We start from the raw sequence: 144,179 nt of genomic DNA on the forward strand, positions 1-144,179 counted from the left end.
ATAAAAATAAAAAAGTAAAAAAAGCTTTGATTGAAACGGAACCTAAGGTGGAAGTGGATTCTGCTGGGGCAATGATCGACAACAATATTGTGGCAGCAACGTTCTCTTTTACCTCATCGACATTAAGTGCAGCCACTAAGCTAACTCAACTTTCCGCATTTTTTCCGCTCATAAAGTGCCTCCAATCAGGTACTATAGCAGCGTTCTCTAATGAGGTGATCATCCACCCCTTGACTTTGTCTCACACTTTGGGGCTAGCTCCTTCTTGTACAGAAGGGGTTGTAGTAAACAATAATCTTCCACCCATGCACTCCACAGAATCTGCATTGAGTGGTAATCATCCCATAGTGCCCGCTCATGACAGGGCATTTGGCATTGAAGCACACCAGGTGTTTCCAACTGAGGGTGGCAAGGAGGGACCACATCCAGCTGGCACCCCTATCACTGACTCTACAGCCGACACATCTAATATTATTGGCTGGCTTAGTGACTCTTCCATCAATGGGGAGCACAGACTTAATCACTCTTTCATCCTCCACTCATTCAATCAGATCCCTGGGTTGAGAATCCTTAACTCTGCGAATATTGATTGGATCACACTTACCCTTGTTAATAACAATTGCATGATATGCCAGTTCCATTCGTCAATCATCACCAAAATGGTATGGGAGCATAGACTGCATGGACCGCATTTATTTAATTCAAAGGAAGCTACAGTTAGCTTCATTGAGACTTATGATAATGCAAACAAAGAGGCTGCCAAATCCTCTTGATCCAATTTAACTGCAAACCTCCCCAATGAATCCATTATGGCGCAGCTTGCATCTCTGCCTTTGGTCATTAAAGACTGGTCATGGCTTACGCCTCTAGCAAACAGTCTTAAAGTTGCTAAAACCTCCCATCATAGCCAACGTGCACTCACAGGTACCTTGTGCAACTCCTATGGATATTCTAACCTTTTCTCATGGTTTAATTCCATGTCCTTTAATGACCATTTGTCTATCATTCTGTGCCAAGAAACCATGAAACAACAAAAATTCGACATTAATAGTTTCATGTTTTACACCGTCACAGCTCAAACCGGGAATAAGGGAAGGCTGTATGGGGGCCTAGCCATTCTTGTCAACAATGTTATGAAGGCCTTCTCCATAATAGTGACGGAATTGGAAGACGTTCTTGCCATACACTTAATGCTCTCTGGGGTAAATAAGGTTTGTTTTTTAATTATTTGTCTCTACTGGAACCCGGCCAGAAAACCGCTTGATTTAATGTTCTTGCATATAGACACGATTCTTGAAGAGGCCTTCTTCAATAACCCTGATTACAGGATTATCTTGAGTGGTGACTTTAATGCCTGTTGTCTCTCAGGCATCCACACTGGGGAATAGGATGTCCTATGAATGTGACTCTACATCAAATTGCAGAGGCAAACAATGGATTGACTTCTTAGGTCAATGGGACATTCACTTCTTAGGCACTGATTATCAAGCTTTTCAATTTACCTGGCATAGCGATACTAAATCCTTGCAAATAGACTACTTCGCAGTCTCATTGCATTTGCTCCACTTCTGTAAGCCAGTGTCGATCATTGATCCTTGCCTAGGTGATCATCTAATTATTTCCACTTCTATTGATGAAGTCAGTTCCCTCCTGCAGACCACCTCCAATTTAAAACTTCTTGCGATTGAATCTTCCGGTCTCTCTGTACATTGGAACTCTTATTTGTGCAATAAGCTAATTGCCATGATCAGCAAAGAGATCACTGTAGACTTTAATGTTCTAACCAACGAGCTGAACATTCAACAAATTGATGACAGGAAAAATTGTATAATCAAAGATATGTTGGACAAACTTATTTCATCTCATGCAACCTCCAACTTCCAACATGCGCACTGTTACAACTTGGAGGTGCGTTCTCTAAAATGGCAAAAGAACAAGTTACTAAGAGATCTTAAATCACTCAATATGCCGATTGCACTTTATCTCCACAAGAAAAAATCAATCTGTAACTCATACAGAAACATGTGTCACACTGTCAAACAGCATCTATATATCCTAGATAATAAAAAGATGATCTTAAATCTGTGTCACAACAACAAAAGATCAGTGTGGCTATGTTAAGACGAGTTTCTCCCAATCAGTCTGACAATTTAACTACAGCCATATCTGCAGAACTGTGGTCTTCATGTTTCAAAGATACATTCAAAATGCTGCCCAAGTTCACCATCGTGGTGGTGATTCACAGCATCAGACTGAATTCCTTGGTCCTTAGCAGATGTAGAATGGGCAATATCAAAGTTAAACTACTCCAAAGTCCCTGGACCTCCCTGCATGTGTGCTTAAGCAAGATCTGAACTTTTGGGCCTCCGTGTTAAAGTTAAAATATGATAATATCTATTTCTCAAATAACTTACCTCGATCTTGGCTCACTTCAATTATTGTGCCAATCTTTAAAAAGGGTAACCCTGTGGAACCCAAGGGTAACCCTGTGGAACCTGAGAACTATCGTCCAATTGCATTATTGGATGTCTCGGCGAAGGTCTTCTCTATTTTGATCCTAAAAGAACTAGAAACCTATATTCAACAAAATAACATCTTGTCACACATTCAGGTCAGCTTTTGCAGACAGATGGGGAAGGCCCCAAATGCCACTATTTTAGCCCATATCCTTGCTAGAAGCAAAATATGCAACTCTGGGCCGGTATATATGGCATCCGAAGATCTGTCTGCGGCGTTCGACTGTGTCATCCGCAATCTGTTATGGATGAAGATGCTCAAACTTGGCTTTCTCTCTCAAATGGATCTCTTATTATTCAAACTACATCAGAACACTACCTATTTGGTGAGAGTTAACAAACATGGTGCCCTAACTCACACTATTCCCACCTGTGTGGGTGTCAAGCAGGGCTGTAATTTACCCTCTATGGTGTTTAATTTGTACTTGTTTGACATGGATAAGCTACAGCATCGAAAAGTCAGCTTTCCAGTCAGACTTGGTAAATCACACCTTCATTGGCTGGCCTTCACTGACGACATTCTCCTTTTCGAAAGCACTCCTTTCAGTCTTCAGGCCAAATTAGAACTCTTTGCCCAATATTCTCAGAATCTTAATCTTCACTTTAATGTCAGTAAATCTAGGATTATTATTTTTAACAATCTAAAGAAAAAAATATCTTCATTCAAGTGTCTATTCATGGACTGCACATTGACGGTGCAATATCTGTCAAATTTTGCAATATTTGGGATACAGCTTATGTGATATGACTTCAGTTGCTATGTGGAGACTTTCACTTAACAGCAAAGTCATTCCCTTAATTTTCCAAATGAAACTTATTTATAGGGAATACTGTAAATATTCCATGATGCCTCTAATAGATTTATTCATCCTGAAAGTAGAGGTGGTTATCCTATATGGATTAGATATGTGTCTTGTGAATAATGAAACCATCCATGATCCACTTCAAGGACGGTTGTGGAAACAAACCCTGAGGTTAGCAAGTTCACTGCCCAATGCAATACTGCACCATGAATTGGGGATGTCTTCACTGTCGGCCAGATATAAGTGGAGACTTTTGAACAATTTAGCTAAAATGATCTCTCCAACTCATTATATGAGGATATTGTCATTATGATAAAAGAGCATAATCAGGTGTCAATCTCGTTGTACTGTGACAAAATGATACATTTGTTGAAATCAATTGAATCAAATGTTGATGATCTCTGTCTAAGGCCAGCGTACGTAAAAGAAAAACTGTATGAACTTGACAGGCATAATACAGTCAAAACATTAGGGACTTACTAAAAGAGTGCTGCGACAATCTTATCTTATTCGTTTTCCTGGCGACAAAGCTTGGGATCTTTATTTAAGATTCAAATTGAATCAATTCCTTACCAATGACATAATTAAACACTGATACCCCCGTATTCAAGGTGGAACAAAGGGAGTCTGTCGGTTTTGTGGCTGCTGTGCACAAATTGAAACCATTAAAGATATGGTTATTTTCTGTGACTACTTTGAAATGCACATAAATGCATAAACCATCAAGGGACTGGTTGTGGATTAAATGCATGTGGGGAACACGCATAACACTTGTCCTGTCATTAACTTGATTATTAAGCTTGTGAGCAAAATGAGTGCATTATAGAGGATATAAGAATGATGTACCACTTAGGTGGTTGTATTTGCTATCTAATCACTCAGTTACACCCTCTTGTGGTAATTTTAAAACAATTAGTCTATAGGGAATATTAATGGGACACTGTTTTAGAAGCTACATTTACCATCACTTTTGTTCAAAACTGTTTTACCAATTAAGTTGTTCTATTGTTAATCCTAAATGACTATTCTATGTCGAAAATATTTTTACTTTTACTTTGCTCTAGTAGCAATTTCTTTTGCACAACTATTTGCACATCATGTCAGAATGCTAACATTTTTGCTTGTGTGGTAACTTTACTTGCACACTTGTTCTTTGCACAAATCGCACATCGAACGTTACGGTGTGTGAGTCCTAGTTATAAGGTGACTAAATGTAAAAAAGTATGAAGTTTATTCCAACTCTTCATTTTTCCAGTGTCTTTATTCATCTTATTTTTATTGTGTTTTTATGTAAAATCTTGATGAAAAAGTGTATGTCTAATTTGTTATGATCATGTATATTTTCTACAATTGAATAAGTTGTCAAGTTGTTAAAGTTTGTTCATAAATTAAACACAACTTAATAAAAAAAAAAACCTTTTCCCAAATCTGCCCTGAAATTTGGCATTCCTCTGTAGAACTGCTACTTTATTTAGTAGCTTCTCCCATAATGGACCAGAACTTGCCTGTGTCTTTTTTAACCAGTGTCTCCACTAAATACTGGTTTCTCCTGATCTTGGTTTCTCCTCTAATTAATTTAAGTTCTCTCTTGAATCGAACTATTGTCTCTTTTATTTGCAATATAATGTATGTGAGATAACTTTATTCCTGCAGAGACCAATTTCTATTATTGTAATTCTTAATTCCCTAATTCTGGTATCAAAGGTATTTTTGTGTGAGTCAGTTATCTGCTATTTTCCCTCTAAGGATAGCAGTTGCAGACATGTTTGCAGCTTAGCATTGTAATTCCACACTGTAAGTTGAACATCCCTGTTCCCCATCTGTGCCAGTTCCTGGGTCCATATCTCTGTAAATACCCTCATTATCCTTGTATTTCATCTAATAACCATTTCCCCCTTGGCTACCTCAGTATATGCCACAGCGGGCTTCGTTTGATGCTTTTTCGTTTGCATTGTTAATTTATACTTAAGAGGCAAATGATCACTCCCCATTTCCTCTCTTTGTGTTAGCTTATTTCCATTTAGCTCTACCGATGTGAAAATGTGATAAATTCATGAAGTTCATTACCCCCTCCTCCATGCAAAGAAATCCATTTGGCTTTGTTCCCCCGGACTGCAGGGCCACAGTTCCCACTCTGCCATGAAGGTATTCCAAAGACCTCCCAATTGTTCACTCCTGGTTCGGAGTATTTCCTCCTTGCGGGGAGTGATTTTTCCCTTTGGCCAAACACACGCTGCATCAAAATCGCCTGCTACTAGCAGGTTAGTATTCCTATCTTTTCTTAGCCATTCCTCAAAGAGTGTGGCTAACACTGCATGTAGCCTCGTCATATGGATGTTAGACTGTTTCCCATAGATTTTAACAATCAGGAGATTTGGTATTGGGGGATACATTTTAATGCATATGGCCAATATAACAGGAGAAGCTACACTAACTTCATAGTGATTGCAGTCCCATCCTAGGTCATCAGACACTGCCAGGGCCCCTTTTGGTCTACCTTGGGCACCCTGTGTAGCGTGTTTGCAGTATGTTCTAATCCTGACAACTCAAAGTTCTCCAATGCCATTGTTTCTTGTAGGATCACAATATTTTCATCTTTAAAGGGCATCAAGGTGGTATCTGTTAGACTGAGGAAGCCACATATGTTCCATTACGTTTTGTTCACGTCAATTGTTTCAAAGGTACTGCTGGCTTTGTTTAACCTTCTTAAACATTTCTATCGCTCCCTCCAGCCAAGCCCATTCATCTTCAGTTCCGAAAAACCTTTGTGGGCCCAATGTTGTGTCCATTGATCTTTGCAAGTTCTTTGTTTGTTGAATAGGATTTAAGAAGGTGTCTTTTTACACCTGTGTCAACAATTCCTCCAGGGTAAACCCCAAGGTTTTCAATGCTGCCCGATTACTCCAAATTAACAGTGCAATAAGATTTGAGGCAAAGGTACATAGTGATCTTTCCATCCGCTTTTTTGTAAAGGTCACTCTCAAAATGTCCTCTGAGCACAATGCTCTTAGTTGTGGAACAGCCTGTAAACCTTCCATCATGTTTCCCCTATTCATGTTTTCATTACTGTCTGCTCTCCACCCCATATCTGTACCTCGAAATATTTTATTTGTCGTTTTTTCCCTTTGCGGAATGGGCTCTCCTGTGTCTTTAGAAGGTTCCCCTTTATCTGCCTTGTGTCCCAATCCAATTGGCTTCTCAGCATTTGCCGTTGTTATTGGCACACCGCACCCAATTGGTTCCAGCAGTGTTTGTTCCTCCTGTAAAGCTTGTTCCCCACTAATTGCCTCTAAGGCTGATTTGTCTTGTTCAGGTCCTGGGTTGAATTAATCATACTTATCCTTCTCTTGTGCGTACAAGTAAGTAGTAATTTTCTCCTTCTCCCACTGCCTTTTTCCTTTCCTTGGTCCTCTATTTCATTTTTTTGGGAGTTTCCTCTATCTTTTTTTCCTAGTGAAATTGCACCCACAAATTGCCTTCATTTATTTCTTGTATTGGCATTTGGTGCCGGCTGTTTCTGGGATTTCTTTTGCTGTCTTTGGTTTTTCACTTTTCTTTGCAGTTTGGTAGTTTTCATCCATCCCTCTCTTTCTTGATTACCTATTAAGGTCTCCTCATTTCCTTCTGTTAGTAGTTCTTGTGTTTCCCTCTACTGTTCATCCCCTTCTATATGGTTTGCATTTAGTTGCTTCCATAAGGGGGACCGAAAGTCTGGTGTGATCCTTTCCTGTGTTACTTCTCACTCCACCAGTTCAATTTCACACCAGCCCGTACTTGTTTCTATCCATAGAGTGGGATCCATGTGCGATCTTTGTACTTCTTGTGCGTCATGATACACCTTGTCCCACCCCTTGGCGTTTCGGGAATTCACCCTTCCAGGGGAGACCTCCAAGTTTGCTGCCTGACTTTTTAATGCATGCACTAGACTCATACCTTGTTCCATTGAGTCTAATTTACCTGAGTTTCCTTGGACAGTTTCTTTGATATTATCGTAAAGGCGTAGCAGAGACTCCAACACCAGGTGTAGAGCAGAGATAGATGCTGGTCCTAGGGTATCCATTTGTTGCATTATATTAGAATCTCTTCCCATCATGATATTTCTTGGTGTGAATCAGCTTTCACTAATTGCCTGCCTCTGCCTATTCATTGGCCTCGGGTGCTCTCCACAAGGTCCTTGGATTGTACTATTTAGAGGTCTAGTATGTTGTTCCACACCCCTCACGAGCCCCTGGCGTAGCTGCATGGCTGTAGTACCTCCTTTAGGTATTACTCGATATGAACGTTCTGTTATCCCGTCCACGTCATTACACAAACGCTCAAAGGAATGATGCAGTATACTCATATCAGTAGTATTTTTTTCTTGCATCCGCTTTGCAGCACTTGTCTTATTTAGGGAAGTCATTTGGTCATTTTGTGTATGGTGGTACCCATTTGGTTGTTGATAACCTCTGCCACGTCCCTGTACCCCCAACATTAATTTTGTGTTTTGGAAGGTGACATGGGTTTTGTTGTGCAAGATAGGGATTCCCAGTAGATGTTTTATTGACTCTGTCACCACATTTCCCACCACCTCTGAGTAGAGAGGTATACTCAGTTCTTGGGGGACCGTATCCTCCATTTGCATGTTGTAGTGCGTTGAACTTAGCAGCCTTGTTCCACTGAATGACATATGTCCCTCTTACATGTGGTTTTCCATTTGCCCCGTGGTTTCCTGCACAATCGGAGATGCTAACATGCTTGCTCTCCTTTCACTTGCAACATCAAGTCCAGGGTCCGTCATCCCCCCAGCCTTCTCATAGGCTTTTAAAGCTGCTTTCCCTTTCTCTGTTATTGCAACCCTGCCGCTATGCAGGGTTAACGTCATATTTCTCGCCTTCCTGCGCGTGATGACTCCGCTCCCCAAAGAGAAAGGAAAAAAAGGAAGCCGTTACAGACCTTAGGTGGGGGCGGTGGAGGGTACACGCAGCTGCTGGTGTTCACTGTAGAGACGTTCCCAGTCTGCCTCAGCGTAGTTCGACCCGCAGTGCCTCTTCTTGAACCACTGCAAAAGTCTTGTTAGTCCGCTTCCTGCCGCGGACTGGTGCAGACTGGTCCTTTACCGGTCCTTCTTTTAAAGTGATCTGTGAGTAAAAGTACTCTGAACTCATAGCTTCAGTTCTTAAAGGGAGCCCCTCCTCCAGGAGTGTGAAGGGTGAAAAAACACTAGCAACAACAGCAAGCAGGAGAAAAAAGCAATGCACTGCACTGACTGCTTCTGACTCCTGCCAACTCCTGCTACTCTATGCCGGTAATGGTCATTTTAAATCACAAACATGAAGGCTGAGGCGCTATTGAATGATGGTTTCCTTCAATTTTTTTGTCAGTAATAAGGGACAGTTGCTAAAAAATAAATCTTTGATTCTATGGTTTTATTATCTGCAGAGAGACTGGAAATGAGACCCTGATGGACACATGATTAGCAAAATGTCAGTTCCTTCTAGACCGAAGGTAAGGCTCTAGGAATCCCACCTGATATATTGTACTGAAAAACTGAAAGATGAGCTCCTAACAGGCCCAGGGTAATGCAGAAAGGTGTCATGCTGGACATGAGTATCATGAAAAGGGAGGTACTAAGGGCTGAGGTCATGGCCAATATAGGTCCTGGTAAACTGAGATCAGTGGAAAGCGAGGCCCCATTGAACATAATCACTTAAAAGGTAGGTCCTGCTGGACTGAGAGTACCCAAACATAAGATGCAGATGGACTCAGGGCAATGACATTGAAAGGAAAGCCCTGCTTGATTAAGTATATATTGAAAGCAGGGGTTCTGTTCAACTGAGGGCATTGAATAGCAAAGCAGTAAACGAATCTGAGCTTTACAATTGATGTACTGGTGGCATTAACATGTCTGTCGGGCAAATGACACTTAAACAGAGGACCTACCTTACTTTGGAGCTGAAAATGAAGACCCTTGTTGGCAGAGAGCACTAGAAATTAAGCAGTACTCGATTATGGGCGCTGAAAAACGAGGATCTGCTGGCCTGATCACGCTAAAAGGGTAGGTCCTGCTGATCTGAGGTTGATTATATTTGAGATCCTGCCGGTCCGAGAACTCTGAAAAGTGAAGCAATGCCTGACTGCGCAGAAGGAGAAGTGACGTCTGAAGGTAATGACTAAAGCCACGCACCAATGGCTGAACTGAACCAGGTCACGAGGCGCTGCTGGGGGGGTGGGGCTGAGGGGGCTATAGCCCCAGGTCTTTTGGTTGTAGCCCCGGATAGAAGCTCAGGGATTACAACCAAAAGGATGTAGCTAGCCCCGAATCCCGCCAGTGCCAACATTAGCTTAGCCCCTGATCATTTCCAGACCTAGCAACACCCTTGTTCCTGATGTTGGCTCCCTGCTTTGCTGGAATTGATCATTTATATATTAGTTGCATGTGCAGCATATTGTTAATGAGGGCAATGGAATGGGTTGCACTGTAGGGTTATTGATAGGCTGAGACTCTAAGAAAGGAAGATAGCATGGGGACTATCAGCAAGCCTCTTAATGGGGTTTTGCAAGCAACTGCTGCATACTAGAGAGATGTCAGCACTTGCAAATGCCATTATTATGACACATGGAATACATGTCATTAAACAAGCGATATAATGGAATGAGCACAACACAGATTTACTGCTGTTTAAACATTGATTGAATGATATGAAAATGCATCTAATGAGCTTCAATTAATGTAACAAAGCCGAACCTTTCTATAAATAATATTACAGGACACATAAATGAACTCTGAATGCGCACTCTCTACGCATCTACTTCACGTCAGAATGGAAACATGAAGCTCTCGCAACTCGCCCCTTAAGTGATTTTCTGAAGGTTTGCGCAGCTGGAGTTCAACCCTGGGACGGAAGCGCTGCACAAGCTCTGCAGGGACCGGATGTGGGAGAGGCAGCAAGCCCCAGGAGCAACATGGCACGCTTCAGAAGGTGAAAAATAATTGAAAAGTAAAACATTCATGCCTCACCAATACTAGGCATTCAAAGAAGAGATCTGACAACATATGTTTGAAACATTTATACTGCTCCTCGTCCCCTTGGGTGATTAAAGAGGACATTAATAGCAATAGTTTGCATATAATGAAACAGGGGTGAGGTTAAGACATCTGCTGATTGTCTGTTCACTGGCATTCATTGTATGACAAATGCACATAATGGAGTTCCCAAGGTCAGCTAATTTATTAGGTATGGTGCACACAAAACGGTCGATTTGGACTTAAGTCTTCCAAAATCGTTCATAAATAGTTTTTACCCAAACACTTATCCCAGCGGTTTTTAACTTGTCAATATGTATTTGTGAATGATCTGGCATCATCATCCTGTTCATTTCTTGTTAATCCAACACAAATGTTCTTGACACTCCCCATGGGTTTCTCTTCCCAAACAATGTGTACATCCCACAACGCAGGCACCCCAACCACAGGGCAATGCTGACACCAAACCTAGGAGCCACAGACTCGGTTTTGAAACATAGCCACAATGAACGAGCATCTGTGTTTCTATTTATTTATTAACATTTGCATCAGAAACCTAGGCCTTCATTAGGAGTTTATGGACAATTTTCGGTATTTCTGCAGAATTACTGCCAAACTCATTTACCGTAACAGCCACTCAGTCCAGCGAAATTACTGCTAGATTACGAGTGGTGGTAACATGTTTGAATCCCTTAAACAAAGGAAAACAAATCCTTGGGCGACGAAGAAACACACATTTTGAACATTTTTGGAACATCTTGTGAACAAAGAACACGTGGAATCAAATGGAATGCGAACTAAACATTGTTTTGAATCAACACTATTAGCTCATGGGCCGATTGTTTCTTATCTTTTCAAAATTATACAAAAAGGAAAGGCATAATGAACAGCAACACAATGCATTAAAAGTCAGAGGGCTCTATTAGAGCCTTGGTGGTATCCCGGCGGTAATACTGTCAGGATACCTCCAATGGAAATAGCGCTACCGCTACTCGGTCCAGCGCTATTAGCGCCGGATCACGAGTAGCGGTGCAGCGGTAAGTTACCATTCCCCATTGGGTCCTTGTGTGACTACAGGATGCTGCCTCAGGCTGATAGCAAAGGCTGGATGGGTTAGAACAACTTACTGGTGGTAGGTTCTCCTCAATGGCGTTGAACAGTCGTAAGGGCCATTGCTGGAGCGCTCCCCCGGGACTGTGGGGCGAATGAGGACATACCTCCTTTCTTGGAAGTTCTTCTTTCCAGGCCTCAGAGGCTAGGGTTTCTGCCTTCCTACATGTGCCCTGGCCAGTGAGAGGCAGACATGGGAGTTTACTGGGTTTTAATAGGTCTATATGTATACACGCAGCTGGTTCCCCCTCTTGTCAGGAAAAACATTTCTGGCCCCCCTCTTGTCAAGGAGGGCTATCTCTAGTTTCCTCTTTGTACCTTCTTGACAGGACTCAGGAGGACATTGAAAGGGGCCCTGACGATGCACAGCCTCTTCTTTGGACCGTTATTGGATTTCTCCCTGTGGGTGCTTTCCTTTCCCTCTTGAGGTCATGCAGGGCCCACGCAGTGGATCTGAAAAGGGCCCCAGGCAGCAGTTAATTTCTTTACTTTAAGTCCCCACTCTAGGCAGAATGCAGAACCTAATGGGCAGCTTCCTTGGTAGTTACTTTTTTCTCCTTCGTTGCTCTTTATATGACTCTAGAGATGAGCCCAACCCAAGGATAACACACAGAAGGCTTCACAGCTCCCAACTTAGAGCATGGATGAGCAAGCAAGGTAGGGGGAGAAGGACCAAATGTCGGCCCTCTGGTATGCAGTGACAGTCTTGCACCCTTATCTTATGTTAGGCTATGCTACTATGCTTTGACAGTTTACCATAAGGCTATGCCACGCTTTGTTGCATGCACAGTGCTATATGCTACAGTAAGACCACCTCAGAGGACTGAGTAACAGGAAGGGGTTCTTTCAGGCTGCAGGCCAAAGATGTGAATCCCAGAGCACCCAAAGATCAGCTCTGATAGGCTCCTCAGCCAGCAGGCCAAAGTGGAGAGAACAGACAAAGAACAGAGGTTAATGTGTTCCAAAACAGCCTCAGAGTCAAGAGAAATGATGATCTGGGCAGCTTGTACACCTTAAAACCCTTTTAATAAAAACATTTCGTTACACAATATAATTTTACATCTTAACCAAGGAACAAAGGCAGGGACTTTGAAAGATAACAATCGCAGCACTGGGAGGTGGGTTTAAATCTTTGTGCCAGGGTGTAATCCTTTTTCTGGGTTGCTAAAGGACCACCTGTCAAGTGTTTTTAAGTCATTGTGAATATCCAAGGCAATTGCTGAATACTCACGGCAGCAACGTGTTACATCATGATAGGCCACCACAGCTTGAATTACGAATTAATAAAGGCCTCTAGAGTGACAGAGTGGGGAGCTCATGGTGAGTAGTGACTTATACGGAAGGTGCTGTTGATCAGTGATTATGCACAACCCATATGCAGTGGCATTATACTATCAGAGTTCATCATGAAGGCATGGATTACCACCATCCAGGGACAGCATTCCTGTCTTTTTTAAATGAAACACAAGCACAAGGTACCCTTGATGGCTAGTGCAGGTGGGCACTGGTGATGTGCTGATGGAGCTGCCAACAAGAAGGAGAATGTCTAGTAAAGGAAAAACCTAGGATTCCGAAGTTTTAAATCCCTCCTAAATTACATAAACCACTAACCATTCCAGTGAACCAACCAATAGTGTCAGGGATTGATTCCATTCTTGAGCCGCTCTCTAAATCTGCTAATTGTTACATGTAACCCTTGGTAAAGTTCATAAAGTCTTTCATTCTTGACACAACTGAAGCGATAAAGGTAGTAGAAGGCCTGGATTATGTCCCCACATGTGAGTGTCTCATGGGCCTACATAACGGCTCATTATATACCATGATCGCACAAGCTAGCACCTTATCTATACTAGAAGATGTGTTATACCCCAAATTCCGAGAAAATGAGACAGCCAACTCCTTCATTCTATGGTGTGGTGTGCACCTACAGAAAATGGGTTTGTCTTTCTACATACATTTTACCGGCAAATCCATGGGGCAGGGATGGGAGCCATGGTAGCCCTAAATTTTGTGAATTTGTTATGTGGAAAAATTAGAAGAGGCTGTTCGAACGCTAATCTGTTTCTACATCAAATAAGAGTATGGGAGTGATACATAGATGATGTGTTGGTCACTTGGCAATGGAGTAGGGATGAAGTTTGAAGATTTGTAGGATGGCTTTACGACTAAGACAAACACTTACAATTCACACCCAGCATTGGTAATAGAGAGTTACATTTTCTGGACATCACTATGTATGTTGATGTGGCTGATAAAAAATTGTGCGTGAAACCTTTTCATAAATCAACAGATAAGAATCTGTACAGTACAGTAGCTCTTATCCCAAGCATGTCAGAGACAACCTTCTGTTCGGCCAATGTTTGAGCTTAATAAGGAACAGCAGTATTAAATAGTCCAACAAATTGTAATCACAGAAACTAATTGAGTGAGGGTACCCAGCAACACTAGTCAAAAAAACTTCTGTCAGGGTGAAAAATAACAATAAGGAAGCCTTATTGGAACACTTATCTGGAGAGAAAGAACTTAACAGAATGGTCTGTGTACGTACATACACACATTTGTCAAATACGATCAAAAGAATCATGTCAGAAAATTGGAAAATTCAAATTGAAATTCAGATATGGTGGTTTACACCATACTATGTCCTTGTAATAATTTATATATTGGAAAGACAGAGTGAAAGACCAAGACATAGGCCCTCAGTACAACCTTTATGGTCTGGAAACAACGGTGGTGGTAGCACCGTACCGGCATCGTTTTCCGGATCGGCACATTCAGACCTGCTATGGCGTTAACACCATCACCGCAAAATGACCCCCAGGGTGCTACCACACCCGGTAGCCCTGTCACAGCAAACAGCGGGACGATACGTCGGATGTCCCTGAATTACCGGGAAAGTGGTATACCGTGTATATTACGAGTACCACGTACACGGAAACTCCGCTATAAAAATGGTGGTAGCACTGTGACCGCCTTGCCTGTAATACCGGCACCGCGGGCCAAGCGTTAAACAGTGCCAGATGAGAAGCAATAGGCCACAGGTGTGCAAAATTAGCCTAGCTGCACACAATTGGCCACTGGGACCCTACAAAAGGACCACACCCAACCCACCTCCGAACACAACCATGCTGGCAGCCGGTCTAGCAGCAATTGGGATGGGGAACCTGTAAGCAGAAATGGAGTTAGAAACAGCATTGAGGAGAAGGAGGCGGCATAGGCACAGGAGGCAAATGAGGAACCCGGTGCCCATCCCAAACATCATTGTACAGTAAGGTGGCTGCCTGTGTGGTGGTACACAGGCAGCCACCAATACCCTGCATCAGGGCCTCATGCTGGAAACTGACCCCAAGTCAATATACCGGCTTGACAGGGCCACAATATTATCAATCGTCACCCTCATCCATGACGACATCTGCAGCATAATCAACATCCAGACTGCAATTCCAGCCTTGCTAAAGGTAGTGTTTATACTGCATTTCCTTGCAACTGGCACCTATCAGCACACCCTTGGTGAGCTGCAAGGGCTGTCTCACTCCTGTTTTTCAAGGATACTGCTCCTGGTACTGGATGCGCTGCTGCACCATGTGTCAGACCACATTTCCCTACCCCGAACCCCTGCACAGGTCAATGCCACCAAAGTGGCCTTCCATGCCCTGCCGGCATGCCCAATTGCATTGGTGCCTTAGATTGCACCCATGTGAAGTTGACTGGCAGACATGTAATTGAGGCGGACTATCGAAATCGGAAACATTTCCACTTCCTGAACGTGCAGATGGTCTGTGAAGCACAACAACTCATCACGCATTGCTGTGCACGTTTCCCGGGGTCGACACATGACTCAATGGTATTGCGGAACTCCACGTTGCTAGGGTACATGGCATGTTACTTGGAGAACGGACCTGGCTGTTGGGTGAGTAGAATGACCAATGCATCACCTCTGTGTAGCTGGGGGGGCAATAGACACTCACCAGAGTTCACCCAGCTTACCATAGCAACAGGGGCATAGGAGACACAAAGAATCTGGAAGGTACAGGGGACAACTTGGTGACTTTGCTACAGACAGAAACCAACCCATATTTAAGCCAACATAAGGCAAGGCCAACCGAGTGCCAAAGTCTTCGTAGCTCTACAAATAACAGGTGTTATTGTTGCCCAATTCACTGGTACTTAGTTCTGGTACTTGTTCTTTATTTTATTCCATGTACACACACCGTGTGGGCACTACACAACCATACAATCTGCACGCACCATGTGCATGCCATATTTATGACTCTCCACACATTGTGCTTGCACCATTCAAAAACGTCTGCACCCCCCATTTATGCAACACAACTACAGTTCTACGCATGCTGTATCATCTTCTCTATCTACATCGGGTGCACATACCGGTTTCACAGCACAAACCATGCATGCATTATACCCACCGTTCTACAAACACCTTGTGCATGATTCCTACTCCTTACTGCGAACATTGCTTACCTCTGCAGGCCTGTTGTGATTGGTCCATCGAGCTCTCTAAACAATCATCATGTGCACCATACCTACGATTCCTCACACACAGTGTGTACCACACCAACCAGTCTGTACACACACTATGTGGGCAGCACACCAACTGCTAAGCAAGCAGCGTGCATGCAATATTCTCAGCTCTCTGCACACATTATGTGCAGCACACCAGCTGCTCTGCAATCAGAATGTGAACCATATCTATCTCTTTGTGTATACCTTATGTGCCTAATACCTAATTACTGCTCTGCACACACAAAGTGCACTTTATTGATATTTGTACACAGGGGTCAAATCCTAAAAATTAAAGTGGGGGGACTAATCAACACACGCAATGGGATGTGACGTTGCCAGAAATTAGCATATCAAAGTGAAATATGTGCATTTCATTTCATTGGCTTTGCCTAATCACCCAAATTGAACAGAACGAATGGCATTTGCCTTTCATAACCTCAACACACACACAAAACCAAGACAGGATATTTTCTCCTAATAGTGTTTTTTAAAACGTTAATATGTGTGCATGTTTTAAACTCCAAGAACCAATACACGTTTTCCCTGGGACTTGCAGTATCAAAGTGGGATGTTTCACCTTTAGTTGTTTGTTATTTTTTATCAGGTTATATAGTGCAGTGGTGAAGTGTCCAGCCTACATACCTGACGACTGTGGTTTGATCCCCGAGGTCTGCTTTCATTCATAAATTGAAAGAGGATATCCAATGCTTCTCTTTTAGCTAGGGGAGACACCCTCTGAATAAAGAGGGGGGACTCCGTCCCCCCACATGTACCTGTTTCTACACTCGCCATGTGTGCATCATACCTACCACACTGTACAAATCAAAGGCCCCATCCCTACTCTGTTCACAATACAAAATTAATATTTTTGTATTTATATAGCGCTTTTGCCAAAGCGCTGCACATAGATCATTTACATGTAATTACTATCACCCAACCGAAATTGATACACATCTATCCATTTCAGAAGGATAAAAGACTGAGTTGGCCTCTCAGGGATTCCAACCTGCAGATTCCACACAGATTTCTGCAGCGAGCGTGCAACCCGTCGAACTATTTTACCGGCCATATACCTACATTTATGCAGACACCAAATATATACACTACCTGCCACAATGTACTTGCACCATACCTACCATTCTATACAGACATTATGCATCAGACCTACCTCTCTAGCTATGCAGAGGCCTTGTGTGCACCACCCATTCACCCAGCTGCTCACATTGTGTGCTGCATTCCCCACCATAAACAAAGCAACCACCACACACACCATGTGTGCACCCTCCGTACCCCTTTGTACACCCCCTTGTGTGGACCATAGATGCCACTTTACAAAACATATGTGTGCAACGTCCCCATACCGCTGCACAGTGAACTCCATCAGATCCACCCCTGCTGCATGCACTACCGGAAAACATGTTTATTTGACATCATGTGTGTATTTTGTGTAGAGCTCAATGCTGCCAGGAGGCCGCTTTAAAGCCTCAAACATCTATTTTAATTTTATTTATTTTATTGGACATTTGTATGGCGCTTATATATGATTCCAGGCGCAACAAGACAAGATGAGGGGGGACATGGGAATCAAAAAGTAGAAAAACAAAAATGGTTATATTGGCCTTGTGACAATCCTACCGTGCAAGTGCATGGCAATGTGGTAAGTGCAAGGAGGAGGGGTTAGAGGAAGAAGTGCAGGAGTGGGGTACCCCCAGTGTAGAGGCTGGCAAGTACTGGACTCGCCAAGGTGGCAAGTGCCAGGGAAAGGAGAGGAGGGAGGGTGAGTGTGGTGGACCGGGAGGACCAAGTTGGGTTAGTCCGGGAAATTGACACTGAGGGCAGGTGCAGGCAAGGGATTCCGGGGGGACTGGTAGGAGGTGGTCTGGCCCCTGTATGACTCTGAAGGGACCATACCACAGTCACAGCAGGAGATGGAAAGTTAGCAAGGGAGGGGGAGAGGGAAGTAAGAGGAGAAAAGGAAAGTCTTGAGAAGTTTCCGTAACCTAAGAAGATCCGGCTCAAGTCTGGGGGGGCTTTCCAGAGGGAGAAGCCAGCCAAGGAAAGGGATCTACCGCCCAGTCTCTACTTGGAGTAGCGTTTGACCTGCAGAGAGCTTGTGCCAGAAGACCGAAGGACTCTGGCCGGGAGATATTTAGGGAGGGAAAGCTGGATGTAAAGAGGTTCCAGGCCCCAGACTCCTTGTGGATGCTGCAAAGGGTCTTGAATGTTATCCTTGTGGTCACTGAGAGCCAGTGGAGAGATTTTAGGGCTGGAGAGATGCAGTCCCTGGGCTTGAGGCCAAGTATAAATCTTGCAGTCCTATTCTGGATTAGCTGAAGGGGGTGAAGTGTGGAAAGAGGCAGGTTGAGGAAGAGGCTGTTGTAGTAGTCTAGCCTAGAGAGAACCAGGATTCTGAAGATGATGAGCTTCTGGGGGAAGGTAGGAAAGGTAGAATGCCCCTGAGGAGATGCAACTGACAATTGGACTTCTTGGCAATGTTCATTATGTGAGGAGAGAAAGAGAGAGAGGAGTCAAAAATGATCCCAAGGTCTTTTGCCTCACAAGTGGGAGTTATGCCAGAGAGTGGGGTTGAAACAAGAGGCATGCGTCCCAATGGGAAGGGTCTCTATTTTACTGGCATTAAGGCAGAGATCATTGGCAGAGCACCATGCTTGAATATCAGTCAGGTAGTTAGGGATGAAGGAGGAGGAGGAGTTAGAGGAAGGCAGCTTGAAACAGAGCCATGTGTCATCTGCGTAACACTGGAAATGAGGGGAGAAAGCTGAGGTCAGGTGGGCTAGAGGGGCCAGGTAGATGTTGAAGAGCCAAGATGATAGGATAGAGCCCCGAGGGACACTACAGTTAGAGAGTTAGGTGGGGGACAGAAAAAGGGCCCATTTGCACTTGGGAAGGTCTGTTTGTAAATAAGGAGGTGAGCCATGCCAGTGCCCAGTCCGTGATGCCAAGGGTATCACGGAGACTGTTTATGAGTGGTTGACTCTGTCAAAAGCAGAAAAGAAATCGAGGAGGATCAGAACAGAGGGAGTGTTAGAGTCCAGGTTAGAGATAAGGTCTTCACAGGTGTTCAGGAGAGCAGTTTCCATCCCTGTGGTAGCCCTAAAACTGGACTGGTGTCATGGAGGCAGCCAGCCATTTCGATGTGGAGGGTCAGGTGGAGGATGATCAGCTTCTCCATGAGTTTGCTCAAAAATGTAATCAGGAAGTGAACAAGAGGGGCATAAAATAAGAATAGTTTGTGTCCTTAAGTAGCGCTTCAGGCCATGTCCTTACCATTACTAAGCACTGTGTTATTTTTTTCCCAATTTATTTATACTACATTTATTCACCCCTGAAGGACAAATGGATGTGTCGGCGAAAAGAGCTTGAGTACGCCAGTTCTGAGGATCATGATTTCTGATCTCGATGGCACAGCGTTCCAGTGGGGGAGGCGTGGTGGTCTAGAGTAGCGATGTACCCCGAAAAGGAGCATGGGGGAAACCAGCTGGTTTTGGGAAGCCGACTTTGGGCATCTGGTGGGTGGTAGACAGGCAGAGCTTTGTCCAGATAACAGAGCGCCTAACTGTAGATAGCTGTAGGTTAGGTAACACATATGATACTACAATCTGTTGATGTTGGTTGGTTGTTCGGTAGCCAGCGGGCTGCTTTTACGGCACAGGGAATATGAGCCATTCCCTTCAGTCCGAAGCTGAGGCAAAAAGAGTAGCTCACTGAGCAGTGAAACACAGGAGTCAGACACGCAAGTAAAGACATTAACTTTAGGGTTGGTTGTACAAAGGGGAGCTCGCCAGTTTTTACACAAATTGCACTCGCTATGAGTGCGGCAGGCATCATAATGCAACGTGAGAATATCTATGTATTTTCCGACGGGGATTACTACTGACCTTTACCAATAGCTCCCGTCTCGCCAATGAAACACAATCTTTTCAAGTAAGCACTGCCTAGACAGGATTTCGCTGCGCTGCGTGATCTCTGGCCTGAGCACACGTCGCTGCCTGCTTGCCTCATCAACGCGTCACTCAGCTCAGCAGCAGCAGTCAGAACGGCACTGATCAGTGTTAGGAAAGATTTCATAATTGTAGGTAATTTTCCTTCCATGTGGCAACCCCCAAACTTTTTGCTGTTGTTTTACACCCTGATCGAGACTTTGCCGGAGAAGCGCAGCCTTCTGCCGCACTCCTCTGGGCTTTCGCTCCATTCTTACGGGGAAACTGACATGCCCTTAAGACAGTCAGTACTGGGAGACTTTGTTTCCCTTAGTCCTGTCCTCATGTTGCAGCTTTTGAGCAACATGAAACAAGAGTGCACCGTAACTTACATTACCGCGCTCTTGGGTCTCTAGTCATTCCAATGGCCCTAGAAATGCTCGCTGGACTTATCATGAAATGTGCAAGTGTGTCACGGATGGGACTGGTGGCAGCTATCGTTTCTTTGTGTTTTGAACCCCTTTTGGCCATGTTAACCGCGCTTCCCGCGTTTGGCCCAAATGGGTGGCCTGGCCTCCAAAATGGCCATGCCACGAGGTTCTTTGTCCTGTCCGCTGGCCGTCTTGCCCCTTCACCTTTGCCCAGGTCGAGCCGACCCAGGGCAGTCCTTATTTGGTCATGCACTTTCCCGCGAAACACAACGCTTTCGCGGGCTTCTGCATGTCTTGTGTGTGCCTCCAGGATGTGGGCTGGATGTCTGTTCCCAATACACATCCTGGGTGCCAGAGTGTCTAGAGCATGGGTGCACAACATACGGCCCGTGGGCCAGTTGCGGCCTGCCATGCTCTTTTGTCCGGCCCGTGAGGCACAAACACTTTCCTAATAGAGGACGGTCCGCAAGCAGCATCGGCCGCCCTCCATTAGGAAAGTCTTTGTTGTCTTCCGGGCCGGACAAAACACTGGCCCTCATTGGCTCAGCACACACGCAGCACATCACTCCTACGAGCCACGTAGTGCGTGTGTGCTGCACCAATGGAGTGCCAGCACTACGGCTGGCGTGGCAGTAAGGCTTGATGCCGGAAGGCATTTCAGCCTTGGACCACGCCAGCCGTAGTACCCCTCTGCTTACCTCGGCAGCGTTCCAGCTAGCCTGCTTTCCAGCACGTCCGGTAAGTGGTCTGTTTGTGTTTGTGTGTCGGGTCTGTTTTGCTGTATGTTTGTGTTGTGTATGTTGAGATGCGGGGGTGGGGTGTGGGGGAGGGTGTCGGATGGGTATGAATGTTTGGATTTTAATTTTTTTGTGTGTATGTTGAGATGCTGGGTGGGGGGTATCGGATGTGTATGAATGTTTGGATTTTAATGTTTTTGTTGTGTATGTTGAGATGCGGGGGTTGGGAGGTGTCGGATGTGTATGAATGTTTGGATTTGAATGTTTGTTGTGTGTATGTTGAGATGCGGGGCTGGGGGGGTGTCGGATGTGTATGAATGTTTGGATTTTAATGTTTTTTGTGTGTATGTTGAGATGCGGGGGTGGAGGTGGTGTCGGATGTGTATGAATGTTTGGATTTTAATGTTTTTTGTGCGTATGTTGAGATGCGGGGGTGAGGGCGGTGTCAGATGTGTAGGAATGTTTGGATTCAAATGTTTTTTGTGTGTATGTTGAGATGCGGGGATGGGGGTGTGTGGGGGGTGTCGGATGTGTATGAATGTTTGGATTAGAATGTTTTTTGTGTGTATGTTGAGATGCGGGGGTGGGGGGGTGTCGGGTGTGCATGAATGTTTGTTTTGGAGTGTAAGTGCGGTGTATGTTGAGATGCAGGGTCTGTATGTGTGCATGCTTGCTAGGTTGTATGCTGATTTGGGGGTGGGGGGTGCTGGTCTGTATGGGTGCATGTTTGAGAGTGTGCTGAGTTGGGGGGTGGGGGGTTTGGGTCTGTATGGGTGCTTGTTTGAGAGTGTGCTGATATAGGGGGTGGGGGTTCGGGTCTGTATGGGTGCATGTTTGAGAGTGTGCTGATTTGGGGGGTGGGGGTTCAGGTCTGTATGGGTGCTTGTTTGAGAGTGTGCTGAGTTGGGAGGTGGGGGGTTTGGGTCTGTATGGGTGCTTGTTTGAGAGTGTGCTGATTTGGGGGTTGGGGGTTCGGGTCTGTATGGGTGCATGTTTGTGTGTGTGCTGAGTTGGGCGGTTGGGGGTTCGGGTCTGTATGGGTGCATGTTTGTGTGTGTGCTGAGTTGGGGTGGTGGGTTTGGGTCTGTATGGGTGCTTGTTTGAGAGTGTGCTGATTTGGGGGGTGGGGGGTTTGGGTCTGTATGGGTGCATGTTTGTGTGTGTGCTCAGTTGGGGGGGTGGGGGATTCGGGTCTGTATGGGTGCATGTTTGTGTGTGTGCTCAGTTAGGGGGGTGGGGGGTTCGGGTCTGTATGGGTGCATGTTTGAGAGTGTGCTGATTTGGGGCTTGGGGGTTCGGGTCTGTATGGGTGCATGACTGTGTGTGCTGAGTTGGGGGTGGGGGGTTCGGGTCTGTATGGGTGCTTGTTTAAGAGTGTGCTGAGTTGGGGGGTGGGGGGTTCAGGTGTGTATGGGTGCATGTTTGTGTGTGTGCTGAGTTGGGGGGAGGGGGGTTTAGAGTTGGGGGGGTGGCGGCTTCGGGTCTGTATGGGTGCTGGTTTGTGTGTGCTGATTTGGGGGCTGGGGGTTCAGAGTTGGGGGGTGGGGGGTTCGGGTGTGTATGGGTATATGCTTGTGTGTGTGCTGAGTTGGGGGTGGGGGGTTTGGGTCTGTATGGGTGCTTGTTTGAGAGTGTGCTGATTTTGGGGTTGGGGGTTTGGGTCTGTATGGGTGCATGTTTGTGAGTGTGTTGAGTTGGGGGGTTGGGGGTTCGGGTCTGTATGGGTGCATGTTTGTGTGTGTGCTGAGTTGGGGGATGGGGATACGGGTCTGTATGGGTGCTTGTTTAAGAGTGTGCTGAGTTGGGGGGTGGGGGGTTCGGGTCTGTATCGGTGCATGTTTGAGAGTGTGCTGATTTGGGGGGTGGGGTTTTGGATTTGGGGGACTGGGGGGTTCGGGTCTGTATGGGTGCTGGTTTGTGTGTGCTGATTTGGGGGGTGGGGGTTCGGAGTTGGGGGGTGGAGGGTGCCAGGATGAATAACATCAGAGACAACGGGCAGCCTTGCCTGGTGCCCCGTAGGATCACCCAGGCAGGTGAAATGTGTTTGCCAGTGCGAACCCTGGCCACTGGCCTGATGTATAGCAACTGCACCCAGTGTATAAATCCCGGGCCAAACCCAAATCGGCATCACCACGTAGATCTGTAATAGCTTGTTTTGTTCCTCTCCCTCCTTTCTCCTCCCATCTCCCTCACCTTGTGTAATTCTCCGGCTCTACCAGAAATGTTGTCAGGCCTAGGACGGTAGTCACCTGTCTGTTCCCATTTCCTTCTTATCTGTGTCGCTAGGCCGAGTACGATAGTTAATTTCGTATTCTTGTTGTTCATGGCCTGTAAGAATGTTTTGTATTTTCCCTTGTTCCCTCCCTTGTCGAGAAGCGCTTTGAAACACATTGTGTATAGGCGCTATATAAATAAACTTAAATAAACTATCATAGCATATCATTAGAGATGTTGGGCCAGAGTGTCAAGGGTCAGCAGTGGGTGTGGTTTATTTGTACATTCCTAAAGCTTTCAAAACCGGCTGCAGCCTTTTCTAGTATGGTCCTGGATGATGTCTGCTCCTGTAATTTTGCAACTAAACCTCGATCAAGCGTTTGAGACCCATTGAGTGTGGGTAATTGTTACCTTTCTACAACCCCATCAAGCATTGTTCAGGGGGATAGATGCACAATGCAATAGATTAGAGAAGGTAACTGCTCTTTGAGGGCAAGCTTAACTGCAAAAGGACACTTGCTGCACACTACCCATACATTCAAGTGGACAGTTTGAGTTATTTGATCCAGATTTTGTGGAAGGAAATGGCTTGCAATATTCAAACTGGTTGTACTCCCAGAAGAACCTATTTCCCTGGCGCAATATGGTAGAGCTCCTGTCAGTTTTGCCCTGGCCAGGAAGAAACTGAGATCAGTTTCTTTGTATGTTCACTAAAGTAATTGGTCATCCTGTGATAATTCCTTTCAAAAGCCCATAATTTGGCAACAGCTTGTGCTTTGAAATGTTATTTTTTTTTAAAGAATGTCCTCAATTTCCACCTTAATCTCAAACATAGCAGGTTGATATGCCATGCAGCCCGCTATTCCTGACAGTATCCATCAATAAGTGCATGAAAATGTATGCTGGCTATGTTCTTTATCTGATCTTGTTCTTTTGTCGCTTCTAGGATTCTCAAAAAAGTATATAATTTGTATATACTCTAGACTAGGACCGTCGTAGTGGGAGCATAACAGTGAAGTTCGTATCGTTATCTAAAGATGTCCCTGCCAATGTTCAGTGCAGTAAAAAAAAGAAAGATTGACCAGGAGCACTGTCAATTTAAGGATGAGTGGACTGAGAAGTTTTTTTTCATCGAGTCCAAACCTAATGTGTACTCGTGTCTCATTTGTCTCGAACGCATAGCAGTCCCCAAGGAATATAATATCCGCTGCCATTGTGAAACTAAGCATTCACAATATAAGGATTTGCAGGGGGAAGCGAGAATTAAGAAAGCTGGGGAGCTAAAAACACAGCTGACTAAGCAACAGGGTGTTTTTGCCCAGAAAAAAAAGAATCTGAATGTGCCACCTTTGCGAGTTATAAGGTATCACAGCTTATTGCAAGGTCAGCACGTCCTTTCACAGATGGGGATTTCGTTAAAGACTGCCCGATGGAGATTTGCGAGGCAGTGTGTAAAGAAAAAAAAGATTCTTTTACAAATGTTCCCCTTTCACGTATGAGTATCCAGCGGCGTATTGTAGATATGGCTGACAATTGTTAAAGCCAACTGAAAATGCGGTGTAAGGATGTCAAGTTCTTTTCAGCTGCCCTTGATGAGAGCACAGATGCAAGTGACACAGCCCAACTCTTAATTTTCATTCGGGGGGTCGATAATCAATGCAAAGTATTTCAGGAACTGGCTTCCCTGGTATCTTTGCATGGCAGGACTACTGGTGCTGACATTTTTAATGCCTTTCAAAAAGTCATCGATGATTTAAATTTGCCATGGGATGCTTTGGTAGGCGTGACGACTGATGGGGCGCCAGCCATGGTTGGGGAGCAAAATGGGTTTATTGGCTGCTTGAAAAGGCACTTGGGCGAGAAGGCTGTCCATTAAAAAAATTATCACTGCATCATCCACCAGGAGGCATTATGTGCAAAACATTTGAAATTCACTAAAGTGATGGACTTTGTTGTGTAAACGGTTAATTTTGTCTGTGCACGCTCTTTAAATCACCGATGGTTTCAGGCGTTTTTAGAAGAGGTAAAGGCGGATTATGGTGATGTCCTATAACACACCGATGTCCGATGGCTTAGTCGTGGCAATGTGCTGAAGCGATTCTTTGCTTTACGGCACGAAATAAAAGCATTCCTTGATGAAAAGGGAATGGACACTTCTGTCATGCAAGATTTTGACTGGGTAGCTGACTTTGCTTTTCTGACTGACCTGACAGGCCATTTCAATGATTTAAATTTAAAGTTGCAAGGAAGCGAAAATCTCATATCGGATCTGTTTGAGGCAGTTTGTACCTTTGAAATAAAGTTAAGGCTTCTGACAGCCCAACTGGAGAAACGGATGCTGGTACACTACCCCACATGTGCAGAGGTTTTCCCCCATGACAAGTATGTAGGATGGTATCGGCATGTGAAGGTCCTGAAGGAACTGCAAAATGTTTTTGAGAATCGTTTCTCACAATTCAAATCCCAGCGAGCCACTTTTAAACTTTTTGCAGACCCTTTCTCTGCTGATGTTGACAGTGTGCAACCTGAACTGCAACTGGAACTGATTCGACTTCAGGGCTGTAGTGCCCTCAAAAATAAGCACAGAGAGATGCCTTTATTAGTCTTCTATCAGTCTCTGGACACTGCTCAATTCCCCAATCTGTCACGGGAAGCATTAAAGATGGTTTCTATGTTTGGCAGTACTTACATTTGTGAGCAGGTTTTTTCACAAATGAAACTACATAAATCCAGCCTAAGGACAAGACTAACTGACCAACATCTCCATGCTATCCTGAGAGTAGGAACAACCTCACTGGATCCCGAGATCCAGAAACTGACAGCTGAGAAACGCTGCAATGTTTCTCACTGATCAACTATGTCTGGTTCACTGTTTCTTCCTGTATGATTTGGGGAAATGTATAGTACAAAATGTAAGTTTTAAATACAAATAAAATGGTACACCTCCAAAAAGGTGTTTTTTCCAACTGTCATAGTGTTTGGTTGGGGGTGGGGGGTGCCATGGGGCATAGTGTTTGGTTGAGAGGTGGGGGCCATAGGGCATAGTGTTTGGTTGAGGGGTGAGGGGGCCATGGGGCATAGTGTTTGGTTGGGGGTGGGGGCCATGGGGCATAGTGTTTGATTGGGTGTTGGTGGCGGGGGCCATGAGGCATAGTGTTTGGTTGAGGGGTGGGGGCCATGGGGCATAGTGTTTGGTTGAGGGGTGAGGTGGCCATGGGGCATAGTGTTTGGTTGGGGGTGGGGGCCATGGGGCATAGTGTTTGGTTGGGTGTTAAGGGTGCCATGGGGCATAGTGTTTGGTTGGGGTTGAGGGTGCCATGGGGCATAGTGTTTGGTTGAGGGATGGGGGCCATGGGGCATAGTGTTTGGTTGACGGGTGGGGGTGCCATGGGGCATAGTGTTTGGTTGAGGGGTGGGGTGCCATGGGGCATAATGTTTGGTTGGGGGTGAGGGTGCCATGGGGCATAGTGTTTGTTTGGGGGTGAGGGTGCCATGGGGCATAGTGTTTGGTTGAGGGGTGGGGGCCAATGGGCATAGTGTTTGGTTGGGAGTTGAGGGAGCCATGGGGCATAGTGTTTGGTTGGGGGTGAGGGGGCCATGGGGCATAGTGTTTGGTTGAGGGGTGGGGGCCATGGGGCATAGTGTTTGGTTGGGGGTCGAGGGAGCCATGGGGCATAGTGTTTGGTTGGGGGTGAGGGGGCCATGGGGCATAGTGTTTGGTTGGGGGTGGGAGCCATGAGGCATAGTGTTGCACTCCAAGAGTGAACCCAATAATAAAGCTAAAACAAGCACAGTTAGGAGATGTACATCCTTTGCTTTTTGAGGAAACCTGACTCAACGAAGGCCATACCCCTCTTGGGCAACCCAAACAGCAAACTATAGCAGTCCAAAATAACGGAATGTCCAATCTAGGGTCAATAAAATATATATAAGTTAATTACACAGACGAGATACAATAACTAAATAAAAATAAATTATAACAATGGAAAATGTCTAGTACAAAATGTAAGTTTGAAATGCAAATAAAAATCGTTACCCCTCAAAAACATATTCTTTTTCCATGTGTTTAATACAAATTGGGGGTTTAAAAAGCCGCCTGCCACGGCCCGCCTACCGCCCCGCCCACATTTACTTTTCGGCCCACTATAGTCCTCATGTAAGGTACTTTCGGCCCTCTGTCAAAATCAGTTGTGCACCCCTGGTCTAGAGTGTCTTGAATGCCTGGGACCACCGTGGTCTGTGATAGGTCCACGTATGGTGTGAGTGTTTTGTGATCAGATCTCCCATTGGGTCTTCTCCGTTTTGACGCGAAGGGAACTCTGAATAAGAGGAGGCTGGAAACACCACTACCATGTCGATCACCTGAGTTCTCACAAACAAAGGATAAGGAGCCAAGTATCCTGCAACTAAGAAGCTGAGTCGAGGAATCGCTGGTGACCCGCTGAAGGTTTGGCACCCTGCACTGCTGTCGTCCTGTGAGACCCCTCTGCCTCTGATCGAATGAGAAGGCCTGTCCTGGCGCTTCGACCCTTTAGAATAGTGGGAACAACTATTCTCGGCATCTTCACCAACTCCTATACGTAAGCCTTCAGAAGCGTCCCTGGGCCATCCAGTGGACGGACCAGTCTACACAGGAACCTTGCTCTGTCCCCGCCGTCTGACTGCTGCTGAAATCCGAGCCCTCGACGCTCTCACACGATTCGTACAATTGGCGTTCCCAGGTCTGAAGTGAGACGTGTACATTGGGCCTGAAATACAAGCGGTTGCCGAGTTGCCCTGCTGTGGTAACAAACCTGTGCCTGTTCGCTGCATTTAGGACATCCTCGACCCTGACTCCTGCTGTCACGGAATCTACACGGCGTCGAGACATCCTGCTGATCGCATCTGAACCTGCCAGTACCGAAACGGAACCGGAGAAGCCGGGGTCTGCCTGCATTGGGGACCGGTGAGTAGTCAATACCCTAACCGGTCGCCCTCCCGCAGGAGCCTGTGGCTCTCCACCGCTGTCGTAAACAGCAACCCTTTTCCACACTCGCGCCCTCCTTCTGCCCACAAGTGGAGGCCGCGCTTGAGTAGCGGGGAACTGTTCATCATCGTTTTGTTGACCTCTCTGAACTGCCTGATCTCCCTGAACAGACTCTCCTTTGCCCGTTGGCACCCGCGTGTGCAGGTACTTTTGAGCACAAGGCTCCACTCTTCGTAGGGCTCAGACTTCCTTCTAGTTAGGTGGCCTCTGATGTCGAACTGGGTCTACGGATTACTTGCACTGCCTGTTTTCCTCCCCATCTAGGTGGTCTGCATATTTTGTGCTTCTAACGCTTTAGACCCCTTGGTCTTGTATATATATTGCATTGCTTGTGATGTGTTGGTTTATTGGAGTTTTACCGTGATTCTTTACTATGGTCGAAGTTACAAAGGCCTTGTAATAAATGTGTCTATATTTTTAATATAACATCTGTCGGGAGTAATTTGTAAGCGTCCTTGCTTTGTGTGCTCATTGCGGGCTTTCAGTCACCTTCACCCCTCTTGAGACCTAGTCTTGACCGCCGCAATCGCTACACTGATTGGTCTGGCTTGTCCAAAGGTTACTCTGTTCCAAGAAACTAGGCTGGACTTCTGAATCTCTGCCACTCCAGGACAGAGTTCAGAAATCCATCTTAACAAATTGGTGTACAGCGGTGGGATACGACTGAAGGTATCCATTTCAAGTTATTCCTAACAGGACACATAGTGAATTGTCGTAGTATAACTCTTTAAAGGCCATAGTCCTATCAAACAGTATGCAAACAGGTACCTTGTTAAGTTTAAATGCTTCTAAATCCAAAACATTGAAAAAGATGTGTGCTGAAAGAGGTGCACAAAAATGGAAATGATCCAAAGAATCATGGCGTTGCAAGAAGCTCAGCTTGACGTTATAGCTTCCGAGGACAGCGCAGAAGGAGGTGGGGCTGCTCTCACTGGTAGAACTGACAGTTCTGCCGCTGCACTAGTCCACCGCGACCATGAGAACAGGGAGGATGAAATGTCCAATGTTTCCTCTGCCAGTGCTGATGGGGAGGCCATGCTTGAATTCAAGAAGCGAGAGCTGCTGTTTAGGCAGAAGGAGCTTGAATTCAATATGGCCAAACTCCAGGAAGAGCTTGAGTTCAATAGGGCCAAGCTAAAAATCGAACAGGCAGAAAAACAGAAAGACAGAGATCACCAGTTGGAACTGGCCAAGCTTCAAGTTGCCAATGGATCCAAGGGTCCTGGACATGGGTCTGGGGTCTCCTCTCATCCACGGTTTCCAAAAGATCTGCTCAGTGTGTATGAGGAAAAGAATGACATTATGGACTGGCTGAATACATTTGAGTATGCATGTGAAGTTCAACAAGTTGACAATGCTGATAAAATTGCCTGGTTACTTAGCAGACTGCCCCATTCTGGCTGCAGTGCCATTATGGAAATGTCGAAGGCTGAGCTGTTAGATGGTGGGGGCTGCCCAGGGCCCCCACCGGCACTCACACGCATGCAGGCACACGCGCACCAGGAACCACGCAGGATGTGCGTGTTCTGCTCAGGTCCCCGGCTCGAACTGCCGGAGAACCGTCTTTATTCACACTGCGCGTGCGCGAGCCTCGGTCCCGCTCGCGCATGCGTTTTAACGGCGTAATCACTATGCAACATCCCTCCTTTTTCCCCAAACAAGAAACCATGACAATTTATGCAATTAACAATGTTAATTCAAACTTTAACTAACAGTCTTTCACCAGTTACGAAGCAGAGTCCATAATAAAGTTTGGGAACCTCCGCAGCGGCTTGTGCCCCGCTCGGCTGGGGTACATGCGTGCCTCAGCTGTGGGCACCTCTGGTGTCCCTGGAGTCTCGGGCGGTCCATCGTCCCACGGTGACGATCCTGCGTCCTGTTCGGGCCCCTGCATGACGCTCTCTTGCGGGTCTGGCGCCGCCTCTATGCACTTGAAGAACGAAGCATTCCTCGTGACAGTTCCCTGTACATTGGCCGCAGTGATCATAGACCCTTTGACGTGGGTCACCCCCAGCAGCTGCGTTTTCCTTCCGGCCTCCTATTTCGCACCAGCACAGTGTCCCCCACTGCAATAGCCTTCTCCGGTAATCTTCGCCTAGCAGTCTCACTCTCGTTCCGGGCAGCCCTTTCTGCTCGCACCAGGTTGTTGTCGATCTCACCCGAACATCGACCTTCCACTTCGGGCAACAGTCCTTGGGGTACCCGTTTAAAGAGGGCCTCCGCAAGCAAGACCCCAGTAGATTGATGCGGGTCATGCGATACTCACGCAGAAAGTCAAACAGGTTGCGCCGTAGGTCTTCCCCTCCATTCAGCGATATGCAGAAGATTTTGTTAAGTGTCCGCATGAAGCGTTCCACCTCCCCATTGGCCCTGGGCCAGAGTGGGGTGACTTTCCGATGCTTTATCCGCCTTTCCTCACAGTAGCGAGCAAACTGCTGCCCTTGGAACGGCGACCCGTTATCCAAACAGATCTCCAGGGGGAAACCATGGGTGGCAAAAATGTTCTCCATGGCCAGGATGGTGTGGTCACTAGCCGTGGACTCAACCAGCTCCACCTCGGGATAGCGGAACCACTGGTCCGTCACTGCCAGAAAGTACATTCCTCGGCCCGTGGACCCGAAGTCTGCATGCACAGTCCCCCACGGGCGTTCACTCCTCTCCATGGCTTGAATGGGTGGCCCTCTCTCTATCGGACTCGCCGCTTGGCATGGAATGCAAGCCTGCACAAATTCATCCACACTGCTCTCTAGATCCGGGGACCACACTTTCAAATGGAGACGTGCCTTCATCTTTGCCATCCCGTGGTGTCCCTTGTGGACCAACTGCAGCACTTTGCCCACTAGAGCATGTGGGATGACTATCTGGTGCCCCCTCAGCAGTAGACCGTCCTCGGCCACCGACAGCTCATGGCGTGCCTTCCAGAGCGCCCTGAAGTCATTTTGTGCATCGTCGCCCCTTCTGGCATTGTTCATCAACACCTCACGCCATTCCCCACTTGACACGGCCTCCTTGATCCTCAAGAACACATCGTCTGCGTTCGATTTCATCTGCAATCTCTTGGCGCGCCCGGGCGACGGGCAGCACTGACTCCACCACCAGGTGCACCGCCTCGACACCATCCGCCACCTACGCCGTGTCGGGACAAATAATCTGCTGGATTGTGAGTGCCAGGGCAATACAACATCTTGAACCCGTACTCCATCAGCGAGAGCATCCATCTCTCGATGTGCAGTGGTTTTTTGGACGATGCCCCGGACATGATCGGAATCAGGGGCTTATGATCCGCCACGACCACTATGGGCTTCCCCAGAATGTAAATACAAAAGTGTTTGCAGCCCCATAGGATAGCCAACGCTTCACGCTCATTCTGTGAATAGCGCCTCTCGGTCTCGGTGAGAGCCTTGCTGGCATATGCAATGGGCCGCATTGTCCCTTGGGGATCCGCCTGCATGAGGACGGCCCCCAGTCCTACAGGGCTGGTGTCCACCACGATCTCCGACTCCTGGTCTGGATCGAAGTAGGCCATCGTCTCCTGCCCCGACAGGGCGTTCTTGATGGCGGCGAACGTCCTCTGTTCCTTCCCGGTCCAGTTCCAGGCCATATCATTTCTGTCAGGGCCCGCAAGGGTTCCGACAGGGAGGCCAAGTCGCGAATAAATCGCCCACAGTAATTGACCATCCCCAGGAAACTCCTGACTTCCGCGGGTGACCCCGGCGGGGCGGCCTCCTGGATTGTAACGCTCACCTGATTTCCACGGAGGCGCTGGGCTGGACTGAGCTGTCGCCGTGTCTTCTAGTGTGACTCGTAGATCTCGGCCTTCTCCTAGGGCTGGTCCCCTTCTCACGATGTACCGGACGTGTAGAGTGAGGTGTCTGCAGACGAAAGAACAAGGATTTAGGAACTGGATTGACTGAACTTCTCCTTCCTCAGTCCTCTTATTCGAACCAAGGGCGTGGCTTGCTCACCTTAGATATATTAAGGTCGGGCTCTCCATCCTGCGTCTTTGCAGGGCGCAAGTACCAGTTACTTCACTGGTTCACTGACAATCCTCTTGATTGCAGAGGTTGATGTTGGAAGATACCGCCGTTTACCGCACGAGCGGTTTCTTGATAGTTATTGGAGCACCCTTAATTTAGTCCCTTGCTCAGTCTCAGGGTGTCAAGATTGAAATTGTAGAGGAATGATGCGGCGAGCAGGTGAGTAGGAAAGATGACTGGTTGCTGTCACCCTTTCTAATGTCTCTCTTTGTCCTGCAGGTTTAGGTGCAATGGACGCTGATGAATAAGTGCCCAGGATCGTGCAGGCGCGTATGTACGAAGAAGATGAAGCACGGTGCACGTAAGTAAAATGACTGCTGCTTGTTTCAAAAGCACGCCTTAATGTCTCTTTTGTCCTTGCAGATCGTGGATGCAGAGAGCGTTGCTAGATGGATGCCGGCGAACGTGCGAGCGCGTAAGTAGAAAGCTTATAGTTGGTTTAGAATGCGCCTTAAAATGTCTCCCTTTGTTTTGCAGATGCCGGCATGCAGCGCTTCTTGAAGTTCAGAACGTGCGGAGCGCAGGTAAGCAATTCAAGAATGCAATGCTTAATCAAGTCCTTTTCTTTGCAGATGTCGATGGGGAGCCGAAGAAAGCGGCGGAAGGCTTTGGAAGATGCCGCCGTATTTGGTAAGTAAGAGCGCTGCTCTCGAATTGAATTCTGCTAACCTGTTGCTTTTTCTTGGCAGGTGCAGCTGAGGATCGGATCTCTAGCAGGTAAGGAATTCGTTTTCACAGGAACTGGAGCTGAAGAATCTCAGGAAGACTGGAGCTGACACGGTGAGCGTCCTGCTGCAGATGCAGAATAACGCGAAGCACGTTTCATCAATCGGGTGTGGTTTAAATAGCCTTCTGTAGTGCTTAGGCGTCTTCTTCCACAGCCTCGCCCAGGTAAGAAAAGAGTTCCTGTGTTCTGATTCCAGGGAGTGGCTCCTGCCCCACCCAGACAGGAAAAGTAGTTCCAGGCAGAGAAGGATCAGAAGACCATCGAGCTGGTAAGTAAGCAGCATGGTCTGCTGCAGGCAGGTCCACCCAAGCACTCTTAAGCATTATGAGCCCGGTCATCTTTATGAGCCTGGTGCCACTGGCGCTATGACGAGGTCCAAAAGGTCCCGATAGGGACTGGCTGGTACCCAGGATCAAGGTTATGGGCCTGCTTCCAAGGATGTGAGGCAAGTCCTGACCCCTTGGAAGCAGGGATCATGACAGCACCCCACCTCAAGGCCCCTCCCAAGCTTGACTTCTCCGGGGGTCTTGGTTTGTTAGGAAATGTTCGATGAAATTTCTTGACTAAACGAGGTGCGTGGACATGTTCTGCAGGTTCCCAAGACCTTTCCTGGGGGCCATAACCTTTCCAGTCAATCAGGTAGTATAGGAGATTTTGGAATCTAAGATGTTTTTGATTTCAAACTCGAGTTCTCCATCAACTAGGATAGGTTCTGGAGATTTAGTCAATTGGGTCTCTGGCTGCACAGGTTTTAGTAGCGAGACATGGAAGACTGGGTGCATTTTCATATGAGGGGGCAAGTCCAACTTGACTGCCACTGGGTTTATTATGGTAGTGATTGAGTAGGGTCCCAGGTATCTTGGGTTGAAGGTGCGCGGTCCTTTTAGGGGTAAATGTTTGGTGGATAACCGGACTTGATCTCCTACTTGATATTGAGGGGCCTCCTTCCGATGTTGGTCTGCTCCTTTCTTGTATTGTTCCTTAGCCCTTTGCAGATGAGAAGTGGCTTCCTTAAAGGCTTGGGTGATTGCAGAATGCAGGTGGTCTACTGCTGGTGTCCCTAGATCCTGAGGTGGATCCAGATTAGAGGTTCGAGGATGGCTACCATATAAAAGAAAAAACAGGGTTTTTCCGGTTCCAGAGTGGACTGAATTATTGTAAGCGTACTCGGCTATCCAAAGGATGTCCTTCCAAGTTCTTTCTGTTTGTTGCAGCATGCAGCGTAAGTACTGTTCCAAAGTTTGATTGGTCCTCTCGGTCTGTCCGTCGGTTTGGGGGTGGTGACTGGTTGAAAGCCTTACATCAATTTGAGCCAACCGACAGCAACTCTGCCGAAAGTGGGAGACAAATTGACTTCCTCTATCCGAGATTAAAACTGAAGGAAAGCCGTGCAACCGAACAATGTTTTCGAGAAACTCCCGGGCCAGGATTGCTGCTGACGGTAGACCTTTCAGTGAGATGAAGTGCGCCATCTTGGAGAATAGGTCCACGATTACTAAGATCGTATTATATCCGGAACATGAAGGTAAGTCGGTGATGAAATCCATGGAGAGAGTATGCCAGGGACGAGGTGGGATGTCAAGTGGGCGTAAGAGGCCTGCTGGTCTCTCCTTTTGACTTTTATTTTGAGCGCACACTCCACAGGACATTACAAAGTCTCTGATATCCTTTCTCCAAGACGGCCACCAGAAGTGACGCTTGATCTTTTCCGAGGTCTTGGCCATACCGGGGTGTCCCTCCATTAGGGAGTCGTGATAACAAGAGATGACTTGATTCTGTAAACTAGCACAGGGTAGATATAACCGTTCTTGGAAGTACAATAGGTCGTTCTTCACCGTAAAGTCTTTTCCCTGAAGATGCCAATTCTGTATGTCTGATGGAGTTACAAGTTGTTTAACTTTGGCTTCAACTTCTTCGATGGATTGTGTGCCGATTAGACCTAGGATTCTTTGTTCGGGAATGATAGGTACGGGTTCAGGATTGACCATGTGCTCTTCCACTCCCATCCGGGAAAGGGCATCAGCTTTACCGTTCTTGTTGCCTGGTCGGTAGGTAATGACGAAGTCAAACCCGGCAAAAAATAGTGCCCAGCGGAGTTGTCTGGAGGATTGAGCTTTAGCTGTCTTTAGGTATTGTAAGTTGCGGTGGTCTGTAATCACTGTGACTGTTTGTCTGGCACCCAGAAGATAGTGTCGCCAGGCCTTGAAGGCGGACTTAATAGCCAGAAGTTCCTTATCGGTAATGGTGTAGTTGATTTCAGGAGCCGAGAATTTGCGGGACCAAAATGCCACAGGGTGTAACTGGTTTGTTTCTGGATCTCTTTGCGATAGGACTGCACCCATCGCAAGACTGGAAGCGTCGGTTTCTACGATGTAAGGAAGCTCTGGGCGGGGATGTCTCAAAACAGGAGCGGAGATAAACTTGGCTTTTAACTCTTGGAAGGCTTGCTCCGCCTCGGTAGACCACACAAAGCGTTTGTTTTTCCTTAGAAGGGCAGTAATAGGCTGGACTGTTCAGGAGAATTCTGGAATGAATCTACGGTAGAAATTGGCAAAACCCAACATGCTTTGGACTCCTTTCACCGACGTTGGTGATGGCCACTTAATGATAGCGTCTACCTTTCTTGAATCCATGTGGACTCCATTTGGTGACAGAATGAATCCCAGAAATTCGACCTCGTGACATGGAAAACGCACTTCTCAAGCTTGGCAAAGAGTTTATGTTGGCGAAGCCTCTCAAGAACTGCCCTGACGTGTTTCCGGTGATCGGCCTCAGAGGACGAATATATAAGGATATCGTCGATGTAGACAACTGTACACACGTCAATTAGTTCTCTGAGGACGTCATTCATGAAGTACTGGAAGGCGGCCGGGGCGTTACATAGTCCAAAGGGCATTACTTGATATTCAAATAATCCATACTTGGTGCGGAAGGCCATCTTCCATTCGTCATCCTCTTTTATTCGGACCAAGTGGTAAGCTCCTCTGAGATCCAACTTCGTATAAATGCGAGCATTCTTGACTTGGTCTAGAAGTTCAGGGATCAATGGCAAAGGATATCTGTTCTTGACTGTAATCTGATTCAGGGCGCGATAATCGATACATGTTCTGAGATCCCCTTCCTTTTTCGGAACGAAGAACAGAGCTGAAGAGGCTGGAGACTTAGAAGGACGAATAAATCCATTGGCCAGGTATTGGTCCAAATACTGCCTAAGGTGGAGATTTTCTGGTTCGGTGAGAGCATAGATCCTACTACATGGAGGAGTGGACCCAGGTACCAGGTCTATCTGACAGTCGTATGACCTGTGCGGGGGTAGGGAGTTGGCTTGTTCTTTCTGGAAGACATCTTGGAACTCTAGATATTCAGGAGGCAGTTGGGGACCCTCGGACGTAATTGCTGCCAGCTCAATGTCGGACTTCAGATAACAAGTGGAGGCACATTCCGGAAACTGAATCGTCTTTGCTCGCCAATCAATTTGAGGATTGTGTTTTTCTAACCAAGGGATCCCCAGGATAATTTGAAACTGAGGGGCCTTGATCACATCAAACACGATCTCCTCACGATGTCCATTTTGGCTTACTAACGTCACTCCCTCAGTGGTATGGGTAACTGGTCCAGAAGCTATTTCCGTAATCATTTTAGGACAGAGAGGTAGATTCATCCTGGATGCCATCTCGCGATCCACATAATTGCCGATTGCTCCACTGTCAATGTATGCCTTGATGGCATGCAAACGATCTGGCTTCTCGGGGCTTATTAGGACCATGGGCACGATGAAATGCGAGGTCAAAGAACTGGTTTTAACGCTCGGCAAGCGGACCTCTACACTTGTCGGGCGAGGTCGTTTCCCGATTCTGGCTTTTCGATGCTTTTGTCGGAAGCTCCCACGGTCTTCTTAGCAGGTTTCACCGTGCATTCACGAAGAAAATGTCCTGAATTCCCACAATAGAGGCACAATTGCAGCTGTCTTCTTCTTTCTCGTTCCTTTTGTGTTAATGGCCCTTTCACTCCTATTTGCATGGGTTCTACGGTATCGACTCCTTTGGCGGAACTCTGTGGTCTTGAAAAAACCCGAGCTTCGAATCTGGAGCGATCAGCTTTCCTATTCTGTAACCTGTGATCCAGTTGAACCACAAGGTCAATATATACAGAACAATCTTGCGGAGGATTTACTACTTGGGCCAGGACATCTTTGAGTTCTCCACGCAACCCCCTATAAAACAGCGTAATCCTTTTATCCTCGGGCCACCTGGCTTCAACTACCAGTCTGTTAAATGATGCAATATATGCCAGAAGATCCTGATTACCTTGTCGTAAAGAGAGGAGTTTGTTATCTAAGGCCTGTCCCTGAGAGTGTCTGGCAAATAGTCTTTCCATACTGGACTGGAAGGCCTGAAAATTACGAAGAATCGGGTCATCCTGGGTGACCAGGGGAATTGACCAGTCTGCAGCACTGCCACTTAGATATGAAAGTACGAAGGCCACTTTGGCCTAATCAGTGGGAAATGCAGCTGGCCTAGACAGGAAGTGCAGACGACATTGATTGATGAACACTGCAAACCTTTTGGGATCGCCTGAGAAGCGTTCGGGTGGAGCCAAAGGCACATTTCCAGGTAGATTAATTTGTACAGGATTAGTGGAGGTCGCTGGGATATTACCCCCCCCTGGGGTCGGCAGCGGTGTTTGCCCCGCCTGCGTTTGTAACAACTGTCTAGCAAGATCATCTGTGCGCTCTTTGGACACAATTAGCTCCCTCCTTAGGGCGTTCGTTTCCTGGCGCGCTACTAGTACTTCTGCTCTTAATTCCCCTAGCAACTGGGCTAGTTGGTCAGTATCTGAGGTTTCCATTGCGCCTGGGTGGAGAATTTGTGGTGGGCTTCGCGTTCTGTAACGCTCACCTGATTTCCACGGAGGCGCTGGGCTGGACTGAGCTGTCGCCGTGTCTTCTAGTGTGACTCGTAGATCTCGGCCTTCTCCTAGGGCTGGTCCCCTTCTCACGATGTACCGGACGTGTAGAGTGAGGTGTCTGCAGACGGAAGAACAAGGATTTAGGAACTGGATTGACTGAACTTCTCCTTCCTCAGTCCTCTTATTCGAACCAAGGGCGTGGCTTGCTCACCTTAGATATATTAAGGTCGGGCTCTCCATCCTGCGTCTTTGCAGGGGCGCAAGTACCAGTTACTTCAATGGTTCACTGACAATCCTCTTGATTGCAGAGGTTGATGTTGGAAGATACCGCCGTTTACCGCACGAGCGGTTTCTTGATAGTTATTGGAGCACCCTTAATTTAGTCCCTTGCTCAGTCTCAGGGTGTCAAGATTGAAATTGTAGAGGAATGATGCGGCGAGCAGGTGAGTAGGAAAGATGATCGGTTGCTGTCACCCTTTCTAATGTCTCTCTTTGTCCTGCAGGTTTAGGTGCAATGGACGCTGATGAATAAGTGCCCAGGATCGTGCAGGCGCGTATGTACGAAGAAGATGAAGCGCGGTGCACGTAAGTAAAATGACTGCTGTTTGTTTCAAAAGCACGTCTTAATGTCTCTTTTGTCCTTGCAGATCGTGGATGCAGAGAGCGTTGCTAGATGGATGCCGGCAAACGTGCGAGCGCGTAAGTAGAAAGTTTATGGTTGGTTTAGAATGCGCCTTAAAATGTCTCCCTTTGTTTTGCAGATGCCGGCATGCAGCGCTTCTTGAAGTTCAGAACGTGCGGAGCGCAGGTAAGCAATTCAAGAATGCAATGCTTAATCAAGTCTTAATCAAGTCCTTTTCTTTGCAGATGTCGATGGGGAGCCGAAGAAAGCGGCGGAAGGCTTTGGAAGATGCCGCCGTATTTGGTAAGTAAGAGCGCTGCTCTCGAATTGAATTCTGCTAACCTGTTGCTTTGTCTTGGCAGGTGCAGCTGAGGATCGGATCTCTAGCAGGTAAGGAATTCGTTTTCACAGGAACTGGAGCTGAAGAATCTCAGGAAGACTGGAGCTGACACGGTGAGCGTCCTGCTGCAGATGCAGAATAACGCGAAGCACGTTTCATCAATCGGGTGTGGTTTAAATAGCCTTCTGTAGTGCTTAGTCGTCTTCTTCCACAGCCTCGCCCAGGTAAGAAAAGAGTTCCTGTGTTCTGATTCCAGGGAGTGGCTCCTGCCCCACCCAGACAGGAAAAGTAGTTCCAGGCAGAGAAGGATCAGAAGACCATCGAGCTGGTAAGTAAGCAGCATGGTCTGCTGCAGGTAGGTCCACCCAAGCACTCTTAAGCATTATGAGCCCGGCGCTTCTAGCGCCGGGACCGGTCATCTTTATGAGCCTGGACTGGCTCCCTGGTACCCAGGATCAAGGTTATGGGCCTGCTTCCAAGGATGTGAGGCAAGTCCTGACCCCTTGGAAGCAGGGATCATGACATGGATGTCCTTCACCTTCTCCGAATCCGGGGAGATGCCCCCGGCGTGGAACACAAAGCTGAAGAATTCCAGCCGGTCCTTCAAAAACTCACATTTTTGTTTGTGGAGAGTCAGCCCAAGGCCGCAGAGCCTTTCCAGGGTGTTTTCCGGGCGCTTCAGGTGTTCCGCCACCGACCTCGCGAACACCAGGATGTCGTCCGACATGTTGATCACTCCTTTAAGTCCCGACAGGGCCCCCCTGATGGCATTTTGGAAGACTTCCGCTGCCGACGAGACCCCGAAGCTGAGCCTCTTAAACTGATACAGCCTCTCGTGAGTCGTAAAGGTGGTAATGTATCTTGACCTGGGGTGGAGCTCCAGCTGGTGGTAGCCAGACCTCAAGTCCAGTTTAGAGAACACTCTCGCCCCCTGCAGCTGGCCGACAATGTCATCCAGGGTGGGCATGAGGTGACGTTACCTTTTGATCGCCAGGTTGGGCAGCCTCATGTCCACGCAGATGCAGACTGCCCAAGGCTGTTTCGGCTTTGGGGCCACCACTATTGGCGAGACCCAAGGGGTGGGTCCTTCCACTCTCTCGATGATGTCTAAGTTGACCATGGTCTGTAGCTCCTTCTCCACCTGCGCCCTCAAGTGGAACGGAATGCGGCGATGCTTGAGCACTTTTGGCCTCACCGACCCGTCGATGTGAAGCCATATGGGTTTGGCCTTTAGCTTCCCAATGCCTTGGAAGATCATGTCAAAACGCTGCAGAAGGCGTTCCAGGTCAGTATGATATACGGCAAATGTGAAGTGCACCAAGTTCAGCGCCTCCGAGGCAGCGCAACTTAAGAGGGAGTGCGGGCTCACACTGGTGACGAAGAACCTCGCTTTTATCTTGCTCTGTCCGTGGGACACCGGTGCCACGAACACCCCTTGAATGGGGAGTGGCGAGTCACCTCCGAATGCATATATCCGCGCTGTGGATTCTGCGAACTCGGGCGGGCCAGGGAGTGCTTCATAATGGTCAGTTGCTAACACACAGACCGAAGCCCCCGTATCTATGAGGACTGGGGTGGGGACTTTACCGTACATGTCAGTTGTCGGCTTCCTCCGGGGCCCTTGGCAATGCTTGAGATAAAGAAGATGTCTTCCTTTTCCTCGTCCTCCTCTGCAATGTTCAGGTCCTGCATGCCTTGCTCGACAGCCGACACGCCCCTCACCCTCCGAGTGTTGCTCCCTCCAACTCTTGCTGGTCCTCTCGAGGCTGCTACTGGTGCGGTAGCCCTGCACACCCTTGCATAATGTCCTGGTGTGTCACACTGGCCGCAGACCCTCGACTTTGCCGGGCACTCCCCCGTGTGTGGCAGGTCATATCCACAGTAGGGGCACGACTGAGCAGCCCAAGGCACTGGAGGGCCATCTCCCTTCTTTGGTGTCCATCTCGCCCTCCCTGGGGCAGAGCGTCCAATGGCAAACGCCTCTTTGCCCTTGCCAGAGTGAGTGGCTGCTTCCATCTTCGCCCCCCTGGCCTCCGCCAGCTCGTAAGCTCTCCCCGTGTCCAGGATTTTCTGCAGTGTCAGACCAGGCTCTCTCAGTACTTGCCTTCTTAGCTTCCCAGAACTGCACCCTTGCAACAGCTGGTTACGGACCATCTCCTCCTCATTCACCCACTTGCAGGAGGTTGCCAGGTGTATCAGCCGCACACAGAACTGGTCCAGCGATTCCTCTTCTTGCTGCCTTTCCGCGCCCATGACAAATCTGTCAAAGTCCACGTTGGCCATGGGCAGAAAATGATCTCGTAGGGCTTGCTTCACAGCGTCATACGTGACCACCTGGATATTGAGAGAGTCATACATTCTGTGCACCTCCGTGCCTGCAGAATACACCATGATGGCAATTTTGGCGTCGTCATCCTCTTCCCCAGAGGCCCTGAAAAACATTTCCAGTTTCTTGACCCACAGGAGCCATTTTGGCCCGAGCTTGGAAGGTGGGCCCGTGGTGTCAAATTCGGGCATGGGAGCTAGTGTGCTGTGCATCCTGCATGGGATTGGCACAAGGGCACCCTCAGCCTCTCCTTCCTCCCCCATGCTGGTGATCAGGCAGAGTACTCACGATAGCACTTGATGGTGAAGGCGTGATCCAGGCACCCGAGGGGATGATGGTGTTCCAAACACCAGTGAATGTTGCTGGAAGGCCTGCTGATGCCCAGTCTGTAAAGTCTTTGCGCCCTTGTAGAACTTCCAATCCCCTGCTAGGGCTGTGGGAGGGTCCAAAAATTGTTCTTGATGCCCTGGGGATCGCAGCCGGCGCACAGGCACCCTCCCGGGCTGCAACCGATGCGATCCTTAATGACACAAAATGGCCGCCGGCCGTAAGTTCGAAATGATAAGGAGCATCAATTCCTACTCCGATGCCATCGGAGCGGGTACAGGACGCTCCTGAGCCTCCTCGTCGGCAGTGTTAGATGGTGGGGGCTGCCCAGGGCCCCCACCAGCACTCACACGCACGCAGGCACACCCACACCAGGAACCACGCAGGACGCATGTGTTCTGCTCAGGTCCCTGGTTCGAACTGCCGGAGGACCGTCTTTATTCACACTGCGCATGCGCGAGCCTCGGTCCCGCTCACGCATGCGTGTTAACGGCGTAATCACTATGCAACATGAGCGAGCAGATTTTGCAATGTTGAAGCAAACTCTCATTTTAAAGTTTGGAAAGACTCCTGCCCAATATTTAAAACGATTCCGAGAGTATAAGAAAAAAGAAGGTGGTACTTGGGTATCTTATGTAAGCGAATCCTTAAAAAACTTGACTGGCTGGGTCGAAGGTTATAAGGTTTCTACCTTTGAAGGTATGATAAGTCTTGTCATGCTGGAACATATTTTTGCGTCTTCTTCCCCTGAGCTTAAGCAGCATCTGGCAGATTATAAGGAGATAGACCCTAAGAAGCTTGCCATTGCTGAAGATGTATGGGTGTCACATCGAGTGTCCCATAAGGACAAGTCTCATCCTGGTAAGCAGGAGGAAGGGAAAAAGTCCAAAGATAAGGAGGGTGGAGAAACTGATAAATCTTCTTCTCAAAAGGGCCACAAAAAGGAAAATAAGGGTAAGACACAAGAGAACTCACAGGGTAGTGGAGGTCAGCCTCCGAAACAGAACTCTGGTTTTAGTAAGCCTCCCTATGTAAACAGACCCAATGGATCGTGTTTTGCTTGTGGAGAAACTGACCATGTGAAGGGGGATCCCCGGTGTAAGGTTAAACCTTTGGGGGTCCACTCCGCTAATCTGGCCTTCTCCTCCTACGAGGAAGAAGAGATTACAGGGGCATCCTTCTCCTCAGACTCCTTCCCCAGTGGGATAGAAGCTGAGGTAGTTTTAGTTTCCCTGAGTTCCTGGGAGCCTAAAGTCACAGAGGTTTATGCTAGGATTCCAGATAATACCAAGCACTACTTTAAAGACAGTGTGCTGATCAATGGAGTAGATACTCCAGCTCTTAGGGATAGTGGGTGCAGTCGAACTGTAGTGGATTCTACCTTGGTAGACTCAGAGGAAGTTGCCAGAGCTACTCTGATGCCCACTAAGTTGGCTGACAGCCCACCTCGCATGTTTCCAGTAATACCTGTAAATCTTACTATCAATGGTACAGCAGTCAGGATTCCAGTGAGCATTCAGAGGAACGTCCCAGGAAAGGTCTTGTTGGGCAACGATCTCCGAGCATTAGGGCTCGTAGGAGACACTGCCGATAGACCCTGCACAAGGTCTCAAACCAGGGCAGCTCTGACTAAGCTCAGTGAGCTACCCCAGCCAAAGGGGAAACCCAAGGCTAAAGGAGTCAGAAAACCAAAACGAGGGAAAGAAAATATTCCCCCGAACACACCTACCACTGCGGTGGAGGAAGTTGCTCAATCGCCCGGACCTGACGAGGAGGCGGCGATACCTGAAGTATTTGACCCTAATGACCATCCTGAACTAAACGACTTGTTAGTAGAAGGTGGTCCTGACAGGGAAGAATTCAGTAAAGGCCAACGTGAGTGCCCATCTCTGGAAGGCCTAAGGAGACAGGCCTGCTCCCAGCTTGAGGGTGAACCTCCTGGGAAGCATTGGATTTATTGGGAAGGTGGACTCCTGTATAGTGAGCCCACAGAGTCTGCAGAAGGAGACCATAGGAGGTTGGTGGTTCCCCTTGCTGTAAGACCCTTCCTCCTGCAGTTGGCGCATGAAGTGCCCCTTGCTGGTCACCTTGGTATTAACAGGACCAAGCAAAGGTTATCCATGCACTTCTACTGGCCCAAGATGGGGGTGCAAGTAGAAAGTCACTGCAGGAGTTGTGCCGCCTGCCAGTTATCTGGTAAGAGTGGCTCAACAATCCAAGCTCCATTGGTACCACTCCCAGTTGTCGGAATACCATTCAAAAGGGTAGGGATCGACATCGTTGGTCCCCTTGACCGGCAAACATCCTCAGGCAATAGTTTTATCCTGGTGCTGGTCGACTATGCTACCAGATATCCTGAGGCCATCCCATTGAAAACTGTAACTGCCAAGTCAGTTGCAAAAGCGTTACTTGGCATCTTTACTAGGGTTGGCTTCCCAAAGAAGTTGTGTCTGACAGAGGCAGTAACTTTATGTCGAAGTATATGCAGGCTATGTGGAAAGAATGTGGGGTCACCTACAAGTTCTCTTACGCATACCACCCCCAGACCAATGGTCTGGTGGAACGGTTCAACAGAATGTTAAAGAGTATGATTGGGGCTCTGGAAGAACCCCAAAGAAGAAAATGGGATCTTCTTTTACCATGCTTACTGTTTGCCTACCGAGAGGTACGACAGGAGGGTGTTGGCTTCAGCCCCTTCGAACTTCTGTTTGGTCACCCTGTGCGGGGTGGAATGGCTGTAGCCATAGTCAAGGAGGGATGGGAGATGCCCACTCCCCCTATTACTATAAACGTAGTAGATTATGTGTTAGGGCTCAGAAAATGGATGGTACTTCTGATGGGTCTGGCTAGTGACAAGTTGAAGGCAGGACAAGCGCTGGTGAGACATTGGTACAACCAGAAAGCTTCCCTCATCAACTTTACACCTGGTCAGCAAGTCCTGATCATGAATCCCATAAGGCCTAGAGCTTTACAGGACAAATGGTCAGGCCCTTACACAGTGGTGGAGCCCCTGGGTGAGGTCAACTATTTAGTGGACCTTGGAAGGCCTGGACAGGCTCCAAAAGTATTCCATGTAAATAGGCTGAAGGCTTTCGTCCCAAGAGTCGAAATCGCAGCACTGCTACTGGCTTCAGATGTTAAGGAAGAGGAGTCTGAACCTCTCCCCGACCTTTTCCAAAGCGATCCCTGTGAGGGTGTCCGAGTGCCCCCTCACCTGACTTCTGATCAGCAGGCTGAGGTGAAAAGTTTACTTAGGCAATTTTCCCCCCTGTATTCGCAGTCCCCTGGTTTGACACCTTGGTGCAAACATAACATAGACACAGGAGACAGCGTACCTACTAAAAGTAGAGGATACAGAATGTCAGACAAAGTACAGTCTTACATTAAGACGGAGGTCAACAAAATGTTAGATCTTGGGGTGATTTAACCCTCTAGTAGTCCCTGGTCCAGCCCTGTGGTTTTGGTTCCCAAGGCAGGTACTTCTGAATTGAGGTTCTGCGTGGATTACAGGGTTCTGAATGCTGTCACCAAGACAGATGCACACCTCTTGCCTCGAACAGATGAGCTGGTGAATACCTTGGGTGCCTCCAAGTACCTCAGCACGTTTGACCTCACTGCGGGCTATTGGCAAATAGCCTTAGCAGAACATGCCAAGGAGAAGACAGCGTTTTCAACTCCAGACAGTCTTTACCAATTCAGTGTAATGCCATTCGGGTTGAAGAATGCACCTGCCAATTTCCAGAGGCTTTTTGAATCATGTGTTGAATGGGTTGGATGAATTCTGTCTTGCATATCTGGATGATATAGCAGTTTTCAGCGCCACCTGGGAAGACCATGTGAAACACCTCGGGATTGTGCTACAGGCTCTTCAGAAAGCACACTTGACCATAAAGGCAAGTAAATGCCAGATTGGACAAGGCTCAGTGGTTTACCTTGGACATGAAGTAGGTGGAGGGAGGATACAGCCTCTTTCCCAGAAAAGTACAAGCAGTACAAGACTGGCCTACTTAGGACTCACGGGGTATTACTGCAACTTCATGGCAGACCATAGCTGCCCCTCTGACTGCTCTCACCACTCCGAAGAAACCCAAGAAGGTAACTTGGACCGACGAGTGTGAGAAGGCCTTCAACGGCTTAAAAGACTCCTTGTGCCAGGCCCCTGTCCTCAGGGCAACTGATTACCGAAGACCTTTTATTGTGCAGACAGGTGCCTCTGACACTGGGATAGGAGCTGTACTATCGCAAGTAGATGAGAAGGGTAAGGAACACCCTATTGGTTTCATTAGTCGCCAGCTTAAGGATAGAGAACTCAGATGGTCCACAATAGAGAAAGAATGTTTCACTGTTGTGTGGGCCCTACGGAAGCTGAGGCCCTACCTCTATGGGACCCACTTCACTGTGCAAACTGACCATAAGCCCTTAGAGTGGCTAATGAACATGAAGGGAGAGAATCCAAAGTTCCTTAGGTGGTCCATAAGTCTGCAAGGCTTTGACTTCACTATTGAGCATAGGCCAGGTGTCCAACATAGCAATGCTGATGGGTTGTCCAGAATGTTTGACCAACCTGAACAAGAAACTCATCCAGGGGTGGATTAGTTCCCCCTGTCCTTAGTCTGGGAGGGGCGAGTGTTAGGAAAGATTTCATAATTGTAGGTACTTTTCCTTCCATGTGGCAACCCCCAAACATTTTGCTGTTGTTTTACACCCTGATCGAGACTTTGCCTGAGAAGCGCAGCCTTCCGCTCCTCTGTGCTTTCGCTCCATTCTTACGGGGAAACTGACATGCCCTTAAGACAGTCAGTACCGGGAGACTTTGTTTCCCTTAGTCCTTTCCTCATGTTGCAGCTTTTGAGCAACATGCAACAAGAGTCAGTGGTCGAAGTGAGCGGGAGCGGTCGGGAGCGGTGCTCCTCTACTTTTTTAAATTACCTTTTACAGCTCCCATACTTTTATTTTAAAAAGAAACCTTCCGGAACGGTTTCGTTTTAAAATAAAGTGTAGGAAGAAGTTGAAACTTACACTTTCAGTGCACTGCACTGAACGTTCCCTTAAACAGCAGGTTCAAGTGTTTGGGGGGGTGTATTGTGTGTGAGAGGGGATGTGGTGATGGGGTTTGTGGGGAGCGGGAGCAGGCCAGCAGGGAACGTAGCTCCACTACTTCCTTTCGTACACTTCGACCACTGACAAGAGTGCACCGTAACTTATATTACCGCGCTCTTGGGTCGCTAGTCATTCCAATGGCCCTAGAAACGCTTGCTAGACTTATCATGTAATGTGCAAGTGTGTCACGGATGGGACCGGTGGCAGCTATCGTTTCTTTATGTTTTGAACCCCTTTTGGCCATGTTAACCACACTTCCCGCGTTTGGCCCAAATGGGTGGCCTGGCCTCCAAAATGGCCATGCCACGAGGTTCTTTGTCCTGTCCGCTGACCGTCTTGCCCCTTCACCTTCCCCCAGGTCGAGCCAACCCGGGGCAGTCCTTATTTGGTCATGCACTTTCCCGCGAAACACAACGCTTTCGCTGGCTTCTGCATGCCTTGTGTGTGCCTCCAGGATGTGGGCTGGGATGTCTGTTCCCAATACACACCCAGGGTGCCAGAGAGTCTGGAGTGTCTTGAATGCCTGGGACCACTGTGGTCCATGATAGGTCCACGTATGGTGTGAGTGTTTTGTGAGCAGATCTCCCATTGGGTCCTCTCCGTTTTGGCACAAAGGGAACTCTGTATAAGAGGAGGCTGGAAACACCACTACCATGTCGATCTCCTGAGTTCTCACGAACAAAGGATAAGGAGCCAAGTATCCTGCAACTAAGAAGCTGAGTCGAGGAATCGCTGGTGACCCGCTGAAGGTTTGGTACCCTGCACTGCTGTCGTCCTGTGAGACCCCTCTGCCTCTGATCGAACGAGAAGGCCTGTACTGGAGCTTCGACCCTTTAGAAAAGTGGGAACAACTATTCTCGGCATCTCCACCAACTCCTGTACATAAGCCTTTGGAAGCTTCCCTGGGCCATCCAGTGGACTGACCAGTCTACACAGGAACCTTGCTCTGTCACCGCCATCTGGCTGCTGCTGAAATCCGAGCCCTCGACACTCTCACACGATTTGTACACTTGGCGTTCCTCCCAGGTCTGAAGTGAGACGTGTACATTGGGCCTGGAATAGAAGTGCTGCCGAGTTGCCCTTCTGTGGTAACAAACCTGTGCGTGTTCGCTGCATTTGGGACACCCTCGACCCTGACTCCTGCTGTCGCGGAATCTACACGGAATCTGATCGCATCTGAACCTGCCAGTACCGAAACGGAACCGGAGAAACCTGTGTCTGCCTGCATCGGGGTCCGGTGAGTAGTCAATACCCTAACCGGTCGCCCTCCCGCAGGAGCCTGTGGCTCTCCACCGCTGTGGTAAACAGCAACCCTTTTCCGCACTCGCGCCCTGCTTCTGCCCACAAGTGGAGGCCGCGCTTGAGTAGCGGGGAACTGTTCATCATCATTTTGCTCATCTCTCTGAACTGCCTGATCTCCCTGAAGAGACTCTCCTTTGCCCGTTGGCACCCACGTGTGCAGGTACTTTTGAGCACAAGGCTCCACTCTTCGTAGGGCTCAGACTTCCTTCTAGTCATGTGGAATTGGGTCTAACGATTACTTGCACTGCCTGTTTTCCTCCCCATGTAGGTGGTCTGCATATTTTGTGCTTCTAACTCTTTAGACCGCTTGGTCTTGTATATATATTGCATTGCTTGTGATGTGTTGGTTTATTGGAGTTTTACCGTGATTCTTTACTATTGTCGATGTTACAAAGGCCTTGTAATAAATGTGTCTATATTTTTAATATAACACCTGTCTGGAGTAATTTGTAAGCGTCCTTGCTTTGTGTGCTCATTGCGGGCTTTCAGTCACCCTCATCCTCACCCCTCTTGAGACCTAGTGTTGTCTTGACCGCCGCCATCGCTACCCTGATTGGTCTGGCTTGTCCAGAGGTTACCCTGTTCCAAGAAACTAGGCTGGCCTTCTGAACCTCTGCCCCTCCAGGACAGAGTTCAGAAATCCATCTTAACAATCACTGTCCTGGGCTGCACTGCAGTGCACTACGCATCATGTGACGTGATGCGGCTCATGCAAGTACGGACATCAGCACAGCAGACACAGAGGGCATATGCGGTTCGTTTTCTGGGTGGTGCCCCTGAAAGGCGCAGGCGCGTGCGAGCCCTGGCATAAAAGAATGATGTGCTGTGCATCAGGCAGCCAGCCACAGCCAGTGTGATGAGGAGCGAACCACCATGCTGGCCTGGATGTTCGCTTACAGTCCAGCCCTGATTTGATTTAACGCTGCCCTGGTCTCCCATGACGTCACCTGGGAAAATACATTTCCAGCTTTCCTTTGCCTTGCTTCTGATTGTGGGGGGGGGTAAATGGGATTACATCCCCCCTGCCTAAAATTGTGGGGGGGATTTGTCCCCCCGTACCCCTCATTTCCTAAGCCCATGCGTTGCAATAGGTAAATGCCAGTTTGCCATGTCACGGGCAAACATACACTGGCTAATGGAAATACCCCCTAGCCATGGAGTGGCACACCATGCAATGGCAACATGTGAAAGGGAGTATTGTCACCCGTGATAAAGTAGTAGGTGCTCCCATTTGCTCAATGGCTATTCATGCAACTCTGCGCAGTAGTTTCTCCACTCCAGTGTGCTGCGGGTGCCTGATGCTGATTTTGTCAGCAGATTTCAAGACATGAGGCACCTAGTACATAGGAACACACCATTGTGTAAATTGAAAGGAATTAGACATGTAGTTGCCTAGCAGGCCATCACAAATGGAGACACTGAGCAGGCAAAACAATCTCAGTAGGAATGTGTGAGCCAAGGGTATAATATTGAACAATTGATCCAAGTCAATTTCGCAGAATGCTTAATGAGATCTGTGGCCTGTACTATGTTGTGTGCTAATATTATACAGAGACTGTGTACATGCTACCATTGCCAACACCAAATTCCCATAACAAACATCCTATCACCTTTCTGTCACTCTCATGCAGGTGATACCGGATACCCCCTCACGCCATGGCTCATTACACCCGTCAGACGACCATGGAACAGGAATGAGGAGGCCTACAACTGGGCACACATACGGACACGGGCATGATAGAGCGAACCTTTGGACTGCTGAAGGCCAGGTTTCGCTGCCTCAGCAGATCCGTTGGGGCATTGCTGTACAGCCCCATAAAGGTTGGCAAAATTGTGCTGGCATGTGCCCTACTGCACAATATGTGTATATGCAGGAACTTTCCACTGCTACCGGACAAGGATCCAGTAGATGAGGAGGAAGAGGATGAGGACGATGATGATGGGATGGGTGCCATGAATGGACTACATGCACGGTGTGCACTTATTAACAATTGTTTCCGAATAAACATCACATGCACATGGAGCACATTAACACACACATCGTTTATAACACTTACAATAAATGATTCATACACACACAGATGAAGATTGTCCACTCATAATTCAGATTTATAACGCAGTGCATTATGAAAAGAATAGTTGGATCAGGTGCTACAAGAATAAACGCTGACCTGTACCCACCCACCTCCCAAATGTAAACAACTCACCTCCAAGGCCCCATCTATAACATAACAACATAACATAACATCTACCTATGCCAACTATGGACCCCCACCTCCCAAATGTACCGACCCACCTCCCAGGCCCCAACTACCTATCCCCACCATGGACCCCCCACACCTCCCAAACGTAAATGCCCCAACTACCTATCCCCACTATGGACCCCCCCACCTCCCAAACATAACCATCCACCTCCCAGGCCCCAGACCCAATATGGCAACATGTGAAACAATTGTCATTGAAACAACACTACTTCTTGCCACGTTTGGCCCCATGTATGCCCCTCCGGGTTGCCCTAGACAGCCGCGTGGACCTCGTCCTTGGACTGCCTGCCTGTTAGATGGGTGGAGTGATGCTAGTGGAGGGCATAGTGGGGTTATGTGCGGGAAGGTGGGTCATGATGGCCTGCAGGGCGAGCAACATTGTTTCCGCAATGTTTGATTGGACACTGTTGCCCTCACGGACCCTCCGTGACATTAATATGTTAGAAGTGGCATAACACCCAATTGCACGTGCAACCCGGCTGCCAATTTTCTGGTTGGTCTTGCGTTGCAGCTTAGCCTCCTCATGTTGCATCCTAAACTCCTCAAGGTGTCGCTCTACCAGTGTGTCCAGCATGTTCTACCATTCCTCAATGCACTGGAGACGGCTGCTGATTTCCTGCAGAGATGGTGTTGGGGAGTGCATGGGACTCCTGAGGATCATTGGGCTAAATGCGCCCAGTTGATCAGGGGTATTTGGGTTCTCCTCGCTGCCTGATCTAGGTGCCTCACCCGGCTGTTCCTCTCTGTGTCATGTGACTCGGACAGGTGTGGTGGTGGTGCACTTCCCGGTGGAATAGCAGTGGCAGCAGGGGTGTTGGGCAAGGGTGCCTGCTGTGTTACAGGGGTAGCAGGGGTGTTGGGCTGTGGTGCCTGCTGTTTTACAGGGGCATCAGGGGTGTTGGGTTGGGGTGCCTGCTGGGTCCAAGGGGAAGCAGGATGTTAAGGATTTCAATCAGGCACACACCCGGGTCTCGCCTAGCATGCAATGCACAAATGAAATACTTATTTATTATGTCTATAGGTTCAATATTCTGAGTGATATACCACCACTCATATCACACCCATCTCTAAATACCCCCAGGACCCATTGGACCACGATTCAGGCTAGTTGGTAAAAGTAAATATTTATTTATTTATTTAACATTCAAATCAAACCCAAATTTTATATACATATGGGGCAGCAATCACCAAGTGGTAACAATACAATTCAGAAAATAAGTAAAGCAATTGCATTCACTTATAGTAATGCAGAATAGAAAAGGAAAAAGAACAGTTTTGGTTTGTGAACAGATAGCGTTTAGGTTAATATTTCCCCCTGCAAAGTTCCTAATGCACAAATGAGCACTTCTACACAAATGTAAGTATGCATCAGGTATTCAGGAACGAAAGACAATGTCTAGGGTTTGAATGCAATCTTCCCTCCCCAAACAAGAGAGAAAACCGTTTTTTGGAAATTGACACTTTTTAAACTGACAGGTGAAAATGGTTTTGTGAAACAAAGAAAAGTTTGCAAACATGCTTAAATTTTTAGAAATTCTTATGAGAACAACACTAAACAGGTCCTAACCCACATGAGCTAAATAACAGTACACACTTTAGATCAGAATGGAAGTTAAGAAACACTTTGGATGGGAAAAGACATGTGTAAAACGTTTGTAAAATGTAAATTCGCTGCAAAATTTCAAAATGCGATTTTTGATACAAACGGGTCAAATACACTGTTCCGCGGTGCGGTTTTTAGTTGTGGATGTAGTTACAGATCCTAGGCGTAACTGAGAGTTTAAATTAGGTTTCTATCTATAAAATTGAAGAAGTTATGGAAGTTTTAGTGAGAGGCGTTTTTGAAAAAATAGACGCGAAAATGAAAACAGAAATCAGTTCTTACAATGACAATTATGCTCTAAACTAGGGTATTCAGGCAGTTACCAGTTTGAAACACAGTAAGCCCCAGAGTGGTCTGCGGAAACCAACCCCGGCACCTCCATGTCCGCCTTCATTACCCGTGGTATGATTTTAAGGGTTTGGGATTTTCAAAAGACAAAAGGATTTTCAATGAAAATTATTAATATTACAAGAAATCAAAGCAAGGTTCAGACTGGTGTGACACTACTACAAGTTCTTAAGTTAAAGAGAGGATGGGTTGAGATTGGGATAGGACAAGGCAATATACTATGGGTTACTATTATTCCTGTTGATACTTACAGTCCACTATAATTACAATTGGACCATCAGGGTTCTGATCATCGGATCGGGTCTACCGGCAGCAGGGCACTTCTGGCGGAATTGGATCAGCTGTGTGGTTCTGCTCAATTTGGACTGCAGGATTGGGATTGGCCCTTCTGGTCACTGGACACAATAGATTAGCAGGATAGCGAGTTTCAGCGGGCAAGCCTTAATGCTAGCAAGCCAGACTGGATCAGAATTAATTTCCCTTAAGTTTGGGGTGGTTGGATTTGGGCCTAGCTAAAAAGAGTTCAGCAAATGCTGAGGCCTGGGTTTTGCAAAAGAAGTCTGAAATCAGCTACAGGATGAAGAGTTCTGGAACAAAGCGTTGCGCGGAAATCAGGATGTGGTCAGGAAGCAGTGTGTCTATGTGTGATGAAGTTCCTGTATTTATCCTCCCAAGTGACATCACAAATTTTATGGTATGGGCAGAATTTCAAACCATGCCCCCACAGTTGTGAGTGGTCAAAGGCACTTGCCTTGCTCTGGTTGGAAGTCAGAAAATAGCTGTCATCTTTATGATATGATTTGGGAACTCCCACATTGATTTTGACCAAAATGTAACTTTTGCACAAATGTACATTTCTAAAATTCTGTCCCCTAATAAAATCGGAGACATGCATTACATACTTGATGGGTTATTTTTACATTCAATTCCCATCTCTGTGAGAGATTTCTTTGTCATTCTGTGGAATTTTATCAATTTGAATCATAACAGTCTGGCCTAATAATTTCTAATTCAGTACATATCTGGGCGATTATCACCATAGCATGGGTATACAATATTAGACTTGCAGCATGAATAGTTTTGCTACAATTCGGATTTTCCTGTAAAATTGTTCCTTATGTAGTACAGGGTTCATTAATGTCTTCAAAGAAAGGGCCTAAAATTAGATTAACAACCACCAATTTTTAAATTTGTCCTCCTTCATGTTGCAAAGTTAAAGAGTTTCAAAACGTAATCACAAACATGTATTTAAACACCAAAAGTTCTGGGAAGTTTTTTTTTCTTTGTAACTTTCCTTTAAACAGGCAACAGCTGTCACATTCCTTTGATCAGGGAGAGGTGTCCACTTCCTGGAGAGGGAAGCTCCCCTGTAGAAATCAGAAGACAGCCTGCCATTGTCCTTGGCTGGACCAGAGACGAAAGTCTGATGAGCTCATTGCTGTCAATATGCGGGAACCACCAGCATCCATTAAGCCTTCCTGTAGCAAGGGAGTGTCAAACTGAAGCGTCATCCCTCCCAGGCTGGGCACAGTCAAGCCAGAATTAACCATTTAACTCCAAATGGGTTACTTTAAAAGTAATGTTAAGGTCTTTCATTTAAAACATATAAAAATGAACACAGTTTAAAATGGAGTTTGACAATTAAAGGAATTAAGCCCTCCACAAAAAACATGCTTTAAACAGATGAATTTTGCACTTGTTCAGGGAAAATAAAACACATTTAAACTGAATCTTTTACATCTAATTTTCTTATGCCGCACACACACATTTAATCAGCATTATTCTGTCTTTGAGTGCTGGGATTTGTTTTGCATGAAATACATTTCTTAGCTGCTGTCAGTCAGTGAGGCCTGGTTTCTTCTTACTGTACTGGATGATCTGTGGTTTCAGCACACTTTTAATTTCAATAGTTCACCTGGAAAATTACTGAATTTAGCACCAAAACAGCACTTTGAAGGTTGCAATTGGTTGGGAAAGTTGCATTTTAAAAGGCATTTTCGTTTTTAGCTGACTTCTGTGGCCTTGCTTCATGTTACATGTAACAGCACCCACTGGCATTCTCCTGCAGTGAGTTCTCTTTTTACACCAACTTTGACTGTGTGTGGCAGGGGTGTGCAGCCTTTTGTGATTTATGAACCATGCGCAATTTTACAGATTTTTGTGTGCACAGGGTTTAGCGCATCCATTTTTGGCTGTTTCTTTCCCCATTGGCAAAAGGGGTGCAGTGGGGTGCATCAGCATCGTTAAAAATATCCCACAGGGAGTAGTGGTCTCCTGGGCATGGTGTTCCTGGGCCGTTGTGACTTCCCGGGTAGCCGAGGTGTCTGCGCCTGATGTTGACAGACGTCTTGGCTGAAGTGCATGTCCTGTCACCCACGACGTCCCTGGTTGACCCCCAATGGTCTCAGATGATGTTCCTGTAGGTGATTGAAAGGCATGTTGTTAGTGGTCTGACAGGATGTGTATAGTACTATTACATGCAACACAGTCATCAAGCAACATCACATTGTGGTTACACGCATTGATGTGTCCTGCAATGTCATGTGGGTGTGTATGGGTCATACTTGGGTGCAGGCCATCTGCCTGGTCTGGGGGGGGCATGGGAGTACTGAGTGTGCTCGGGGTGATGTGGACTGTGATATGTATATTTCTGTGCATTGATGGGCGGTGCAGGTTTAGCTTGATTCACATCAATATATTTGCACTTTCTGTACTCACCAGCCTCGCCAGCTGTCACTGTTGCTGCCTCTGCTACACTTTTCCTCCCACGGGAGCAGCTTTAGTGATGACTGTGGTCCACCTCCTGTTGCACTGCACTAGAGTCTGTGGCTGCCAGTAGGTTGCGCTCCCTCATGCTGAGGTCATCCCACCTCTTATGGCAGTCCTTGAAGGTACGAGCTCTGACCCCCGCAGCTGACACCTTCTGGGCAACCTCAGCCCATATGGCCTTGCGCCTCAGCTGCGTGCTGTGCTTCTGGTCATATGAAAATAACTCCCCTGCAGGGTGAGTTCCGCTTCACTGAAGCAAGGTTTGTGCATGCGGTTTTGTGGAATTCTGGATGCCGTGTCCCTCTGTAGGTTTGGCCACTCACAGTTGCTGGATGCCTACTGGAACCAGAGGATTGCAGTGGATTGTGATTTTTGTAATGGCCGCTGCTCTCTTTCCAGTTTCGGTGATCACAGTATTTCTGGGTCCGGTGTTTCTGCCTCCGCGTAGGCGGTGCAGCTATGTCCAGAATACACGTGGTATTGCCAACATTTGTGGTGGTACATTCATCTCTGCCGGTGTTACTGTGATGGTGGTGGCACAGGTTCCATGCTTTGCTGTTGCATGCAGCTGCCAAGCTGTAATTCTACCCTGTTTCCACAGAAACGGTACCACCGCCATCACGGTAACACCAGATTTTTGACGCCAGACTTGTAATGAGGCCCATAGATAACAGAATATAAAAGCTGCATTCAAAATAAAGTAAGCAGTGCACCATTGGTAAATCATTTTGTAGAAGAGAAACATTCCTTTCCGGGGGACAGTTCTATTCAAATTGAACATGATGAATGACATAATAAACAACGTAGAGGCTGATTAGGAAAGAACAAGAACTTATTATCTTAACTAATACTCATATTAAAGGACTAAATGAAGAGATTAAATGGTTTAAATTAAAATGTTGAAAGGTTCAGGAGGGCCACTACATAGAGGTTTTAAGACATGTCTATGTAACATTGCTCTGCCTGTGTTAACCATAATATGACTGTATTAAAGAAAGCAGTGTCAGAATGAAGCTTAGGGGTTAATAATGACCTGGTAGAATGACCTGGGTTGGATAACTTTGAAAAGAGGACCCTCCATTCATGCGAAGAGCGTGATTACGTCATCACATTGTGCACATGATTCGACGATGAGAGGTCTATTTGAATCATACGTTTCCCATCGCTATCTCTGAATGCACAGAGAAGGCTACATTTATTAGCATGAAATTAGAGTACATTTTGAAAGCATGAAAGCAGATTGTAGAATGACCACCATGTTAGGCTTATGGTGTACTTGCAACCGACATTGTGCAGCATATCACCCACAGTGTAGGTAATTCATTTAGACACATAGGCTTCACACTCTCCAAAGGACCATTGATGTTTCTCGTGGTGTCCCAATTACAGGGTAGGCATCTCTCAACCTTGATTCAGGTATTATTGGCTGCAAGAGAAATGGGCTAAATTAAGTGTGACTTAAGTTCCCCCCCCTGATTTGTTTAGCAGCATAGTTGGTGGCACAATTCAGCTGGCATAACAGCGAAATCCCAGAAGATGATTCGACTTTTGGCATGGCCTTGCCCCTAGACTGAATATTCATTTCTAAACACTTTTTTACTATTTTGTTATGACCGATAGACTGCAACATCTGGTGTTACACATCAATGAATCTTATACATTCATTGTTTGACCCTTCCGACCCCCCTCTCTCACCAACAACCAATAACTAGTGCACTGTTCATACTTCAGAATAATTGGGTGCTAGACTGTTCAGCATGCTTGGTCCGTACATCTGTGGTCTGCGTGTATCTGGTCCATCTTATCTGTTAGGTTCTGAATTTGTGTGGTAGTGAACACCTCTTCTATCAATACTCTCCAGGATTCAATGTCTGTGCCTGCCTCCCCCTGTCCATGGCATGTTGCTTCTTGCCATACTGAGGTCTCTGCCATAGGCCACTTCTATAGGTACCCCCACCATTGTTCCACGTTTGGCCCTTTCTGTGCTTTCCAACCCATCGCTATTCTGTGCCTTGCCAATACATATGCAAAGTCTTTCAATTTCCTGATGTGCCTTGCCCTTGTCGGGCATGGGAACAACTCTAGTAGACACGCAGTGGGGGACTGTACATTTAAAGTTATAGCTCCATTTGATAGTTTCTGTGCTATCTCTTCCCAATACTGCCTTATTTTCGGGCAGGCCCAAAACATATTTAGCATGTCTGCGTTTTCCTGTCTGGGTTTTCCAGTCTGTAATTGGGACAGCGTTGCGTGTGTGAGTGGTTGAATTTTGACATTTTTTGGGGCGTCAGGTATGCACTATGGGTTACTTATAATTGTATGAGTTACAATTTTGCGTTTCCCGACACTCGCTTGTGGTATGGGATCACTCTCTGCTATTCCCCGCCTGTAACCTGTGCTTGTAGGTCTTTTTCCCATATTTGACGAGCGAATAATGTGTTATCCGCCTGTTGGGCTAGGAGAGGTTTGTATACCCTTGATGCCATATGGGCCCCTTCTGAAACGCCATATAGTCTGTCTATTACTTCATTAGCCTCCATCAGTCTCTCAGTTATTGACCATCTTTGCTTAATTGCCCCCAGCAGTGTGGCGTGCATGATGTTTTGGCCCCCATGCAGCCCAGTCTCTGCTATGAGTGTTTGGAGGTCGGCTACCTTCCCATCTTGAATCAGGTCTCTGATCATTGGCTCCCAGTATTTCCTAATGATTGTTCTCCTTTGAGAGTTGTGCGACGTCAGTGTAGCCAGCTGGATTTGAGGGGAATAAGGTGTGTTCTTCCCTATCAGCCTGCAGGTCCTGTGCCATAGGGCTTTCCCTGCTGTCACTAGATGTGAGGGGTGTTGCAGATGTGAGGTGTGTACCCATATCACCTCTTTCAGGTAAAATGGCTACAGTTGGGTTGCAATAGAGTGGTGTCCTAGGAAGGTTCATCAGACAACTATCCTGTGACGAATTGCATTTGGCTTGCTTTAAAATATATTGCCAAATTGGGGACTCTGATGCCACCTTGTTCATGCGGTTTTTGGAGCGTATTCGGCACTAGTCGGCATTTTCTATTTTGCCATAGAAACTTCCTGCATGCTGTGTCTATCCTTGTAAAGAAGTTCCTGGGGATAGTGTATGGCACATTTGTGAAATGATACAACAGCCTGGGGAAAGCTACCATTTTCAGCAGCGCTTCCAGGACTGTTAACGTGAGGGGTTAAACTTGCCCAGAAGTCCATTGATTTTATTACACCTTCTGCTGTATGCTGTGTGTTATGTGTTTGTTCTAAGTGGAGGTCATGATATATATCTAAGCCTAGGTGCCGAAAAGTGTCGACGTGCCACGTCACCAAGAGTATAGGTAGGCAACCCTCTCTCTTCATCCGGAGTCCTGCTAGCAGGAATAGGCCTGACTTCTGTCTGCTGATCGTGATGTCTGAGAATATGGCATATCTCTCCAGTACATTTAATATGTGTTGTAAGTTTGTTTCTGGATGTTGTATGTATAGTAGCATGTCGTCTGCATATAGGGATATCCGATGCCACTGGCCATGTATGTTATTGCCCGCTTCCGTATATTCACTGCGTAGGTATACTGGAATCAGCTCTAAGACCAAAATGAACAACATAGGGGATTGTGATATCTGGTTACCCGTTTTTACTCTAGCCGCTGGGCTACTGTACAGTAACTGTACGCATCTGATGTACTTGGGTCCGATGCCGAATTGCTGCAGAGTGGCCTGCAGCCATGCCCACCTGACTGAATCAAATGCTTTAACTGCATCTAGTGAGGCCACTACTTAGTGCTCTGTGCTGGCATTAGTGCTATCTATTATGTGAGGTAATCTACGCAAGTTTCATGTTGTATTCCTCCCTGGCACATACCCCGTCTAGTCTGGATGTATCAATTCTGTTATATTCTTTGTGAGTCTATTTGCTGGTAGGGCAGTAATGTGTATGTTCATCGTGGTTCAATATTTACAGCAGCCCGCAAGAGCCGCACTCTATTGTGGGTTTATTTGGCTTGAGTAAGGGTATGATGATGGATTCCCTTAGCTACAGCAGGAGAGCGCCTTTATCATACGCTTCATTTAGCATGTCTAATAACGGGGGTGCCACTTTGCTTACATATTCTTTTAGAATTCACTTGACAGTCCGTCTGTGCCTGGAGTCTTACCAATTGGCAACTTCCTAATTGTGGCTGATAATTCTTCCACTGTGATGGGGGCCTCAAGCTGCTCTGCCGATGTGTCATCTAGGCTAGAGAATTCTATTAGGGAAAGGGCCTCCTCTTTCTCAGGGCCTTGCATCTCTGATGTGTCGACAAATACGTCTTTATAGTATTCAAAGAAGGTCTTGTTTACATCTGTTTGTGTGGTGCACAGTGCACCGTTTTCATTCGTGAAGGACTGAATGATGTCCTGTGTGGTGTCCTTTTTGTAAAGCCAGGCTAGTAATCTTCCCGGCTTGACTCCTTCGGCGTGTTGTTTCTCTATATATTTAGCACAATTTAGTGGGCTTAGCCTATCCCAATGTTTTAGACATTATTGCCATAATCTAATCCACGTGCGCTGAGTAGGATGAGCATACAGTGGTCTTGCTCCTTTTTTCTAGTAAGTACAGCTTGCTTCTCTTGGGTCAGGTGGGTTTCTTGCAAGAGCGATATATCTACTTTGTTTCTGCGTAAGTTACTGTTACTGTTACTTTTTATATAATTATTTAGCCCCCGGACGTTCCAGGTTACCAGCTTAAGGTCCCCAGTCATGTGTGCTATGGTAGGTGCGGGCGATACTGTACAGGCTCTAGTGTATGCCAGGTTGTCCTCTCTTGTGCGCGCTGCCCAGCTATCTACTGGCCATCTAGCTTTTGTCTTGTAGATGCAATATGAAACTGCGCAAACAAACCCACAACTTCTGCCCTCCCCTCAACAATCCCCTTACCCCCAACTGTTGTCCAGCTATTTGTAACTTGCTCAGGCATTCCTGCTTCTCACTCCTGCACCGTCTAGTCTGATTCCGGTGTCAGTCGTGCAGTGGGTGGACACGTAACTGCTAGTATCCCAAACGTGAAACGGCTGTGGGTGAAAGACGAACCTCTGTGTCTGCTGCTTCTCGATGTCGTTCCTGCTTCTTGCGTTATCTATACATCGAAGTGTGTGTCTATGGCTTATATAATGTCCGGGTTGCTGTGTCTGTTGTGCCATTGTTGACTATTCCGTCTAGCGTTGCTGCCGTGGTGTCTGTTAGGTTATTGCTTTTCCTTGCTAATGGACCTCTGGGATGAAGGCAGTTGTGTTCCTAATGTATGGTCTAGTCATTGTTCCAGCATTGGTGACAAGCATTCGGTATCCATCCATTTATATGTGTCCTCAGGGGTTTCAAAGAAGAGGGCGCAGCCCTTGTAAATGATTTTCAATTGTGCTGGGTGTAGCAGCATATATTTAAGGTTAGTTTCCCAGAGTCTCTTTTTTACTGAGGCGAAGTACAATCTGCTTTTGTGCACCTGCAAGGTGTAGTCTGGGTATGCAGTGATTTTTGCTGATGTTCTTGTTATTGTGCCTCTGGTCCTGAAGTGCTCTAATATTTTTTATCTGTCCTTGAAGTTTCATATTTTTACTATTATGGGCCGCTGTGTTGCCCCCGGTGGGGGTTTTCTTGCAAATGATGTGAGCGCTCATTTCACTGTAAAGCGTTGTGTGAGGTTGCCAGGGCCTTTTCCTTGTAATAGGATGTTCTCTATATAGGACTCTCCAGTGGATACCATCCCAAAGAACACGTCATTTAGCCATTTTCGTTCTCGCAGAGGGGTGCCTATGGACTATTTTTGGATTTTTTAAGGGATTTGGGTTTAGTAACCCTAAGTTTCCTATGGTCATCCAGACCTGGACCCCTTGCTCACTGTGCTGAGAAAGGCACAGCTCCACCTCACTGATGAGGACCAACAAGGCTGAAACACGTGTATGGGATTGCTGTTGGTACTCTTGTTCAGAAGAGAATTGCCATGGCATTTCGGTGCTGGACTGCCCATGTGGGCGGGACAAAGACTGATATGCAAATGGATAGTTCCCTTCTGTGAAAGGTACAGTGAGCTAAAGTATGGCTGCGGACTCTCGAGTGGGTGCCATCCCAAAGAACAGGTCATTTAGCCATGTTCATTCTCACAGAGGGGTGCCTATGGACTATTCTTTTTTATTTTTTAAGGGTCTTGGGTTTAGTCACCCTAAGGTTCCTAGGTTCATCCAGACGTGGACCCCTTGCTCACTGTGCTGAGAAAGGTACACTTCCACCTCACTGATGAGGCCCAACAAGGCTGAAACACCTATTTTTTGATGTTCTCTATATAGTTTGTAGGGTCTGTGCCTTCTTCGCCCTTAGGAAGCCCGGTTATTCTAACGTTATTTCTCCGACCTCTCCATTCTGTGTTATCCACTCTCTCCTCCAGGTTCTTTATCCGTTGCTGCATCACCTTAGTAGCTCTGATCGTGTATTTAGGTTGGCCGTATTTTCTACCACTTGTTTTTGTAATGCCCCTGTCTTTCAGCTAGTGCTCGCACATCCTGTCTCAGGAGGGCTACGTCCATGATGATGGTGTCTATTTTGACTTCCAGTGTGGTATTTAGGGCAGCTATTGCTGCCAAGACATGTTGGTCTGCTCCTTCCTGCTCGGTTGGTGTTACATGGGCTGGTGTAACCATGTTTGTTTTCTTTGTTACCCCCACAGATTCCGTAAATATGTCTATAGTGGGTTGTTTGACTTTGTGTTTGGATGCTTATGGTGGAATATGAAAGGAGCTGGTGTGAGGTTAGTGCCCTTCTGTCGAGGTTGTCGTGGTGTGTTGATGGGTGCCTCTGTAGGTGCTAGTGTGGTCTTTTATGCCTTCTCAACAGTACTCTGTGTTGGCTGTTGATGGTGTGTTCTTGGGCGCTTCTCTATTTAGCTTTTCTTCTCCGCAGGATTATTGCCAATGCATGTGTTCATAAGCAAGAATAAGTTGCTTGAAAACAATGGACCAATAATATGCAACTACAGTAACCACAGGAATGTTATATGCTAAGGGATGTATGCTACAATACATAGGCAACATCTGAAAATAAATGCTGAGAGGTCAATTTTAGAGCAGTACATGGTAACAGGCTAGGGTGACTTGCCATTGTATTCTGTGATCGAGCTGCACTCCAACAGAAAACTGCACGTTGGTAGGAGATAAGATGTTTATAGTAGTTCACATGTTGTTTTGTATCTATATATTTGACAATGAATTGTAACATATGTTTAATGTGCATATTATTTTGTTTGAGTGTTGTCCCTGAAGAAAGTTTCAATGGTGTGTTGAGGATGGAATGAAACATGTAGGGCAGGTTGTTTGAATGTGGATAGGGTTATTAATGCAAATTGACCTTTGAAGTGCATTGTGTGGATTAAACGAGGTGTGAAGTCTAGGTAGAAAAATATCAGCTTGTGGTGGTCATATTAACCGCCAATTAGATGACATTTCTGTACAGCTTCCTTAATGAGCTAAATGAGAAAATATTAGACATATTGTATTAGCAAGTAATTGTTGTATTTTTGTACCGTTCTCATTAAAGTGACTTAAATAAGTCCAGTACAATGGCAATCAATTGGTGTTGAGCATAACAGCGTGAGCTTGATAGTTATTTGAGGGAGAGGTAAAGTGCACATAAAATCAGGAGATTACTGTACTGTACCTGAGTTAGCAGAAACAACAGGCCTCATACACAATGAATTATATATGAAGAAAAATACAGGCGTTGTCCAGGAAAGACTGAAAATTTAAGACTGAATTTGACCGGTTTATCAGAAGGAGTATTGAAATCTGCATTAATCATATTTGCCTGAAACGCCCATACCTCAGAACTGGGCCTAGGTTTGCCTGTTCTCCCACAAGAATTGGTCACATAGAAGAGATCTAAAATGTATGATGTGACTTCAGCCACTTGACATAGACTACCAGCCCCTGCCTAAATCTGAATCAGCCAGTTTTAAGTACCTAGTGTGCTCAGGGAGTTTACACCCTGAAAGTCTAGCATTCACTGTATTGGATCTCTGATGTTATGTCACGTTACATGCTGGGTTCTCTGGCCAGTCATCTTCTGAAAAATAATAGGGACATACTAAAATAGCAAAGGCTGTTTAGATGGCAAAAATAATTAATAATCTGAGATCATTGGAGCGGAGGATTGAAAATAAAGCTCCTGCGTCTTCTTGCTTCCCAGGCAAGGTTTAGAACCCCTGCTCCATCAACACTCAGGCACTGATGCATGACTGATTGCGTGTGTGCATGAGCCTCACTCCTATTAGGGTTGGTGCTGCTGTCACCTTCACCTGCCATACAAAGCGACCTTTATGGCTGGCGAGAAGTCACTTTTACTCAGGTCAACGAGGCTGCTGATCAACACTTGCCCCGACTTGAAATGAACATTCGGGCGACACAGTGTGGGGAATGGGACATATAAGCAGCGCCCTTACATTTAGAGGGCAGATGAGCAGTGGCTAGTTACATATTTAACACATTGCAGGAAATGAGTGAACTATAAAATAAAGTCATCATCTACTGTAGCGGTCTGTGCAAAAAAAACAGTTTTGTCTATGCAAACTCAACTGACACTTTGAAATGCTGTTTTTGGTGAATTGCTTCCAGAAATAAAGAAAGGCAAAACTGAGCATTTCGTTTACGAAAGGGGACTTAATGGAGGGGAGTCTATTACTTTAATTTAATATTGATGCCCAACTGAAGGTATGAGTCCCATATTGGCATTGGTCAGGTTGTGGGAATCGAGTGGGGGACATTTTTTTATTCAGACAAATAATGACCTTTCCTAATTCAACCAGGTCTCCCAGGCCAACCGTACCCTGGCCAAATACATGCAACCAGGATTTAAGTACCCAATGTAAAGTCATTATATATTGATTGATGATGACTCCATGTGAGCTGCTCCAGTAAATGTATCAAAATAAAACATAATTAAAGGTGAGCGTCAGGGATTTTGAGTTCAAAGTATAGTTTAAGTGTGTTTAATAAACAAATATTCAAAGACATTACATGTCAGGACGAAGGCAACAAATGGTAGCGCTAAGTGTCAGAGTATGATCTTAGGGAATGAGTCAGTGAGGTCTGAACAAAAGTGTTCAAAAGAACAGGGACCCCCTCCTCTTGTTCCGAAGGGGTTATTTTAAGAGGATGCTCAGTGTTCCAAAGTCTAATTAAACCTAAAGTCAGGTGGCAGGTGCAAATGAAAACGCACAAAAGCTAGTCCAAGTGTCCAGCAGAGAAAATCCATGGATGTACACAAATGCCATCCCTCATCAAGGAGAGCATGTATCTCTTTCCAGGGGTTGATAGGAGAGGGACTGTCTTGTCCTGTGACCTTCTCTAAGGGCTGCTGACTTCAATGGGATGTTGCCACATGGTTCTTGTGCAGACAGGTGTTTCTAGGGTGCTAATGACCAGGGCGTCCTGCTTGACTGAGCACAAAGTTGGGGCTTGCTGTTTGTTGGGTGTGTTCTGGTGGGGATTAGTGGAAACGCCTGGCCCTACTCTCATCCATGCACTTTTGTATTCAATGGTCTCTCTTGGACTCTTCTCTACTCTGACTACGTCTAAGCAGTCCTCCCTGCTCCCCGACATAGCAAGGTCATCTCATAGGTCCTCCTATATCTACACTCTCCCCTGGATTAAAGTGGTCCTCTGGAACTTCTCTAACCTCGTTATCTACATATAGCGCCTCCCCTTCTCTCTTGTGCCATCAGGGTATTTTGACTCTACTCCCCACTGCTCTCCCAGCTCAGTCTCTTCCTCTCTCTCAGGTGATATCAATGTTCTTCCTCCAGCCCCCAATGCTCTTTCCTTTCCAATTTATTTCTCCTTTGCACAACGCTCTCTCCTCTGATGGCAGCTCTCCTTATTAATATAGTTATCTATCAACTCCAAGTCTTCTCTGCTCTCTTCTCCACAACAATCCTCGCCTCCTAGACTCAACTATCCTTCTTCTTCCCAAGAGAAATCTCCAATATGGTCTCCCATCCTTCTATCCTAATCACTATCTCTCTTATCCATCCTCCAGATGGTGTATCCCTCCTTGCTCTCTCTTAAAGTATCTTCCTTCTTTCTCTCTACGTTACTATTGCCTTCAGTCTTAGTGTATCCTTCTGTCTGAATGTTTCTTTTCATCTCAATATCTCTCGCCACATCACTGATAATATTTCTACTCTTCACCACAACATCATCCTCTACTATCACCTTCCAGGTAGTATCACTCTTCTGCCCAATATCTCTTGCATTCTCTTTCAAGGTGGAACCCATCACTCCCCCTCTCCAATATGAAACCCCTTTTCTCTGCTCCCAACCAATCTCTCCCTCTATGTCCAATACTTAGGATCTCCTCCCTTCTTCACACTTCTACTACTCTCCTCCTCCAATAGAAAAATCTTCTTCTCCAAGCCAATCTCTCCTTCCTCTCTACTCCACGGTCTTCTCATCTTACCACTCACCAGTGCCTCCTCCTGCAAGGTGCCCACTGTTCAGCACTCCTCTATCAAGGGCTCCAGGATGATGGCCATGCAGTCAACTCTGTAATTCCACCAACGTTCACAGGTGCGGGAAAAAATAGGAATTCTTTTTTTTTGTATGTTCCTTGAAGCCGAAGTAGCAGTGGGCACCACCTTTTCTTGGTGCTTCAAGTTCTTTAATTGTTCCTTAGTTTAATCAATACAGAATATCTATTTTACCCTGGTGCTGCCAGATAACAGGAACCTATGACACACGGATTCAAAAACACTACAAACAAGAAAAGACGGGATGTAATCATCACATTATATCTAGCGGATATATCTAGCGCTCTCAGTGGCTGAATACGAGCAAAACAAGTTATGCAACTTATCTTAGCTTTTTTCTCATATATTATTCAATTTCCATCATATCTTTTACTTAAAAATACTTTCGGAGTCTGTGTAAGGTTTTTTGAAAAATAAGAAGCGATAATTCCTGTGTAAAATCCAGGAACTGTTTATTCCCATTCCTGTCTTTTCATTTCAGGCAGTCATTTAGGCACAAAGGTCTCTCAATATCAAAACATAACAGAGCCAATGCATTTCGGTGTGCAACACACCATCTTCAGGGCTATAAAGACCTTTGCAGACAAATATATTTCAACAAAACATATCATATTTCAACCAAATGTCAGAAAATTGTAATATCACAAATACCAAAACGACCCAGTTACGAGAAAGCCTCCAGATTACTCCAAAAGGTAAAAGAAAGAGTCACAATCACCATTTAGTAATTAAGGCGCTGTACACTTCTAGTGTCAGTTGGCATATACTGTCTTAATGTGGCATGGCATACCTCAAGGGTAAAGCAAACATGATAAGTGAAGTGTTATTATGTGGATAGACTGGCCAATTCTGAATGTAGACCAGTCTATCCACCTAATGACACTTATCATGTTTGCACAGCACGTCAAGGGTAAAGCAAACATGATAATTGTTATAACGTGGCTAAACCGGACTACGTTAGTGGTGCCAGTCTCCATATACAAGTACATCATCACGTCCATGATGGATCAATTTGTGATGGATCCTTGCAGTAACCCTGCACATGCTGTGCTTGCCTGTGGGGTGAGTGTGCTTTAGCCTTGTCCCTGTTGCACCTGTACCTCTTTGCACGGGAAGCTGGAGCTGGCCCTACCTATGCGGCCCCTTATTGTGAGGGAAGCTTGCCCTGGCCCTGTCCATGCTATAGCTGTACTTGTTTGTGAGAAAAGCTCACACCGACTTTGCACAGGCCCTCCACGTTCTAATTGTGATGAAAGGTTACACTGGCACTGACTACGCTGTACTTCTTCCTAATGAAAACATGCAATTGTCCTCCCTATTCTGCGCCTTTTGTATTTTAGTGGGACGCTTGCTCTAGCACTGCCCATGCTGTCTGTTCTTGTTACATTTCATGAGGATTGCTTGTGCTCGTCCTGCCCATGTTCATTGCACACCTTTTTGTTTCTGAAGGAAGCTTGCACTGCTGCTGTCCAAACTTAGTTCAATGTATGTCTTGGAATCTTTCAGTGCTTGTTCGGTGTATGTGTGTGAGAGAGATTTGCACTATGGCTGCCTATGCTGTGCCTGTTCAGCGTGCTCGATGATAACTAGCACTGCTGGTTTCCATACTGAATCCCATGTTCTAGATAAGATTTGGAAGTGGGTGTATTTTACTCCCTATTTTTTAAAGTTGGGAGTAAAATGATTTTTTAGGGAGTCGAAATGTAACTGCAATTCCCAATGAGAGTATTTTATGAGAGTGTAAAAATAGGTTTTAACTGAAAAAAACAGAAATATTTGTGTAATATTTATTTCTCTTCACTTAGCTATTCATGCGCATTAAAATATACTTGTTTTATTCTTACAATCAGGCAGTTAATATAGAAGTTTCTTTCTGTGGTATTGCATGCACTACTGGTCCAGACATATCCATGGAGCTGTGAGGGTGAAAGCAGGAGCACAAGATTCTACATGTCTTTTTCCTATTTTTTATTGGGAGTATTGTTACTCCATATTTTATTTTTTTGGGAGTATTTGCTAATTTTTAGGGAGTAACAGTGGCTCATACACCCCTTATCTGTAGGGCTGACAGTATCTGTTATTTGCCTGGGGGGGTCTCTTGCTCAGCTGCTGCCCCTACTATGACAGACCAAAGAAATATCGAGGCTTAGTACCACAAATGAAATACGCCAATCACGGGTTGAAAAGATACAAGTATATTTTATTACTGTACAGTTTCAAAGCAAAACAGATAGCTATCTGGCTCCCAACACCTCACAGTGTGTACCAGCCGACACAGTGAGGGGTGAGAGTGCTGGACATCTAAACACAGACATATTTATACCATTTATGAAACGTTGTCCAGCCTCTCCCCAAGCTAGTTAATTACTGGCTAGAGTTGGTGCCCAGTTCATATGACAAATATTACAATATTGTACATCGGATTAAACAAGTTGACATGTCCATGTAGTTACAATGATGCTGTTGGTTCTGTGATCCACAGTAAGTCTTATTCCAAGAATCGCTACAATGCAGTTCAGCCAGAACACACAATCTGAGTTTGTTTTCCATTGTCTCAATGTTTATACGAGGATGAGGCTTGTGAGTGCAGACAACACTTGGGTGGCAGTTCATTCGAGTTACAAAGTTTCTTTACATTGGTCAAACAGTCTGCTCTCAGTCACCCTAAACATTAACGGAACTCAAAGGTCGTTCGGCTCGCCTGCAAGTTGAAAACACAGTCCACCATTTTAGAACATAGAAACAAGAGTTGAAATCAAAATGGCGGACGATTCTTAAAATGGCATCGACATTGTTCGAAAGTCGTAACATTATGAACCCAGTTTTCTGTGTAATGTGAATGGGCTCAGGCCAATATTCATAATAAGGAGGTATTATATGATCACGGTTTAACAACTATACCAATTCTGTATGTAAGTGAAGTTTGAAATTCCAATGTGGCCGGTGCCTTACATCTGGGAATGAAGCTCGCCTTGTTTCTGGCAATAATATATCCGTGCAGTGTGTTGATGAAGCATATGGAGCCACTACCAACTCTGTTTCAGAATGCCCCTGTGTATTAAATTCGCCTAATGTATTTTTTGTGTGTGTGTGTTTCTGTGTGGGAGAGAACAAGAGAGAGATAGTGAGAGAGAAAACGAGAGATAGGGAGAGAAACGAGATTTCATTTTACCATGTTGTAACAAGTTTTAAATATGATGTTTAACAGGGAATTTGTTCAAGCAACATATGAAAGGCTGGTCATGCACGTGAAGACCATGGACAAATATGGAACCGGATACAGGATTGATGGAGGACCATGGCAAACAGATCTTTCTTCTACGGCAGCCAATACTTGCACAAGACCTGAGCACATGTTGGCAATCTGATTTTGTATAGAACATCAAAGGGATTTACAGAAATGTGCATGCCAGTACCGGGGATGCAGTTTGAGACATCCCAGGGAGTGCTGCAAGCAATGGAGAAAGGAGAGGAAGTTCTGCAGGGATTCATCGACAAGGAGCCCCCTGAAAACTCACAATCAAGCATAGCCAAGGCAATCGTGTTCGGCAACTATGGAAGGACTCCAGAATAGAGATGTGAGGAACCAAGGGGAGTCTGCCATCACAAATGCATTTGAAAGAGTTGCAATCTGTCTGAAAGAGTTTCATGAAGGAAGGCAGGCACAGTTCCTGTTAACTGGGTCACCAGAAGGTTCCTTCATCCCTTAAAAAAATCGTGCAGGATATCGAGGGCAAATCATTTTGGGAAAAGGCAGGCGAACTCAAGCCTCCACCGTTCAGTATCTGGCCCAAGAAAGGCCAGGAGATTTCAGGGTGTTGCGTCACCTGCAGCGCACTGTGTCATTTGATGGCCAGGGAATCATGAAAGGGATGACGGTGCAAATAGGCAGAGATTGCGTTAGCATAGAATCACACACTTGTTTCCGAGATCTATACTTGGGTTTTTGTGTGAAATTACAGTTTTATGATAACCGGTGTCTGCAACAAGGTGTACCATTTAACGTAAATATGGGTAACGTAGGAATAGCCTGTACAGAAGATTGTGGAAGACTCTGGGTGCGAATGACAAATAGGCCTGAAGTGCTAATTGGAGAGGATAAGAAAGGACTAGGGATGTGATTGTTCTTTTGAACGTTGAGCTGGATGCAACAGTGTTGAAATGCCATTGGTCAGCAGCCATGGTCGAAGCTTTAAGAAGGGACTTGAAATGTTGATGTTAATTAAAAGGGTAACCTTGATGTCATTTCAGTCGGGGATGTCATTTCACCAAAATGCCAGGGGTAGCGGAAGTGACATCACATGACCCTTGACCTCTGATGACATCACAGGAAGTGATGGCATTTGACCCCACCCCGAAGTGACATCACAAGAAGCGATGGAACACAACCTTTCACCCCTTGACAAAACAGGAAGTTTACTACAAAAAATATGGTTACGATATCACTGTAATGTGATATACATTTCATACAAGGATGGATCACCATATGTATTGGTAATATCAGTGTGTATGGGTCCATATTACCCAATTACTGTACATGCAAGCAGACGTCCAAGGCCAAATGATAATGATGTGTTATTATATAACACTTATGCCTAAGCACTTTATATAGAACTAATATACATACAATATCAATCAACCTGTGTTGGTACTCATTTATCAACCTCAGAAGGATGAAAGACTGAGTTGGCTTTGCCAGGATTTGAACCTGAAACCTGCAGATCACACACACACATGGCAGCAGCGGGTGCTCAACCCACTGAGTTATCTATAGTAAAATGAGCCATTACATGTCTGAATGTTCTCAATTTCAGAAAGTAGATTACACTTTGAAGTGGAAACCATTTAACTGGTAACTGAGATTTAACAGCAGGCCAGTTCATCTGCCGTTCTGGTGCAGAATTGGCCAAATGTCAAGTCTGCGTGGATCTACTTTTCAAGCTTCAGAGGTTGGCAAAATACATACCATTGGGAGGGTTTATAACTGTGTATTAAAGAATTTAGAGTAACGCCGGGAAAGTAGCGCACTCACACAGCATCCCATACTCTGTGCACGTTTTATTTCACACATGCAAACAAACATGCTGAACAGCATGCCAAGGAGATGGGAAAGATAGACACATTACAACAAAGGAGTCATTGTGGTAAAATGAAATCAAGGGCCACTTTGTGTGCTATGGTCAAACATTTCTTTGCTATACACATGTTTTAACAGAGACGACGGTAGAAAAAAAACATGCTATCACTGCAGCATGTGAAAAGTAAAATATATAGTCCAAAATGGATGCTTATTCTGCTTTAAATGCTTTTTGGAAGTTTTTGTATGCATTGTGAATTTGAGGTATTTAAGAACAGACTAAATCAGTGACTCACCACTTGAAGTGTGCCTGAAATAAACCTTTAATGAGTCTAGTAATTGTTGTACAAAATTCCATACAGAAAAATTATTCGTTATTCCTACTCTTTCTTATTTAGGGTCACTGTTCAAAGTGTTACACTGTTGGAACCCCCTGATTTTTTTAAGGAGCTTGGACAAGAAACCAGCCACTCCAGCAACAAAGAGCGACATGGTGCAGGCCACAGGCCAGGAGCTTCAATAAAAAAAAAGAAACTTTTTTTTTTTAGGTGTAGCAAGGGAGACCACGAGTGGTCCCTGGTGACCCCCAAGTGACGCCCCTGATTTCAGTCATGACTCAGCCAATCACATTTTTCCACTAGTGCAATGGTCACCCAATCTCTGAATGTCAGAGTCACAGTGGGCTTAACGTGCAGGGATCATTATACAAGTTTAGAGGGTGGGTAGTGTTGTAGAGTGAGGCAGATCAGCACGTCTTTAATGGGAGGACGACCTTAAGAGGAACAGAGACACAAGTGGAGAGAAGAGATAGAGAAAGTAACGGGAAATTTAGTCTGTATGAGATAGGGAATGAAGCAAGTTGAGGCTCTGTGTTATCCTTGAGCGGAAAGCATGCCCATTGTGTATTACAAGTCCCAGGAAGCCCTCGGAAGTACATAGATGGGTATAGCCATAACAGGTAGTATGGAGTAGGATATTGAAGTGGCATATTGGTCAAAGCAAGAGGGAGTGGGTAGACATGCCAATGTCAGAAAAGATGGCAAAGTGCATGGGCAATGTTTGGACAATGGTAATCCAACAGGCTTTCCTGCTAGTCTTCTTTGGTGGTTTCAAGGTAAGTGAGAAGACTGTGATCAGGAACTATAGAGACAAATCTAAGATGCGCAGCAGATAGACAGCGGGGTTAAATAACAAATCAGAGAAAGGGTTGGTGATCATTGGTGATTAGCTCTAATTGAAAGATTGTGCAGATTAGGAATTGTTTAGAAGTCAGACTAAGTGGACCAGGAGTACTCATGTTGTACAAGGAGACCCCAGTGACTATATACACCTCTCAGGCAGTGAGCTGTTTTGAGATACATTCTGGTGGAAATGGGGGAACTTTCAAAGTTTAAATGGTGGGGTTGTCAGGAGATAGAAAGTGAGGTGCTGTAGGGTGAAAAAGAAAACAGGCAACAGGTAATCATGAAATGGCAAATAAGGAGGAAGTCAGAGAACAAAACAGACAGACATATGTGAAAACAAAAATCTGTAAAGATAACATAGGGTTGAGAGATGGTAATTGCTGGGATGCATGTATATTAGTATGGTTTTAGACCGAAAAGCTCTTGAAAAGAATCAAGAACTGTCCATATTGGATAAGTCAATTATCATGTCATTTCATAGTGCAATGTGTTGATGGTAATATTTAAAATCGAGTTATGGATGTGCCTTGAGATGTGCTCAAGAGTTCATGTGAGTTGTGGCCGCTTAAAAACTAGATATGTGTAGTGGGTTCCCTTAGGAGGTGTTCTCGAGAGACCTGATAATGCTGAGCCTGCTGACTCAGGTATCAGAGCCAAGAGTTGGCTGTGTGCTGAATTAAAGTTGGAGGAAACAAAAGGGCAATGTGAGAAAGAATCTCCCCACCCTGAGTCACACTAGGGTAGCTTCCAGAGGAGGGGAGAGAGTGAGTGTGACAATTATATAATAGAATGGACGGACATCTATTGTTTGCTATAGGGGACCAGAGGAAACTATAATGGACATGACACTTTACTGTGCAGTGTTCTGGCTGGATGCAGTGGTTGATTACCTGTGAAAGCCCATGTGCCCATTCTAGCTGTGGGAGCTTTCACAATTGCATGTCATAGTACAATATGTTTATTGGTATTCCATTACACTGGCGTTGACCTGAAACACCATTTTAAACATAGTATAGATCTTTACCATGTTCCAGCTTCAAAAGGCAATGTTTTAGGCTACCATAAGCCACCAAGCGACAGAACTGCATATCCTTGTATATGGCAGCATAATATAGCATCAATGTATAAGCATAGCCCGCCACTTCTTAAAGGGACCGAACATCATAGACTAAGCAAGCAGTTCGCAGCACTGTGAACCATCACACATGGTAGCGTAACATAGCACATGCAATCTCTCCATATACAGCCGGTTACAGTATTGTATATTGAAGCATTGTGATTACAAGGGATAAAACAGTGCATCATAAAATATCACAACTTGGGAAATTAGGGAAGATGATAGACAGACTGTGATGGGAGAAGTGGCAAGTGATAAGCTATGGAATGCCAGCCCGGTCAAACACACTGGTGTCCACACATGATTCTGCTAAGAGTGAAACCACGTGTGTAATGTCACAAATTGTCAGTATGGTTATAATTGTTGAGGATGGCTAATGTGACATAAAAGGTTAGCATTCACAGAGACCGGTATGTTATATAGTAAGTCTACAGGGCCCATCACCTCCATTGTGGTCCCAGGGCACCTGAACCATGTCCGAGAGATGATATTTTGGGGCCTTGCTGGGTGTCGGCAGACAGTCTGTGGATAGCAACAAAGAAGGGTGGGGGGGACAGGAAAGGAGGGGTAGCCAAATGGTCTATGCTGCAGATAACCTTGAATATGTCAAGAATCATGGGGTGAATTAGTGAAAGTGCAAGGTTGAGTCTAATTGATCTTTCTGCAGGGTGCTGCTACATGAGAATGTTATGTTGTGTTACAATGCCCCTATAGTCAGCCAGTATAAGGTTATTTATAACGCTCCTGTACACAAGTGTTTCTAGGCGCGACAAGACAAGGGAGGTAAGACATAGGGAGGACAAGACAAACGATCCTACTAGGCTTTGTGTCATTCAGATCGTGGAAGTGCGGGAATGAGAAGTGCAAGGGGAAAGATAGGGGGAAGTACAAGGGAGAAGGATGGGTAAAATAGGGCAGCAGTGCTCTGAGTAAGTGCAGCCAGGGCAGCGCAGCTCTGGGTAGTGCAAGGAGAACAAGGGACTTTAGGGTTACAGCCCCTAACAGGGTGGTAGGCCCAGAGGCAGTGCAAGGGTGACTGATCAAGAAACAGTCTGTGAGACTCTGAGGGTAGCCAAGCAACCCGTTGGTGTAGCAGACAGGTAGGTCTGGTAGGTCAGCAGGGGAGGGAGAGAGAGAAAGCAGAGGAGAAGAGGAAAGTTTTGAGCTGCTTCCGAACTTCAGATGGTCCCGCTCAAGTTTAAGAGGGGCAGGAAGGCCTTTCCAGAGGGAGGCACCTGCAGAGGAGAGAGATCTACCCCCACTCTCTACCTGGAGAAGCGTCTAACCCTTAGAGAGTTGGAGGTAGCTGAGCGGTGGGCTCGAGAAGAGGGTATTTTGGAAGAGAGCATTGATGTGGTGTGGGCCCCTGCCGCAGAAAGCCTTGTGGACAATGCAAAGGGTCTTGAACTTGATCCTTGCAGCCACCGGGATCCAGTGATCCAGTGGAGAGATTTCAGGGCTGGAGAGATACGGTCCCTGGACTTGAGGCCAAGGATAAGTATTTCAGTCCTGTTCTAGATTAGTTGCAGAGGGTGGAGAGTAGAGAAAGGCAGAATGAGAAAGAGGCTGTTGCAGTCATCCAGCCTAGAGAGAACCTGGGCCCTGGAGACAGTGAGCTTCTGGGGGAAGTTAGGAAGGGAAGAGTCCCTTTTAGGAGGTGCAGCTGGTTGTGGGACCTCTTGGCGACGTCCGAGATGTGAGAAGAGAAAGAGAGAGTGGAGTTGAAGATGACACCAAGGTTTTTTGCCTCGCAGGAAGGCGAAGGAAGAGGACCCAAGGTGGGCGGCCAGAGTGAGAGAGGGAAAGCAGTGGTCCCAATGAGAAGGATCTCTGTTTTACTGGCACTAAGGCAGAGATAATTGGAGGCACACTAGTCCTCAATCGCAGATAGACAGTCAGGAATGAGTGATGAGGAGAGGTGGCTGAAGGGAGCCTGAAGGAAAGCTGAATGTCATCCTCATCACACTGAAAGTTAGAGGAGAAGGTAGAGATCAGATGGGCCAAAGGGGCGAAGTAGAGGTTGAAAATCCTGGGTGAGAGGATAGAGCCTTGGGGAACGCCACAGATAGAGAGAGAAGTGGCGGAGAGAAAGGGTCCAAGTTGGACCTGAGAGGGGTGGTCCAAGATCAAGGGGCTCAGCCACTACAGGGCCTAATCCATGATGCCCGGGTTCTCGCTGAGTCGATTGATCAGGATGGAGTGATTGACCATGTCAAAAGCAGAGGAAAGATCAAGGAGGATGAGGACAGAAGAAATGCTGGAATCAAGGTTAGAGAGCAGATCTTCAGGGGTGTTCAGGAGAGCAGTTTCCATGCCTCTGGAAGCTCTGAAGCCAGACTGACGGTCATGGAGACAACCAAAAGATTCATCGTGGAGAGTAAGCTAGGAGATGGCCAGCTTTTCCAAGAGTTTGCCCAGGAAAGGGGCAATGGAGATTGGGCAATAGTTTGCCGGGCAGGTAGGATCGGCACACGGCTTCTTGAGGAGGGGGTGCACAAGGGAGTGCTTAAGGGGAGAGGGGCAAGTGCCAGTGGCAAAATAGTGATTACAGAAATCGGCCAGGGTTGGAGCAAGGGTGTCAATATGGTCCTTGATGGTTCTTGAGGAGCAGGGGAACACCTGTTTTGTCGACACTTACATAGATCAGACTTGTCTAGAAACCTTGACAGGTGATGTTAGAGAGTAAGAGGAAAAAGGAGGAGGAGAGGGAGAGATGGCCAAAGGGGGGCCGAGAGAGGAAAAGGGAGAGGAAGAGGAGATAGAGGACAGGATGTCCTGAATTTTAGCAGATAAGTGAGAGGCCAGAGTCATACAGAGGTACTGGGATGTAGCAGTAGAGGTAGCGAATGCAACAGGATTGTCCAGTTCCTTGCAGATTTTAAAGAGTTTGGCCACGTTGTTAGAGGCCGCAGAGATGCAGGCTTTAATGTGTGCTCTCTTCTTGGACAGTTCAGAGAGTCTGTATTGCCTTTAGAGAAGGCAGCAGGCCAGTTTATCAGAGGATGCACCCGAAGCCCTCCACTTTCTCTCAGCCACCCTGCACTTTCGTTTCAGGAGGAGAGATTGGAATCATACCAAGAGTTGTACTTGGAGGTAGGCTTCAGCCGGATTCTCATGACAGGGGCAAGGATATCCAGGGTGTTGGAAATAGAAAGATGCAGATTAGAAGGTTTTGTGTCAGGGTGTGAGTCAACCACAGGAGTAGGAGGAGCAGAGAAAGTAGAGGCAAATGCATCCACTGACACACACTTCATGGGCTGAATGACCGAGAAGGTAGGTGGCCGTGCTTGAGGGGGGCTTTGCCTGAGGGATAGAGAGTTTCAGATGAGAGGATAGTAGAAAGTGGTCAGTTCAAGTGAGAGGAGTGGTGAGAGGGTTAGAGAGGGGGCTGTCTGAGGTGATGAGAACATCCAAAGTATGTCCGGAAGAGTGTGTCAGGACATAAGGCAGATTGGAAAGAGAGAGAGAGTGGCCCACAGGTTGAAGAAAAGCCCAGAAGAGGGATTAGAAGCGTCCCGGTGGATGTTGAGATCTCTGAGGAGAAGTTGAGAAGTAGAGGCAAGGAGAGAAGAGGAGAGGTCAGCCCATTCAGAGAGGAAGAGGGCGACATGGCTAGGTGGGCCGTAGATGGTGGCCGCAGTTAGAGAGAGGCCAGGAGAGACAGAGAGCCTGCAGTCCAGGCATTGAAAGGAGGAGTAGGCGTAGGGATCTCAGAGGCTGGGACCCACTCCAGAAAGATAATGGCTACTCCACCTCCAGGACAGTTGGTTCTGGGTTTGGAGAGGTTCTTGAAGACCACAGGGAGGAGAGTGTCAAAACTCTTGACAGAACTGGCCGTAAACCATGTCTCAGTGAGGGCAAGGACATCTAGGTGGAGTTCTTCAAGGAGGTGACAGATGTCAGAGGAGTGTTTGACAGCAGAACGAGAGTTGAGAGTAGTGACGTGGAGCAGGTTGCCACATTTGAAAGACTTCTGTGGAGGGGTACAGGCTTGAGGCATACCCTGCGAGGGTGGTAGAGGGGCCCTAGGGTGAGCAGAGGAGGAAGATGAGGGTGCCAGAGAGGTGGCAGAAGGAGTAGCAGGAGAAGGGAGGAAGTTGATAAGATGCAGGAAATGCCTGTCAAAAAGGAGGTGATTGGGTTGAGGGCCCTGAACCACAATGGTGCAGTTCAAATAGACATTAATGATGGTCTTGGGGGAGTGGAAGGGGCCAAGAGGACCTGCCACCTAGCGCCACCATTAATGGGAGAGGAGGAGAATGGAGAGAGAACAGAGATCATATGAAGGGTCCATAGGTCTGGAGATTGGGATGACAAAGAGGAGGTCAGTGAGAGTCTCTCTGGAGGAAGCACTAGTGTCGGTATCAGCGATAGGGAGGCCTGGTTTGGAGACCAGGATATCCCTCTTGAACTTCATCCTGCCAGACTTAGTGAGAGGGATAGGGTGAGAGATAGAGTAGCAGTTAGAGAAGATGGGAGAGACAGAGAGCACCATAGCAGGTGCAAAGGATGTAGTTGGAGGAGAAGGGGTGGGAGAAGAGAGAGAGAGATGCACAGCCCTGTGGCACAAAACTGAGAATGCGCAGGAGGAGGATGGGTGCGGGGGTCACAACAAAGGAAGACGCAGGAGGGGAACAAGTAACTCACAACTATGAATGGCATGCCTTGCAGTGGGCAGGGGGAATCTTGGGGAGAGCCTAGAGAGAACCAGCAACAATGCCCCAGTTACCGGAATGCAAAAACACCCAGATTTGAGTTTCCCAAAAGGAGGGGGGGCACATTTTTTAGCACAGCTCAATACAACACACCCAGATCTGACTTACCTGATCAGTCGCAGCAGGTTGACAGCTACAGGCTACCACAGCGGACACCAGCAGAAACCACTTGAGCTGTCCTTAGCCTCTAGTCCTTGGCCGAGGGGACTGCCAGAATAACATTTTTACAAATGCCCAACTTACTGTGCCATGGAGCACCTGTACAAATCATAGCACCAGAGAAGTTGACGCTGGCGTTGCCTGATGGTGGTGGGCATGGCCTGTGGGGACAGAGGAAGAATACACATGTCAGTGCATGATTACCTGTTGTCTTTGGAGGGGTTCGGGCACTGGGTCCCCCTGGTCCAAACAGGCCCAAACAGGAATTGCCCTTTTCTTCATCTCCCGTTTGCTTCGGAAGCCCGGGCGAGAGACACCCTTCATCCAAGAGTTAAGAGCAGAAAAGAGGAGACGGGGCTAAGAAGGTGGGTGGTGCTTAGGCCAGGTGACCTAGATCCACTTGCACCTGCTCACCATCTGCCATACCCAATTCAGAAAGGTAGTATTCCCAAATAACTTGACTAAGTGATTCACCAGGCACAATGACGCTACGTTGCTACTTTAAAAGCAGTCCTTGCAAATACACTGTCCAAAACAAGGAGTCCTTCGACCTTCCTAAACCAGACCTGCCCCTTTATTCCGAAGTAAAGGAGAAGCTGAAAACTTGGAACTCCTTAAAAACATTCAGAGCTCAAACTATGCCATGGGTGCCTATCTGCCTAATTAATTAATTGCATATATATTGGCCAGCCCTTTGATAACCTTATGAAATTCATCCCACTCAACTGTAAGTGCCCATCCTGCCCGTGTCAGCCATAATCACAACTCTTCTGAAGAAACAAGGCACAGACCCAACTGTCTTGATCAGAGTGAACAGCATCTACTGCTCCATGACAAACCGTCTGGCTTTTTCCTAGGAAGGAGTAGGGAAACTGCCCTCTTGGACAGCAGCCAGGATATATTCTTGAACATGGATAACAGACGGCCAATATCAGTCTGTTTCTTTGACCTATCATGGCATACTACAGCAGGTACTTCCCCCATCCTTCTAATGTGATCGAAGCAATGCTTAAGGATCAAAGGCAGTGTTCTGGACTGAATCGCCTCCTTCCCAAAGGATATCTCTACCAGGGTAAAATGAGGTATCTTCATTTCCAAGGCAATGGGCCTCATTCCGAGGCTGGAGGTAAGGGTTAACGGTCACCGTTAATGGCAACGGTGACCGTTAACACTTACCACCATATTTCGAGTTCCCTTTTGCGGGTTGGCATTTAACGCCTGCTTTTAGCAGGCGTTAAAAATCCAACCCGCAAAGGGACCTTGGAGTAAATTACGGCACCGTAATTTACGGTGCCGTAATTTACTCCTTCCCCATTCCCATTGAGCCCTATGGGGGCAGGAATGGGGATGGGGAACCGGAATGGTGAATGGGGAATTACCGGTCTCTCCAACCTTGGAATGGACCGGTAATTACTCCATTCACCATGCCGGATTTCCATGGAGTAAATAGCTCCATGGTTGCTTACCATGGTGCTCCTTACTCCATGGATAGCTCCAGCCTCGGAATGAGGCCCAATCTCTTTCACATACAGGATACCCAGGGGCTTCTCCCTTTATCCATGGAGGATAGGGGTAATAACACTGTAAGGCTCTTTCTCAAAGCTCCCCTCTTTGACATGGTGCCAGAAACACTGTCATGGAATTAACCTCCATCCACACCAGCTGCTTTCAATAAGCTGTTATGCCCCATCCCTGAATCACTTTTTTAAACATCTTCACTGACCCTCTGTTTTTTTCCCTTCACCACGCTGCTCATGGGGGCCTGTCTCATGGTGAGCCCACTATGTGCACAGTATGGGGGCTGCTTTGTGACATCTCCGTTCTTCCTTATTCTGATGCCTCTCACATGGGGACATCTCCCTGAACCCTGTTTTCTTTTATTTACAACTATCCTTTTTCTCATCAATGCCCACAGCCCCTCATCACCAACAACCTGGTCCCACCTAACTTCCATGAAACCTAATAGAGTTGAATTAACCTATTCTGCTGTATCATGGTTATGATGAAATTCCCTGCTCCCCTCCATGGCTATTTATGGCTTACACTACCTCCTGACCCAAATATTTCAACACTTACAGGTTGATTTCAACGCTGAGGGTGCAATGCAAATGAGTCTGTGTATTAGGGGTCCAGAGTTGAATATCAGAAAGCCAAATGTCACTTATCCCAGTGAAAACTGAAACTCTGATCTGCAGGCAAACTCAGGACGATATCATGTCCATCTTTTGGTCCAAGAAGATGGGATCCTTATCTACACCAGGCAAGAAAGTAAGGAAATGAGACATCCTCTTGGATCAGAACCTCTCCTTCTCTCACCATATTTCAGCCCCAGTCACCAAATGCAACTTTCTTTTGAATCTGCTCTGTTGAATCCTCCTTGCCCTAGACATGAGATTCGAGGTCCAGATCCTCCAAGCCCTGGTCATTTCTAAATAATACCACTGCAAAAACATGATATGGGTTCTACCCAAGAACAGCAATGACAATGCACACCTGCAGCATTGGAGGAAGAACTTGTTGGTGCTGGGGCAGGAAGCCCCTGAGGGAGCACCAGGATACCAAATGATTCATGGTCAATCATGCCTAGCAAATGTTTTCAATTTGGCGACTGAGCCTAAAATAATATAGAGTAGTTGAGAGATGTTATTTTTAAAATAATGTGTTGAAATGCTGAATTTTACAGAACAATATTTGAAAGTAATTGGTAAAAAGCCATACAATTTAAATTTGATTCTCTAGAGAAACATGAACACTTCCAGTAAATGCCATGTCACCAAAAGAAAATAACCAAGCTGTGGCCACAATCTAACTTAGTCTGTCATGAAAGTGAGTTAAAGTGACCATTACTGGCATAGATTGATTGTGGCTGCAGCTTTATGAAAGTGATTAACAACTTGTCCATCACTTGCATAAGGGTGTAGTCAACAATCAACCTATTCTTTAATAATCATTGTAAATCACTTGCATGAGGCTGCAGCCACAATCGATGCGCGTAATGTCTGCTATAAAGCATTTCATGAAGCTGCAGCCAGCATTCTCTCTCTAGGCCAGTACTGGTCATTGCAAATCACATGCATGAGGCTGCTCCCACAATCTATGTCTTAATGGTGACTGTATATCACTTGTGTGATGCTGTGGCTACAATCTAGCTATGTCAATAATACTCACTTTAAATCACTTGCATGAGACTGCGGCAACAATCTCTGTATGCCAATATTAATGGTCACTGTAAACTACTTGCATGAGGGTGCGTCCACAAGCTATCTATGCCAGTAATGGTTGATTTTAATCACTTCATGAAGCTTTGGTCAGAATCCGCGCCCTATGCCAGTAATGGTCACTGCAAGTAACTTGCATGAGTCTATATATGGCAGTAAAAGTCACCGTCAATCACTTGCTTGAGGTTGTTACCACAATATAAGTATGCCAATCATGCAATTGATTTACAGTGACCTTTACTGGCATACATGGAGGCTGTCAATTCATTGACAGTGTGTAAATAACTTTCATGAAGCTACTGAAACAATGAATCTATGCCAGTAATGGTCACAGTAAATGATATTCATGTAGCTGCTTCCACAACCTATCTATGTTAGTAATAGTCTCTTTAAATCACTTTCATGAAACTGTGGCTAAAACCCCACACCATATGCCAGTAATGGTCACTGTAAATCAATTGCGTGAAGCTGATCCCACATTAAACGTAAGCATTGATTGCTTTCACTGCCCCATGCCATACCAACACACAAGCACACATTGCGTTAATGCTTCCACTCATAACCAGACACCCGTACATTCAGTCAGACACATGTATGCAAGCATGCACCCCCCCACACACACACATACACCCACACACACACACACACACACACACGCACACACACCCCCGCACACACACACCCTGACATGCCACACACACACACTGACATGAATGTAGACATACATATACCTACAGACTCACTGAAGCCTGTTGCACACACACACACACACACACACTGCATGCATTACCTTCAAACACGCATTCACACATACATACACAAAACAACTACTTACCTTAGATCTTCTGTTCACTTCAGATGAGTAGGGAGCTGATGGAAACAAATAGAATCAGCAGCACTGACATGACCCAGCAGGACTTGCGCACGTAGGGCATATTAGACACTCCCCTAACAACATGGTTTCTCTGCAACCCTCTCTGCACAAGAGTTTAGCTCCTTTGGCTCTGTCCCTGTCGGCACATACCGCATCGATTTCAAATTCCTTGGTATCTTTTGAAAGGCCCACTGATATGTAAGGCCAGCAAATCCTTCAGAGACTTTTGTTTGTTTGTTTGTTTGTTTGTTTATTTATTTGGTATTGCGCGCCAAACCCATTAGGTAGCCGGGCGCAGTAGAGGTCAAGACAATTTAAGCTTGGTTACATAATGTGTACAAAGAAGCATAAAATATACAAGACAGTTTGAAAATAGGTTGCCAGGATGGTTACAGTGGCATACAGAAGGAAGCAAGTTAAGAGACATGCAGCAGAGACAGAAGTGCAAGGTACCGAGAAGATAAGCTAACAGTCATTCGTTCGTAGCCATTTAATTACATTGAGTCTAAATTTAGGATATGGTTGTTTCTTTCGGAGGTCATACGGTAGTGCATTTCAAGTTTGTGCTGCAATAACTGGGAAGCTAGATCCTCCAGCTGTGACACGTTTAAATCTAGGCATTTCCAGGGTATTGGCATTGGCTGTTCTCCTTGGACGTGTGGACGATCTTCTATTTATCCTTTCAACAAGGTAGGGTGGGGTCAAGTAGTTTAAGCAATTGGAGGTAAGGGAGGCTGTTTTTAGAAGTATCCTGTCAGATATTTTTAGCCAATGAACCTCTCTTCTAGCATCAGAGATGTGTTCACTCCTAGGGATATTCAGGGTTGCTCTTAGGGCGTTGTTTAGCATTCTTTGTATTTTGTTGATGATATTTGTGTTGGCACCTGAGTAGAGAGCGTTACAGTAGTCTAATCTCGACATTACAAGGGCATTGGTGAGGGTGATGCAACTCGAGGTAGAGAGGAATGGTCTGCAACCTCGGATAAGCTTGCAGGTAAAAGCTGTGGAGGATGCGAGTGAGTTGATTTGTTTCTTAAGCGAGATAGTGGCATCAAGATAGAAGCCTAGTGTTTTGACCACTGGCATCACCTTGATGAGATTGTTGTCGATATGGAAGGTGGTATAGTTAGGGCTAAGTTTTTTTATGTTAGTTTCAGAGCCTAGGATTTGTATCGCAGTTCTATCGTCATTCAGGCAGAGGCCATGAGATGCCATCCATGCCTGAATGAGGAGGTATACTCTGTTTACTAAGGCTGTGTCCTCCAAAAAGTTGCCCGAAAGGGGAATGAGGATCTGGGTATCGTCTGCGTAATTTGTGTAGGTGATACCCAGTCTGTCCAATTTGTCGAACAAAGGTCTAGTAAAGATGTTATACATAGTGGGTGAGACACAGGATCCTTGAGGTACTCCACAGGAGATTTGAATTGGGTCAGCAGCCGTTAGTGGGAAAAAGACTCGCATTGTCCTGTTGGCCAGGAAGGATTGGACACAGGCTATGGCTTCCCCTGAGAAGAGTCTTAATGTCTAGCAAGACAGTTTCCGTACAGTGGAGTGGGCGGAAGCCAGACTGTTGTGATTCTAGTAGGTGATTAGCTTCTAGGTATTCCTGAATTTGACTATAAGCTACTCTATCAATAATTTTAAGTAGAAAGGGGACAGTGGTAATTGGTCTATAATTGGTAGGGATGGTAGGGTCTAGTGTTGTTTTTTAAGCAGGGGGAGGACCCAGGATTCTTTGAGGTTATTGGGTACTGTATTGGTTTTAAAGGAAGCGTTTATGAGCTTGTAGATAAATGGGGCAAGGTCTCTAGACGCATCCTTTATGGTTTGTGCCAGGCAACAGTCGCCCTTACAGTTAGATGGTTTTAGAGAGAGAATGATTTTTTTCCGTGTCAAGAATACAGATTTCGTTAAAGGTAAATGGTGTAGTTGTGTTACACCCTGTGTCAGGGGATGGTTGTTGCTCGGAGGGGGGCAGAGAGGCTTTTTTGATTGCTATTTTCTGTTGGAGAGTAGTGATTTTGTTTAGGAGGGCTTTTTGAATTACAGTGCACCATGGCTTGTCCTTCGGGACAGTGTCTGCTGGTGGAGTTGGGACTTCTATATCACGGATGATGGAGAACAGTTCCTTAGTGTTGGAGCTAGCTTTTGCAATTCTATCATTGAATATATTTTTTTTTGTGTTGGTTATTTCTTTTTTGTAGTATTTGGAGAGTTCTGTTAATGTAGCCTTATTGACAGTAGTCAGGGAGTGGCGCCAGATTGTTTGCAATTTTCTTTTCTGTAATCTCAACTCTTTAAGGTGAGGTGTGAACCATGCGTTGAGGTGGGATTTTGCCATCCCAAGCAACCAAAAGACTACTGGTGAACTCCTAAAAACTAAAAATATTTGGGAATAGAAGTCTGGAAGTTGAATGACCTGAATTATGGACCTCCCTTGCCACCTCATGTAATAAGAACAAGAGGTTCAGAAAAGCTCTTCAAGCATTTCTGTTCAGAAAGGCATTCTCTGAGCAGATCCGAAATTCCAGACTTCTTACCTATCTCAATGAATGATGTGCACTTATGTTTCCACTCATAAAGTGTCTGGATTTTCTGGACAGGAAGAGGCTAAAGAAGTAATGCCGCCCTTTAAATATGGTGTTGATACCCTGCTATCCTATCTACCAGCCCTCCCCATCTGTCCTCTCCTACTCACACCCTTCCCGTTCCCTTTCTGTGTGCTGCTCTCGAGAGTATTTCATATACATGCGGTGGCTTATGAAACACCAAAGAAAAGATAAACACATTAACCTGCTTCCGTAGCTAACACATTGCATCTGGCGGCTTGTTGCCAAGTGAGCCAACCTCAAACCTATGCTAGCTATGGTGACTGGTGGAATTTTTCCATCTCTACGTCCCCCTGAGGTTTCTTTGGAGGCAACATGTTCACCCCAACAAGGACACACATGATATGGTAGCAGGTATCACTAATCTTCCCACCAAGAAGGTATTCTGGCATACTGGAAATATTAGTGGCATATCAAGAATGTCCACGAATTCCTGTGGGTTTCGTTATTGGTGACCTGCTGACAAGCAAGGATGCATTCAACCTCAGAATAGCGTGGGCCATGTCCCCTCCCTTATCTCCTTCTTAGGTACTTGATCTCCTCGTCCTCCTACTATCTTCTTACCACCGCAGCTGCAGTATTTATCAGACTCTCCTCCTCCACCTTCAACTCAGTTTTCTATCTTCCTCTCATGTCCTGACTTCCTCCTTCCAATTCCTTGAGCTTGACTGCCACCTCCTCTTTCCAACTGATGATGTGCCTTCCACACTGCACCCCTTTTAGCTTTATAATAACCTCATCCTGATTTCAATAGATGTTTCCATTTCTTTCTCCTCCCCCTCGACTCAACTGTACTCCTTCTCCTCCGGTCTTCTCTTGCTATTCTCCAAATCCTCCTCCACCTGTCTCCTGTCCCCCTCTCCTCTTCTGCCATGAGACTCCTGCATCTTCAGCTCCTTTTTCTCCATCCAATCTGCCACCGCCTCATTCCTATGTCTCAAGATGTACCGAAATCCCCCCTGCTTCTTTTGATTTATATAGGCCCTGGACCCCTTCCTCTGAGCCCTGTTCCCTGTGAGGGTCTGGAGACCATGAAAATGGCAGACAACGTGGTGTGAATCCCAATGGCATAACATAACATTTATAAATCCTGAGCAATGATATATTTTAATGTGGCTACATCTACAGTGAGATTTGACACTTTTGAAGTTTCTCCAATAAAAATATAATTTTGAAAACGTTTTTTTAAATGGTTTCAAGGAATTTCAGACACTCATAAGGTTATAGGACATTGTTTTTTAAATCCTCGATTACTCACGTTAGTAATGGAAAAAATACTGTTTTAAAATAAATGTCCCACTACGCTGAATGGGCCTTCTCTACTTGAGGCAGCCCAAATATTTCTAAATTATACAGAATATTCAAGGGTGTTTTTTAACTATAAATGATGGCCTTGCCCATGAAGGTCAAAGGTCAGAGACTGCTACAAAGCAGGAGACATGTTTTTTTCTCAATGCTCGCCTCAATGTGTGCGAGAAATACAAAAGCCACAATTTCTACCAAGGGCTGGGTAGGCTGGGTTTAAGTGCTAAGGGTGAATATTTTCAACCTGAATTACATATCAAATTATTATAAGCCCCTCCCTCTCCTGCACCTAATGAAAACATGCTCAGGGCAGCTTCAGAATTCCACTGCTAGTAGATGGTGGGACTCAGGAGCCTGCAAGTCCCATGAATATGTGCAGGCTACCATGAATTTTACAGGGAGACTTACACATATTGACATATCCCTTTTGGGGAACTAGCCGCCTGGTTGGACTGACTTGACTGGCTGCTGATTGGGAGCTTAGTGTGGACACAAAGAGGAGATGGTAAGCCATAGTTTGCTGTGATGGCTCGGAGCTCTAGCTAGGCCAGCGCACTGGGGCTCTCAGGGTGGTTCTGAAGGAAGTGCCCATCTTGGTTGAAGCAGGAATTTGCAAACAAGCGAGATAGTCTCCCTCTTGCTGGCAGATGAAAGCAATGTACATCCACACGATTTGACTATGTATCTATCATGTTAATATGTATGCATGCCAACAGCCTCGGTCTGGCCAATAGGGCATTGCCCAAAGTGCAGGCCGATCATACTAGCGTGGGCCACTTTTTTGGGTTAAAAGTGGGCCACTTATTTGGGCAGAGTGGGCCAATCTAAGGAATTACTTCAGGCACAGCTAGTAGTTTTGAACATTGTAACTGAACACATATTCTTTAAAATGCACAATGTGTAACACATTTAACCAAAAACTGCACCTTGGGTACTAATCAGCCTGTCAAAAAAGGAATGAATTGCCATTTATGAATGTGGGACACTTTTTTATTGGCACCCGAGACAATATTATCCCCCAGTCTGGGCCTGCGTGCCAACGTTGTACAATCTTTAATGCCTGTATATTTACAAGTATTGTACGTGTGTGTTTAAAGACTGACACATGGCAATAGATTAAGAAAAAAAACAATGCAGGCAGGTGAAACACGCCCCCTCCTGCCACACTTCATTAATCCACCATGCAAGCCAATGTTATTCCAGAGCTGACTTGCCAAAAGGCTACCAGCCGGCTGATGTTTTAGAAAACACAATACACATATAACTGCATGAGGTGTTGTTCTCTCACTCTTCCTTACATCCTCTTGACGTATTTGTGAATTAGAAAGTCTCCAGGGACCGGCTAGTGCAATCCCCAAAGAGCAGAAAGGCTGCATCCTGCTCAGTCCGGGATTTTACACCCACCTTTGTAAGCGTACCTTGGTGTCCATCATTTTCGAGGGACACGTCCACATACTAATGATGGAGCCAATCCGTTAGAATATTGACCATCAAATTTAGCACTTAAATGAACTATGAATCGAAATGTGCTCAGTTCATTACATTTCATTTCGTCTTGATCTTCGCTTTTCGCTCCTTGGTTGTCAAGACAGGTCTTCTCATTTAACCAGCCTGTTCTTCATTACAGAGGCTTCCAAACTTTCCCAATGATCTTTATTCCGATTACAAGGTCATCCCTCTTTCCTGAACCAGAGCGTGAATTTAACGTTGTATTTGATGGCGGGCTACACGCATAGAAACAATGAAGATTACCCATGCTAATAGCGCAGGGAGTCTTGATTCTATTAAAAACAAGGAGGCAAGCATTATGCTTCGACTTCTTTTATTTTCTGTCTCCAGCAGTTTTAACAAATGTAATGAATCAAATTCTTTTATGTTTGAACAAAACATATATATATTTTTCAAACTACAAGTCCCTTCAAAATCGAGTCCTTTCTGTAGTCCTTCTGCCTGTCACATGCTCATAGCCCTTCCTGTTCCTCCCTTTCTCCTCTTCTTTGAGTGCTCTGAACTGCACCTTGGTCTGTAACTGAACTTGGTCATCCTCGCCTTCTCTGTCTCCTTCTGACTGGGAGGGGCGTGGTGATTCTGTCAGCTCTCCTTCTGAGTCTTGCCCTTCATTGCCCATACTATCTTCCCCTCGGTCGGGGGTAACGAGGCGTGGCACAGCCAATCTGCACATGAATGCGTCTTTAAGTCTTTTGAAAGCATCGGCAGCCTCTGGAGCCTCTGAGTCTGCCCCCTCAGGTTGACCCAGGTGATCAGAAGTGGCCTTCCTCTTCCAGTGTCTCGTTACTCCCCTTAGGGCCCTCTGTCGTGGCCTTTGTGGACGTGCTTTTCTGTTTTTCGGTGCTTGGTTTCTGGCTCAGGAAAATTTCTATAGTCGCCAGCCTGTCTTGCAGGGGGTTGACTCCCTGCGCCACTGCCTCCACCAGCGAGTTCCCCAGCACCTCCCTGAAGCTGTAGGCCATGTCCTACGCCTGTTCCTCTGCACTCCACTCGAATTCTGCCATGCTGGCTTGTGCTTGTGCCTTGCTTACCTTTTCAGGTGTATGTGGCACGTCCACTCTGCTCTGTGGGGTATGTGTGGCTTGCACCTGTTGTTCTGCACTGTTGTGCAGTAATCTCGCAGTGCGACCTGTCACTGAGCAGGGGTCCTGCTGTTTCTCTATAGGGCCTAGCCGTGTGTTTCCCTGCCTGGTCGGCTTCTGTGTGATATATGGGAAGTTAATAATGTTATGTCTTTTTGGCTCCACCCTTCTTGTGTGCTTCTCAGCTGCTCCGGCGCTTTCCTTGCTAATTTCCGCTTAGCGGGAGCGTCCGTGGAGCATACCGTATGTGAGAGAGTATAATAACTTTGCCGGTTTCTTTGTTTTAAATGCGCGATATGCGCTTGGCCCCGCCCCCCAAGGGTGGGGGCTTGTCTCGCTCCGCTACGGAGCTTGGGGGCTCGTGAGTATGCCGCTTGCTGGTTGGCAGCCACTCGCAGGGAAAGCTTCGCCCCCCTGAGGGTGGGGGCTCTGCACCATCTTGGCTCCTCCTCAGTGTTGGAGTGGGCCTTTGTTTAGGAGCACAGAGGTAGCGTAGCCCCCGGGCGTGCCGATAGTGCGGCACAGGGCTACACAGCCTTTGGCTGCCTGGAAGTTATGTATCTGTCAAAATCGCATCTAATGCGTGTTCCCTATGTCGCGCCTTTGTGCTTTAAGCATATACACATGCGCGACCATGCTTATTATTACTATAGCCCGTTAACTCTTTGCTCTTTTTATGAATAAACACATAAACTCTTTGCGTAACGCAGCTGTAATGAAATGGTACATATCTGCTTGAAGAGCAGGAAAAGAAGAGGAGGAAGGGAGGAAAAGGTAGGACTATGAGCATGTGACAGGCAGAAGGACTACAGGAAGGACTAGATTTTGAAGGGACTTGTAGTTTGAATATATATATATATATATATATATATACATACGTTTTGTTCAAACATAAAAAATGTTGATTTATGAAATTTGTTGAAACTCCTGGAGACAGGAAATAAAAGAAGTAGAAACATAATGCTTGCCTCCGGTCTTGACATAGAAATTTGTCTACACTGATCAGTTGAAGGCTTGACTTTTCTTATTTTACTTTGTCACCCTGGAGGCGCATTTTACAAGTGGCCGATTGGGCCAGTGATAATACCTTTAGAATGTTCTATTTCAAGCCTATTCAATCTATGGCAGCAACAGTAATGAGAAGCTTCGAACAAGCATAATGCTTGCCTCCGGTCTTCACATACAATGAAGATTACCCCTGCTAATAGCGCATGGAGTCTTGATTCTATTAAAGACTATGAGGCGAACATTACTTTCCCACCCGGGATAACCCCGGAGTGAAGGAGAAAATGTTATCATATGTAATAACTTTTTCTCCCAATATCGAATAAGGTGTTGTATCACCTGCCCTAATGCATACTTTGTATCTTGATAGGAGATAATCAGAAGAACAATTAAGCCAAGTAGCAAGAGCACAGTTGGGGAAGAGCGACAGAGTCCATCAGTAAAGATCGGAGATAAAGACAGAGCAGACCAGAAGAGAGTTTGTGCCTCTGTAGTTCTACGAGTTGCAAGTTCAGTTACAGACCAAGGTGTAGTTCAGAGCAGGAAAAGAAGAGGAGAAAGGGAGGATCAGGAAGGACTATGAGCACCTGACAGGCAGAAGGACTACAGAAAGGAATCGATTTTGAAGTGTCTTGCAGTATGAAATGTATATATATATGTTTTGTTCAAACATAAAAAATGTTTATTTATTAAATTTGTTGAAACTGCTGGAGACAGGAAATAAAAGAAGTAGAAGCATAATGCTCGCATCCGGTCTTGACGTGGAATCTTGTCTACACTGATCAGCTGAAGGCTTGCCTTTTCTTTTTTACTTTGTCACCCTGGAGGCGCTTGAGAAATACCCCTCTTTGTCTTTTTGTAAGGAATCCTCTCTTCCAATTCACCTTTAATTCATGATCTGGTGCTCCTCTGTTCCAGAGAACACAAATGATATTCTCTTTCTTTCTAAGCTAATGACGCCTTATATCAGAGGGGCATTAGTTAGGAAAGGAGCACGCTAGCATCTTTATCAAGGGCGAGGACATGATGACACCATGATGCGTCAGGGGGCCCGTTGTAGATTATGCACTGCAAGGCGAACGCTGCAACTCACAGACCTCAGAAAATTAGTCTAGCATTTACAGTACTAAGAAAATCTTACGCATTGACTTTTCAGAACAATTAGGGACAATTAGGCTCACCAACAACAATTCTCTTGACATAATAAGGTTTCTGCAAAATCCCTTCCTACACATAATTTTTGTGGGCAGGTATTTTGGCTATTTCTTTTGAAAAGTAAACTACACATTAGGTTTAATTCTCACCCTGCATTTATTATTACTCATCATAATGTTGCCCTGCTGAGTGGAAATATGAACTGTGCTGGAACTTAATGTTTCTAGATTGTGTAATTAGGCTTCCAGTTGTGTAAGCACTTTCTTAAGGCAGGAGTCATGGACACGTGTTTGCCAGATTATATCATGATATATTATAACTTTTTAACAGTCACAAAAAGGTGTATGGATTGAGAAAGATATGACTTGTATAAATGTCACATGGAACATAAACATACTTTCTAATTGCACAAAAGGACCTGTGTCAAAGCAAAGCCCGCCTTTATATTCGTTCACCTTTCCTTCCCTGCTGTAGCACCTCTTTATTCCATTATATTCATCACCCTCCACATACCACATGTTTCTGCATTTAAGCTTCCCTGCCCTAATAACGAAATTGCAATAATGTTTAAGTCTGTCTTTCGAGAAATTGCTCTCGTTGCAACTTACCAAGGTTTTGCAGCAACATGTGGGGTCCTGATGTCAATCATCTGCTCTGTGATTCAGAAAAAACATCATGGTGAAGGCTCTGTTGTACTGTCAGTTATTTTGTAGCAAACACAATTTTATAAAATGGGGAAAGGGTTGGTGGATATTGGTTTCAAGGACATCTTTTATTTCCATGTTGATTGGTACATTCATGTTTTCCACGTCTGTGCTACATTACAGTGTTGTTAAATAATATAATAAGGTGACTCCCAATCTATAACATTCAGCTAATCCATGATGCAGTGCACTGTTCATTGAAACATTGAAGCCCAACTAAAGCAGTATATGATGAAATTGTTATTGCCCAGTGTTGGGTTTTCACTCCGCGGAAACGTGGAGTGCATCACATGTATTGATGGTGTTCTAGTGAATCAGTTACTTTTGCTGCTGAGAAAGCCGTGGGAGCAGGGAGCTGGGGATCCCTACGAGATATCTTGATTAATAAAATTCAAAACAACCACTTACCTGGAGTCCATGTACTTCATTTGACTGGTGACGAGTTCCGAGCCCAGTGGCCCCTGGCACTGCTTTTGTCTGCTCTCATGCTGCAGTATGCTCTCTGCTACAGCTGTCTGTGGTGGCGCCTTCCGAGGTCTGCGCCTGGGGGCTTACCTTTTCCCCAGTTGGATTGATGGTGCATCTTTCGTGTCGTCAGTGCCACCATCACAACCCAGCTGCAGCAATATGATAATAGAAGAGCTTTGGTTGAAAGATGAACCAACCTGGGATGAGGTTATTGCAGAAGCAAAAAGAGTGTAACATTCCATGGCTTGTGTAGCTAAGCTTATGAAAAGTGAGAGCAAAGAATGCAATGCAGAAGTACTAAAAGTGGGTGTAGAAGAAAAGGTAAAGAAGAAGCAGAAGAGTGGAATGCAACAGGATGGCAGGTGTGTGTGAACATGATTTAAAAAGTGGCTGTAAGAAAGACGTTGAATGCCCTTTGCATGGCGCCTCATGTAGCTTCAAGCATAAGCCTGTTTGAATTGATGAGGGGGAGAAAACGCAATTCCAAAGTGTCTCCTCCATGGTTGTGGAGAACAAGAGAATCAGAGTGCTTGGCGAGGAGTTAAGAAAAACTCTCGATAACAAGAAATGTAAGTGGGTCAGGAAGGAAAATGAGAAGAGTGGAACGAGAGCAATAGGGGTGTGCAGAGGTGATTGGATGTGCATAAAGAAGGGTATAGTAAAGGAAAAGGGAGATATGTTATATTCTGAACCTGCACACGTGAGAGAGGTCTTGAAGGTTGTAGTGAGTGCGAAGGGTGGCCACGTAGGGAATCTTGGCAGAGTGGCTTTAGTGAGGAGAGTGAGGAGTGTGAGTGAAAGGAGTGTTCATTGAGATTTGAAATTAGTGTTAATTGAGGAGAGGAGATGTGTTGGGTTGTTACTCCAAAGAAATGTGGAGTGCATCACATCTTGAACCTTTGGCTTTGAAGGTGCTCTAGTGAAGTAGTTAGTTTGGCTGGTGAGTAAGCTGTGGGAGCAGAGATCTGGGGGTTGCTAAGAGTTATCTTGATTAATAAATCTCAAGACAACCACTTACCTGGAGTTTGTGTTCTTCATTTCACCCAGCAATAGTGAAGGGGAAAGCAATGGTTTCTAAGCACTATACGCAAGGCTGCGGTACTAGTAGCACATTGCGATCCAGTCATAGAGTTCTACTGCCTTCACCTCTAAAGATAGCATGAGCTGATGGCAGGCTATACTCTCCAGACATGAGTGAACCAGCACTGAAGCACCCAAACAACAATAGCACAGTAGTACCAAAATACGAGAAGTTGCCACATAGGGTTCTTATAAAATATAGATACTTTACTAAAACATACAAATGTACGCAATCAGCGGTAAGTGGCAAGTAGCCTCTAATTCATGGCTTAACTGGATTTTCTGGTCGGCTTGATCCACTGGAAGTGTCTTGAATCAGGAAATGCTGGATCTCCACTGGAAGTGTCTTGAATCAGGAAATGCTGGATCTTGTGACCAGTATACCCAAAGGCAGGTCTCTGGTTTTTGCAGCATGCTATGGGTCCTTTCACCAGACCCCTTGAAGAAAATTATATTTTCCCCCGATCTTCCCATTCTAAAAATACTACAAAGTTGCTTCCAGGCTGTTTGCCAGAATCCTGGGCATGGCTTCCTAGGTACCTGCAGTCTTTAGTAGCATTAAAGCATGTCTTCCAGTAGGTATCCTGCTTGTTCCTCAGAGGGTGTTAAGGAGAGATCCATCAACCCTCCTGGAGATCTTGACTTCAACCCATTCAATGAATTTTGAATAGCTTTAGCTCCAACAATGTCATATGTGAAATATTTTTCTATTCCGAAGATGATTCTCCAAACAAGGATTCTCCAAAAGTTTGCACCTTTCTCATGCAAACGCACTTACATACTACAGGAGCTGCAGGGGTTTCCCCCACAACCCCTGCAACCCCCGCTCACTATATTACAAAGTATATACTACAAAGTATAGTGAGCGGGGTGTTGCGGGGGACACCCCTGCCACCCTTTTTTTACTTACCTGCAATGCTACCACAAAAGGTTCGAACTTTTGGTGTTTAAACCTTTGGTGGTAGCATTTTTCGGTCGTATTGTACAGTCAGACCTTTTTTTTTCAGTCCGATCGTAAAATACCAATCTGCAGTACCGTTACAGATGTCCCTTCTTTGCAGTGTTATACCCGCAGCCCTTTATTTGGAGGTAGTCAGAAGAAGTAAGGAAAAAAGTGATGAACAAATAAATCCAAGATGGCAAACATTTTCTCCCTGTAGGTATGGGTCTCTCTTCTTCCCTGGGCCTCCCCTCACTGTTGTCTTTTGCAGATCAATGGGTCTCCATGCTAACTATCCCCGTTTAACAATTTCCTCTTCCTTGCGCAGACTACTTTGAAGCTAACCTGTACCCAGCTTCTGCTCCAGGGAAGACAGCCTTCCACCTGGAGGGAGAGGTGTCAGAATCCCCACTAGGGACAAAACAGATTTCCTGGGATTATCTGCTCTGCTTTGTTGGATGAACAGCTTCAAAGCAGAAGCCTGAATCAGAGGTCTCTTTCATCTTTAGGCGAACGTCGAAAGCCAAATTCAGCTTTGGTAAATTAATGTGATCACCTCATGAATCACTATATTGTCTGGATAAAATATAAACCTAATATTACATTGGCAAATTTAAAAGGGACTGTGGCTCTGCCACCAGATTCATGGTGTTAACAGTTAATTGATCCCTGCTTATTCACCATCATACAGATTCATGTTTTTATTCAAAAAAGGCCAGTGCCAGGAATTTAGAATAGCATTCTTTGGCGGGCACCTTGCTTATGTATTCAGGAAAGTACCTTCCAATGTGTAGACTGCTGACGCAGATATGCCCTTGAAAAACAGATTTCCACTTCATAAGTTAACAATTCATCTGTGGCACTTTAAAAAGTGTTACCTGGTTGCTGCTAAACAGTTCGTTTTAGCAGACGATCAGTAGATCTACATAATTCTCTCATCCTCATCCATCTGCATAATGTGAAGGAGTTCCCTTATGGCCAATTGCATTTTTGAAAGGGACACTTCATGAGTAACTGTTACTCCCTTTCGGCATGTGCACATTTCCTTTGTGTGCTTATCTTTGTATTAGGCCCTTTGCGGACCAACAATTGCTAATGGATGGAATGTTTATGTTGATGGAATGCCTAAAAATTGATGCCCAGCAGAAAACCTACATTGGTGACATGAATATGGAGAATTGTATTTCAGTTATGCGCCATATGAGCTGGCAGGCCTATGCGGGTACAATCCACTAACACCCCATTTTAAAACACCTGGTGCATCAGAAAGTGAGGGAGTTTAGCAGGCTTGACTCGCAGGCAGCATCCTTTTACTTTAACTCCTTAAAGTAAAAAAAAAATCTGTGAGATTTCACCCTTGAAGTTGGAAATCCAGCACACGTTGTTTTACGTGCACCCTCCTGGAATGTTGTAGCACTCCTGACAATGACAGTGACAACTGATCTCCTTGCGAGTTTGGTGGGCATTTCGTTTACGGTTACCAGGAACTAACAGATTACAAGTGGGAAAACATCAAAGTTAGTCGCCATTTCTGGTAACCATAGGTTTCCGTGGGGATTTGGGAGCATTCAGCACGAGCAGTAATTCATCCGCAGTAAAACCAACATCATTTCTGAACTTTATCTCCAAAGTCAGAATTTGGTGGTGCAAGCAGCTGGTGGTAAAGAGACAGTGGCCTAATTATAACCCTCACAGTAGCTGTGCCTGTAAAACAGGCACGGCTGCAGCCAGAGTTGCATTTTTTCTGGCACCCGTCAACGAGGAATTACTGGGTAATTACGACATTGCCGGACCCGGTAATTCCTAATTGCCAGATGCTGGTGCCTGTCAGTCCCCATTCCCATTGAGCCCCATGGGACTGGGGAAGCCAGATGCACAGGCACCGTTATAAACACTGCCTGTTCATCCGACATGCTGTGTTCGTGTGTGCCGCTCTGCCCGCCAGGCCAGACCTGGTGGGCTGACAGGTGTTGGCGAGCACAGCTCGTAGTATGGTGGTCCGGGAGCTACAGTACCGGCATGCTTAACGGTATCGTAGTTCCCGGACCGCCATGCTTATAATGAGGCCCAGTAAATCTCACTGTCATTTTTCCCTTCACCTCCAAACTCAATATGAGGCCCAATGCTTCTATTTAATGTGTTGTTCCCCCGTGGTGAGAACTTTAAACTGAGAAAATGAACACATTAGCGAATATATCACTTCATGATTATTGCTGCGGTGTGCATTTTCACTGGGTGGCAATTTTGAACCACCACATGTAACGGAAATTATACATTATATTATAATAATACTATTTCTGCATTATATGAGAACATTTCTGCTTACCGATTCATGCTTTTAAGGCTATAATGCTTGGTTCTGTGGGCTGCAATGGCCGGTAATGGCACACTAGTCCAAGGTGACAGGTCTAAGCAGAGCACAAGCCTTCTATGAGAGCTAAGGGCTGTTAGCGGCTGGAATGGCCCTCAGAACGCAGCATTCCTGCCATTAACACCATAGTAAACATCCCGGTGACCTAAGCTAAGGGCCATTTTCTGAAAAAACAAACAAACAACTGGTGTCAAAAGTGAGAACTATTTCTTATGTTGAAAAAAAACTGCAAAAGTATGGCATTGGTAGAAATGGGAAAGGGAACTCCAGGTGGAGTCACTTCTACATTTCCATGGCAGAACATGAGCAAGTGGGGCCATGGGGTGGGTGGGAGTAGTTAGAATCAGATGAGAGTAATAGGAGGCAGAACGTAGGACTCAGGGCTCAGGCAAGTGTAGAGTATCTGAGTAAGCAGCAACTAGCTCAGAAAAAGGCCAATGTCACCTTTCCCCCTGGGTTCCACATGCCAGCAGGACCCCTCACAGAGATGTATCTGCATGGGCCAAGACTTAGGAATGTATCCAAGAGAGAAAACCACTTTGCAACCCTAACTGCGGAGACCTGTAGTTGTATACCAGACGACTCCCTTGCAGAGATATACCCAGAAAATCAGAGCAGACAGAGCGCTGACTGAGGCTGGTATGCAATGCCAACCTTTGCATAGAATATTGTATGCCAGATGGGACCAAAGTGGTGCCATTGTGGTGTGCAGGGAGAGGCAGAAGGAGCAATTGGAGCCGGGAAGCAGCAAGAAACCTACATCAATCTTTGTACAGAAGGCAGGACTTCCACCTTGTTTCAAGCTGGACGGACACCAGGGTTTTTAAAACCTCTGAAGGCCACCAATGATGAGGCACAGGGGAGCCCAATATGGCGAAAGAGGTGTTTAAGCCTATTAAACTGGATGGAACATGACAGAGAACAAAAAAACCAATCCTAGACCACTATACCCGCCGACTGATGGAGAAGGGCTATAAAAGGCCTATAGAATTCAGCCTGAGAGCAGAAGTCACCTGGGGCATTTGGGAAAATCATTGCAGAGAGAACAAGAATGAGGAGATTCATTCAGATAAGGATCATTACGGGTTTGCCGGTAACCTTCCGGTAATAGCGGTGGGTTACTGGCAAACTCGCCCTAGCATTACCGGCGCCCGATATCCCGGTATTACCAGGCTATTACGGGTTCCGGCAACGGCGTAAATTCCCATATGCCTCCAGGGAATGGGTTTGCTGCAATCACCAGCACCAGTACTACTGGTGCCGGTGATTGTGGCAATTATTTGCCAGTAGGGGCCTGAATGACCAGCAGTTTAGACCTGCTGGTGGATCAGAGTCCCTAACAGCAAACTCGGAGTGTGCTGGTCTGGTAGTAATGCCGGAGCCGGTATCACCAGCAATTATTTCCAGGATTTTTACTCGACTGGCACTCTCATAATGAGCCCCTAAATCTTGACTGGCTTACCTAAATTAGGTAATAGTCTTGAGAGTAACATGATCTGAGAGAGCTGAGAGTCCAGAATTGCTGTAACTGCTACTAGGCAAGCTGGGCCTTATATTTGTGTGATATGGGATCAGGGAACTGTACCCCTGAAATAAGTCAGCAGGGCAATATATATGTAGAGAAATGAGCAAGGCGCTACATCCATGGTGAAGCTGGGTGCTAGATTGCTGAGATTGGGGTTAAGAATTGAAGAAGCCAGCTGGGCACTAAATCCCAAGCACTGGAAAGAAGTTCACCAGGCACTATTCCTGTGGAAGGGTTACAAATAGCAAATTAGGTGTTGTACCTCTGAGACTATGCTTTGGAACTAAGAAGTGTTCTGGGTGCTACATCCCTGAGACTGTATTTGAGAGTCAAGAGGCAAACTTAGCACTATATCCTATATGGTTGGAGTGTCAGAGGTGCTACAGCTGAACAGCTGGAGCAATAACAAGCCTACATGGACCCAGAGCATAAATCAGACTTTCATCTGGTCTCCAGATGGCTTCTAGGGTTTGGGAAATTTCAAAGGGCCACTGAGAAAACACAGGTCAGCCCAATAAAAAGAGGATGTGTGTGAGCATATAAAAGGGTAAGAAACAAGACAGAGGATACACCAACCGATCCTAGGGCATGAAATAAATGCTGATGGAGGAAGTGGCTCATAAAAGGTGTTTAGATGGATTTCTGAACTCTGACCTGTTGGGCAGAGGTTCAGGAGGCCCACCTAGTTTCTTGGAACAGGGTAACCTTCTGGACAAGCCAGCCCAATCAAGGTATCTTGGCAGCGGTCAACACTAGGTATCAGGAGGGGTGAGGGTGACTGAAAGACCTCAATGAGCACACAGAGTAAAGGACACTTACAAATCACTCCTAGTCAGGTGTAGTTATAAAAAATACAAATACATTTATTCAAGGCCTTTGAAAATCAATGCATAATTATCACAGTCATATTAATAAACCAACACAATCCTATCAAAATACATGTATACAAGACCACGGGGCCTAAAGGGTTAAATGCACAAAATGGGTCCACAACCTAGAAAGGGAAGGAAGCAGGTAGTGCAAAGAGTCTTGATGCAATTCGGCATCAATCACAGTCCCAACTGAAAGGCAGTCCAGTCCCTAAAATGAGGAGAGCCTATTGCTCAAATGTACTTGCAATGCTGGCACACGCAGTAGTGCAGATGGGTGAATACTGGGTCTATTCAAGGGTCTGTAGCAGCTCAGGAAAGTGGGTGAGGTGATGCAGAATAAGTCCCACTATTTGAGGAGGGTCTCCCCAACAGGGCAAAGCAGGTTCCAAGAGTCGGGAATGGTTGAACAGCTCAGGCTATCTGGGAAATGGAGAGTGGCCCTCAGAGGACACTCGTGCATAAAAATTGATGAATGCACTATGGGCCACTGGTAAGGGTTGCTAGTACTGACCGACACCAGGTGCACTCAGGACCATGCGTCAGCAGTCAAGTCCACTTCAGTTGCAGGTTCAAATGCTTAAATTCTGAGGCGGTGGATGGATCAGGCCAGTTTCACTGTAGCAGGCTTCAGGGGCAAGAGGGGCACAGCTGCAGTGCAACTGCAAAGATTGTCACCACGACTGGGCAACACGGTAACTGTGGGAACTCCAGTTCGGGCTCTCTCTCTTTGCTCTAGACCTGGGAATGCCAAATGTACAGAATTCAGTGTGAGAGTGCCATGAACAAAGAGCTTGCGATGTACCAAGTCTCAAGGGGCTCCTCAAACGGCAGTGGTGTCAGAGCAAAGGTCCTGCATAAGCTGGTCAGCCCACTGGTTGGCCCAGGGACACTTCCAAGAAAGCTTACTTGCGGGGATTGATGAAGGTGCCAAGAATAGTTGGTCACACTATTCCAATGAGTCGAAGCACCTTCGCAGACCTTCTAGTTCAATCAGGTGCAGAGGGGTCCAGCGGGACGACAGCAGGCTCAAGGTTCCAAACCTTCCAGCGGGTCATCAGCGGTTCCTTGACTCGGCTTCTTAGTTTTAGAATACTTGGATCCTATCCTTCATTCATTGAGAACTCCAGAGATCGTCATGGTATGGTTGTTTGGAGCCTTCTCTTATGCAAAATCTCCTTTGCGCCAAAACGAAGAGGACCCAATGGGAGATCTGCTCACATACATGCACACTATACGTGGACCAATCATGGATCACAGTGGTCCCAGGCATTCACAGCACACCAGAATCTCTGGCACCCAGAATGTGTATTGGTTCCAAACAGTCCAGCCCACATCCTGGAAGCACACACACAAGGCATGCAGAAGCCTGCGAAAGCTTGGATTTGTGCGGGAGAATGCATGCCCAAATAAGGACTGACCTGGGTCGACTCGACAGGGGGAAGTTGAAGGGGCAAGAAGGCCAAAGCACAGGACAAAGAACCTTGTGACATGGCCATTTTGGAGCCAGGCCACCTTTCTGTGCCACATGCGGTTAATGCAGTTTGTATGGCAAGAAAGGGTTAAAAATACATGAAAAGATAAGCTGCCACCAGCCCTTTCCAAGGCACATGCACACTTCCCCTAAAAAATCATTCAAGAGTATCTAGGGCCTTAGGAAATGACTAAAAGACCCAAGTGCACTGTACTATAAGGTACATTGTGCACTTGCAACATGTTGCAGACAAGTTGCAAAATTGACAAGGACTAAGGGATACAAAGTCTCCTACTACTGACTGTCTTTTAAAGGCATGTCAGTTTCCCCATAATAAAGTGAGCGAAAAACCCAGTGGAGTGCAGCAGAAGGTTGCTCTCCACTTGTAAAGTCAGACTATGGTGTTCAACTAAAGCATAAAGTTGGGGGGCTCACAACTGGGGGAAAAACTTCACATTAATGGGAATCTTTCCTAACAAAAGGCATGTTGAATTCAGTTTGAGGGTAGCAGTCACCTGGGGCAGATGCGGAGATGTGGGCAGAGAGTGCATGCACCAGGAAACTTTATCCAGAGAGGGGAATGCATCATGGTCAACTATGCGGATTGGCTTACATGAGAGAGCTGATGGCCTGGGGAGAAACATCAACATCTGTGAGAGCTAAGAGGTCAGGAATGCTGGGACTGCTACCAAATGAGCTGGGAACTATAATCCTGAAAGAAGTGAGTAGGGCCCTATATCCCTAAAGAAAGCAAACTGGCACTATATTGTTGAAAACAATAGTTAGGTGCTACAGTGAGCTGAGAACTATAACCCCGGAATTGGAAAGAACTAAGCCGATCCCTATCCCCTTGCAAGGAGTTAATCTCACAAGCTGGGCACTGTATTCCTCAGACTCTGTTTGGCACTTTATCCCTAAAACTGTGTTTGAGAGCCAAGAAGCATGTTGAGTGCTAAATCCCAGAGACTGTGTCAAGAAGCCTGCTAGCTCCATTCCATACTAGTCTCCCCCTTGAACTCTTTGGTCCCGAGCACAATGCAACTGCTTCCCATCCACCTTGAGCAGCCTCCTGTTTCCACTCCTGGCATCATCCCACTGGATCTCACAACTCCAAGACACCAAAAACATTACTACTGCCCAATGATTTAAATTAACTCCAAAGAGACACCGCATTAACCTGGGAGGTACACCCTTACCATCAATCAAATGTTTGCTCTGCAACTTGTCGGCTAGTCTATCTTGTACAAATTTATTTTACCTATGTGCATCCTTCCTCACCTGGTCTTCTTTTCATATCAACATTATCTCTACTACTGTAAAGCACTGCTTTATCGCAAGGCTCTGTGTGGCATGGTTCCTATTGTATGGTGTTTCTGGTAGAAGCACTATTTCACTTTCTATATCTACACAAATACAAAATACAAATATAAAAGGCTTTGAAAACTATTATAGACTTATTCGAAAGCCAATAAAGCTGCAATAAAATGTCCATTACTGTGGTTGCATTGCCATTAGTGCATATCACCAATGGTTTAAATGAAAGGACATAGTGAGGTATCTTAATCACACCAAATGTGCTGCCATTGAAAGTGCTGCATTCTTGCTGAGAAGTGATGTTAGGCTCTCTCCTAAATGATATGCTTGAGACGGTTTATAGTCATAATCTCGAATACAAATATGTCGAAAGTCAAAAAGTCGAAAAAAAAATGTCGAAAATAAAAATGTCAAATTTATTTTTTATGACGTTTTTTTTCGAAATGGGGGGTTCCCCCCCACCCCCGTTTTTTTCTTTTTTTTTGTTTTTACCTATTTTTTTATATATAAACTAGAGCCCAAAAACAATATCGAAAAAAAAAATAATTCGACTTTTTTTTTCGACATTTTTGATTCGACTTTTTTGCCATTCGAAATTTTGTATTCGATATTATGACTGGACACCGCTTGAGACTATACACCAGAAATATAACTTGTGGCCTTTGACATACCTTTGCAATTCTGTGGGTTTTCTTCTGTTAATAATTGCATATTCCCAAAGACTGTGCACTGCTTCATTACAGAGGTATGTGCAGGGAAGCTGGATGCTGTATAATCTCATTTTGTTTGACAACTTCAGCATCTCTAATTTGTTCATAGTGTGATATATGGAGTCACAACTTAGATGTCTTGTTCACATTGTTGTATATAGAAATGGTCCATAAGGGAACCAGCGAAAATTGAATTGACAGAGGGAGCAGGGAGGTGGGGAAAGGGGCAGATTAAAATTGACCACAGAAAATGAAGGCGTTGGAAAATAACCTCCTTGTCTCCTGTTGATATTAGTGAGGGGTATTCAACTGAGAGGAGTACAGTTGGGGATGAGTGGGTCAAACCGCCGGTGTGCCTGAGCCTGCTGGGATCGCAGTCATGACCTGAACTAAATATGGAGACGAGTGTATGCCACTGGGCATGCAATGCCTGGCGTCACGACTCCAACAGCGATAGGCATAAGGGCCTGCTGGCCGGCCAGGGTCTAGTATGCTCCACCCTGTGATACCATGTGGAAAATGAGGAGGAGTGCCCTCCTGAACACACATTCTGCAAGGTGGCAGGGGGCATGGGTGTTCACTGAATCAGGAGCCTAAGAGGCACGTCAAGGGGTGAATTCCTCCGAAAATGTTGGTGATGTGCTGATCACCCAAGATGTTTTGGTCTGGGAGACCAAGGAAGCCAAACAGAGAACACAGCAGGGCGGCTGCCAGTGCTGAGACCATGTCATGTCTGATGAGGAGATTCCCTCCACAGTGATGACGTCCATGCTGAGGATATTTCCACACACAGTTAGTGAATCCTTTGCCCTACAGTTACCGGCATCATTTAATCTTACGGACACTAGCAACATGGGACGGAGGTGGGTGAGGTGCTTGAGAGATATCACTGTCTGTATTGATGCCCTGGGCCACATTGAAGATCACCGGAAAAAGAGGCTCCGGACGCTAGCAGTGGCGGTATATATGAACTGCCTGAAGACTCTGTAGCTACATTCCAAGATCTAAAAGACACCGTACCAGGATATTTCACACCCCATACATATGTGGACTGTGAGAGACATGTATTCCATACCACTGTTCAAGCAAAAGACAAATCCATGGACGCCTTTGTGATAAGTGTGGGCCCAACTGAAGCATTTCAATTATCATTGATACTCCAAAAATGAGGTATTGAGATATGAAATCATCGCTGGGTGTGAATCTGCAACATTCTAAAAGAAATTGATGCAAAAACCCTGCTCTGCGAATGTTTGTTGAAGAACATGGCACGGATACAGGAAAGTCTGGGATTTCATCCCAAGTATGATATTCCCGGATTCCCAGCATACAAGGAAGAGCCATTTGTATTAAGAACCTGCTCTGTGTAGAGAACATATATTTACAGTTTAGATGTGATTTGTATTCAATGACTATCTTTACTTTGTATTTTATAGTACAAAATGTTGTAAAATGTAAGGCTACTGCAGCCTCATGTGAAGCAACACTGTATTTGATCATATTTTTACTTCACTTCGAACAGGGCAGTGATTGATAGAAGTCAAAAAGACAAAAAGACTTGCCCAGACAGATCCCTCTGATTGCTAAGGGCAATTTGAAACTATCAGAGTTCCCCTTTCTGAAACCTCCGCTCAGGAATGCAGAATCCAAAATTTGAAGAGGCCACACAAAGGCTTTGGTTATCGACTTTAGGCTGTTTCAAATTATTATACAAATAAAGGCAATGCCATATACTAGCTTACTGGTCTTGGGCTCGCGGCTTCAAAGAAGATTTGCCCTGATCTATCAAGCAAAGGTTCATTAAAAAAAAGAAATTAGCTGAGTCTTTGCTGTAGTTTATCTAATTTTCATGAGAGGCCAAAAGAAATTCGGCCTGGACACATTGATATCATGCAGTATGGAGGAGATGTATCAATGGTTCCCTCTATGGGATGAAGCCAACATTTCTTCACTTCCAAACTGGATAACAAAATACATGTATGCTTTGAAACCCACATATTTAAAGTGGATTGGCCCATCTGGATTGTGTCAGGCTTAAGTCTAATGCAGTGTCTGGAGGGATCCGGGCTCTTATTCTAAGGGGCGGAAGCTTTTCGGTTGGTTTGGTGTTACAACTGTACCAAGCTACGGTTGTACCCTTAATGCTTTATGGGTCGGAATCATGGGATCCAGCTAGGATTGGTGATCCAAAACCATGTAAACATGTACATATTTCGGATATCAATACATTTTGGATTTTAAGAAAACACTGTTTACTGGCCAGAATTGTGGGGTGACACTGTATACCAGGGGGCATGACATCAGGTATGTTGCACTAGCAGTAACCTATAAATTAACACCTACGACAAATCATTCTATGTGCTGAAATTCTGCAGGGCAAATATGTTGAGGCACCACAGCAACCATCAGGCCACCACTGTATGAGGATGCCAAGCTGTTTACAGTTCAAAGACCTTCATTGCCAGATGTGTCTGGTATCAGGTGGGTCACAATGGTGATGTATAATGACACAAAAGCACACATACTTGTTAAACTGATTTCATTGTTTTGTATTTGCTACCTGCAAACTCTTTCTAAACTGCCTGCATCATTTCTGATATGAAAGTTTGACCAGGCACTTCTACTCCTCTATGTGTCTGGTGCCAAAATGTGTCAATATTCCCATTGTCTTCTACTTTGCCTTCAGTTCACCCTTTTCCTCTCTTGGCCAATCCTTGGGGTTTCATAGATTGCCAATTAAGTTCTTTTCTCAGGGGAAGCAGAATGGTTAACCCCCTTTCTGCAGAATTACAAACATGCATACATCAGCCCTGACATCTCATTCCATAGCTTATGAATTGAGGAGAACATCAATGACTCTTGGCACCACAACCCAGATGAAAAGAAGCAGAATACAAAGAATTCCAATGTCCAAAGATAATTACTACATAGATGTATGCACTTTAAGCCCAGGAGTGAATAGTTAGGATCTCATGTCTTTTATTTTAAAGACGAATACCTTCCTAAATCATAAGCTGGAACACTTTTAAACACCCCCTATAATGGAGAAGACTATCACACTGATTAAACATTTTGCAAATAATACATCAGCTGGCTATAACACATTACCGGCTGATGTATGTCATTTACAGTGCCAAACTCTAATGTTCTGGGTATTCTTTTCCAGAAAGAATCACTGTTTGTGGGCATCTTTTTTGACCAATCTTTTTAAAATAATTTCTAAATACAGAATTTAATAGCAGCAGCAAAATGTAAAAATAATCTTTTTAGAAGGAAAACATCACATGGGATCTACAAGTCCAAACATTTCTATAATCAAACAGTCCCACCATCATCTACCTTGATCCACCATAAAAGAACCGAGAGCAAGTTCTCTTTTTTTGATGTTGCTAAAGACAAGTATTCATTAAATTATATATATCTTCCCAACAGATTCACTTTCTCAGGTTCCATGTCAATGCAGTTACGTCTTCTTCACAGTCAAAGATATAAGCCATCAGAGTTGTGTTCTGTCTTAAGCCACTCTCTACTTTCCATTCAGCATCTAGCCAGGAACATAAATATTCATTCATCCTCCATTTAGGTAGCCTTTCTGGGATCCCTTTATAAGTGAGATTGTCAGTGGCTGGGCGGAACATATGTGGATTGGGTTCACCAAAATGACAAGGTAAAATAGGAGATTTGCTTGTGTCTCAATCACATAGAGGCTTGGAATGATAGGGCTATTTTAGTTTTTTCTAATGCTTGTTGCTCAGAAGCAGATGCCAACATGGTGGGCTGGGGAGCTGGGCATTGTGAAACCTTGACTGGAGGTTCATGGTCTCCCACAAATCGACAGAAAATATACACTGGTTAGAGATGATAACCGGCTTCATTATTATTAGATGTCTTCCAGGTGACAGACTACATTCATCACCACTGTTATGAATGGACAATGTTTCACCAAGATGGTACATAAAAAAGAGGGGGGTAGAAAATCTTTGGCAGACATGGCAAAAGACTTTTGGGAATTTTGCCTTGCTTGGAATATCATATTACAAGCAGGGCTTCTTTCAGATGCTGACAATTATGTGGCAGAATGGTGCTCAAGACATCTAAAAGATTGAATCTACTGTCTTCTTCCACTAAAAGGGCTCTCTAATGCCATTGAGATTCAATGTTGGTGGACCTTTTTGAATCCTGGCTGATCATCCAGATACCATGTTTTTTCAACTCGAGGCCGACCCAGACTCCAAGGCAACGGATACAATTAATCAAATCTGAGAGCATGGCTTGCCGTACGTTTTCCCTTCGTTTTCATCTGTAAATGTCAGGCAAGCAGTCATTCATATTCCTGATAACAGCCCTTTGGCCAACCCAGCTTTGATATCCTCTGGATTTGGATTGGAGCATCATTATCATTGCATCATTGCATCTTTCAAGGATTCAACTGTTGTTGTATAACCATAAGGAGAGCCTCAGATCAATGATGGCTCCCTAAAGTTAGTGGCCTAGAAGATATCGGGATGTCCCTTTCTGTCCAAGGACTGTCAGTGGTGGCTATGGATTGGTACGAGATAACTCTATGGTTCCACCTGGAAATGCGGGGCTTGCTGGTGTCCATCTTGAAATCTGGATCCCATTACAGCCTCTAGGGACCAGGGGGTACATTTTCATGGTGACCTGTCTCTTCCTCTTTCCTATCACTGAGTGAATGTGTACCAATCTGAAATTTCAGCACAGCATCATTTGGTGGATGGTTTCCTGGTAGGGCACACGTGTTGGTTTGTATATTACTGAGAGGAGTTTGTTTCAAACACCCACCCTATCCAACCAAGATCTTTCATTACAGACCTTGACTGTGAAATTGATGACTCTGCTGTGTCTTATGTACTATAGTTTGCAGAAAGGTCTCAAACCTAAGGGATTTGGACCTCAAAGTCAGTCCCTTTTCCCAGGGAGGTCATAGCTTGCTATCTTAAAACATGGTTGTGCATTTAAAAATCCGGCCTTTCCAGAATCTCCTTAGTGTGGTCAGTTGGCTCAAGGTTCTTGAAGCTGTTAGGGAACCCTTTTGTTCCTCCTTTTCTTAAGTGTATATCTCCTTTGAGAAATCTCATAGGCAGTATCTCCTCTCCTCCTTTCACTCTAGCAGGGATTGACCTTCCTTCCATTGGAGCATATTCAGCAAAGGGGGCCATAGCCTCCAAGGCTTATCTGGCTGGCACTCTTTTGCAGGCCATTCTTGAAGCTGCTAACTGGTCTAACGGCAATCTCTTTAGCACCTTTAGCATACCTGTTGAACATGATTCTTCTCTTTTTAGTTATTTCAAAGTTTGAAACTTGCATAATAGGAAGCCTTAAATGGTGATTTTACTCATATACGATGGACAGTCAAGATTATATGAAGGGCACAGAGGTGAGCATCATCCCATTTGGAATGACGTAGCATTTGATTTTAACAAAGATTTTTCCTGATTCACATTTGGTTTCTTTCCAGCTTTAGGCACCAGAAGCAACTCATCTTCTTTCTGAATTCTAGATCAAAATTTCTTGATGATAGTATGATGTGGCTCTATGTGGCGGCAACGTATAAAGAGGGCTGGCTCTCGGCTTGCAGAATCGTTTATGCTGACTTACAGAGACTCTTTGGCTGTGGGAGTGCTGGGGCTTGTAGTTTTCAGTAATATGTCCTTTCTGAAATGATTCCATTTTATTGCTGTGGAGCATAAAGAGTAATTTTGATGTCCTTAATAGAATCTGAGTTTCCATCATACTACACACAAGACACAGCAAGGATAGAGCAAAACCACTGGGAGAATAAAACCAACCCAAGTCACTTATCAACACAAGAGGGATCAAGACATTTAACAAAGAGACTCTGAGACGGAAACACAACCACCACAGAAGAGCTTTCGACATTTAAACCTCAGTGTCCCAAGGAGCCCAAGCCCCAGCAGGCTACAAGACTGAGACACAACGGAGACACGACGACCTCAGAGAGAACCACGCCACAGCAGAAGTAATACCATAAGGATCCCATAAGGAAAGACCAAACCGACAGGAGAACTACCTAACCTAAGTCACTCTCCAAAAAAAGGAAGCATTTAGCCAGTGGGACACCAAACCTTACTCAAATCACTCATCAGCACAAAAGACCCAAGAACCACGACTAAAGAAATCCCTTGAAGGAATCTCTACCGACAGAGAGAGGCATTCACAACCACGAATGCTATACGGTGACTAAACCTCAGTGACAGGAAACCCAGGACCCCACACGACTATGAGACTGGGACTCATTCACCCCATTCAAATACACACATTAACCTCTAACCCAAACCTTAAACAGAGGCACAACACAACAATCAGAGCAAGGCAGGCAGCATTCATGTTGGACCACAGCAACTTAAAAGGAAACCAGGAAATCATTGAAATACACTGATCTAACTGAAGACCAGTAAATTACCAAAATGGAGGCTATCACCAACTGCCATAGCGAGGCTGACACCACAGCAGAAGGTCCTATCCCTTATTCCAAATAACAAAAAAAGACATCCAGGAGACCACACGCCCCTAGAATACATTGCAACCCCAACCTAAAACAAAAAATGTAACACTGCCACTAACATGCACCGATACAAGAAAGACAAAGAGACAAGAAAGGCAAACAGAAACAGGAAGGAAACTGCACCTCAACAGAACGGCAACTACCCACCAGAATTCACAACACCCAGAAACCCTGTAGGGACAACACGAAATGGTCTAAGGATACGGACCAAGAAAAGATCAAACAGGGAATACACTTACGACTCTGACTCAATAGAAACAAAACAACTGGCTAAAAGCCCATAGGCAAGAACCCAAACAAACCTGGACACCAACAGGATACCAAATAAAACATCACAAAACACAGCAACTCGCAAAACACCTTTGGTAAGACCCCAATAAGCACCAGGGCAACCTTGAATCCAAACCATCCACACCCCCTACATAACCAAAGACTGAAAAAAAGCCCTCACATCCAAAAAACAACCAACCTCCACAAACCAGAACTAAGCAACCCTTCTGTCAACCTCATTAAACTCTGTGACAAACAAAGAGCACCCAAACACAATCTTAGCAAACAGCCTCACTCAAGATACAATCCCAAGAAATGAAAACCCAACAAATGCCACCCCGGCTGGGACTCATGAAAGGATAGGCAACAACTTACAAGAAAAAACAGATATACTTCAGCTTACTCAATGTAACATCCATGGTGAAACGCAAAACAGAAATCTCCGACCTCCTAAGCGAGGCCGGCACCGAAGCACTCTTCTTCACAGAAACATAGCTATCAGACAACTGCAAGACTTTCACCCACGAAGCCATACCAGACAATTTCAAACTAATTGTCATGACCCTTGCCCAAAACCCCCTCTGGCAAACCCATTGGCCAGGTGGAGTCAGGACTCGAGCCTCTAGAGCCTGGCATACTCTTCACAAGCCATCATGGGGCCAGTCCCAGCGCCTATGGTGCCAGGCTCATACACCATGAACAACAATGTGCTTGGGAACTACTTTATTGTATTGTCAGCCAACATGGAGGCATCCACATAGCTTGGTTCCTAAGAACAAACATATGCGGTCTAGTGTTTTGGGTGTGGCAGGCCTGGAACTACTTTCCCTGGTACTACTTTACCTGGGCTATATAAACCACACCCTGACTGCAGAACATGCTTCGTGTTACTTTGCAGCTTGCAACGTGACGCTCACCGTGTCCAGCTATTCCCTCGAACCTCGGAGAAGCAGAACCTGCAAGGAGACAAAAGGAACATCATTAACAGCAGCATCTTACCTGCAGTCTTCATCTTTAAACACTCTCAGCTACTGAGAACAGCTTCCTCGAATCTGCACGCCTCCAGGACAGAACGACCTGAAAGAGGAAGATACAGGCACCATTAAAGAAAGCTTTAGAGACATTTCCAAATTACGAACTGCTCAAAAGGCTTACCTGGCTGGTCGCCTCTCGGCTGGCACCACTCCGGACATTTCACTCGCGCTGAAGAATACTGCGACCAACAAGGAAGGAAAACACAGGTTAGCAAAGGCAAGGCTTCGCAGCGCTGCGCATAGCGCTTACTTAACACAGCATAGCGCTCTAAATGCACCATCATTTACCACTGGGGCTCAACCAAGCCAATTCGCCGCGCTGAAGCTCCGCATATCTAAGGGAGAAAAAAAGAGACATTTTAAACAAGGAAAGGCATGCAGGATAGCAACAAAACTAAAGAACAGCAATAAGACCTACCTGAACAATATCAAACGGGCCGGCGTCAGTGAAGTAACTGGACCGCACTCGCCCATGAAAGACAACGCGCCCCTGCAAAGAAGGCAGGACGGAGAGCACGCCTAATTCTACTACAAGGCAGAACCTTCCCCGCAGACCACATCAGGGCAAAGCTGAGACGCATACCAGCGAGTAACCCAGCTGGGTGGCGTCCCTGTGGATACCAGGTGAGCGTAACAGAACACGAAGCCTACCATAACAAATCCACCTGGGCGCCATGGAGACATCAGAAATGGACCAATTGGCCCAATTACTAGGAGAGCTTCGTGCTGAGGTTCATTCTGCCCGACAAGAGACTAATGCCCTCCGGAGAGACCTATTAGTGACCAAAGAATGCACTGAAGAGATTCGCAGGAAATACTTGCAATCACAGGCAGGACAGACGCCTCTACCTGGAAGCAATCCAAATGATGCAAAACCCTGCCATACCACCCACTCCTCTACAGATCACGCTACCTGGAACAGTGCCCCTGGCACCACCAGAAAGGTTCTCAGGCTACCCACGGAAGTATGCGGCATTCATCAATCACTGCCGACTTCATTTTCTTTGTAGGCCTGGAGCATTTCCAAACAACCAAGCTCGGGTAGCTTTTGTCTTATACCTGAGTGGTAGTGCAGCAGATTGGTCGATGCCGTTGGTTACCCATGACAATCCTCTATTACATGACTTTGGGGGGTTCCAGAGAGAAATGGAAAAACGTTTTGCTCGCCATACCCAGGAACAAGCAGTAGACAATGAACTCTTGTCCCTCCGACAGGGGAATCAGGACTTATTAACGTATACTGCTACCTTCAACAGACTGGTTGCCAAGCTAGGTGGCCAGAAAACAAAAGAACCACGTTATCCATCGAGGCTTACGAGGCGAATTAAAGGACGTCTTAGCCCAGGTGGTTGATCCACCCAGAGACTGTGCAGAATTCATGAATCTGGTCGTGCAGCTAGACCACCGGTTGCAGGACCGAAAGGCATACCGGTCTAAGACGGACCCTCGGACTGTGTATGTTCGAACAAGGGAAAACACACCCTGTGTACCTGAAAATGCTGTAGAACCCATGCAGATTGGAATGATACGGCCTCCATTAACAAAACAAGAGCGGGACAAAAGAAGACAACAACAGCTTTGTTTGTATTGTGGGAATCCAGGACATTTCCTGAAGGACTGTCCAGTAAAACCCCCAAGAAGAACAGTCGGGACCACAGAGAAGGATGAAGCTAAGGAATCGGGAAACTACCAAGCGCGATAAACGTAGAGGTCAGTTTGTCGAGTGAGAAGAAGGAGTTGCTGACCTCGCACTTTGCAATACCAGTGATCTTAATTAACCACCAACAGTCGTCAAGAATGTATGCCGTTGAAGCATACATCGATAGCGGAGCGGTTGGAAATTATATTGATCAAGAACTGGCAGCAGAGATGGGGCTTCCTCTGTGTTCTAAGCCAACTATGGACAAGGTAACCACCATGGATGGGACAGAAATCGCTTCCGGACCAGTAACCCAGTGCACAGCCAGGGTAACCTTGCTGTGTCAGGACGGACATCGGGAGTCTATTTCATTCGATCTCATCAAGGCACCTCAGTTCAGGCTAATACTAGGGATGGCATGGTTGGTTGCTCACAACCCTTTGATAGACTGGCGGGCACGAAAATTAACCTTCCCCGGTGACTGCTCCCCTGCCTGCTATTACCAAGAGGAGAAACCCGACGTCTGTATCCCCATGACTCCCGGAGCGACAGTATCAACCCTGGGAGCAACTAATACCTTGCCAAGTGAATACCATGATTTCCAGGATGTTTTCTGAAAGGACCAAGCCAATACATTGCCGCCGCACAGGCCCTATGACTGTCCGATCGACCTTGTTCCTGGTGCACAAATCCCTTGCGGCAGGAACTACGCTCTCACAGAACCAGAAAACCTTCATTTGAAATCCTATTTAGACCAGTACCTTGCAAATGGATTTATCCATCCTTCGAAGTCCCCCGCAGCCAGTCCTTTGTTCTTTGTACCGAAAAAAAAAGGAGACTTGAGAACCTGTATTGACTACGTGCATTGAACCAGATCACCCTGAAGAACCGCTACCCCTTGCGACTTATCCCTGAGATGCTAGACCAAGTTAAAGATGCCCAGATGTTTACCAAATTGGACCTTCAAGGAGCGTACCACCTGGTCCGAGTCAGAAAAGGAGATGAATGGAAAACCGTCTTCCGTACTAAGTGCGGCTTGTTTGAATATCAAGTCATGCCCTTCGGGTTATGCAACGATCCTGCGGCATTCCAATATTTCATGAATGACGTGTTAAGGGAGTTAATTTATGTGTGCGCCTTAGTGTACATAGACGACATCTTAGTATACTCAGCCTCGGGACAAGATCATGTCAGGCACGTTCGTTCAGTCCTCACCAAGCTCCGTCAACATCGCTTGTTTGCAAAGCTTGAAAAATGCTTTTTTCATGTCACCGAAGTAAAATTTCTTGGTTTTATCCTTACTCCAGGAGGCAGCAGAATGGACGTGCACAAGGTAGATGCCATTCTGAAATGGCCTTCACCGACGTCTCTGAAAGGGGTACAAAGCATGCTGGGCTTTGCGAACTTCTACTGCCGGTTCATCCCAGACTTCTCTCAGGTTGTGCATCCAATCACAGTACTATTACGAAAAAACAATAAAAAGTTTGCTTGGACTGAAGAAGCAGAAGAAGCCTTTCAGGAACTTAAACGAAGGTTTACCTCCGCTCCAATCCTGCGACATCCTCGTCCAGACCTCCTTTATGTCGTTGAAACTGATGCGTCCAGTCTCGCAATGGGGGCTGTCCTTTCACAGAGAGACCCGGAAACCGGCCAGCTATATCCTGTGGCCTTCTGGTCGCAAAGTTCTCACCTCCAGAGTTTAATTATGCCATCACAGACAAGGAACTCCTGCTATCAAATCCACCTTTAAAGCCTGGGGGCACTACCTTCTGGGGGCCAGACACACCATTACAGTCATCACAGACCACCGAAACCTGCAATATCTTAAAACAGCCAAGGCCCAGTTCTCGCGCCAATTATGGTGGACCCTTTTCTTCACCGAATATGATTATGTAATCACATTTCGACCAGGAGTCAGAATCGGAAAGGTGGATGCCTTATCTCGCATGAGCATAGATGAAATAGTATATACAACTCCAGACCCAGTACCTATTGTACCTGAAGACAAAATCTTGAGTATCACGACAGCCTTAACACAAGCAGAACTACGAAAAGAAATCCAACGGACAATGAATCCTGATGCCTGCCTCGCATGGCAAACTCAAGGAGAACAATACACCATTAAGGACCATCTACCCTTTTTTAGGGATCGCCTATATGTACCCAAGAAGGAATTACAACAGCATATTATTTCAAACTATCACGATTCACTGATCGAAGGGCATCCTGGGATCGCCAAAACCCTAGCTAAGGTGAAAGAGAACTTTTGGTGGCCTACCTTGCGTAAGGACATCATTCAGTATATTCAGTCCTGCGGTGTCTGCGCACAAAATAAATCACAGAAACAAAAACCATCTGGTCTCCTACAACCAAAGGACATTACTCCAGTTCCATGGCACACTCTTTCCCTTGACTTCATCACTGATCTACCTCCAAGCCAAGGGTTCAACACCATCCTTGTAGTTGTGGACTTATTCTCAAAGATAGGCCATTTCATTCCTCTCAACGGCCTCCCAGATGCAGCCACTTTAGGAAAAGTGTTCCTGGTGGGCGTGGTTAAGCTACATGGCTTCCCTTCGGTTCTGGTCTCTGATCGAGGCAGCCAGTTTGTTTCAAACTTCTGGAAAAAATGCTATGCAATGGCGCAGATCGACGTTCAGCTATCTACCAGTCACCATCCCCAAACGGACGGCCAAACAGAGAGAACCAATCAGACACTCGAACAATATTTACGGTGCATGCTGCACCACGAACAAAGGAATTGGAAAGACCTATTATGGATAGCCGAATATGCATAAAACAATTCTTTGCATTCAAGCACGGGACACACACCCTTCTATACCCTTCATGGCAGACATCCACGTATCTCTGAACTAGACCTTCCAGCCAGCTTGGAAATGCCAGCGGTAAAGACCCTACACACAACCATTACTCAGGCTTTCAAAAGGGCAAAGGAACACCTTATTCATGCCAAAGAAAAACAAAAGAGATTTGCCGACCAACACCGGAAAAAGGCACCTGATTATCAAGTAGGAGACAAAGTTTGGTTAGCCGCTAAATTCATACCCATCAAGGGAACCCGGACCTTTCATCCCAGATTCTTAGGACCCTATACCATTAGGCAATTATCAAACCAGCAGCCGTGAAACTGGATTTACCACCTAATCTATACATCCACCCGGTATTCCATGTGTCCCTCCTGAAACCAATGCAACCCGGCACACGGATTGGGACACCACCTAAGCCCATACTTGTTGTCGGAGAACCAGAATTCGAAGTCAAAGATATCTTGGACTTAAAATACTCTAGGACCAAGCTATATTATCTCGTCGATTGGAAAGGATTTGGACCACAAGATAGATCCTGGGAGCCCATTGAGAATATCCACGCACCACGTCTAATCAGGAAATTCCATTGGAACTTCCCAACCAAACCTGGGCCAGAGAGAAGGAACACCATGGGAGGGGCCTTAGGGGGGAGTGCTGTCACGACCCTTGCCCAAAACCCCCTCTGGCAAACCCATTGGCCAGGTGGAGTCAGGACTCGGGCCTCTAGAGCCTGGCATCATCTTCAAAAGCCCTCATGGGGCCAGTACTGGTGCCTATGGCGCCAGGCTCATACACCATGAACAACAATGTGCTTGGGAACTACTTTATTGTATTGTCAGCCAACATGGAGGCATCCACATAGCTTGGTTCCTAAGAACCAAGCTATGAGGTCTAGTGTTTTGGGTGTGGCAGGCCTGGAACTACTTTCCCTGGTACTACTTTACCTGGGCTATATAAACCACATCCTGACTGCAGAACAATCTTTGTGTTACTTTGCAGCTTGCAACGTGACGCTCACCATGTCCAGCTATTCCCTCGAACCTCAGAGAAGCAGAACCTGCAAGGAGACAAAAGGAACATCATTAGCAGCAGCATCTTACCTGCAGTCTTCATCTTTAAACACTCGCAGCTACTGAGAACAGCTTCCTCGAATCTGCACGCCTCCCGGACAGAACGACCTGAAAGAGGGAGATACAGGCAACATTAAAGAAAGCTGTAGAGACATTTACAAATTATGAACTGCTCAAAAGGCTTACCTGACTGGTCGCCTCTCGGCTGGCACCACTCCAGACATTCCACTCGGGCTGAAGAACACCGCGACCTACAAGGAAGGAAAACACAGGTTAGCAAAGGCAAGACTTTGCTGCGCTGCACATAGCACTTACTTACCACATCATAGCGCTCTTAATGTGCCATCATTTACCAGCGGGGCTCAACCAAGCCAGTTCGCCGCGCTGAAGCTCTGCATAACTAAGGGAGAAAAAAGAGACATTTTAAACAAAGAAAGGCATTCAGGATAGCAACAAAACTAAAGAACAGCAATAAGACCTACCTGAACAATATCAAATGGGCCGGCGTCAGTGAAGTAACTGGACCGCACTCGCCCATGAAAGACAACGCGCCCCTGCAAAGAAGGCAGGACGGAGAGCACGCCTAATTCTACCACAAGGCAGAACCTTCCCCGCAGACCACATCAGTGCAAAGCTGAGAAGCATACCAGCGAGTAACCCAGCTGGGTGGCTTCCCTGTGGATACCAGGTGAGCGTAACACTAATATATGCCAAAAGAGAAAGCCAAAGAGAAGGCAGAATCGAAATGGCTCACAAACACCATATCTGCGCCACACCACTCTCTTCATCAAGATCAAGCTCAATGACCAAGCCAACTTAGTGTTCCTTCTGATCTACAGAGCACCATTCTACAACCCGAACTTTGCAGCAAAACTCACTGACTCCATCGCCAACCTTTCCACCTATCATGATAACTTAATCGCCCTGGGAGATTTCAACATCTGGTTCAAAAGAGAAAATGAAACCACAGCAAACTCCCTCAGTGCTCTTATGGAAACCCTTCACTTTAAACAAATAGTGAACCGATCCACCCACAATGTTGGACAAACCTTGCACGCATTCTTCTGCAGAGACGGACTCTACAACAACCCCACTGGTACCAATGATATGAAGTGATCACCACCTGACACCATTCTTCGTTAACCTCCCTAGCTGCATACTGCCTGGAAACACAATACTGCATGCTACTAGCAAAAGAAACTGGAAGACACTTGACCTGGAATCCTTAACAGAACAGTTGGAATCAACTCAGCCAAACATTTCAGAGCTAAACAGAATGTCCCCTAGCTCAATGGTAAAAAAACTCAACACCTGGATCAGTGAGGCCCCATACCAACTTGCACCAGAACAACCTTTCAAAGCCACTGCAAAACAAATGGCAGCAAGGTGGTTCATAGAAGAACTGAGGGAAACCATCCAATCAATCTGACAAAATAAAATACCAGCGACAACTCAGACTATACAAATCAGCAGTCCGTAAAAAAAACCAAGATAACAAAAGGGCAAATGGATAGGCCCTGATTTATCCAGGTAGGTATATACTTATAGACATACAAAATAATCAGGGTGGGAGATGAAACACACTTTCATTATTATACCCCTACAAAGTAATAAGAAAACTCTAGATTGTTTTTAGGGTCAGAAGTTGTTTTTTAGGCCAAGATATTTTATTTAATACAAATTAGTTTGTCATAGTGGAAAGCACAGACAACACCCAAAGACATTTGTCAATTCAGTGGTCTGTACATAATACACTTCAACTTGACTGGATATTGGTGAACATAGAACATGTGTTTCCTTTTGATCGACGGAATTCAGTTTAACAAATAACATGTGAATAAAACAACAAAATTATAGTCAACAAATATCAGTGTTAATGATGGACACTGGGTTGGAGAAGAAAAGGTCGTCGACACTGTTGTGTTTCCGCCAATGGAGATGAGCTGTTTAGTGGAGCTTTCATGTAGTTGGCCTTCATCAGGACGGTCGGGTTGGTGGTAAACAAAAGTGTCCTATGGATCTCTGTCAAGATATAATGATAAGAGGTGTGTGGGTCAGAAAGTGTGTTATCTCATAAATTAATTACTCAGTGAAATCAAGCTGTTAATGGTAACTATACAAAAAAGGGGGCGATAATGTTATGATGACACATCGCGAGGCTTACCGTATGCAAACTTTACTACGGAAAATAAGCTTGTGAGCTGTTCCCCTGTTGCAATTGTAGGAGAAAGGATTGGCCAGATACTTGGTGGATGCAGGCTGACCAAGAGTGCCTTGAAGAATAAAGACAAAAAACGGAGGGGGCATGTTTTGTGGGAAGAATGCCAACAGAAGGGTTCACTCAACCGTGTGCAGCATCAAATAGGAAGGTTTTCAAATGCTTCTTAAACTATCTACAAGATGTTTTGGCAGAACATTCCATACGGCAGGACCCCAAAAGTTGAAACTAGCACCCCCAATTTTCTTTTGAGAAGCACGTGGCTGAAAGAGATGGGTAATGTCATTGGAGTGCAAAGTATGTGCATTTGTTTTCTCCTTAAGCCTAGTGCTAAGGTAAGAGGGTGCTTAACCATGCAAGCACTTAAACACAGTTACTAGGCCCTTATACTGAAGTCTGTGTTGAATGGGCAGCCAGTGCAAGTCTCTTCTGGCTTCTGTCACGTGTGAGTTGCGTTTGAGTCAACACACGGCACGTACGGTACCATTCAGAATTGTTTGCAATTTTTTAATGTTGTTCTGTGAAGTGCCAATTAAGAGGCTTTTGCAATAATCCAACTTGCAATTGATGATAGCAGCTGCTACCATAGCAAGATTCTCAACAGACAAGAAAGGGCGGCTCTACCACAGTAATTGTGTATAGTAAACGCAGATGATTTTAGAAAACTAACCTGACGATTAAACAACAGTTGAGGGTCAAAAAAAGGACACCTAGAGTTTTTACACTTTTAGAGACAGGAATTACATGTTGAGCAATGATAAACTTGTCATAACTAGGACCAAGCTTTTCCAATTTTGGTTGAGTGCCCAGAATAAGCAGCTCGGTCTTGGTGTTATTGACATAATATCGATGTCAGGGACAAAAACAAGATTGGCTACATGATATCATTTTACAGCTCACAGTATTTAGTCGTGGGTATTTTACAATTAAGTGCCAATTTTAGATAAACCTTTCACCAGAATGGAAGGAAATTGAAAGAGCTCATTATAAAAATCTATATTTACAAGTTATTGTCATTGCGTGGTATTCTTCATAAGTTAGTTTTGCCCAGCTCGCATGTTACAAATGAAAGCTAGGATCCATTTGGGAAATGGGAAATATTATTTAAGAAGTTGGACACTCGAATAGTTGGCTCAGTTATATGCAATATTAAAAATCAACTTCTGACCACCTCCCAAAGAAAAAAGAAAACAACCAACATCTGCATCTGGTTAACTCACTGCACTATATGTCATATTTTATTGATGTTGGATTATGCACAGTCATAAGAGTCTGATGAATTGCCTTTCATTTATGCATCAAGCACAGCTACATTTACATCAGAAATGTATGAGGAAGACTGATATAGTACACAAAACATCTCCATGTGACAGTCCACGAGCAGTGTGTTGTTGGATTTTGTGAGACAGACGGGGCGGTGGGAGGGGTTGTGAGTTTATGTGGGCTATGTGTTGATTGGTGGGCTGGTGCACATCATCCTATTGGATGGGGAAGCGCCTGCGTGGGTCCGCCCACGCATTCAGTAATTAAGAAGAAGAAGAAGAAGAAGAAGAATTCCAGAGATCTTAGTAGACGCAATGATCCATAATAGGACAAGCAGTATGGACGGTAACAGCCCAAAGCACAAGTTAAGTTTAAAGCAGGTTTGGTAAGTATACCTCCTAGTATCCAGGGAGTAAAGGGGATTTTTTGGCAACAAAAAAGGCTTGTGTATACAGCATGAGCTGTTTCCTCTGTCAAAAAAGTACATTCAAATTAGTTGCTATGGAACTGGGAAAGGGGGCTCCATTTTCATTTTTATTGCCTGCCCGGAGTGGCAGAGCAGGCAACACCTTGCTTTGAATGTGGGCCATTGCCGGCAGATTCAGTCCGTGTTGTGAAGAACCTAAGTGTATGATCATCCACTGCCGGGTTCTAATTTAACAAATGCTCAAAACATAAAATGGACGTGCAGATCCCAATTTGAAAATCTCTTGGCTCTTGAAGGATGGTGTGCATGCCTAGCCCACTTGCAAGAGATACATGTACATTAAGGGTCCTGATTCTCAAATGTGTGCACACTTGCATGCGCAATGCATAAAATGTAGGTGCAAACAAAACTCTCAACCAAAAACTGCCATTGCCCTTAAATGAACTGAAATATTTATGATCGGCTTTAATGCTTCTATTATTGTTTCCATTCCGAGCTCCCCGACTGGGGCTTAGAATATAAGGAAGGCATTTACAGTGACAAGCCTTAAAAGACCTCTTACTGTAAATGCAGTAGACACTGTGGCGTGGGTTAAAAGCTGAGACCATATAACCCATATAATTGACCTTATATGGCACGTTGTAAATCACTCCTATTTACCCATGCAGTACTTTCAATCTACCCCATGCATTAAATATCCCTTACCAACACATCCAAATGTGGCATTTAAAAAAATGGGAGGGATTTCAAATGTCACGTTTTGACCACAGCCACCATCCTCATAATGAGGTCTAAGTCTACAGTCTCCCAATTTTAAAACTAGCTGCTCAAAATGTTGTACTGGGGTTAGGGACAGTGAAGAGACAAAGGGGAAAGGAAGGGATGAACAAGTGTTTATTGGGACAAAAATCTTGAAATTCTTTGAACAATGCGATAAGGACAACCGGAAATTGCATGCTCATTTTTTTTGTATTGCAAGCTTTAGCATGGGAAAACAATTCAAAGTACCCCAAAAAAGTGCATGTCATTATTGCAGTGATATGGCTGTACATCACACACACATGTTTTCTAAATACCCTGTTCCACAATGATCTTGAAAATAAAAGTATTATGTTTCATTGCTTTTATGAAGCCCCAAACACTTGTTAATAATACATGGCACCAAACATTTTTCTGTAGCTCTCTCTAGCAATGATCAAAGTAGAGGTTTTACATTTTGATCTGTGTAACTGATTGAACCATAGACAAACATTGGTTATATACAGAACCCCTACAAATTTCGAATTGGATCGTAGAAGTAAAAAATATTGTAGTATTCGAAAAATCAAATCTCAGATATGGGTAAATAGAGTTCTGACTAAACCTCTCAACAGCTGCAATCATTACATCACTTTTCACATCTTAAACAATATTGATAAAATTGTTTTTTTTATGATTTGATTCTTTGGTAAATAGTTGTGTTTTAGGTTATTATCACATACGGTATTTTTTTTATTTTTTTATTCTTTGTGTCATGTAGCTATTTTATGTTGATTAATGGCTTCAAACAGAATGGTTGAAGTACTATACTACCATGCTATTCTTTGGTCATGGGGCCAAAAGTAATGTTTGTCCATTTCTCTATCTGTGTCCAAAGTTTAAGATTTATCACCCACTGTGGGGTATGACCACTTCTAGCAGTAGTTATCCTTGAAATTGTTTTTTTTTTAAATAATAGTTTATTAGCATTTTATAACATAGCAATGGACTTTACAGGGCCGTGATTGCATCAACTCAATAACACTCCGGGTTGCCCTCCATATGCCTTACCATCCATTCTACCACCCTTTCTCCCTCCCACCTCCCCCTGTCTAGCACATAGCACATAAAACAACATATAACAAGTTTGAGGCAACCACAACACACTACCATTTCTTCACTTTACTACTTAATTACCACATTTTGCAAAAAAGAACAAACAGATTTCTCCAATCTTAATTCTGGACTCATTAAGGATGTGTTTCATATATTCCATTTCGTATATTCCCCTGAATTTCCAGAGCCATTCTTTCTCAATGGGGACTTTGTTTAGCTTCTAAAATTGTGCCACACAGCATCTGGCCGCCACCATCATGGTGCGGGTTTTGGGATTCCCATGTTCTTCCCCATCATTTGTATCCCATACCCCGAACAGGAGGCCCCATGGCGACAGCTCTCGTGAAATTCCATCAATCCCGTTTATCCATCAGAGCACCTCCCCTCAGTAGATCTGTATCTGAGTACATCTCCACCACATATGTAACCATGCTGTGGACTGACCAACATGTCATCTTCTTTGATATCCCTGAGGCCATTCCTGTCCACCAACCAACACCCCTCCTGCCTGCCCTCACCAGGAGTGCACATCAGGTCACCAAGGAGAGACTCTTACCTCACCTCACTGTCCCTGCCCTCAGGCCACCCTTCTCCAAAGACCTGGAATCTCTAGTTGAAACTTTCAACTCGATTATCTCACAAGCCATAGATACTATTGTCCCACTCACCAGGAGAAAAGCCAAGCGGTCTAAGCACTCCAATGATTGGTTCACCCCTGAGCGCCTTCAGCTTTGCACCAAAAAGAGGGAAGCACCCTCCATTTAGAAAGTCAACCCCTGTGACGCTACTAAAATTTAGGTCAGAAAGTTAGCCAAAGAATATAAACTCGTCATTAAAGCCAAAGCCACCTCCTTTAACACCAGGATTGACTCAGTGAATTCCAACACCAAAGAAATCTTCTAAATTGTTAGAGAACTGGAAAACCCGACTCCTCCTCCCCAAACCATCACAAAAGATGAAGGCTATGCTCAGCAAACTGGACAAACTACACAACAAAATTCAAGTGCACCAATATTCATTTAACCTGAGTAAAATGGTCCCTCCTTCTCCTTCAATGAAGTCTCTGAAACAGAAGTCCTAGCACTCCTAAAATCCATCAAACCATCTCATTGCAATAAAGACACTTGACCAGCCACGCTAATCAAAGAATGTGCCTGTGACACTGTGGCCCCATTCATCACAGCATTTATTAATGCCTCCTTTTCAATGTGGCTTGTCTGAGCTAGCCTGAAAGAAACTTTGGTCCGCCCTCTCTTAAAGAAACCCACACTAGACACTCAACAGCACCGAGTAACTACAGGCCCATCACCATGGTACCCTTCCTCTTAAAGATATTAGACAAAGCAGCATACCTGCAAGTCCAACATTTCCTAGAGGCTAAAAATATCCTCAGTCTTTGCCAATCAGGCTTTCGCCAAGGTCATGGAACTGAAACAGCCCTCCTAGACCTTAAGAACCAAATGGATGACATTCGAGACTCTGGTAAACCAGCCCTACTACTGCTCCTCGACCTCTCAGTGGCCTTTGATCTCATCGATCACAAAACCCTATGCCAACACCTCTCAACCACTGCACACTTTTCACCCAAAGCAACAGCATGGATTTCGTCCTTCCTCCAAGGCAGAGCCATGAACGTCTTTTCAGACTCAGCATTCGCACAACGCAGCACAATCCAATGTGGAGTACCCCAGGGCTCCTGCATCTCGCCGACCTTGTATAACATCTTTACAAGACGTCTCTTCAGCATCGTTGATGCACTAGGCATCACATATACCAACTTCGCTGATGATACACAGATCCTCCTAACACTCTCTGGTGACTACGTCGCCAACGTCAAAACCCTGAATGACATCTACTCCACGGTCCAAATCTGGATGGCACAGAAATGGCTGTGCCTAAATGGTGACAAAACTGAACTCTTACTTATTGGGTCACCAGAAACGCTAAAGAAACTTAACCACCAATACGACACCTTCACCATTGACAAGATACCTACAAAGTGTCTCAAGCTGTTAAAACCTTGGGAGTCTACCTAGACTCCAACCTGTCCATGACCAAACAAGTGAATGCAATTGCCTCATCAGCAGCCTACCATTCAAAACTCCTCACTGCAGCCAGACCCTTCCTTACATAACACAACTGCCTAATGATAGCTAGAGCTATTTTTGGTGCTCGACTTGATTACTGTAATGCTCTTCTGGCTGGGACCTCCCGAAAAAAACATGGAAAAACTGCAAATTGTCAAAAATAATGCTGCCAAGGCTGCCACCGGTATGCCCAGAAGGGAACATATCTCAGGGGCCAGAAAACAAGCACACTGGCTACCCATCAAAGCACAAGTATTTTCAAAACCCTGGCCCTCACCCATAAATGCATCCACCACCAGGCACCTACATACCTCTCGCATAGACTCACCTTACCACCCACAGTAAGACCTACGAGAACCCCATACACAAACTTACGGTGCCCAAGATCACCAGAGCACGAGCCAGAGGTACTTGCTTCCCTTTCCTCGCCGCAACACAATGGAACTCTCTCCCACCCTACCTCAGGGGGACCTCCTCCCACTTAGCCTCCCGCAAAGAAATCAAAACACGCCTATTCATCAGAACTCTCATAAGTTTCTACCAACTCGCACACCAGGTACTGAACTTGTTCTATATGTATCCTCCTAGTAAAACGGTCATATTATAACCTTGCCTACTGTTGTTCCTTCTACCAACACTGCTACGCTTCATGTAACCAGCAGCAATGTTGATACCTTTAACGTGTAACTAAGTCAACTTCCTACATTGCTACGCTTCATGTAACCATCAGCAATGTTGATACCTGTAACATGTAACTAAGTCAACTTCCTATAACAGTGCATCAATGCCTTTGGGCTGCCAGTGCGCTTTTTAAATTCAAATAAATAAAATAAAATAAATATATAAAGCCGTAACTTACAGTAGTATCCGTCTCCGTGACAACCTGGGTATCACTGGGCAGGCTCTGGCGTGGCTGACTTCTTTCCTCTCCAACTGACCCTCCCAGGTCCAACTTGGGTCCTTCCTCTCCGATATCTTTTTCTCTTCCTGTGGTGTCTCCCAGGGGTCTAACCTCTCTCGCTGGCTTTTCAACCAATACTTGGCACTCCTTGCCCATTGCATCGCCGCTCTCTGCCCCAACTTTCAGCGCTATGTGGATGATACCCAGCTCATTTTCAGGCTACCCTCAGCCTCCTCCTCTCCTTCCCTCATCTCTGACTGTCTGACTGCTATCCAGGAGTAGTGTGCCGCCAATGACCTCTGCCTTAATGCTAGTAAGACTGAGATTCTACTCATTGGCACACCCACTCCCTCCTTCCCTGCAGCTCTCTGGCCGGCCTCTCTTGGCCCTCTTCCTGCTACCACCTGCAAGGCTAAAAACCTTGGGGTCATCTTCGGCTCCACACTCTCCTTCTCTCCTCACATCTCAGACGTCTCTAAGAAATCACACTACCAGCTGCACCTCCTCAGAGGTATTCTTCCTTTCCTCTCCTTCCCCCAGAAGCTCACCGTCTCCGGAGCCCTGGTTCTCTCTAAGCTGGGCTATTGCAACAGTTTCTATCTTAATCTGCCTGCCTCTACTCTCCCCCCTCTGCAACTTATCCAAAACAGGACTGCGAGACTTGTCCTTGGCCTCAAGCCCAGGGATCATATCTCTCCAGGACTGAAATCTCTGCACTGGCTCCCAGTGGCTGCAAGGATTAAGTTCAAACCCTCTGCATTGTCCACAAGGCCTTCTGGGGCCTGGGGCCGCAATACCTTCAACTTTCTCTTCCCAAATACCTTCCTTCTCGGGCTCTTCGCTCATCTGCCTCCAACTCCCTCAGGGTCAGTTGCTTCTCCAAGCAACGAGTGGGTGGTTGAGCTCTCTCTTCAGCAGGGGGCTCCCTCTGGAACAGCCTTCCTGCCTCCCTGAAACTGGAGGAGAACCATCTCTGGTTCCGGAAACACCTCAAAACCTTCCTCTTTGCTTCTGCTTTCTCTGCCTCTCTCCCCTTCTGAATTTCCTGGCTGAAACTGCAGTGGTTACCTGGCCACCCTTTCTGATCTTGGGTCCAGGCCCCGCCTTTGCTCACCTGCCCTGCCCCCTGGCAACCCCCTGCACCTGGGGACTGTTTTCTGTATCCCTACAGTCCCCCTACCAGCACTTATTTCTGCTCTTACCCTGCACTTGCCACCATCTGGCCGCTTTTATTTATCTTATTTATTCTTCTATCCCTTGCACTGCACTTTTCCCCTCTCCCTTACCCCAGGCACTTGCCCTTTCTCCCTACCCATGCCCTTGCGCGATCTGAATGACACCTGGCCTAGTAGGATCGTTGTCTGTCTGCCGACTGTTTCCCCTCCCTTGCCTCGTCGTGCCTTGAAACCCTTGTGTATGGGCGCATTATAAATGCTATATCATATCATATCATATATCCTCAAATGCTACAAAGTACAATATCCGCTCTGTATTATGGCAGCATTGGGCCCTGTGGGGCTTTACTTGGCATATCATTACATGACCTGACATGTGCAGCAATAAATGGTCTAATTTGGCAATAAATTGCCATATGAGTCTAACATAGTATATGCAGGGCAGTGTCCCTGGCCTCTGTTGGTTCTACTGTGTCTACCCCTGTCATAACATGATCCCCTCCACTGCATATTAAGCGAGCCTCATTCTTAAAGTGTGGTTGGTATTCAAAAAAGTCTTGTGTCTGCTTTAGTACCAGTTTGGTATTTCATGTAAGCTTCTCTTCATCCGTGACTTTAGGTGCTAACAACGGGGTTACATGTCATTTGATGGCATTGAGGTCAAAGGTCATATGACATCTATTCTTGTGATGTCATCAAATACGCGATATCACGTCTGCTACCTCATCATTTTGGTGAAATGACAACCTTGTCCATCAGCATCCCAATTGTGAATCCCAAATGCATTGTAAATCATGGTTACCACAGGGATTTTATACTTGACCAGGCCCTAGGCTTGTGCTTCCATACAAACTGCCTCATCACAAGTTTGGCGGTAACACTAAAATGCGGCAGTAACGATATTACTGCCACATTTAGGGGTCCGCAAAATCACAGATTTGGCAGGATTTACCGCCGGCTCTGAGCATGGGGAATTGCCAAATGGGCCCAATGGGGAATGGGAACTTACAGTTCCGCCAAACCTATTATCCAGCGCTAATAGCAGTGGGGGGGTTTGGCGGTAACGCTAATAGCCCCGGCGGTAATACCATTGGGGATACTGCCCAACTCGTGATGAGGCCCGCAAGGACATACAGCCCGTCTTTAGCTCGGCAGTCGTCAGACTTGTGAGCCTGCTACAGTGTGTGGAGTGTCTGGGCATGCTGAAGCCATGGCCATGAAAACAGAGATGGCAAAGCCCTTCTATTTATTCCCACAGACCCCACACAACATTTGGGAGGGAGTGTATGTCATATTACAAACAAGCTGTAATGGAGAAATCATATTGAGAAGACTTCAGAGAAGTCAACAGCCAAGCTGGCAGCATCTTACCCCCTGCTGAAGACAACGATCATGCCTATCGAGAGAAAAGTCAGCGTGATCAGACCCACCCTGACATACACCATCTTGTTGTGGGGAGGCTGAATGGAGTGGCTGCAGAAGCTCAACAGCAAGTTTTACAGTAAACTGGACCATAATGCAAATCCAATTGTCAAGAAACTTGAGGCGATTTCTGCAAATCCATTCTGCAAATCTTCACATAACAAGAAGCTATGAAAACTGCGACTACACGCTTAACTGGAGAACTTAGAGTAATAAGGACCACCTTGGCAGCAAAGATCAAATCTACTAGCCAGAATAGAATCCTGCCGTCCGGCACCCCGTCAGGATTCTGACTCTAGGGCTTCACATGGCAGCAGTCTGCAGATGGGTCCAGTTTTGCTCTCACACCATGCGGGGCTCCAAGTGGCGCAGGTGCTGTTTGAGCACCGCCAGACTCCCCCAGGCCCTGGGATGTATGACTCTACATCTGCAAGCCTTTCTCGCCTCTGATCGTTTCTAATACTTTCACACTGGAAGTAGCTAATGTAGACTAATTGGGATACTTTCACAAGAATGATGGGGTGATTGACAACATTGATTGGCTGCTTTGAGAGAGGGCCTATGTCTGCACTGAAGTATAAACTGCAAAGTGTTCTTTCTTTGGGTTTAATTTAATAGCCCCTTTCTTCATTATTATCTATAACCCTTTATCAATAGATTTCTACCCAGAATCAAGGCGCACACACAGAAGCTATGGACCTTCAACTGTACCATTTTTCAGAGATTAAAAGTAGAAGTGGAGAAAAATATCGCAAGCTATATGAGATCTCTCAAAGATCTTCAGCCATCATAGACACATTTTCCTTTCTGGGATCTTCTCAGTGCTATTTGACATGTTTTGAAAATAATGCGGTTGGCTGAGTGGCTAATAATGTTCAACCTTGATTGTATTGTGATTATGAAAATGGAAACAGCATCTCATCACTGGACAGTATCAAAACTGCATGTCCAAAGTACATCTATGAAGGCATCCACCTCCTACGCCTTAGTCCTTTATCACCAGATGTGCCCCTAGAAATGTGTAGTGCTTTATTTATTGTCTTTGTTTCCCTGATCCCTGTTATTTAGACCCTATGGACTTAAACAGAAAAGTACTGATATGGCACTTATATTACAACACATCACTTTGTTCAGTTACCTCTTCTGTCAACACCCTTTAGTTCACACCCCCACCGGATACTCTGACCTACTCTACTCGTTTTTTTCCTTCATATTGGACACCACACTATCTTCGTCCCACCTTACCTGGCATCTCACTTTCTCTCCACTCCTAGAATTAGTTTGGTCTCGCTGGCTCTTGCCCTGGTTTCTCCCTTTGTAATGTGGGTGTCCCCGCATACCCGCATCCCACTGCTCCGGGTACTTACACTGTGAGTTATATTCACAGTCCACAATACTCTTGGCTATCAGCTCCCACTCCCAGGGAACAATCCTATGTTGCGCGAGACATGGTAGGGGTTAAATGGAAGTCGTCAGTCCGTCAGCAACAATGGAATCAGGCTAAATGCTGCCAATCTATGAAGGCCAGTGAAACGGAGACCGCGCTTCTACTGTATACCACCTAGCACACACCTGCCACTGTTGTGGCCTCACAGTGCTGTGGAACTGCACATAGGTTGTAGGCCAGAGCCTCGATGGGCCATTGGAATGATGCATGGCTGGAATGTGTACTATGCTGATCGTGTTAGGATTCATGTGTGAGGGCCTCAGAGGTGCTTCCTTTGTGGCACTGAAGTCATGCCACTCCATCTGCAGCATTCCAGTCTAGGTGCCTCCACAGGGAACGATCCAGTTATGCTGTGAACAAATTCCAAAGACATTGGTCAAGCATTCACACCAAGCCCAACTCATTTACACTTTATACCTTTTGTATGCAGCGTTGATCCAACAAACAGATAGTGCATACATTCAAAGCAATAGAAACACAATGATATATCATACACACTCCACACTGTACACACACACAATCCTCATACCTGCCACAGCTAGCTGCAGCAGAACATGACCATTGGTTATTTTGGTTTTCATTACGCGTTTGCCAATGAAACACCTGAAAAAATCAGTCTTTATTGGTTATATTTGATTTAACCGATGGTAAAATCAGAGCGTTAAATTTCATAGTGGGCAAAATACCGAAAAAAGACTCAATTGTTTTATTTTTTGGGGGCCCACCCCAATCCCCCCGCTTCGCTGATGAAGCTCTTACCGTTGTTCATGCATACTCGGGCGAGAACAGAGTCCTTCCCCTCATTTAACTGAATAGGGATGAACAACTGTTCTATAATCTTCTGAATGTCAGCCAAGCTTTGAGCTGGTTTTTTGGAATATGGCAGTGGGATTTTCTGATTGTGAATTAGTATAGAATTTCAGAGTATTTCCTTGCAGTGTGGAATGCCACTTGAGCCTGGAAGGAAGGTTGATTTTCAGAAATAGAGAGGACTTCCCATCACCAGTTTGTTGTCCTACTGCAATTACTGTCACGTCAGGGAATTTGTTGTTTTGAAAATGGAATTCAATATGATCCGGTTTTTGTTCAACCATGTGGCATGTGCCATTTAAACTAACATGGTTGACACTATGTTTTAATTTTATTGGTCGTTTAGTCTGGGTCCAGAGGACCTTGTTTACACAATCTATTAGGGGAGACAATCTACGCAGGATGCCATTCCCCAGTAAACATGGTGATCCCTCTGGAGTCACAACTGTGACCGGGTGTTTCACCTTGTGTCGCACAATTTTAATTTCCAAATCCACAGTCCACTCGACAGGAATTTCATTCCCATCAAAGTTCTGAAGTTGTCCAGGAAGAGGGGTGAGAGGGATCTGGTATCTCTCCCCCCTTCCTAAATTCAGCTGATCAAAGGCCCTCTTTGACAGAAGGGTGGCTTGGGATCCAGTGTCCACCAGTGCCCAAAATGTACATTGCCCTTGTATTTGGACCGGGGCATAACATCTTCCCTCCTTCTCCTCAAGGGGGAAAAGATAATGTGCATTATGGGCCAATTGGTGGGTAAATTTCTTGACTCTTGATTCTGACACAGGGGTGGTTTGGGCAGGATTCTGTGTGGGAGCTTGGGGATCTGTAAAAAAAAATGTGGCAGTTGGATATTAGGGGAGTTTTGGGCTTCCCTGGTTCTGATTCTGGGCTGCCCCCCCCGTCTTTGGAGGCAGTCACCAGAATATTTTTTGGGCAGTATGGTTTTTCAAGCAATCATTTTGGGGTTCCATGACGGGAAGTTTTCACTCAGTCCCCACATTTACCCAGTCTTGATTAGGATCTCTCGGGAGCCATTTTTCTTTGTGAGGAGTTCCCCCATCCATGAAGAAGAAGACCTTTTTCCCAGAATCCTCTGAGGACCCTCTCCTTCAAACTGGAGGACACTAACCTCCTCCACAAAATCAGTCTTTTTAGGTCCTTTATTTCTCCTACACACCCTCTGTTCGTTAGGTTGCAGACTTTCGGGGGCAGGAGATTCTGGTTACGGTTGCTGGGTTTCTAGGGGCTTTTCACAAGTGAGGAAGGAAGCTTCCTCTAAGGCTTTACACCACCCTTCCCCCATGCCTCCTCCTTTGGAACCGGTGGGTTATCAGGGTTCTCTCCCCGTCATTGCTCTGGAGTACCAGACCCTTGATTTGTGGAGTTCTGAGCTGCCATGTTCATCTCAGGGTTCTGCTGAGCCCTCAACATGAGACCCAGATCCTGTGACAAGTTCTGGACCTGGCGCTCCAGTTGGGACACCTGCTCTGGCTGGTAAAGGGGTTTCTGGTCCATCCTAGGTGGATCACGGGAAGGGTAACTGTCCCTTCTCCCATAATACCCTTGGTTGGGATAGTTTTGGGAACCCTCCACCCTTGGCCTCCCCTCTCCCAGATTGGGCTGTCTGGGCTCAGGAAAGTGGGGAAAGAAAGGAGGGTTGTTTTGTGGGTTGAAGTTTTGCGGGTACCGGGGAAAGAAGCTCAACCCGGCATTTGGGGAATTACTGCCCTCCTGGGGAAAGTTAGGAGGGAAGTTTTCCAGGGCGGTGCCTACCTGGTTGGATCCCCCCTTGGGCTGGGGGAGTCCACAGTTACCTCAGGATGGGTTTCTTGTCCTTGTAACGGGGCTAACATAATCAGGGGAGTTAGGGGTCCCAATTATGGGTTTACCTCCCTGACTAACTGTTTGGGATTGGCCCGAGGGCCTTCTGATTCTTTGATTAGAAGATGGATTCTGTACAGGAATATTTTTAGGCCCCCCATCTCCAGTTCTAAAATGGGTCCAACATTCACCTCCGCCACCTTAGCAGCAGCAGGGGTATTGGCTGGTTTGGGGGTTTTATTTGTATTTTTGTTCTCTGCGGGTTTCTGCACTTCATAAATACGGGTCGCCTGTTCAATGGCCCAGTCCAGTGATCTTTTCTCATGAAAGTCCCTCACCAGCTGGGTCATGATATATTTAGGGAGTGCATGGAAGAAGGTATTAATGAACTCCCTACTGTCTGTGCACACCCTCCTGGTGGTCTGCGCAAAGGTCCGTTTTAGTTCTTGCACAAACTCTTGTGGGGCCTGATCTTCCCACATTGCAGATTGTAGGCCGCCTTGCCTGCCTCTTGTGGGTTCCTATGGACAGAAAAATGTTTTAAGATGGCCGCCCTGTAGGTGGACCATCTTGAGTGGTTCTGATACTCAAGCCCTGCAAAGAAGCTGGAGTACTCAGGGTAAAATGTCAATTCGACATATTGGATGCAACTCTGGTGGAAAGTATCCATCATCTGCTCGTATAAGTCAAGGTGCTCCCAGACTGAATATTTAGCATTTTTGGAAAGAGTGTTATGACGCTCCTAATGGCCTTGATCTGTTTCAGGGGATCTTTTAGGAGAGCTTGCAGAATGTGGGGCCTAGTTTCTTGATGCCTGTGGCGCTCAGAGAGTCTTCTGACTCTCCCTTGCTCCCAGGATTGGCTGAGTACCCTCCCCAACTGTCCTAGTTGGGAGGAGGTCTTTAAGATACTCTTTTTGGGCTTGATTTCCTGGAGTTCCCCACCAGATTTGACAAACTGGCCCTTTGGTAGGTGGTATTTTTGCGGATCCAATTCCCTGATTCTCCCCTCACAGGAATCTTCCTGATCAGAGAGGCTAGCCCTAATATTTGGGGATCGGTACAGAGGTGCCCGTCCATCAATTTCTGGGAGGCACTGATCTGTCTGTCCCAGGTTGCCAATTCTGCCATCCCTATGGCCCTTGGTTCATATGTGCCAGTAGACATGAAGACGGCAGAGTCCATGGTACTGAAGGGGTTATAGTCCCTGATTGCTGGGGTCCTGATGTTATGCTCAGGGGGTTCTCTGTCCCTTCCTACCTCTTCTCTTTCAGCCCCTATTCCCCCCTGGTGATATGCCACAATCTGACTCTTTTGCTCCTCTATGAAGGCCTTATTGGTCTCAATGATTTGCTCTTGCATGGCTATCTGTTTGTGGAGCGTATCATTCTTTTCACAGAGAGCCTCATTGTCTCTATGTGCTTCCTGCATGGATTGGAAATACTGGGCCAATTTCTGCTGCAGGAGACTCACCTCTGAGTTTTATCATTATTTGTCTGGTTGTTCTTTTCCAGAGCATCCTCCACCTGCCTGGTGTGCTCTAGTAGCTTCTCATATTCTGTTTTTACCTCACTGAGCTCCTGGAGGGCCAGCTTTCGTTCCTCTAGCTTGGTTTTTAATTGTTTGACTTCCTGGCCTAAGGTGTCCCTCTCCTGACTTAGTCCCTTTGTTTTTTAAATGCATTGGACTTCTGGCGCTCCCCATCAAATTCTGTTTGAGATTCTAAATCTTTAAGAATTAATTTATTGTTTTCCTCTTTTAATTGGTCTATCTGGTCTTGTAGGATGATCATCTGTTCTGCCCAGACTCTATTAAAATGTAACTGTTGTGCCAGATTCTGCTGACTCTGTTTTAAGGAGTCCACCCTTTCCTGACACTCATCTTGCAGTGCCTGTACTTGGGTATCTTGCTCTGCCTTCTCTTGCTGTAAGAGTGCCAGATCTTCTTTTAATTTGGTAATATACTGCCTTATGTCTCTGATTTGTGGCTCTTCTGTAGCCCTTGCTCTGCAGAGTCTAGATTAGTTTGGATTTTCTCTAGTGTTTCCACTTGCTTCTTTGCCAGAACTTTGTTTTGTAAGCGATATTCAATCAACACTACAGCTAAGTCAATGCCTAGTCTGGGATGCTGAGGAAAACCCTTATTGATGTATTTTTATATCCAGTTCAGTACTCTGGATGACAACCCTTGTATAACACCCCCCTCTTAGAATCCCCCTGATCCCACTGAGACAAGAAGTAGGTTTGTTTTGCAAATTAAAAGGTTTATTTGAAAATTTAAACAATATATATATCACACTTCTATAAATAAATTGATAATGGATATTACACTTGTGAATATGAGCAGTAATTAGCAAGAGGTAACTATGAATAGGAACAGAAGAACAAGGTGGGAAAGAATGCTTTATATGGTTCAAGGAAACGCAAGGTGGAATAAAATGCAGTACAGAAATAACTTGTTATGATTTTAGCAAAAGGCAATATGATCACTTTTTCTTTTGACAATTCACTCCCCCCCTATGCAATACCAGAAATGGAAGGAGAGCACACAGTCTTCAAGAATCCCAACAAATCACACTTTATAATGCAATACACAGTTCCAGTTCTCCCAGCAAGCTTAGGGAAAACAGGGATGAGTTTTAAACACAGGCGAATTACTTTAATGCAGTTTGCAAGGAAGTGAAAAGGTGCTAAAATTGCTTTTAATTCCCTCTAGAGGTTCAGGGTAGGTGATGGCTACTTTATATTAGTTCAGGCTCACTTTAACAATACTCTATGAATGATTAGCAGATTGCAAACGAATTTTAGCAAAGAGAAGCAAAAAGCTGCTGATTTGTACAGATGAAGAAATAGGGCCAAATCGCAAATCGCAGTAAATTTCGTGAGTGCGTGTCTCGCGATTACGGGAAAAGTATAGGGAGTAGGTTCCAGAGATACGGACGATTAAATAAAGGTAGTTTTCGGATTTAAAGTAAACTCAAAATGACAGGTGACAGCTTGCAGCTGCAGAATTGACAGGTGACAGTTGTGCAGCTTTAAAAATGACAGATGACACGATTTCTAGGAGGCAGTTCTACTTAGGTTAAAATAGTTTGGATTAGATTATTTTAACTAAGAGATTGGTTCTGCACAGTTCTGCTAGGGACTCACAATATAAATTTGAACTAGGCCTCGTCACGGATCTGGTCAACACGTCCGGCTGCGGTTCTGTCTGCTCGGCGGGTCAATCAGGCACCGGTTCTGCTCACAGCGATCTGGGTCAGCTCTGCTCTGCTGGTCTAGCCTCTCTGGATTCTGGATGTAACACTGCTTTCTGGGTACTGCTACAGGTTCTTGCAAAAATTCTCGGCAAAAATTCAAACAGCTCGCCCGGCTGTTGAATAGTTTGGTTAGTTTCGAGGCCTGCTGAAGAGGATTCCGCTGGTGGATTCAGGCCTCTCTGCTACAAATTCTGGAGTTACTTTTTGCTACAGGTTCTGGAGATTGATGGATTTGAAGTCTGGATCTCTGGATGTGAAGTTGTCGGTCAGCATGCTCCGCAGCAAATGGAATTGAATGTCTCTACCTGTCCCAGCAGTCTCTTTTTATGTGTTTTGAAAATGGGTGTGTGCCTGGGCCTAGCTAATCCTGCCCCTCTCTACTTGTCATTGGCCCAATTCTCCCCTCTCCCATGATTGGGGGAAGGAAATGGATTGTCTTCATGATGAGGTCTGTTTATGGGTCAGAGGATCCTCCCCTGGTCAGTTTGCCCACAAATCCATATTTGATTCAAATACATCTTTCCCAGATACACAATTTGTTGAAATTACATGTACACATTATATATTCCTTATGGTCCATGCTTGTCCGCCTCTGATCTTCCTGGGGGCTTGCATTCAAAAATGACAACATTTTGCGCTTTTTAAATGGTTTTGCAGTATCGGACATTTACCCAAAATTACACACATGTGCGCAAGGAGTATGGACATTAATTGATGAAGTGTCAGATTTTTAACATGCAGACATTTGGAGTAAGACCCTATTTTCCGCTAGCAACCCCCCAGAATACACCACAGTGTCCTAACGCCTCTTAAAATGTGCACCGAAAAATCACAAGAATAATGGTATTACTTATATAATTCTGACAAGTCCGTACTATGAATTATCCATCTTTTTTTAAATTATGCCCTGGTTAAAAAGGGGTGTGGCTTCCCACATCACATGATGGAATAACTGGTTTATCCACTTCCCCCAAGCCAGCTTGTTCACAGAGGCACAGCTGCCCCCCAGTTTCTCCCAAGAGGAAGCTATTTTACGACGCCCCCAATATAACATTTGCCTGAGTCAAGGAAGTTGCATTGTTCGGTCCCTTCCAGTTCCCAGGTGCTCCACCCCTAATCTAATCAGAGAGGTGTCAACTCCTTTTGGCAAGGGGCAGCAGGATGCAGCAAGGCCTGGGAAGAGTGGCTGTTGATCCAGTTTCAACTACTGTCGGGGGTAGTTGTCAGGCAGAATTCAGTTTCATTAAGCCAGGTCTCAGCTAAATGTCACTTTTTGTTCCCAGTTTTCTACATTCAAATCAAACTGACAATTTTTACCTATACATTAAATAATTACTTCCTTCAAGTCATTTCAGAATATAGTTTTACATTGTATCCACCTCTTAGCAAGTCTTTCCTTGGTCTGGTTTTGTTTCATTTGTTCAGTTTTACACAAAAGTCTGGTGGTTTTAAAACGCCGGCTTTCTGATAGTGGTGAGTACTGGTAATGCAACCATTTTTGGGATTAAGAAAATGAATTCCCCGCAGTTCTGAGTTGCTTTTTGGCAATCAGCATTGCCATTCCCAAAGTTTTTAGGCTACTGTGTGTGTAGCCCAATGGTGTTTTTTGGCAGTGCCCTCCTGTGCTCACAACATAGGCAAAAATGGGTGGCAGCCTATTCTTCATGTTTTCCCTGTGCACTCTCTGGGGAGTTCTGGCCATCATGATGTTTTCCATGCCAGTACTGCACAGTTTTATGGTAGGGCTTGGATGCATGGGTAAAAACATCCCACAAGCCCCCCCTCTTGCGATGGCCATTCTGTCCTTTCTCTGATGGAACTCGCAAGATCTGGGATGTTCGCCTCCTCTTCTTCCAATTCCATGGATGGCACAGTTCAGCATCTTTTCCTCCCTCCAGTCGATCAATCAGTTCTCCTTGCTGGTCCTGATGGGAGGATTGGGCGGTACCCCCGGCCCCTCGGGTCTCTTCTCCCGGTGCCCGGTCGTCCTCCTTGGTCAGTCTCCATGGTTTCATCTCTCCTAGGATGATAAAGCAAAGCGGCAATACCTATTCGTAGACATTTCTTCACCACTATTAATGGTGTGGCGAACATATACATTTTATGAATCAGAAAATATGAACATATACATTTTCTTTTTTAAATTAGGACACAAGAACATATATATATATACAACGATCACAGAATTTTATATGCTATATGTGGAATATTTTAGGGTTTGGAACTGAATTACTCTGGAGCGGCCCCCTCTGGGATTCCAGTGGATTCCTCCAGTTGTTGCAGAGTGTGCCTGGGATGGCAACACTTTAGCTGATTTATATGTACCCACTTGTCTTCCCCTTCCGCCAGACTGCCTTTGGGGATGCAGGTCTTATAGGCAACAGGGGAGATCTTGTCTATAATTTCAAACGGTCCCTTCCATGTAGGCAAGAATTTTCGCTGTTTGGCCTGGTTCCTTTGGAAATTGTATAGATAGACCCGATCACCCACCTTATATTCCTTTCGGGTAGTTTTTAAATCATAGTGGGTCTTCATGCTTTCGGCTGATCTTTCTAGATTCCGCTGAGCATAGGCAAAAGCATGCTGAAGGTGTTTCCTTAAATTCTCCACATACTCATGAGTTGTGGAGGCATTTATCAACGTTTGCTCTTGGGTTCTGTAGAGCAAATGCTGGGGAAGCACCATCTTGCGTCCAGTCATCAACTCAAATGGTGACATTTTGGTTGCAGATGAAGGGGTAGATCTGATGGCCATTAGGACTAGAGGTAATCGGATATCCCAACTTGGCCCAGAATCTGCCACAAACTTTTTTAAGATGCTCACAATGGTTCGGTTATATCTCTCCACTGCTCCAGAAGAAGCTGGCCTGTAAGCAATGTGTAGCTTCCTTTTAACCCCCAGTATCTCCCACATCTTTGTCATTACTTCACTGGTGAAGTGGCTACCTCTGTCTAACTCAATCTTTTGAGGTAGACCAAAACGGAAAAAGATGTGGTTAATCATCAGGGCAGCTGCTGTTTCTGCCTTGCAATTTGGGGCCGGGAGACATTCCACCCACTTGGTAAACAAGCATGTAACGGTCAACATGTACTTGTTTCCTCTAGAAGAGCGAATCACAGGGCCTACAAAGTCGATTTGCAAATCTGACCATGGCAGTGTCATCCCCCTCTTTTGGAGAGGCGCACGGTGTGTGAGGGATGATGGCTGAAATTGTGCACACACAAGACACCCCTTCAAGTATTGGTCGAGGTCCTGCCCCATGTGTGGCCAGTATGCAACCTCTCTTAAGATTTCCAGTGTTGTGTGAAACCCCCTATGACCGGCGGCGGCCGCATCATGGGCGTGACTTAACATCAGGCTTCGGAATGAGGTAGGAACCACCCACTGATCATGGCCAGCTTGGGATTAATTTACCAACAAACCGTCTTGGATTCGGAACATTTTTGGACATTTCATCAACACTCTTAGGTCCTGTTTCCCAATGTAATCTGTGTCTGTCAGGGGAAAGTTCTCAGGGTCCTCAAGGTGTTGGTAAAACTTACCAATGATTGGATCCCCCTTCTGAGCTGTAATCAAATCAGCATCAGGGGTCTCCTTGCTCCATTGGGCAGTTGAAAGATCATTGTGAGCATTTGTCTGGGACCTAGTGATCGCAGTGACCTGGATTTCCCCCAACAGGAACTCTATTTCTATTAGATCCCCTTGGATGGCCCCGGCTTTGGCCAGCTGATCAGCTAAGTCATTTCCAGTTTTGTCTGGTCCCTCTACTTTGGAATGACCCTTGATCTTTTTCCAGTAGATGGTCATCCCATTCGATGTGACCAGATCATCAATATTTTGGATTAACTTCCCATGTTTCAGGGGTTTGTTATTAGCGCATAACATGCCTCTGGTTTTCCAGTTGATCAGGTGCTCCACGAACCCGTTCCGTACATAATCCGAATCTGTGATTATGACCAGTTCGTGGAGTTGATGCTGGACAGCAGTGAGGATGGCCTGATGCACAGCCATCAATTCTGCCACCTGACTACTTCGGGGACCAATTTTGTATCCAGCGGAGGGTTCTGGAAACTCCTTCATCCATGCATTCCCTACGCCGGCCACCAGTTCTTTCTCCCCGTTGTCGTCAACATGGTACGAGCATCCATCCACATAGACAGTGGGCATTCCCTCACACTTGTCTTCTTCAAAGACTTTGTGTGGGGAATTAAGGTATGCCTCCATGTTGTCCTTAATTTTTAGACTTTCGTCCTCGAGACAGTTTTCTCTGGCACAATCATGCAAGTCAGCCAGACCTTGCGCGAGGGGACTCTTCTTGTTTTGGCCATATCTGACCTCTACAGGAAAGCCTTGCATTGACAGAATCCAGGAACTAATTCGGGAATTACTCACATTTCCGGCCCAGATTCTGTCACTTTGGAGGTATTGCAGAGGCTGGTGTGGAGTCTCCACTATGATGTGTTCCCCCTGGATAAACGGGCAGTAATTCTTCAATGCCCACACTGTTGCCAGGAGTGCCTTCTCACAATCGTTGAATTTTTCCTCCACAGAGGATAAAGTTTTGCTCGCATAGGAGATTACTTTATTGACCTTGTCATGCTTTTGGTATAATACTGCCGTCAAGCAGGAAGAACTCCTTGTTTCTGACAGGGTAAGCTAGGCAAGGTGCTTGTGAGAGGCTTCTTTTGAGTTGTCTTACTGTCTTGGATTGGTCTGGACCCCATCCCCACTCGACCCCCCCCTTCAAGAGATGAATCAGGGGTCTAGTGATCTCTGCGTAGCCTTCAATGAACTTTCTGCTGTAATTAGTCAGTCCAAGGAGGCTCCTTAGTTCCCGCAGAGTTGTGGGATCTTTCAGTTTCTGGAGTGCTTCCACTTTCTTTTCTTGGGGACAGAGACCCTGAGGAGTAATTTCATCCCCCAAGAAATTAACACGGGTTCTGCACCACTGTGCTTTCTGAAAGGAAAATTTTGCTCCGGCGGCCCACAACTGTGTCAGAACATAACGGATCTCCGCTATGTGTTCCTCCACAGATGAACTTTTGATGAGGACATCATCTACATAAGCCAGGTTACCCCTCGCACCCAGGTCGGGCATGGCCTTATGTAGGAAAATGTTGAATTCATTGCCGGAGTTGAGGTATCCGAAGGGAGTCCGGGTCCATGTGTACTGCTGGCCCCCAAAGGTAAAAGCCAGTTTGTATTGGTCCTCCCTACTGACAGGCACGGTCCAGTATCCATTGGTCAGGTCTATTGCTGTGAATACCTGTGACCCCTGAATCTGGGCCAGCCCTTGGTCAATGTAGGGCTGATTTGGACTGGAGGCTTCAGGTGGGAAAGGCAGCCCTCATGGACCTGGAAAATCACCTCATCCCTCCTGAAGTCACAAGTCACATCTTCCTTACCATAAGGGCAAGAAGTGTACACCAGGAAGTTCCCCCCATGCCGGGTGAAAATCCTGTCTGGTGTTGTATTGTCCTCACTGTCACTGTCAAAACAGTCCTTGGGGATTGGTCCTAACAGTTCATTTCCTAAATCAATGGAGAAATGTCGGTCATCAATCGCCATTCCAATAATGGTGCCTGCGGCTAGACTAATACTCTTTAAGTCGCTGTTATCCACCTCTATTGGAATGGTGTCATGTTCTATGTTGACTAATAGTGTTGGGTTTACCCCTAACCCTTGCTTGTGGAGAGAAGCATTTAGATGGATATGAGCATCAGGGTTTTTCAATTTTTGTCCTCTTTTAACTTTCACTTCCAGGGAGAATTGTCGGGTCCTTTCTGGGATGGTGACTTCCTCTTTGATCTGAATTTCAACTGCATAAGGTAGCAATTGAGCTGACCTAAATGCTTTTTCTGGATCATCAAAGCCCATGGGATTATCCGCTAATCAGGACCAAGCTTTGAAGGTTATTAGGTCCAAACTAATGGAAAAGCGATTGAGAATGTCACTGCCTAAGTAAAAGGCGGCAGTGACGTCTCGCACGACCCAACAATTATGGACTCTGCTCTTGTTGCCAATGGAGATTTTGAGCATACACCTGCTTGGCAGGAGATGTTTGGAATTAGGTGCTTCCAGGTCAATTTCCCATTTGTCTATCAGTTTGAATGTGGGAATGGCTGGATCTTTTGGGAGTTGGCGGAACATGGCTTCGCTGATGAAGCTCTTACCGTTGTTCACACACACTCGAGCGAGAACAGAGTCCTTCCCATCATTTAACTGAACAGGGATGAACAACTGCTCTCCAATTTGCTGAATATCAGCCAGGCTCTGAGCTGATTTCACATCTTTCTGGACTATAGGAGTGGGAGTTTCTGATTGTGGATTAGTAAAGAATTTCAGGGTGTTTCCTTCCAGTGTGGAATACCACCTTAAACTGGAAGGAAGGTTGATTTTCAGAAATAGAGAGGACCCCCCATCACCAGTCTGTTGTCCTACTGCTATTAGTGTCACGTCTGGAGTTTGGTTTTTCTGGAATTGAAATTCTACTTGGTCAGATTTTTGTTCAACCATGTGGCAGGTGCCGTTTAAACTAACATGGTTGACACTCTGTTTTAATTTTATTGGTCGGCTAGTCTGGGTCCGGAGGACCTTGTTTACACAATCTATTAGGGGTGACAACCTTCTCAGGAGGTCATTCCCTAGTAAACAAGGGGTGCCCTCTGGAGTCACTACTATGACCGGGTGTTTCACCTTGTGTCGCCCAATTTTAATGTCCAAGTCTGCAGTCCTCTCAACGGGAATTTCCTTCCTGTCAAAGTTCTGCAGTTGTCCAGGAAGATAGGTGAGAGGAATTCGGTAATTCTCCCCCCTTCCTGCATTTAGTTCCTCAAAGGCCCTTTTGGACAGAAGGGTAGCTTGGGATCCAGTGTCCACCAGTGCCAAAATTGTACCCTGCCCCTGTACTTGTACCGGGGCATAGTATCTTCCCTCCTTCTCCTCAAGGGGGCACAGATAATGCACATTTTTGGACAACTGGTGGGCTAACTTTCTGGTTTTGGACATTGCTAGCGAAGAGATTTGGGCAGAATTCTGTGGAGAGCCTGGGGAATCTGAAAGAAAATGTTGGCAACTGGAAATGGTTTCGGGTTCTTGGCCATCCCCCCCTTTTTGGAGGCAGTCCTCAGGATGGGTTTGACCCACAGGATTTTGGTATTGTCGGTTCTGGGATGAGATGATGGGCGGCGGTAGCTCAGTCTCCACATCTCCCCAGTCTGAATTGGCATCCCTTGGGACCCATTTTTCCTTGGGAGGAGTTCCCCCATCTCTGAAGGAGAAGATCCTTTTCCCAGGATCTTCTGAGGATCCCTCTCCCTCAAATTGGAAGACCTGTACCTCCTCCACAAAGTGGGTCTGTTTGGGTCCTTTGTTTCTCCTACCTCCTCTCTGCTCCTTGGTTGGCAGACTTTCAGGGGTAGGAGATTTTGTTTCCGGTTCCTGGTTTTCCAGGGGCTGTTTACAAGTTGGGAAGGAAGCTTCCTCCAAGGCTTTACACCCCCCTTCCCCTTGTGCCTCCTCCCTGGGAACCGGTGGGTTATCGGGGTGCTGCCCCTGTCATTGTTCTGGAGCACCAGGTCCAGAGTTTGGGGCATTCTGCGGTGGCATGCTCCTCTGAGGGTTCTGTTGAGCCCTCAGTATGTGACCCAGATCCTGTGCCATATTTTGGACCTGGCGCTCAAGTTGTGAAACCCGCTCAGGCTGATACGGGGCTCTATTTTCTCCCCTGGGCTGATCCCGGGAAGGGTAGCTCTCCCTTCTCTGGTAATACCCCGGATTGGGAAGATTTGGGTACCCCTCCACCCTTGGCCTCCTCTCTTCCGGATTAGGTTGTCTGGGCTCAGGGAATTGGCGAAAGAAGGATGGATGGTTTTGGGGTTGGAAATTGGGTGGATACCTGGGAAAAAAGTTCTGCGCAGGATTTGGTGAATTCCTGCCCTCCTGGGGGAAGTTAGGAGGGAAGTTCCCCGGGTTAGGCGCTTGGCTGGATCCCCCCCCTTGGGCTGGAGGAGTCCACACATAACCCAGGATGGGTCGATTTCCCTTGTAGTGGGGACTTACATAGTCAGGGGAGCGGGGGACCCCATTTGTGAGACTACCTCCTCGACTCCCTGTCTCTGACTGGCCCGAGGGCCTTCTGGGCTGTGAATTATTTGGTGCAGGCAGGTTTTTAGGCCCCCCCATCTCCAAATCTAAAACGGGGGCAACCTTTACCTCTGCCACTTTGGCAGCAGCAGGGGTGCTGTTGGTTTTGGGGTTTTTCGGCGCATTATTTTTATTTTCGATGGGCTTCTGCACCTCATAGATCCGGGTAGCCTGTTCAATGACCCACTCTAAAGATCTTTTCTCATAAAAATCTCTCACGAGCTGGGTCATTATGTATTTGGGTAAGGCATGGAAAAACGTATTGATAAATTCTCTGCTATCCGTGCGCAACCTTCGGGTGGTCTGCGCAAACACACGCTTTAATTCTTGCACAAACTCTTGTGTGGCCTGATCCTCCCCACATTGCAAATTGTAGGCTGCCTTGCGAGCCTCTTGAGGATTTCTGTGCACAGAAAAATGTTTCAAGATGGCCGCCCTGTATGTGGACCACCTTGAATGGTTTTGATCCTCCAGCCCCGCAAAGAAACTGGAGTATTCTGGTGAGAAGGTCCACTTTACATATTGAATACAGCGTTGGCTGTCCTTCAAATGGAAAGTCTCCATCATTTGCTCATAGAGCTCCAAGTGTTCCCAAACAGAATACTTGGCGTTCGTATGATAAGGTGTGATGACACTCCTTATTGCCTTTATTTGTTTCAATGGGTCCTTAAGCAAGGCCCTTTTTGCCTTATTGGCCTTTTTGGTTCGGGTAACCCTGGTCCATTCATCCTCAGACTCAGAAGCACTGCTCCCAGAGGTGCCCGTCTGATCTTCCAGGTTTTCCCAGATTCTGCGAGCCTGGGAATGGCTGGCAGAATGTGGGGACCTGGTCTCCTGTGTCCTGTAATACTCAGAGGAGTCTTCAGACCCCTCCTTGCTGCCAGGATTTGATGGGTACCCCCCCCCACTGACCTAACTGGGCAGAGGTTTTCAGGATGCCCTTAATGGGCCTACTCTCCTGGGGTTCCCCACTAAATTGCACTGTGCTTGGGTGCCCATACCCGGATGCCCGCCCATCCATTCCTGGGAGGTACTGGCCTATGAGCCCCATACTTCTAGCTGGATAGTAATCTGCCATCTCTGTGGCCCTGGGCTCATGTGCGCGAGGGGACATGGGGGTGACAGAGTCCAGGGACTGGGAGAGATGAAGGCCTCTGGCACCAGGGCTCCTGAGGTTATGCTCAGGCATTTCCCTTTCCCAGCGCACCTCGTCTCTATCAGCCCCTGCTCCCTGTTGCAATGCAAGAGCCTGCGCTTTCAGTTCCTCAGTTAAGGCCTTACTAGACTCTATCAGTCTCTCCTGCATCACTACCTGTTACTGGAGCCTATCATTGTGCTGACAGAGAGCCTCATTTGCTCTCTGTGCCTCCTGATTGGTCCTGGAGTACTGGGCCAGTCTCTGCTGCAGGAGGGTTACCTCCTGAGCTGTGTCTCTATTTGCCTGCTCCTTTCTTGCCAGAGCATCCTCCACCCTCCTGGTGTGCTCTAACAAGTTCTGGTGTTCTTTTTGGAGGTCACCCAGTCCCTGGAGGGCCAGGTGATTTTCTTCCATTTTCCTTTTTAAGTGGCAGACTTCCTGGCCTAAGGTATCCCTTTCCTGACTAAGAGCCTGCATCTGTGCCGCCAGGTCGTCCCTTTGCCTTTGGAAGGCACTAGCTTTCTGGCGCTCCTGGTCAAACTCTGCCTAGGTATCCAGGTCTTTCAAAATCAGTTTATTGCTCTCTGCCTTCTCCCTATCTAGATGGCTTTGCAGGGTGACTACCTGCTCGGCACACGCCCTATTGAAATCTAATTGTTGCTCCAGCTTTTTCTGGCTCTGCAGTAGGGAGTCCAAACCTTCTTGGTACTCCTTCTGCAAGGCCAGAAATCTGGTACCCTGGTCCGCCTTTTCCTGTTGCAGCACATCCATATCCTCCTTTATTTTAGTGATGTACTGTCTGCTGTCCTTTTCTGACTCCTGGCTC

This window comes from Ambystoma mexicanum, chromosome 2q (genome assembly GCF_040938575.1).
Source record: "Ambystoma mexicanum isolate Mex_15411 chromosome 2q, UKY_AmexF1_1, whole genome shotgun sequence".
NCBI classification, from domain to species: Eukaryota; Metazoa; Chordata; class Amphibia; order Caudata; family Ambystomatidae; genus Ambystoma; species Ambystoma mexicanum.